The 143,293-nt window shown below is 44.5% G+C and overlaps 6 protein-coding genes across 10 annotated transcripts in view; 2 read left to right on the forward strand and 4 right to left on the reverse strand.

Annotated features, from left to right (window-relative positions):
• The first annotated feature begins 280 nt into the window (after positions 1-280).
• On the forward strand, positions 281-60,957 carry rev3l (REV3 like, DNA directed polymerase zeta catalytic subunit). 3 transcript variants are annotated; one of them, XM_034528418.1, is made up of 32 exons: positions 281-893; positions 27,645-27,834; positions 28,021-28,095; positions 29,389-29,549; positions 31,087-31,228; positions 32,151-32,245; positions 33,604-33,708; positions 34,595-34,679; positions 39,118-39,260; positions 39,875-40,003; positions 40,432-40,669; positions 41,350-41,492; positions 42,715-46,522; positions 47,262-48,163; positions 48,268-48,353; positions 48,514-48,639; positions 49,312-49,495; positions 49,618-49,732; positions 49,873-49,988; positions 50,409-50,527; positions 51,305-51,423; positions 51,519-51,660; positions 53,626-53,870; positions 54,923-55,031; positions 55,753-55,959; positions 56,076-56,185; positions 57,446-57,560; positions 57,735-57,872; positions 58,115-58,305; positions 58,655-58,901; positions 59,406-59,621; positions 59,776-60,957. In XM_034528418.1, exons 1-32 carry the CDS (start codon positions 755-757, stop codon positions 59,914-59,916), a joined length of 9,081 nt encoding a protein of 3,026 aa, XP_034384309.1. In that variant the 5' UTR covers positions 281-754; the 3' UTR covers positions 59,917-60,957. The 3 variants fall into 3 exon arrangements, with proteins under 3 accessions (XP_034384309.1, XP_034384310.1, XP_034384311.1); XM_034528419.1 differs by having other exon boundaries at positions 49,621-49,732; XM_034528420.1 differs by lacking the exons at positions 281-893; positions 27,645-27,834; positions 28,021-28,095; ... (2 more) ...; positions 32,151-32,245; positions 33,604-33,708 and adding an exon at positions 33,918-34,319.
• Positions 60,958-61,066: 109 nt separating this feature from the next.
• mfsd4b (major facilitator superfamily domain containing 4B) lies at positions 61,067-66,737 on the reverse strand. Its single transcript, XM_034528421.1, has 4 exons — positions 65,667-66,737; positions 64,570-64,738; positions 63,743-63,859; positions 61,067-62,922 (listed from the first exon to the last, which is right to left on the reverse strand). The coding sequence occupies exons 1-4, from the start codon at positions 65,928-65,930 to the stop codon at positions 61,595-61,597; spliced, it is 1,878 nt and encodes a 625-aa protein (XP_034384312.1). The 5' UTR covers positions 65,931-66,737; the 3' UTR covers positions 61,067-61,594.
• Positions 66,738-75,548: 8,811 nt separating this feature from the next.
• On the reverse strand, positions 75,549-105,923 carry slc16a10 (solute carrier family 16 member 10). The gene is made up of 6 exons (XM_034527068.1): positions 105,367-105,923; positions 86,814-86,958; positions 85,248-85,677; positions 78,579-78,722; positions 78,055-78,283; positions 75,549-77,400 (listed from the first exon to the last, which is right to left on the reverse strand). Exons 1-6 carry the CDS (start codon positions 105,668-105,670, stop codon positions 77,171-77,173), a joined length of 1,482 nt encoding a protein of 493 aa, XP_034382959.1. The 5' UTR covers positions 105,671-105,923; the 3' UTR covers positions 75,549-77,170.
• Positions 105,924-107,291: 1,368 nt separating this feature from the next.
• rpf2 (ribosome production factor 2 homolog) lies at positions 107,292-114,790 on the reverse strand. Its single transcript, XM_034528024.1, has 10 exons — positions 114,626-114,790; positions 113,395-113,527; positions 112,297-112,334; positions 111,735-111,774; positions 111,553-111,634; positions 111,354-111,430; positions 110,653-110,752; positions 110,448-110,550; positions 110,200-110,344; positions 107,292-107,846 (listed from the first exon to the last, which is right to left on the reverse strand). The coding sequence occupies exons 1-10, from the start codon at positions 114,646-114,648 to the stop codon at positions 107,646-107,648; spliced, it is 942 nt and encodes a 313-aa protein (XP_034383915.1). The 5' UTR covers positions 114,649-114,790; the 3' UTR covers positions 107,292-107,645.
• A 4,758-nt stretch (positions 114,791-119,548) lies between these two features.
• On the reverse strand, positions 119,549-128,545 carry amd1 (adenosylmethionine decarboxylase 1). 2 transcript variants are annotated; one of them, XM_034527340.1, is made up of 10 exons: positions 128,220-128,545; positions 123,688-123,774; positions 122,974-123,100; positions 122,685-122,787; positions 122,482-122,523; positions 121,695-121,737; positions 120,747-120,891; positions 120,570-120,662; positions 120,318-120,473; positions 119,549-120,226 (listed from the first exon to the last, which is right to left on the reverse strand). In XM_034527340.1, the coding sequence occupies exons 1-10, from the start codon at positions 128,330-128,332 to the stop codon at positions 120,083-120,085; spliced, it is 1,053 nt and encodes a 350-aa protein (XP_034383231.1). In that variant the 5' UTR covers positions 128,333-128,545; the 3' UTR covers positions 119,549-120,082. The 2 variants fall into 2 exon arrangements, with proteins under 2 accessions (XP_034383231.1, XP_034383232.1); XM_034527341.1 differs by lacking the exon at positions 122,482-122,523.
• An 875-nt stretch (positions 128,546-129,420) lies between these two features.
• Positions 129,421-143,293, forward strand: part of cdk19 (cyclin-dependent kinase 19) — a 47,678-nt gene continuing 33,805 nt past the window's right edge. For both annotated transcript variants that reach the window (XM_034527138.1, XM_034527139.1), the window contains exons 1-2: positions 129,421-129,690; positions 134,284-134,359. In XM_034527138.1, the coding sequence (XP_034383029.1) occupies positions 129,563-129,690; positions 134,284-134,359 (204 nt within the window). In that variant the 5' untranslated portion in view covers positions 129,421-129,562. The remainder of the gene's footprint in view (positions 129,691-134,283; positions 134,360-143,293) is intronic.

Genomic DNA, 143,293 nt, shown 5'->3' on the forward strand with positions numbered 1-143,293 from the left:
CTACGGTTTAGCAAGGTCGAAGGAAGACGTGCCAGACGAATATAAATGGCCTCCCTTGCTGGTGAAACAAATGTCAGTGCACTGAAGTCAGGCTAAGGTAGTCGATCAAATCCCAGTCTATAACTGCTGGCAATAAACATCGTGCCAGACGCAAGTCTTTCCAAAATAAAACCGTCGTTTTCTTTACCCTGTGTGCCTTTTGTATGTCGCTTTTATTCTGAAGGACCGCGGTCGGAAGTGCTATCCTTGTGCTTTCCAGCCAGCTTACCTCCCCTCATTTGTCGGCTAACATGGGCTAGCCTGTTATGGAAGCAGAGGGAGCACATCTGAGGGGTTGTCTGATACAGCGGGACTAGCTGGGACTAGTTCTGAGGCGTGATTTGGACAGATAACGCCACATACCGGAAGCCCGGGGAACGTCTTCCTGGCTGATAAACAAAAACACCAGAGAGAGAGAGAGCTAAAAGCACGGGACGGCTACAATTACAAGTACAACATGGACCTGACAACTGCGGAGCGTCCAGTAATTCCTCGCAGTGGCTGAACCCTCAGACGGCGGCACCTCGGGGCGCGGGGAATCTTTGTTCACGTCTTTTTTTCATGGGACACAACCGGGCTTCCCCTCCGCTGTTTGTCCTCGTCCCTATCGCCGTGACAGCGCTCACATCGGCTGGCTTCGCCTGGCCGCAGAGGCGCCCGCGTCGCATGGACTCCTAACGGTAGTTGTTGGGCTCTTCTGGCGGACGCGGCAGTCATGTTCGCCGTGCGTATCGTCACCGCGGACTTTTATCTGGCGACTCCCATTAAGGACCTGGACGTCTGCTATTCTGAATTCAGGGAGAGCGGCGTGAAGAAAGTGCCGGTTGTCCGGATATTTGGAGCAACACCTGCAGGTGAGCCGCCTTTCGTGTGTGTTTTTTACTTAAGCTAATGGGGGCTCTGCCTCTTGCAGCACGCGGCATGTTAAACGTGCTGCTCTTTGGACGCACGCGCGCACACATACGTATTGTTTATAGAGGAAACCTAACGGGTCTCGTATGCAAAATATCAGCAGCAAGATGATATAGGGTGTTGACACATTGTTCTAACGCGGTTTGCACCGCTGTTGCTTTGCATACGGGTCTGCCCGCAGCGGTGGGAATCCTTCTTCTGCTGCTCCCTCCTCCTCCTCCTTCTTCCTCCTTCCTCCTCCTCCTCCTCTTCTTCTTCTTCCTCCTCTTCCTCCTCCTCACACGACTCTGCTTTGTTTTCGCTCCATCGTGGTGGAGGCGGGAGGACACAGCTCTGGTCTGCGAGGGCTCGACTTGTGTCCCTACCTGCCACATGTGGCGTTCAGGGACAGTTCGTGCATACCTCCCTTTTAATGCTGGTTCTATTGTGTTTACAGCAACATGTGGAGTGCGGACAGTCTAGACTGCATCGTGCTGCCTCCTCTCCGAGCTTTATTTTGATTCGGGTTTTTTTCTTTCTCCAGTGGAACCCAAGTAAAAAGGACCACGATGGCGAAACTTTGCCGTGTGCTCGCGGGGTTTTTACTAGAGGTACTGCAGCACGATTCGCAAGCTGAATAAATTGCGTGATATATGCTGGTGGCAGAGACTAAGATGCACATTGGGGGCGGGGGGGGGGGAAGTCGGCGGGTTCTATAACAGCAGACCCGGCGGCGTCAGTTGTGTGCTACGGAAAACGGTACAGGATGAAAGGGCATCATGACGGCCCATTAATATGCAGTATGTAAGAAGGAGGTACAGAATCCTTCACTGTGTGACAATGAATGTGTAGTGCATATTGACAGTACAATACCTCATATGGAGAGATTTCTGGTATGTATGTGTGTGTGTATATATATATATATATATATATATATATATATATATATATATATATATATATATATATAATGTATGTGTGTGTGTGTGTTTTTCTTTGAGCTCTGGCACATGCCCAGCCCTCTAATAAACCCATTACAGCCGAGCACTCTGGGTACCTTAATCCCTACAGCGCTAAACAATAGAATAATTTCCTGCACAATGGCAGGGCATTAAAACCCAGCCAAATCCCCCTGCGACTGCCGTGCCCTCTCCTCAACCCTCTTTATAAGGGGAAATCACCATTGCAGTACAGTGACCGTGTGTATTTGAGAAATGTTTTTACATTTTTGACCAGTCCCCCGGTGGTGGTGAGGGGACGGGAGTCAAACTCGTCCCCCTTCCAGGGCTGTGAAGGTGCTCCTCCTCGGGGCAACCCGGAGCAGCATCCAACAGGGTGTAGCTCAGTGAGGATTAAAGGATTTGGAGCAGAGAAATGAAGGGGACTGTGGGTTAGGGTGTCAGGTCTAATTTGGGTCTGTCATAAACCTGCACGTTCGCATGCGGTTGTGCGGATATGAGGTGGCTACACACATACACATACACATACACATTGCAGCAGAGGCAGCTGGGGTATCGTGTCAGTAAATAGATGTTCAGTAGCAGTTCAGCAACGCTGTGATTCAAGCACAATAAAGCCAGTGAACACGGCGTTGCCTTCAAGGTTCCAGAGTGTAGAGGTCCGGTGTACCTGTACTGATTACCATAAGTCTATTTGGTCAGTCGGTCACTTCATAATCGTGAGTCATCTTCAAGCAAATGGCAAACTTTCAGTTTTTTGCCATCTGAAAGGTGGGGATTTTATTTTGTGTGATAACTGAAGAACTTGAAAATTTTTGAAAATGTCGCTTTGGGAATTACAGTATTGCAATTTACAAAAATATAAAGGACATTACATGACTATTGTGATTACCTGTCTGCCTATCAAATAGTTGATTTAATATCATTAAAAGAAGATGCGTCTCATAATTGTACTTGTTCTGACTTCTGGTCCTGGTGACTTTGCATTTAGGGATGCTGGTTGCCCTTTGTTAGTTCCAATAGTTTATCCAATAACCATCTCCAACATCTGACATCAACAGTTTCCCCACCCAAAAATGTCACTTCATCGATAATGTATTTATTTGATTTTGGCAACCCTGGCCCAGCTTTGTCGTCCTCATTAAATCTGCCATTTTCCTTGCTTCCTGCCCAAAGTTGGATACTCAGAAACAGCCCGATCACAGCAAAATGGGAAACTATGGTCAGAGGGCAGGGCCTCTACAGATATTGACACTGCCGCACAAGTCTTGTGTGTGTGTGTGTGTGTGTGTGTGTGTGTGTGTGTGTGTGTGTGTGTGTGTGTGTGTGTGTGTGTGTTGTGTGTGTGTGTGTGTGTGTGTGTGTGTGTGTGTGTGTGTGTGTGTGTGTGTGTGTGTGTGTGTGTGTGTGTGTGTGTGTGTGTGTGTGTGTGTGTGTGTGTGTGTGTGTGTGTGTGTGTGTGTGTGTGTGTGTGTGTGTGTGTGTGTGTGTGTGTGTGTGTGTGTGTGTGTGTTCCTCGCAGGTCTGTGCAGTTTTGACTCTGCTCTTGCTCAGCTCACGTATCACTCGGGGCGAGCCGGAGTCCCGAGTTAGCTCTGCGTTTCCAGAAATAAAATTACATCACCATCTGGAACACATTGAGGCATACTATGTTTTTTCTCTCTCTCTCTCTTTGGAGCTTAGGAACAGACCACGCCCACTCAAAAGGAGCTACTTTGCAATGTTTCCCGTTTTGTCCTCCGCAGTGATTTCCATTGTCTGCCCAGAGGGTTGGAACTCTCGAGCAGCTCTGCTTGATGTGCGTCTGCTCTTATCTCGTCACTGCGTTCACCCGGTCAGCGCCATGTGGCTCTGGCTGCAACCCCAGGCCTTCTCGTGCCTGTCCTTCCCTGACCCAAGCCATGCACACTCCCACCAATCAGCCCTGTGTAATTCAATGCCATGCTTCCTGCCTCTCCCCCTCTCCTCTCTTTGTTAGCATTCAGTGGCTGACCTTGCATGTGCTGCACACATACTGTACATGCATCCATCTCTGCAATAAGGGGGATCCCTTTGTTGTGAAAATCACCCTTGTGATCGGCATCTAATAACTGACTGTATTTGTGGTGAGGAGAAATCTCAGAGGGAGGTCAACTTTGAGCCTTTTTTTCTTCGCACCGCTAAGAGTTGCGCTCGAGGCGGCTGCAACCATTTTTGAGGTTTTGACACCATTGATCTCCGCCCGCTGATCCCGACAAGCTTGGCCCCCGGGTACGCTGACAGTTTCCCTGTGGGACCCCGCGGCAGCAGGAGCCACACACATTTTGGTTCCATCGCTCAGACATGTGCACTCAAGTGTTTATTGAGGGAGAGAGGGAGGAAGTGCATGACCAATTGACCTGAATGAGAGGGGGCCGGGCATGAAGCGTATGGAGGAGTTAAACCCGAGGGGCCTCTCTCTCTCGCCCCTAGGCCCCAGGTTGAGCTCTCTCCAGGGGAGCCCTTAATGCCATCTAAAGGAATTCCTCCCGGATCCATTAATAGGATAATAGACGGATTCAAAAGGACTCTGTGGCTCATTAGACAGAAGGTCATTGTCCCCTTAACTGTTTACTCTCCTCTCTCTCCCAGCTACTCCGGCTACTTCCAATCACACTGGGATCGAGTGAGAAGCCGATTTGTTGATATGGTGGCTCTGGATTTGCATTTTGTTTATGACCTTAAAAAAAAGTAATATTATAGTTCAGTTCCAGGGAGTGTTTTTGGCAACATGCGGGTTTACCAGACTGAGGTGGTAGCTGCTCCACGCTAATCCTCATCCTGTGGTGGTTTTGCCCACAGATAGAAGCTTGGCTTCTTATCAGGGCTTTTTTAGAAGTGAAATCAGAGGAAGGGATGTGTGACAGGATTTTGGCATTGGTGGCTCTGAGGCTTCTGTTATCGCAAGATGTTGGCGAGGGACATGAAGGGATGTGTGACAGGATTTTGGCATTGGTGGCTCTGAGGCTTCTGTTATCGCAAGATGTTGGCGAGGGACATGAAGGCAGGGACACAGGAAGAGGTGGTTTCACTGCTGTAGGCACAGGTATGCTGACAGCTCCGTTTTACCTGGAGGTTCGGACTGAAAATGGGATAAAAGAATACAACATTTTATAACGGGATGGTTCCATTATTTGAATTTCACACATAAGATTTAAATTTTCAATTTCAAGATGCGTCTTATCTGACAATCAAGCTTCATATATTGTCGTCACGCACTCAGTTTCTTACATTATTAGCTTGAGTGAATCCTGGAATTAGTCTCCGCTGCGAGTTTGTCAGTTGAGTCCAGTGGTGTCCCAGTCCGTAGACAGCCAGCACATGGCGCGGGGCAGCAGGCACCTCGCACCTCTCAGGTGCCCACTGGCAACATTACTGTTTCCGTCACGTCTGGTTTCAGAGGGGCCTGTACAGAGACAGTCAGGGCAGCCACAGTGAAGAGCTTTAATAACCCCCCGCCCCTCCCCCTTTTCACGCAAACCTGTGTGAACTGTAAGTGGCAGGAGGCTTTGTCTCTCTCTGAATACCTTGATGCCACAGGTGCATTACAGTCACAGAGTAAAATGCAGCCTAATGCTGTATCCACACCAAAAGGGTATAAGCATGGATTTCTGTCAATGCACAGATGCGAATAAAGCTAATTTCCGCCGAGCAAACGAATGGCGCGGCGCAAATGGTGCAAAGTCATCCAGACGTAGTCGGTGAAATTCACTGAGTTGTGTGTGCCTACGGATGATGCTATGAACACCAGGGCGTTTGATGTTCTGACGTTTGAGGGATTTTGACAACAAGTAAAAAGCAGAAATAGTGGTTATATCTTCCATGGTAAATGGCGGAAATGATAACTGTTTCCACAGAGATAAGCCACGCCCCTCTCCGCGCGAATAAACCACAAATAGTCCGGCGAGGAAACTCACGCGAGTCAAGCGTTTGGTGAGAACGCAGCATAAGAGTTGTATTCGTCCCCACTGCTGATTTATCTGACATCTACACTATCAGGAGTCCACCAGGTATTCGCAAAGTTGTCGAACTGTCATTGATTCAACGCTGCAAGCAATCGCCAGCATGCTAATTACTACTCAAAGCCTTATGGAGGTGATTGTGAGGCTGCAGATATCTGCGACTTTTCATCCAACACCATCATTTTGGCAATTTTATCTTTTTTACATTCCTTTAGGATTTAAAATGGATCCACTTGGGGGACACAGTGTTTTTTTCTTGTGATCATGAAGGTATCCTAAAGGCGTTCACACCAAACGCGGTGTGAAGCATGTAAAGTCAACACACAGACGCGTTTCGCTCGTTGCGAAATTTCGCCAGAGTTCAACTATTTCAACTTCCAGCCAATCAGCGTTGAGATGCTCCGCCCGTTGGGCTGCTGCTGCTCTGGTAGCGCTGGAAGCGGAAGTTATCGAGACGAGTCGAAATTCCCCGAGCTGTGTGAGCCTACGGGTGATGTTATGAACCCAAACACGATGGCGTTAGATGTTCCGACGTTTATGGGATGTCTACAACAAGTATAAAGCAGAACTAGTGGTTATTTCGACCGTGGTGGATGGTGGAATTTATAACTGTTTTTACCGAGACAAGCCACAGAGATAAGCCACGCCCCCTTTTCGCAACTGGTTGCGAAAGACACAAATGAACACAACTTGACTGGCGAATAAACTGACGTGAGTAAAGCGCAAATTTTTTGCGCGAGTAGATCCCATGCAAAGTCAATGCACAGACGCGAATTTCGCGAATGGCACGTTGCGAATTTTTCGCCAGAGTTGAAATATTTCAAGGGCCTTTGGTTGTGTGCCTTACCCCGCTCTTATCTCCCTTCGTTTCCTCTCATCCTCAGCATTTGAATGCAGTCGGAACTTTCCACAGCCCCTATCGCCCTTTTAGGCAAGGCTTCCATTCGGATCAGTAAACATTCACCTTCAATTGAGACGCTATGCCATTTTAATTTCAAACTCGGCAAGTGGATCGTCGACGGCCCTCGTCCTGGTTGCTTCGTGCCATTACTAACCTCTTCTGTTCCTTGGAGTTTACTAGAGCAGACCAGGACATTGCAGCCGCTACCTGGTGGATGGCGAGATTTCCTTTTGTCTTGAAGGAGCTGTGAGTTCACAGCGGCTGCCTCGGTGTCCTTGCTGCTGCAGTCGGTATGATTGATGGCTATAATGGCTCCCTCAGGCTCCTCTGTGGGTATCCAAAGGCGTGACTGGCTCGGCACTGCAGCAGTCCTCGCCCCCCCACCAATGCATTTCCTGTCGCTGTCAGGTGTGACGGGCGACCCTCACCGTAACTATTTGGTTAGTCTTTTCCCACTATTGACAGCTCGTTCATTATCGTGTTCACTTTTTTTCTGCAATGCTGCATTGACTGTCCTCTGAACCGCCGCATCCTTTCAGCTGCCGAGGTGCAGGGACTTGACTCTGTTCACCGGGCTGACCAGGCTTTTGAGGGTGCTAACCGCTCACACGGCCCACTGTTTTATTTTAAGATAAGCAGCATTCTTGGCTTTGCTAAAGAGCGGGACTTGGTGTGGAGAAATATTGGCTGTACCCTGGGTGTCAGATTCATTACCGTCACCAGACTATGGCATTGTTATCGAGTTATAAGTAGGTGTACACACACACACACACACACACACACACACACACACACACACACACACACACACACACACACACACAGGACCAGAGATTGGTTGTTCGTTTTCTTGTGAGTAATAAATAAATAAATAAGGGGGGTTGGGGTAGTTGGTTGCGGGTTGACATGGTTTTAAGTTATGGCGGGATATGCAGGAAGATAAAAAAAAAGATCAAATATAACTTTTTTTTAGAGATTCCTAGATCATGTCTCGATACCTATTGCAGATAATAGATGAGCCATATCAGTCGATGCCGATCATTAGTAATTTTTATCCGTTTTCTTAATTGGGTGATATAACATTTGTGTCAAATATAATTACAATTGCCTTTTTGTCATGTGCCATCAAGGAACAAAGACACATATTAATTATTGTTTTTTTTTAATAAAGAATTGGGCTGGACACAAGAAATATGCACGCACAAATCGGGAGCGAAACAATAAAAACTGGACAGCAACGACGGCACATAGTGGTGAGCGTGTTGGGCAAAACAATAATGTTGTTCCTATACTCCAAAGCAAAACAATAATGACGAACACAAACAAGGAAAAGAGTCGATCCAAACAATCTGACCCGTGTGGATCAACTCCGGCCCGTAAAACCGCTGCAGTAACAGAACAGCGTCTGCACTCTGGTGAGGCGATATTGTTGTCCTGCCATTTCATTCTATAAGTTGCATACAAAGGACTAAAGAGCCACATATTTAAAAGGCAGTGCCTGCCCTGTGTTTCATAATCCCTTTAGGACATTCGGGTCATGACTGAGTGAGATCTTTGGAGCCTTGGAGTTGCTGTATCTAGTAGCTGTATGCCAGGTGGCGTTGCCGATGAGGTGATATGATTTAGTTCATTGCCATGGTGAGATAGAGGGAGGCGGGATGACAGGAAGTATTTATCTTTTGATGCAGATGTATAAAAAAGCCTGTGTTTGATGTGAAGTGCCCACGAGAGATTTGCCCTCTATTCTGGCAGCACCTCCTCACCCCCCGCCCCACCCCCCACCATGAATCAGGCTCCTGCAATGTGGTTATGTGTGGTCTGAAGAGGGAGGGGCCTGCGTTGGCACGTGGTGCTGGGTCATTTCAGGTCCCTTCCCCGCTCTGTGTCGGGGCTCCTCCCCTTTCCTCCTGCGCCATTGTCGAGGAGGAGGAGGAGGAGGAGGAGGAGGAGGAGGAGGAGGAGGAGGAGGAGGAGGAGGAGGCCCCCACTTTGTCCACCGAGCTGGCGAGGGAGGGAGACTTCCCACTCTGCGTTCCCCCCAGGGCCACCAGCAGTGCTGCAGGAGAACTCTGCAGTGTTTCAAAGCAGATTAAGACCTTGTTTAAAAAGAATGAAAGGATTTGGCAGGCCGAGGAAAGCTTGAATCACTGCTGAAGGGAGAGAACGCTTTGAACCTGCCATGCTGTGCCATTCAGCATGGATGTTAATGAGACCCGTGTGTGCGTGTGTGTGCGCGCATGTTGGGTGTACACGCGTGCTTGCGTGCACACAAAGACAAACAAAGTGATTTAAGTTTTCATCTGTGGCATTGGGTATATCTCCAAATTAGGGTGCAGTAGATCTGCTTCCTGTTGTTATTATAGGAATGCACTAATGCTCCAGCACACAAGCTTTGTGATTAATGCATTGTTGCGTAATAATTGGAGTCGTAGGATTCTTGCCTCTGCGTGTAAAGTCTTGCCATTTTGCTTTTGACATGAAACCCGGGCTTCCGAGTCTTTGCTTGACCTTTTTGTAAAGCCAGAGATCAGACCTGATCTTGTTGGAGAACTTTGCATACTTTTGTCCCCATTCAGGGGCTGCAGCCTCCAAAGGCTGCATTGGGACACGGCCGAAAGCCCGTGGGACCGCTCTTCGGCGGAGGAGAGCTATCAACATCCGCCGTTAGCAGCCGATGGGCAGCGCGGCCCTGCCTGGCTCAATGTTGGAGCTGATGGCTAACGGCAACGGACTCTGTGTTGAGTTACTTTGCGATGCGTCCAAGGTTATGTTCAGTAAAAGTGAGTGTTCGGCGAAGAAAATTGTAACGTTATCGTGATCTTGTAATCTTGTAAAATACTTTTTTCTTTTTTATAGCTGCACATTTTCACATTTTTCATATGCGGCAACAAACAATATGCATGAACGTGCAAAATAAATGTGATGTACTGGTGTTCAATCCACTCAACTACAGATGTTTGCTATAGCTAGCTACATTTTCAGTTTGAACGTCTTCCCCCTTTTAGTTTGTGTTGCCCAGAGTGAATTGACACTTTTCCCCACTGGTCAACCCCAACCTTGTATCGCATCCTTGTGTCTTCCTTTGTGACCACTGGCACTCTAAAGACAGCTGATGGAAACATCCACCATGTCTAATAATGACCAAGGCCTCTGGGACACAGTTCAGCTGTTTAGAAGGGCGACGGCAGCGCTGCGAGCCTCTCACAGCGAGGGAGCAACTGGACTTGTTTCCAAAAACATGTCCGGGGCATGTTCTGGTATGCACCGGGCGGGCTCATTGTCCAGTTAAAGGTGCATTTCCTGACTGTTGTTTCACCCAGTTGTGCATCAAGTAAGTCCCCCTACCAGCGGCTACTCCGTCAAGCTGTCGGAGATACTACCGTGGAGCCCACACTGTCACTAACTGCACTCCCTAAATGAAAATGGGTTCTGCGTCTTTAAGGTCTCTGGTGACTCCTCGTTTGAGGCCCTTTTGGTTGTCTTGTTTTTAATGTTTTGGTCCAGGGTCTCTCATTTATGACCGGGATTGTTAATCACATAAAACTTGGGTCTCTTTATGAGCTCCGGGTTTCACAAGAGCTTTCTTCACGCTTTCAGCCGCACAGCGTATTTGCTTAGTCAGATGCTTCACTTGGGCAAAGTCTACTTTTTTAAAAAGCTGCAGACCCTTCATTCTTTCTATATTCCTTTGAATCTGAGTGGGAACTGCAGTGGGAACCAACGGGCCTTTTTTTCCTCCTTTCTTTTTATCAATATTTAATTCGGTAGCAGCCCACAGTCAGTTGTGAGGGCAGGCTTATTAAAAAGGGGAGAGTAGAGGGGGAGGGTGGGATATTCTGGAAGCCCAGCTCTAAAAATAGCACCAGCTTGTGTGTGTACGTACATGTGTGCGCTCGTGCGTGCGGTGGCTGGTCGTGTTGTTGTTGCCACTAGTTAACAGACTTCTTGAGAACGGTCTGATTAGCGTCTCCAGTCGTCTTTATTTTAATTTAATTGTAATTTGTGGGAGACGATTACCACCTCTGACGTCAGAAAAAAAACCCAAAAACATTCTGTCTAGACATGCTCGGTTCTTTTCGCGTCTGTCTCTCTCTCTCCTCTCTTTTTCTCGTTCTCCCTCTTTATCTCTCTCTCTCTCTCTATCTCTCTGCAATCTGCTCCAGTCACAGCAATATCTCAGCTGCGTTTACAGACGTCCCTGTGTCGGATAGCCGAGCCACCGTCCCCCGCTCCTTGTGATGTGCCGTGAATATCAAATTGTGTCGGAGAGCTCAGAAAAGGAGAGCAGGCAGAGCTCGGAGAGCTCTCCTTCACCCCCCTCACCCTCATTATGAAATCTGTCACGTCATGTTTCTTTATTATGGGCATTTACATTTTATTTACAATCCCATTCCTCTTAAACAAACATTTGTCTTTGTGCCATTGTATCCTCATATTCTTTGTTTCTTATTGACTCCTCTTCCCCATCGTCCTCGCTCCTTTCTCCCCCTCGCCATCTGAATATGCCCCATATTAGATGTGCGTGTGCGTGTGCGTGTGTGGAGCTGCAGGCTCTCTGAGGTTTTCCCCTCCGCTGGTCCCAGTCTATGGCTCTGTCTCTTGCTATGCTGTTCTGGGCCTCCTCCTCCTGTCTTCTACATTCCTTTGTTTTCCTCAACATGCCGTTCCAGTTTCAAGGGTTTTCACTTTTCTCTTCCCTGAATCAAATCGGTGTTTCCTTTCATCTCACCACGCCGTCAAGACCCACACACTCACATGCCTGAACTTTAACATGGCAGCCGTCATTAGTGGGGGCAAATAGAGAGGGGGTGCACGTAGAGTGGACAGGTCCTTTTGTGGGGCTAGGGAAGTCCAGGGTTAATTGTTTTGTCTGCTGACCGCTGTGATAAGGAATGTGTTATTCAAGTTGTAGATTTGCTTTTTTGTTTGCCTTGGTTAGAAGTTGGAGACGTGGAGATCGATACAGGAAACAAGGGGGTAGGTGTGACGAGCAGAAAATGCAACAAGCGCCTCTGTGGCACCAAAAGGCCGTGATGCATTTCTTCGTAAAAACATACAAATGTATTTTTGAAAAAAACATTTCTGAACAAAGCGACTCGTCGGGGGGGGGGGGGTAAATAAAACCATCTTCCTCTATAGAAGTTCACTAGGGGTCATTCGACGCAATTGACCCTTTGCTAAGTCATGCCCCTCACCGCCCAATCACAGCGTAGCAACAGCGGACAACTAACCGGCTCCACTCCACACAGATCAAATCAAGTAATCGAAACAGGCTAGTCTGTCGGTTTTTATATATGCAGCAAACCTAACTCTTAATTTTCACTGCATCTGTACTACATCTGTCCCTCCTCCTCGTGCTTTGCTGCAGGACTGATGTGCGTTACCACCCCACCCCCCCTCTCCTTGTCTGACTCGAGTTCAGCCCAGGTTATGTGGGAATAATGCATCCTAGTTTGCAGGGTTCTTCCTGCTAATTACACTCTCACTGGATGGACTGCTCCTTTCAGCGTCCCTCTCCCTCTCTCCTCCTTCTCTCCGCTCGGCTCCTCCCTCTCTGTTCCCAGTTTTGTCTGTTTTCCGTAAGCATCGTGACGAAAGCCGATCATCTGTCTTTCCTCCCCAAACCAATTGATTCCCGTCTCTTTGCTCTCCACCGGCTGTTTCCACCCAAACATTGCTCAAAACAAAATGCAGGACATGACAGAATCACAGTTGCCAGCAACTTTGTACCGTAACTGTATATAGAGAGAAGTGTTTCCGTTGCGTAGACCGTCCTCATTGAAATACACGGGGCCGACGAAATAATGGAAACACCTGCCGGTATAGTGCATGCAATTCAACATGCAACTTGAAACACTCCTGAGTGAGTTTCAAAACAGTAACTGCCTTCATGCTGTTTCTTGTTACGCCGTAGATGGACCAACCTTTCAACCCATTATATTAAGCGTGAAAACATCTGCAATGTTTAATCCTTTTAAAAAGAAATGTTTTGCACCTCCATGAGATTTCCTTGTAAATATTTAATATGCATTGAAAGGGTGATGGAATGCCCCCCCCCCCTGTGCACACGTCTCGTGATGGTGTCCGGTTGCACGCTGGTCGGAGAATACAGACACAGGTTTGAAGAGAGCCCTGAGTCACCATGGAAACAGTCTGTGTTTGTCTCGCCACCTCCTGCTCACCCCTCTGCATCGACTATGAGAGATTCATATCTCGCCTGCCCTTCCTCTGACTCTGCCGCTCTGGTGACTGGGGGCTTTGGATCTCTTCGGTGGGATCAGATGGGTTTTTTTTTTCTAGCCTTTTCTTCTTCACTCGCTGGATAATATGACTGAGCGTGAGTACGAACCGGCCAGCTCCGCTTCAGGGCACGTCGGCAGTCGTTGAGCGGTGGAAGGGCATTCGTCAGCAGGTTGATGTGAAATAGAAGAAAGCAAAACTCCTACTTGTGTCCCTCGAATAGAAAACGATCTGCTCGTGTCGTCTTCGAGAGACTTGGCCACTCAAACTGTGATGCGTGAAGGATCATTCTGGTTTTACCAGTAAACCAACTCAACAAGCGCTGTGTGCCTCTTCTCCTTCCCGCCTCTACTGAAACTCAATCTTTTTCCTGTTGCAGGCCATGGCCCAGCAGTAAAGGCTCACAGCCTTTCAAACACCAGTGGTTCCGTTTCGCTGTTTGCAAGCAAACATAATGTTATGTTTATCAAGTTATCATACTTCTTTTTACTGACTCAATAGAGTGCTGTAAGGATAACTAATGTTTGAAGGCCAACCTGGAAGTGAGCATCGTACTGGTTCCATTGGCTTTTGGATTAATGCAGAAAATAAGCTCTCTGGCAAGCAAACGTTTATTTTCATGTTTTGTTCAGCGAGACAAATCTTCACTTTTATAATATAAACGTTAATGCAGAAGTAAAAGGCTAACGTTACATGGCTTCACATCTCCACCTCTAGGCTACAGGCGGACCAGTTGGCGTGATGGCGTTCCACATTTAGCCACTTGTCAGCAACCGCCTTTTTTGAGACGCTTAAAGTCTTGAACGTTCATGAGTGAGACGTCAACAGGCTTATTTTTTTTAATCGTAGAACAAAACATTAAAATGCCACCTTTCGTGTGAGCCACGAAGCCAGAAGTGCTCAGATTTCCCTCCGATGCAGTTTTGTGCATGATGGAGACAGGGTTTTTTCTCACTCTGTGGGAGATCGTTGACAGCCTCTCGGATTTCCATTTGTCTTTCAGACGTCTTGAGCCTCCCTCCAGCTAGCTGACTTCACTGAGGTGGAGAACGTCTCACACACACACACACAGGATGAATAGTGGCCCCGGTAACAGTAGAACTGGATTGGACCAGCTCAGGTTGTGTGTTTCCATCTTGATTTGGATTCATCCCTGACCCAGTCTAGACCCATCTGTCTGGAGTCCGCGCTCCATCCTCAAATCTTACCCACGAAGTAACAGGAAGACTGCCACGCACAATCGAGGACGTCAGGCCGGCCACCGCCAACCTCAATTTCGGCGTTTAGAGTTCATGAAGATTGATGCATTGGTACTTTGTCTGCTTCACCAAGAAGGTTCTGGCACGGACCGCCTTCCATCTGGTCCGCCTCGTCCTGTCTGACTCAGATGACTGGCTCCGCTGTGCCGTCTGTCTCCTCGGCCATGGAGACGTCGGGGTTGGGGGGGTGGATAGCTGGCACTGTGGCACAGCCATGCCTTTCCACCAGCAGGCTCAGCTTGAGCGACAGGGACATGCTGGCTACAAAGCGGTCATTAAGAAAAAATGTGTGAGCTGATATCGTTCCACGTCATGAAACCGAGGCAGGCAGACGTTCACCTGCCTGCGGCCATCACAGCTATCATGTTGGACACAGGTGACTGGATTCGGATGAAACTCCAAATGACTCTGAGTTGACTTGAGGCTGGTTGGGCTCTTGCAGGTCAAACCGAAGGGGCTGGGCCTCCATGTGGGCCTGATCACTACTGTTGCCTTGTTGAAGTCAAGACTGGGAAGAAAGCAAGCCGTGAAGCCTAGTGCGTCTTTAGCTTCTATTCTGTGATGAGATGAGGGGGGGGGGTCGTGTCGCTGGTTGATTGTTTGAGTTCTGATCGAATGAACAAATGTCATGTCGAATTCCTATTCAATGGAAGCTGGTGACGTAAAGCTAACATACTAGCGCTAATCAAGGCAGCGCACCTTTTTTTTTTTTTCAACGATTCCATGACGCGTTGAAGAGTCGGCCGAGCCAATGTTATAGTTTTGGCCCGTAACGTTGCATTGTTTTCGGGAAATTGGCAGAGGATCCCCAAAACTTGTTGCATCATTCCCAAGAAGACTCATGGCTGTACTAGCTCAAAAGGGTGCTTCTACTCAATACTGAGCAAAGGGTCTGAATACTTATGACCATGTGATATTTCAGTTTTTCTTTTTTAATAAATCTGCAAACATTTCTACATTTCTGTTTTTTTCTGTCAAGATGGGGTGCTGAGAAATAAAATGAACTTTTTGGATTATAGCAAATGGCTGCAATGAAAGAGTGAACAATTTAAAGGGGTCTGAATACTTTCCGTACCCACTGTATATTTGGCATATAACAAGCAATACATGAACACTTAAGACACAGACCTCCAGCTTGTTTAGGAATAACAGCTGGGACGTCATCTCTCCTCAGCCCATGGCTTCTTCCCTCAGGCCCCCGGCCACGACATGCTTGGCTGTGCAGGAGGGGGGAGGGGGGGGATTGTATTCCAAGAAGTAGGATTCAGAGCACAGTTTGCTTTGCATCGCCAATTGAATAATTAAAACCGAGTCCGATTGTTGGGAGTCATTTTTGCATTCATGCACTTCCCTAAATATCGCACCTGCCATGTCGTATTGCAAGCGGTCATGACTGTGATGTGTTGGGTGTTTGCCCAGACTGCACTAAACACTTTTTGGATTGGATCTCTTCTTCTATGCGGTTCACTCTGGCTGCTGCTTATTTTACCTTGCCTCCCTTTAAAAAAGAAATATATTTACTTTTTGCGAAAACTCCTCCTGCTCAGCTGCAGAACAAACCAAATTAACCAAATAGGTTGACCTTGAAGCGCGATTGTTTTGCCGTCTCAGAGTTTAAGAAATTAACCCGAACCTCACCTGTTTTAAGAACGAGAAGTCCTTTTTGAAGTGCTCTGAAAAATGGTAAACAAGACCTGAGCAAAGTCTATCTGCTGTTTGACGTGGCCAAAAGCTCCAGAACACCGTCACAATGGACCGTGAGGTGGTTGTTGGTGGCTAGCTGAGTCGTCCATAGGGCTTGTTTAGAAGCCTCAGCACTGTTTATAGATTAGTGCAACAGATGAGGAACTGCTGTTTAGAGCGTGTGTGTGTGTGTGTGTGTGTGTGTGTGTGTGTGTGTGTGTGTGTGTGTGTGTGTGTGTGTGTGTGTGTGTGTGTGTGTGTGTGTGTGTGTGTGTGTGTGTGTGTGTGTGTGTGTGTGTGTGTGTGTGTGTGTGTGTGTGTGTGTGTGTGTGTGTGTGTGTGTGTGTGTGTGTTCATTCATAAGGAAATGGACCTTCAGCAAGGTCGTAGAGGGGTGTAAGAAAGTATCGATACACTTGAGTATCATGAAATTATGTTTTGATTTTCAGAAACACTGAATCGATTGTTGATTTAATAGTTTACATGCAAAGATTCGGAGCAGACGGTGGGCTCAGATTGCACAAAAAGTATGATGAGAATGCTATGATGTTGGATGTTACGGGACAGTTTTTCTTTACTAAAATGTTATGCATATGGTGGTTTGTTCTTTCTATTTCAATTCAGTTTATTTTATAAAGCCCAATATCCCAAATGTGCCTTACAATTTGGCTTTACAATCTTTACACAATACAACATCAGATCAGCAGGGCCAACGTAGGAGGCCGGCTCACCAGGCATCAGACACGACCAGGTCCAATGGACCCTATGAGACGTGAAGTCACAAAGACTCTGGGGAGGAAGCAGAGTTAGTAAGGTGCAATGGAGAGATGTAAATTCATCCATAAGCAGAGAGAGAAGAGGAGATAGGTGCTCAGTGTCTATAGCAGCATATCTAGGGTCTGGACCAGGGCAAACCTGATTCAGCCCTAACTATAAGCACTATTAAAGAGGAAAGTCTTAAGTCTACTCTTAAATGAGGTGATTGTGTCTGCCTCCCGGACTGAAAGTGGAAGCTGGTTCCATAAAAGAGGAGCTTGATAACTGAAGGCTCTTGCTCCCATCCTAATTTTGAAGACTCTAGGAACCACGAGTAGCTCAGCATTGAGCGCAGCTCTCTAGTGGGGCAGTATGGTACTACAAGCTCCTTAAGATATGATGGTGCATCACCAATCGAGGCTTTGTAGGTGAGGAGAAGAATTTTAAATATGATTCTTGATTTTACAGGGAGCCAGTGCAGAGCAGCTAATACAGGAGTAATGTGATCTCTTTTCTTAGTTTTTGTTAGTACACGAGCTGCAGCATTCTGGATCAACTGGAGGGACTTAATAGACTTATTAGAGCAGCCTGATAATAAGGAGTTGCAGTAATCTAGTCTAGAAGTAACAAACGTGCGAACCAGCTTTTTTGCATCTTTTTGAGACAAGATGTGCCTGATTATTTTAAATGTTACGTAGATGAAAAAATGCAGTCCTTGAGATTTGCTTAACGTGGTAGTTAAAGGACAAGTCTCGGTCAAAGATAACGCAGAGATTCTTTACAGTGGTGTTGGATGCCAGGGCAATGCCATCTACAGAAACCACATCACCAGATAATTGATCTCTGAGGTGTTTAGGTCCCAGTAAAATAACTGTAGTTTAACATCAGAAAGTTGCAGGTCATCCATGTTTTTATGTCTTTAAGACATGCTTGAATTTTAGCGAGCTGGTTGGTCTCCTCTGGTTTGATCGATGGATATAATTGAGTATCATCGGCATAACAATGAAAGTTTATGGAGTGTTTCCTGATAATGTTGCCCAAAGGAAGCATATATAAGGTAAATAAAATTGGTCCAAGCACAGAACCTTGTAGAACTCAGTGATTAACATTGGTGGTCATCGAGGCTTCATCGTTTACAAATACAAATTGAGATCGATCTGATAAATAGGATTTAAACCAACTTAGTGCGGTACCTGAAATGCCAATCGACTGATCCAGTCTCTGTAATAGGATGTCATGATCAATGGTGTCGAACGCAGCACTAAGGTCTAATAATACCAGTACGGAAATGAGTCCTTTATCTGATGCAATTAGGAGGTCATTTGTAATTTTCACCAGTGCTGTCTCTGTGCTGTGGTGTTTTCTGAATCCTGACTAAAACTCCTCAAATAAACTATTATGATGTAGAACGTCACAACTGATTTGCGACTACTTTCTCAAGGATCTTAGAGAGGAAGGGAAGGTTAGAGATCGGTCTGTAGTTAGCCAACACCTCTGGATTAAGAGTGGGCTTCTTCAATAGAGGTTAAATTACAGCTACTTTGAAGGAATGTGGAACATGGCCTGTTAGCAAAGACACATTAACAATATCCAACAGAGAGGTGCCAATTAAAGGCAACAAGTCTTTAAGCAGCCTTGTTGGGATGGGGTCCAAGAGACAGGTAGAAGTTTTACAAGTAGAAACCGTTGAAGACAATTGGTCAAGGTTAATGGGAGAAAAGCCATCCAAATATACACCAGGGCATACAGCCGTTTCTAATGCAACTCCACTTGAGGACAGATCGGCACTGGTTGAGGGCAAGAGATCATCAATCTTGCCTCTAATAGTTCAAATCTTTTCATTGAAGAAGTTCATGAAGTCATTACTACTGAGGTCTATAGGAATACACGGCTCCACAGAGCTGTGACTCTGTCAGCCTGGCTACAGTGCTAAAGAGAAACCTGAGGTTGTTCTTATTTTTCTCTATTACTGATGAGTATTAGGCTGCCCTGGCATTGCGGAGGGCCTTTTTATATGTTTTAAGACTATCTCTCCAAACTAAGCGTGATTCTTCCAGATTGGTGGAACGCCATATACTTTCAAGCTTTCGTGAAGTTTGCTTTAGGTCGCGGGTCTGAGGGGTATACCAGGGAGCAAACATCATTTGCCTCACTGTCTTCTTCTTCAGAGGGGCTATCAAGTCTAGTGTCATTCTCAGTGAGCCTGTAGCACAATCGACAAGATGATCAATCTGGGACGGACTAAAGTCAGCACAGGAGTCCTCCGTCACATTGAGACGTGGTATTAAATCAAATGCAGAAGGAATCGCTTCTTTAAATTTAGCTACAGGACTGTCAGTTAGACTTCTGGTGTAGAAACTTTTGACTAAAGGTGTACACTCTGGGAGTATAAACTCAAAAGTTATGAGGTAATGGTCTGATAGAAGAGGGTTCTGTGGGAAGACCTCCAAATGCTCAATGCCATATGCAAGAACAAGGTCGAGGGTGTGGCCAAAGTAGTGAGTGGGTTTCTGTACTCTCTGACAGAAGCCAATCGAGTCCAATAATGAGATAAATGCAGCACTAAGGCAATCATTATCAACATCTATATGAATATTAAAATCTCCTACAATAATAACCTTATTAGTTTTAAGGTCTAAACTTGATAGAAATTCAGAATATGGACCTGGTGGCCGGTACACTATAACAAATAGAATTGGCAGTAATGTTTTCCAGGTTGGATGTGAAAGACTAAGAACAAGGCTTTAAAATGAGTTGTAGTTTAATTTAGGTTTAGGATACATTAAGAGACTTGAGTCAAAGATGGCTGCTACTCCACCTCCTCGACCGGTGCCTTGAGGAATGTGAGTATTAATATGACTTGGAGGAGTTGATTAATTTAGGCTGACATATTCTTCATGGCTCAGCCAGGTTTCAGTAAGACACAATAAATCAATTTGATTGTCTGATATTAAATCATTTACTAATACAGCTTTAGATGACAGAGCTAATATTTAGGAGTCCACATTTAATTATCCTGTTTTCTACAATGACAATTTTGAAAAAACAAAAAATTAAACTATGGCAATGTATTCAATCTCTACTTCTTTCTCGTCTATAAATAAAGGCAAAAATATCTCCTGTCCACTAAGGTTTAATTTGTAGTATTACATGGCTGACGGTGCGCACATGATCAGCCATAAAAGGTTCAATGGCACAACTGTCATTTCCACCTCAGCAAAGTGGTTTTCTGACCACTTGAATACAGTACTCAAATTTCTAGACACTGGGCATCTGGATTTTGTTGTTGTGTTTTTCTTTAGAGAGGCATTCTCATAACGTATTAGTCCAAGGGTTGATCCCCACAACGGGCACTTTGTAGCCAGGTTTTCATCATTGGCACTCTCTTTATTTGCCGTCCGTTGAATCTGTAGTGAGCCGTAGACAATCAATTACTGATGAAGTTTAGACCGCAGATAGACTTTTCCCAAATTATCGTGCACCCCCAGTACCTCACCCAAACGTCCCTTTTAATGAAACACTTGATTCAGAACTTTTTCCAATGTGTTCCCGAAAACGTGTTCCCCGCTCTCCTCGCCAGCAGTTAATTTAAGAAGAAGACGATGATGAGAGTGAATCTATTAGAAAGAGTGATTTAGAGGGTTGTCACCCTCCTCTGCTCCCTTCCTCCACAGTGTGTGTGTGTGTGTGTGTGTGTGTGTGTGTGTGTGTGTGTGTGTGTGTGTGTGTGTGTGTGTGTGTGTGTGTGTGTGTGTGTGTGTGTGTGTGTGTGTGTGTGTGTGTGTGTGTGTGTGTGTGTGTGTGTGTGTGTGTGTGTGTGTGTGTGTGTGTGTGTGTGTGTGTGTGTGTGTGTGCCTTACGTTTGGCTGTTCCTCAGCGACTCTAGGAAGCATCTTAATGCAGTAGCTGTACAACGCTAGCATTTTCCGGAGCCCATTGGAATGACCCCGGCGTGACGGAGGGACATTAGCGCACGCACGGCCAGAGAATCATTAGGCCAGTGGCAGCGAACACGGCGAATGGTGCCAGCGCTGCTACCCTCCTAGCTGAGGCGGTATCGATTGGCTCGTCTCATCACGCCCATTACTTATTTCTGTGTGGAATTGACTGTATTCATACATTTGCTGGGTAAAACACACAAGCGCTTCCAATTTCATAGCGAAGTTCCTCTTCTCTCTCTTTCTCTTCTCTCTATTGCACCTCATAACCGTCTCACTCTCTCCCATCATATTGGCTTTATAATCATGTGGGCTCAAATCTGGCACGGGACCTTCTCTTAAAGAATATTGAGAACTGGCATGAATGGTCTGCACGTCCATATATTTTGGAAAAGAAGCTCATATCATGTCCTTTTTACCTATTCTAATACCCAAACTTGCTTACCGATCCAATACCAGTGCATTAAATAATAATTATACAAGATTACTTTTCACTGAATGAAGCTTGAACGTAACTCGATGCCACCTCCGTTAAAGTTAGCCATTGTCACAGTCACATGACCAGGGGGGCTGTGCTGCCCACCGGCTGCTAACGTTAACTAGCTCCCCTGCTGCCTATTTCAACCCTAATGAGTGATTGACATTGTATCATTATCAGGGAATGAATATTGTGCACGGCGTTGTTCAACCACAGGTGTGTTGTACTACCAGTTTGCAAATGCACAGTACGGATCGGGTAGCGCGTGACATGTGTTGGTTTGAGGCACATTTAAGCTTGCCGTTTAAAAGGTGTTGATGCACCAGTCTCCTCAAGACGCAGATGTAATCTTTGTGTGCGATTACATCAGCGAGCGAACAACCCCCCCCCCCCCCCCCCCCCCCCGAGATTAGAGGTAGCTAAAGTGACACTGAAATCGACCATCTGTCTCAGAGAGAGAGAGAGAGAGAGAGAGAACTTTAACACAATATACTGCTGTAGTGCTTAACTGATCCCTGATCAGTGCAACCATTTAAGGATTTCTCTTGGGCATGAGTGCAGACAAGCAAAACGTTTGTCACATGTTTGTTGGTTGCTTAAAAACCTAAACGCATAATCTTAATATGGAAGTGTATTGTTGACCGATTTGTCAAGCAATCGACGTGATACTTTTTAAAAATAATCCCGGGATCCTTTTATAAAGTCTGGAAGTACAGTATTTTACCAGCAATAATGGATGAGATTAATTGATTTGAAAAAATCAGGGCAGCCCGAACATATTGTTGTTCCTCAATAAAAATATATCGCAACAAATCTCTATGAAATCTCTTCCTCTCTTAAATGTTCCTTCCTGAAACATGGAGATACTTTGTACCACAAAGTTGCTTTGCCATGCCTGTCAGCATCCCTCTGCCTCCTCCTCCTCCTCCTCCTCCTCCAGACCCCTCACTCTGTCTCATGGCGCTCTGCCAGACTGCTCAGTGAGATACATACTGAATCTTCCAGTGTGTGTGTGCTCTCTGTGTGCACGTCAGATTGCTGGATCTCAATGCTATCACCTCTACGGTTTACGTTTGCTCGCCCGTGTGCCCTCATCCCGTAGATCTGACGTCACCTTCTCCTGACTGGCCCACTTGTTTGTGAATGTTTTTCTTTGACACAAACGTAATGTTTTCAGGCAATATAACGGTGTCAATTTGTGTCCTTGAACAAATAAATTATTTGTTGATTTAATGCATTCAACTAATCATTTTGCTGATTTCATTGCCAGAATCACCACTTTAAATCTTATGTTTACCAAAGATGTGTTCATACATTTTCTTGGAAATAAGTCATTCTAGCTGCAAAAAGCAAAGAAATATGACGATTCAACAAATCTTAATGGATTTGGACCGAAACTAGGGATACCCCCCTTTTTCAGACCAAATACTTACTTCAATTTGAGTACTTGCCGATACCAAATACCAATATGAGTACTTAATAATAATTACAGTTCTAAGATTGACATTAAAATCGTCCCGTGTTGTTGCTAACTTCAGGGCCAACCCCCTTCCACTTCAATCAGCAGGTATTTGGTGAGCAAGACTTGGGTGTCGAGGAGTTGTAGCATTTATTTACGGGCAAATACACTTTCCACGGATTTCGTGCGTTGGTAGAACATATTCCTGACTTTCCCTCTCCAGCCGATGGGAGTGCTCACTCCTAGATTTCACGCAGCTCTCTCTGGGCCTTTTTCTTAATTAATACCAACACTGTTTTTTATCCTCATCCACTCTTCCCCGTGGCAGCTGTCTATCTGATTACAGAGGGAGTCTGACTGCTCCCCGAACCACTGAGAGAAAAGGAGGGAGAAGAGAAAGAAATGAACTTGATGCACTCGACTCAAATGTACAGTAAAGCACACACTGAGTAATGTATTTTGCTCATTTCGCTACAGTTCAAGACAGTGTGAGGATAATTGGTGTCCCCAAATGCAACAGCTTATAGTCGTCAGTTAAGACTTTTTTCTTTTTTTTCTTCTGGCAACTTCCTGGTGTGTGTGTGTGTGTGTGTGTGTGTGTGTGTGTGTGTGTGTGTGTGTGTGTGTGTGTGTGTGTGTGTGTGTGTGTGTGTGTGTGTGTGTGTGTGTGTGTGTGTGTGTGTGTGTGTGTGTGTGTGTGTGTGTGTGTGTGTGTGTGTGTGTGTGTGTGTGTGTGTGTGTGTGTGTGTGTGTGTGTGTGTGTGTGTGTGTGTGTGTGTGTGTGTGTGTGTGTGTGTGTGTGTGTGTGTGTGTGTGTGTGAGAGAGTGTGAGGTGAGTTTTTTACGGAAAAGAGCATTTGTACTCTGCAAACCTGACTTGGACCAATAAAGGTTGTGCCTCAGTTTTCCAGTGGTCAGTCATGTACGTTGAGCTCAGAGAAGTACAGCTGGTATCAGGAATGAGGATTTACTGCTTCAACAACTCATTTGTATATTTCTTTCCCCAGCTCCTTCGCAGGAAGCCACCTCCGACGGATTTGTTTTACATTTGCCAGGAAATGTCAATTCCCCTCCCTTCCATAGCAAGTAGGGCTCCCAAACTGTGTTGACGATTTTAAACCCTGGCTGGTTACCAGGCAGAGCGGCTGACAGAGTAAACCGACTCGACTGCCAAGGAAAAAGCTACCAGCATGGCCGACGACCGATTAGCCGCCGCAGACTCTCTGGTCCTCACCCCGAGGGAACCCTGCTTCTTCAGATTAGTGTGTTGTGTGTTTTTTTTTTTTTTTTTAAGGGCCCTGCAAACCCACGTGGGTCACTAAATCCGTCCGATTAGACCTCTGCTCAAGTTGAAGGTAAAGTGGAGCAATGGCGGCGATCACGTAAAGTCACTGAACTCCACGTCCTAATACGGATAATAAAGCTGTAATTTTCAGTCCTGAGATGAGGGCTAATCAGCCGAGATAATTAGCTAATGAGTAAATCACCAGTGTGGGTGTGTCCGTGGCCGTGGAAATATGGCCACCAACACGGAGGCAAGTGCGCCCACAAGGCGTACATTTGTTGACTCAGATCTTCGTTCAGCTGCCATTTGTTCTCCGAACCAGCGGCGATGTCGGCGACACTGACTGGTGTGTTTGCGGTCTCGTCCCCCCCTCACGGCCAGGAAACCCCGAGTCGGCTGACTCATCAGCTCTAATTTAGCCCACCCCACTAGCAACGGCAGCAACAGGAGGTTAGCCGATTTGGCAGGGGGTCAAACCCCTGGTGCTGAGCTTCGTGCTTGCTGGCTGATTTCGAGCCAACAACTGGGAGGATAAACGAAATGCGGGGTCGTCCTCTCGTTTCTGCCCCTAATAAATCTAATTAACAAACATATAGAAACATACACGCAGCATGGATGTATTATCGACGAGCTCTTTCTTAGTTCCGTCATGGCTAACAACAGGTTAACGGCGTTGTGGCTGACATTCTGCCCGACAGACCGACACACACTGGCTGGTTTTCTGAATAAGCTGCCAGCGTTCACGGCCTTACTGACCCAGTAGTGTTGTGGGGCCGCTGCCGAGTCATGGAGCTGTCCCACAGATGACAATGGGGGAGAGGAGGAGGGGGGGAGGGGAGAGATCCTCATTCACAAATCCTCCAGTAGTGAGCTAGACAGGAAACTGCACATGTGGCAGGGGAATATTGAGGAAAGCAATCAGGGCGTGTAGGAGCCCAAAACACACTTCCATCTTCTCACATGTGACGATTTGCTCTTACAACTAAACAATTGATGAATCACCATAAAATAACATTATTTTCTTTATGAAAATAATATTGTAATTTAAGCCTTGTAAGACTTTTTGGGATTCTTCAGAGTGAGATTTTCTTTCAATTTTCTTTTGGGATAGTAGTCTTCCAAAATTAAAATTCTGTTTTGGCTTGAACGGGGATAAAACAATTCAATAATCAGACTTAATTGATCCCATTCTTATGGGAAAACTTGTACTTTTACCACAACATTACACCCAAATATCGTAGAATTAAATGTCCCCCACCACACACCCTGTTCTCTTTTTCATTGAGACACACACACTCGCACTTTCTCTCTCTCTCTCTCTCTCTCTTGTTACAATTCTTCTCTTTTTTTGACTTTCTCTCTGTTGCATGACCGGCTGGGTGGAAAGAATCACTTGTTTATCTCCCCCCGCTATCCATCAGGGGGCTTTTGCTTTGCCGTTGCTTAGCAACTGCAGCCGAAGTGTGTGCTTGTGTGCTTGTGTGCTTGTGTGTGTGTGTGTGTGTGTGTGTGCCAGAGAGACTCCATGTTGACATGGCAGACTGAGGACAGACAGACTCGTGCCCATCCTCGACGCTCCCCGCCGCCGCCGTGGCTGCCAGCCTTTTATGAGGCCGGCACTACACACACCGCGGCATTGTTCATGTTGAGAGAGAGAGACACACACAAACACTCCAGACTTGACAGAGACCCACTGATCCCACCGCTCCGCTGCGTGTCACTGGCTGCAATACCATAATCCGGTGTTTTTTTTCTCCTTTTTTCAACTCACTGTGTAGTTATGAAGGCTTTCTGAACAACCAAGACTGTTTGAATTAAGAATTATGTTACGTGAATGGTTGCATTTATAATTTCAGATGAATTACAGGTATTTAAAATGGAGGTGCACCTTCATAATTCTAATTTCTGAATGCTCATTACTAGAAGCGTAACGTCACGTCAATCTGGATTGATATATGGACTCGGTGATCCACGATCCAATATCTTTAATGCAAAGTGAGCACATCGATACATATCATCGTCTTTAAGATATGCCTTCATTTTGACATTCCCGTGGCATATCTGTGTCACCATTTCTGTCCTCACAAACCTCCGTCTGACAGAGCCTGGTGATAAAATAGGTGAATTCAAATTTTTATCACGACAGACTTTGTAATATCAGCCCATATAACATTTTTGTCCAAATAATCCATACAGTGTATATACATTACACATATTCATTAAATAAACATCAACATATATAAAGTCAAACAACCTTGACTGTCAAACCTTCCTTGCTTCAGGCTTCCTGGGATGAAGAAAACACCTGGTGTGAAGTTAAAAAAACAAAACGAAGCATGATGGCTCATTTTGCTCTTAAAGACCAGACTAGGGTAAAAATATCATCATATCAGAACATGTGTGCTCGATTGTTCACAGTGCGGCCTTAGTCTTTCATTTCACGCTTTATCTCAAAATGATTGTCATAATCTGTTCGTCGTTGTCTCAGCATCACGTTCTCCTCTCTCTCATCGCCCTCACATTCAGTCTGAAGGGTCAGACGAACGTGTCGACGTGCTGAGGGAATACCGGGGAATTGTTTGCCACTTTAGGTCAAGCAATCTCGACAATCGTTCCATGGGGACTGCAGCATCGTCCGTCATGCCATAACATGGAGTTGTGTGTGTTTTGGAGGAACAGTGCCAAAGCACTATCTCTCTCTCTTACCCTGAAGCCCTGCTACCGGTGATGAGGGGTTGGACAGGCGGGCATGTCTCCGGGGCAGACGTGTCTGGGGCAAGAGTCGATCCTCCAGCTCGACACTGCCTCCTCCTGTCCAGCACTCAGGAGTCAGGAGCTCAGCAAGCCTCAGCCCTTTTTATTGTCTTCATTTTTACACCCCCGTTATTATCCCTTATGTAACCCGATTAAACCGCCTCCTCCTCCTCTCCCCCCTCCTCCTCCGCCGGCCTGGGCCGATAATGAATGAGAGCGCGCCGCCTGCAGAGCTGCCTCACCTCATATGACACTCAGCAGTGTGCGTGCCGTGGGGAGTGATGACGTCACGCCACCCCCTGTTGTAAATATTGCATCTCTCTCGCTCTTCCTCAGCGCCGACTGACCTCACTTCACACCGCTCAAGACCTAAATCGGCTCCATCCCCCCACGATCCCCCAGCGCCGCTCTCCTTCTCGCCGTTTCTATGTAGTTATTTAGCTAATGGGCAGCTTTATGGCGTTACAGGCTTGTCGTCGCTCTCATCCATCTCTGTTGCTGGTGCCTTGCAGCGATTGGTCAGAAAGTGTACAGGAGCAGAGGGAAGGGGGAGGGGGATGAGAGAAAATGGTTTACTGAACCCTCTGCACACTTCATCCATCTCACTTTCACCCTGTCAGTAGATGTGCTAGTTTCTGTTCAAGTCCTATTTGTGTGTGTGTGTGTGTGTGTGTGTGTGTGTGTGTGTGTGTGTGTGTGTGAGTGTGAGCATGCTGGGAATAAGAGTACAGTGAGTTGATTAATTTTGCCCTTTAACACTGTGAATAGGGCCTTGATCGGTACTTGATTCCTTTTTAAGGTATCCACCGAGATAACCCAATGCCAGTATAGAATACAATCCATCCCTTTTTGTTCCCAAAAAATTTTTTTTTTGGGCCCCGTGAAGTCACACCAGGTTGGCTACCGGGTGCCCAAAAAAACTTGATGGAGACGGAAAGGCCGCCTTATTGTAGCGTGGCACCATTGTAAGGTGGGGGACTCTGTGGAGGCACTGATGTTAATGGATTGTTGTTGTGTTGCAGGACAGAAAACGTGTCTCCACCTCCACGGCGTGTTCCCCTACATCTACGTACCGTACGATGGCCACGGCCAACAGCCGGAGCACTACCTGCGGCAGGTGGCCTTCAGCATCGACAGGGCCCTCAACGTTGCCATGGGAAACCCCGCCTCCAGCACCCAGCACGTGTTCAAGGTGGTGCTGGTCTCTGGCATGTAAGTTACTCTGGATTTTCTTGTCTTACCAACACGACCGAGCGGATGGAAACAAGAGCAGTGTGAGAAGGGACTGCAGAACGCTTTTTATTCAAATTCATAAAATAACAAAAGGGGGACATCCTTCCTTATAACAATGAATTATCCAGGTTTCCATGTTAATGTGGGCCCTCTCTTGTCTTTCAGGCCTTTCTATGGCTACCACGCGAAGGAGAAGCTCTTTATGAAGATCTATCTGTACAATCCTCAGATGGTCAAAAGGTAAGGTTATGCCAGATCGATGCGCTCAAACGTGAGTGGAGATCACCCTGAGCTTGTTCGATGTCGCCTGAACGCCACATGTGGCGTGTGCCCACGTCTCCGCCACTTTACTAAACGGAAATCAATTGCCGTGTGTGTGTGTGTGTGTGTGTGTGTGTGTGTGTGTGTGTGTGTGTGTGTGTGTGTGTGTGTGTGTGTGTGTGTGTGTGTGTGTGTGTGTGTGTGTGTGTGTGTGTGTGTGTGTGTGTGTGTGTGTGTGTGTGTGTGTGTGTGTGTGTGTGTGTGTGTGTGTGTGTGTGTGTGTGTGTGTGTGTGTGTGTGTGTGTGTGTGTGCGCGCGCTCTCTAAATGTGCATGGAAGCACACAGGGACGCCGGTGAACTATTTGCCAGAATGATCGATGTTAGTGGCGACAAAGTGAGTGGAGTTGTACAGCTGAATGGGTTGCCTGGCAGAGAGCCGAGTGACACATAGGGAGGGACTGACAGTGAAAGAAAGAGAGGCTTGAGGAGAGGACGATGTATACCACAATGAGATTGGAGAAAGGGAAGAGGAAGACTGGGATAGAGAAAGAACAAGGGACCAAGGTAATGAGGGATTTAGGGAGGCGAGAAGGAAGCAGAGGGGGTTGAAAAGAGAGACTTGGAATGGCAGGTCTGGCGTCCCCGCGTCTCCTCCTCAGCCTCTCGTCTCTGATCAGCCAGTCTGACCTTTTTAAAGGGGGCCATGACTCCAGGAGACGGAGCTTAAACAGCCACACAGCAAGCTGCTCTCCGTCTATCAAACTACCACTGTAACTGCACACGGTTCTGTGGTTGAGGAGGGTTCTTTTTTTTCTGTGTGGAGGTTCAACATGAATTTTAATGAAAGGCCTACCTTTTTATATATTTAGAAGCGCTCTGCGGATTCTAAATGTCAAAGACAATTAGATGACGTCCGAGCCCGTAAAGGCAGTTGTATAATGTCTGAAGGCTCTCAGATTCTAAAGGGCCTCTTTACAAACTACGGATACTAAAATATAAACCGCTCAAAAATGCCAAAAGAAAAAAATGGCCAATGCAGCGTCTTGCCAGATGACAACGCATTCCCGTTAGAGTCCTGGTAGTGTCACATCGCAGAAACGCGGGGAAAGCCGCTGACCACAACGTTCGAATCTAGAATGATTAACTGTCTCCAAGTTGTTGTTGTACCGGCCGCAGAAAAATGACCACTTGATTTGTGTAATTGTCTTTAATGAGTAAGCATGTGCGAGGTGACGGATGTGTTTCATGATGGAATATCTTGTGTGCTGCAGGGTGTGTGAGCTGTTACAGAGCGGAGCAGTGATGAACAAGACCTACCAGCCTCACGAAGGCCACATCCCCTACCTGCTGCAGCTCTTCATAGACTACAACCTGTACGGCATGAACCTGCTTAACTTGGGGGCTGTCAAGTTCCGCAGGGGCCGGAGCAAAGGTAAGGGACAAAAGGCGCAAACACACTAGCAACAAAACAAAATAAGTATATATCACACACTGCCACAGAAGAAGGAAATATTATATTTTCATATTCCGGTCGATATTCATGTACTTTAACGATAGCTCACACCTTTCCATTCATGGCCAGAGTTGCTGCTGTTCAGCAAAAGTTCTCATTTCAAGAAACATCGACGGTGCAAAGCAGCGGCACCGGGGAGCCGTGACGGTGCATCCGTGATCCCGTCGCATTCCCTGTCCGTCATTTAGCTCGTCCTAGACCCAGCAAAAAATGTTTTGCTCCAAGCATGTCCTGCCTCTTTGAAAGTGAGGACACAGGGTGTCTGCTCTCCGGCCAGTAAAGCCAACAGTCACCGGGCCTCTCACAGTGGGAGTTTCTGGCTTGGGGGGGGGGGTTTCCACCTCAGATCTCGGATGAACCCGACTCTCACAGGCCGTCTTCACTTCTTCCTCATGGAGACTAAACCCCCTGACTCTGTTTGATCACAGCTTAGTCCTGAACTCAGAACAGTAACCCCCCCCCGGTCATGTGTGATGGCATTAATGATTCAGGGGACGAAATTCCACACTTGACTTTAATAAAGTTCTGTTTTCATTCTTTTTAAAAATCCTCATGCTTGACTCCCCTCCGACTAAAGCCAAGTTCCCATGTTTGATCCACCTCTACGCTGATGCAATCAATGGAATCAATGCAACAAAGAAACTAAAACACCCCAATAATAGGTACACCTGTTTACATTTTGCCCTCCCCCCGAGCTCAGACTTGAAAGCAAGTTAATCTGGGATAAAGTGGAAGAATGATAAAAGGGTCTGGACTGGTAAAAAAGTGCTGAATAGAGATGAACAGAGGCCTTTAGTGTGTTTTGAAGTCCCTTGCACAGCTTGAACACTCTGCTTCAAAACTAAAAGTAGAATGCATTCTTGTAATGACCCACGGGACAAAACGATGGTATCAAGGGCTTCTCGTTGTACCAACCTATACTCTAGCAAATTGTGGTGTCATTGATAATAAGTCCAAAACCCCAGGTTAGCCCAAAAAATATTCAACTATTATTATAAACACAAATTGTTAGCCAGGCTGTCCTTTGTAAACTCTAATCACACGTTAAAATCCAATTCCCTGGTTCAACTTTGACCTCCTTTACTTGCTGTCGGGTTGGGCACACAGTCAACGAGGGGCATTTTTTTACTCTGACTTGCAGATTGTTGCATTTATTTATTATTAAATTTTTTTAACGAATGTTCCAGACTAACTTATTTCCAAAATATGAAAGTGAAAGTATTTCTGTTGCCTCTACGGCTCTCAACATGGCGACCACTTTTTTTCTCCCCCACATAAACATTACACTTAATAAACATTTGCTACATAGATTGCTATATCATTGTTTGATAGCTCCCCATGTGAAAACCAAGCACGGATTGAGTTATTTTTGCTTCCCACCTGCCGCCTTGCCACACGGACAGGACATCTTTTGGAGCTCACTCTACCCGTGCCCTTTACCGTGTGTGTTTTCCAGACGACGCAGCGGCGGTCCCAGACAGGTCAACTCCCAGCAGTCGTCCCAGCATCAGCCCCTATAAGAGCTCCTGCTCCTCCAAGCTCAGCAACAGCACTCTGGGTGGCACATTCGTCCGCTGGGAGGAGAACGCCATACCCTGGTGAGTCCCGCCTGCACAGGCCCCTCTGCTGCATTAGCTCTTACTGCCAGTGAATTTCCTGAATAGCCCTCGTTCCACAATTCTCTCCTCATAGGTTGCCCCGTCTGTCTTTGTCAAACGGATGAGGTCTTACTGAAAGAGCATGTGTTTGACCATGTCTGTCTGTCTGTCGTCTGTTTGTCTCCGGCTTATCTTGGATGCTACTGAACTGATCAGCATTATTGACTGTTTTCATACCTTCATCGAATGCCGACTCCTCACTCGTATGAACCAGCCGCTTGGGGCCACAAGTGATCAACAACGGCTTCAGTAGCAGGAGGCATTTCAGGCAATCGGCTAAAAACAAGCCCTACCTACTGTAGTCTCAACAGTGGTCAAATTCTGGCCTTTGTCCTGGTTTAAAAACTGTCATGCTCCAATACATAATATTGGAGCATCTGAAGATTAATTTCATACCTGATATGTTATGATCTGCTAAAGTCAGGCACAATTTGAGATTAATAAGTACCAGCTTTCATTAACTTTGCTTCATTCTTGACTGCAAACGGAATGCAAGGGTCTGCTAGAGTCCACAGGACGTTAATGTGAATGCACAGATCCGTCCGTACCGCCACTGCAATACAAGTGGTAGCATAGCGATCTGTTGCGCATGCTTGGGACTCCAGGATGTGTCTCATTGCGGAGATCTGTGTGTTATTAATGTTCGTTTTTCCCCCCCTGTTCCCGCCAATCTTCCTGTCTCGTTAGGTTAATTATACAAATTAATAACAATAACTGCACTTTAATTCCGCCCTCAAAAAAAAAAGCCACAAAAGTCTAACTTTCTTTATTCTTTACATTCATTCTTAACCAGCAGTACAGCGTGATTTCCTGCAGCACCTCTTGAAGTATTTTAACAGCACTGGTTTCCGTCTTCTCACAGCTCCCTCGTCCTTGATGAGGTGGCGAGGCAGAGCACCTGTGAGCTGGAGGTCGATGCTGTGGCTGTAGACGTCCTCAACCGCCTGGAAATTGAAAGTAAGACCCCTCAGGGCAACGTCCCCACCCGCTGCACCCCCTCCAACAGCCTTGGCCACAGTATCCTCTAGGCCAGTGGTTCTCAACCTTTTTTTCAGCGATGTACCCCCTAAGCAGTGCGCAGCCTCTGTGGTTAAAACAAATATGTAATACACAGCGCTGTGCCATCAGTGTCTGATTTAATATAGAATATATAAAATTCACTTTATTATCTTACACTTCTTATTTTTATTTATGAAATAACAATTTTCAAAGGATTTTTGAATTGATGCTAATTTTAAATATATTTGTTTAAAATCCCACGTACCCCCTGGAGAGCCTAACGTACCCCCATTTGAGAACCACTGCTCTAGGCCGCTCTGACAGTCAGAGGAATGAGACTGGATGGGGGGGGGCATGAAGGTGGAAGGTCGTCTGCTGAATCATCAGTGCCTAAGCACCTCTGACAATCTCTGCACATCAAATCCATTAGCAGCCCTAAGCATCAACACCGTGGAGCCGACCTAACGCCTTCCGTCTGCTCCCCGTCACAGTGGAGCAGAGAGGGGATCCAGGATGGACTGATATTTCCCGGAAACTGAACAAAACCCAGAAAGCAGGCTGGCGTTAGCTGACAAAGCAACGCATACCCAAAACACATGCAACTATTGCACGTTTGGTTATGCAACTTTCTGCAGAATGTGCCTAAATCTCAGGATTTAGGGACTTTGTCTTTGTGCTCTTTGTTGGTTTAGATTTTTATTTTTGCCTTTTTACATTTTTTTTCTATCCCCTCAGTTGAAGCCAACCACAGCTGCGAGTCTGCAGTTTACTGCTGACACATAGTTTGTTGGTATTAAAGTCAAACATTTCTCCAGCGGGTACATTGGAAGCCATATGTGTGCAGAGTTTGTTGGTGCAGCTTCTTAAAGAACAGTAAACGTGTCCTTGTCAGTGTGAGGCCCTCCGGTTCGGCTGAGGGTTTCTTTTTGTTTCCCTACTTTAGCTTGCATGGAGGCTGTAAGTACGCAGTTAGTCCTTGTGATTTAAATCAGGCCGGTCTCCGAATCGTAAACCACAACAAGCATCTGTCTGAGTGGAGAAAGGAAAGGAGAGGCCTCTCCGGGGCGGGCAGTGCTTGTGTTCTGACTCATACTTTTCCATCTGCTCTATAGCTGTGAACTAAACCCAGCACTGTTGAAAATGTACCTACAGTATGAATGGGTTGAATTTTGCAGTACGGTCTGGCGGCACTTTGATTCATCAGGCCCGCTGGACATTAAAATAAACATTTGTCTTTGTTGTCGGTTCAAAAACTCCTTGGAGCCTAACGGTATTGTTAGTTGACCCACTGTGCTCTGACTCTCCTCTGATTCCAGATCAGATCGGCAGGAACCCGGGCCTGCAGGCCATCTGGGAGGACGAGAAGCAGAGAAGGAGAGAGAAGAACCAGGTCTCCCAGATAGAAACCCCCGAGTCACAAGGTGAGCAGACCCACAGTGGGAACTCTTCTAAACACAGGAACAGGAAACTCTTTTACTTTGCTTCTTTCTTCTCAGTGCTATTGTAACTCCAAATGATCGCCCAAAAACTATGAAAACAACACTTACAAAGTTTTAAGAAATTGTAATTACCTTAAGGCTTAGAGTGGAGGTTTTGAAACATGTAGGTATAAAAAAGAAAATGGTAGGAAAAAGCCCTTTTTAAATATTAAATATTCAAAGCGCAGTAAGCTGGGTTTCCTTTCTATGTCTCATTCGAACCACTTCTCCCTGACCTCAGTGGAGAACGTCATGATGTCGAGGAAAGATGCGAGATATTAGGGAGTGCCAGGAGAATCCGACGACTGAACTGTGGGACGGCACTATCTCCTTTCCTTTCCTAAAGGGTGGTCCAGTGTATCCTCTGCTAAAGGCGATAAGAAAGGAGGCATTGAAGCACAGTTTCTCAGCATTTAGAGAATTTGACCAGCTCTCATCCTGGCTGCCACCTAAATACTTGCAGGTCATTTCACTCTGTTAGGAACCTTCCAAGCAACTTTATCCTCTAACCACAAACAAGAGCATCTGCTGCTGACGCTTTCACCTAGATCCAGGTAAACCGGGGTCGGAGAGAGGCTATGTTAATGTCCAGGGCTCACAAAGAATACATTTTTTACAGAAAACATGTGAAATGAAATGCATAACACATTTAGTTGTACAGTCATGGAATGTAGGCCCAGTTTTATTGTTGTGTTTAAGTGATTATAACTCCACTGAAAGAGACCACTACCAGCATGCTTAAGAGCAAAAACCCTGGGAATCTCACAACTCACAGTTTTACAGGAACAAGGAAGCGCACTGTTGAATCAGTTTGTCTGATGTTTTCCAGATCGCGGGTTCGTCACGTCGACGGAGAGCGAGAAGATCTTCATGAAGAGATTCAAGGAGATCCTGAAAGAGAACGAGTTTGACGTGTGAGTTCCTCGCCCTTTCTTCCGCTCTGTTGTCACCGGCGACACGTTGGGGGTGGGACCGATGGGCTCGCCTGAATGTTTTGGAACAACTTCAAATTATTTTCAAGTGTCTGTTGGACGGTTGTCACTTTTCACTGAAGAAAGCCAGAGTCGCTGGCAAGGAGCTGGAACTTATGAAACCATGTATTTATAAATAAGCACAAGATGCTCCCAGTCACATCAGCGGCCCACAGTCTCCGACCGCATTCATCACGAGTCTCTCTCGTCTTTGATTCTGTGTCGAAATGAAGCGTCCTCGGTTTTCCCCCGTGCCCCCCCGACTTTGCGTCTTTGTCCTCCAAGGCAGGGAGGAAAAGGAGCAAGTGAAGTCAGAGCAGATGTAGCGAAGGGGGCGGAGACAGAATGGGCATAGCGCGGAAGAGAGGGGGAAAAGGGGGTTGGGGGGGAGAGAGTGAAACGATGTCGGCGGAGGTTTAGGCGGCCCTCCCCGCGATGTACAGGCATGGAAGTATTTCCTGTTATAAAGAAAAGTACAGTCGGCCCCAGCAGCCGTGTCGTTCCTCAGCATCGGATCCAGATGGCTTCTATTCACGAACCTCTGATATCAGACAGGAACGGAGGGGAGGGGGGGAGCAATGTGGTGTGGGCTTTCGGTGTGGAGTGACGGAACACACACACAGCTCGCTGGCGGCTCTCATCTCTCCCACTGCCTGACTGTCTCCGTCCCTCACTCTGTTATTACTCACACACAGCCTCCCTCTCGGCTGGCTTCCCCTTGCTTTATTATGCATCGCTATTGTTGCTGCTGTATTCTCTCTTTCTCTCTATCTCTCTCTCTCTCTCTCTCTCTCTCTATATATATATATATATATATATATATATATATATATATATATATATATATATATATATATATATAAATAATTATTTTTTTTGGTGTCTTTTTATTTTTTACTCCGCATGTCGTTCCAACATTTTTTTCTTCACAATTTCTTCTCACTTTTTATTCTCTTAACCCTTTACTGCACGGATATGTGTGTTTTTTTGAGAGGGGAAATATTTTTGGCCTATTTAAAGTTTATTGATAATTTATCAGTCAGATATTTTGGAGCACCAGTGTTAACCTGACCCACCAGATGGTTTGCCCCACAGAACCATCTAAGCAGCGGTGATTGGAAACTGTTTGGAAAAGGGGTACTGGTGATTGGATAAACCATCTGTCACTCATACAGGAGAAGAGAGATAAAGATATTTTCCACTGAGAGGAGCCGTCAGTGTCGTCCTTCACTCTTCTTTCAGTACTCTCCTCTTCCGATGGAACTGATGCTGTTCAGCGTCTACGCTAGCCTTTGTCAGGAGCCGCCGTTGTTGTTGTTTAGAACAAACAGTGTCCTCACACAACTAAACAGCCACTTGTGGTTTGGACACAAAACTTGAAGCCTGGCGAGATTCTCTCGTGACATCACGAGGATGCAGCCGCCGTGCAAAGGAAATAATATGGATATAAATTCACTAGGAAAAATGATGAAGTGAAAACAAGCAACATGCAAGTATTGTATTCATACATTTCTTACTTCTACCCTTCACAAAATGCTGTTGAAAATATGGATCATTCTCATTTGTAAAAAAATCATTCTGCAAAGGCCAAGACTGCGTGGTTTCTTTTGATCCTCGATAAGTGCAGAACCGCCTCTCAATCCTGATTGGTGGATCTAGTCTCCCTCCACGTCAATGCTGTTGAGCTCACTGTCCTGTCTCTGAGGGTTGAGACCCAAACTGTTACGAGGTATTGTGTTTTTGGGGTCTCTCCGGTTCTTGTGAACGGGATCTCTCAGAAAGTTTGGCAGGAATTTATTCAAATTTGGCACAAACGTCCACCTGGACTGATCCAAATTTGGTGGTCAAAGGTCACCGTGACCTCACGAAACACAATGAAATTGGCCATAACTCAAGAATTGATGATGACAATTTTACACAAACCTTGTAAGTCAGAGTAAGATAAAAATGATGACAATGAAGTGATGACATTTTCTGACACGGGCGTGACCTGCTACTTGACTTGGTGGAGGCATGCGACCTCAAGGTCATTTTACCTGCTTGGTGGGGGTCTTGGTCACAATCTTTCAAATAACAAATCCATTGAATGTTTATCAGGATTGTTTGTGCTGAACAAACATCTATATCACATTTCTTAAACCTCCACATATCGATATATATCAGCATTGGCATCAAGAATCCACTATCGCTAGGGCTATACTGGTGACCCCTTAAACAAAGCAATGTTGCTTCCTTGCATTTTCGCCTTCCTTTTTTAGGGCCGTTGTTAAAACGTGTCAATTCAAAGCAGAGCCAGTACAGGCAGCGAATGGGGGGGCGTGGTTAGTTGGCGAAATGTGTTAATCGCTGCGGTAATCTCCCGACGCCTGCCAGGCCTCGCTCCCTCGTTGCTCGCTAAAGTCGTTAGCTAGCAGACTAATTAAGAGACAGCCAGACAGCGTGCACGCCGGCTCTCTGGAGCCCTTTCCTCACACGGCTCGGCAGAGCAAACTCTCTGAATGACAATGAGACTGCAGTAAAATCTCTCTCGCTGTCGTCCTCGCCTCAGATGCTGGAGTAGCAGCGAGATGCCAGCCGATAAGAAAACCCCCATTTGATTTGTTTTCATCATTCATCACCTCTGTAAAAAAGAAGAAGAAAAAGAATCATCATTTACCAGGTCGGATTTATCGTACTGCGAGATGGCCTTATCTCGTTCTCTCACTGGCTGTGACTTCTCAGTAAACGAGGCTTGCCACTGCCGCGTGTCTATCTGGACGGGTGTTTTCTTTATTCCTGCGTGCTGCTGCTGGGCTCGGACACACTGTTGCACAGCTTCACCTGTCTGACCGCCAACCACCCAGTGTTCGCAGTGTGTTTCTAAAGTCCCTTTCCCACTGGACTAAAAAAAACCAGTAACACCCGCTAACATCTGGCTTTTGTCTTCAGTGAGAAACCTGACACCAGGGTGGACCTCCCACTCCCGCACCAGAGACCACATCACCCCAGTCCTTCAAAAGCTCCACTGGCTCCCCATACAGCAAATAATCCAGTTCAAGATTCTCCTCATCACCTACAAAGCCCTTCACAACCCTGAACCCCTTCATACCTTTCTGACCTCCTGCACCAACACGCTCTTAGATCTGCAGACGCCAACCTCCTCACATGTGTTTTACCTGTAAAACACATTTGACTCAAAATAAAACTCATCAAAACCCTCTTAGTTTGTACTGTTTCAACAATCACCAACTCTGGTTTGAGAGTTTGAACAGATGGAATAAGTACGTCCATGACATTGACACACCAGAAAAAGGCATACTTGTACTTGAATGGCGTACTTGTACTTGAACGGGAAAGGAGTCCACACATACTGTGTGTATATATATATATATATATATATATATATATATATATATATATATATATATCCATCCATTATCACCCGCTTATCCGGGGTCGGGTCGCGGTGGCAGCAGGTTCAGCAGGCCGACCCAGGCCTCCCTCTCACCCGCAGCACTTTCCAGCTCATTCTGGGGGATCCCGAGGCGTTACAAGGCCAGCCGGGAGATATAATCCCTCCAGAAGAAGGGTACAAGCTTAAATTTATCCTCTGAAAATGGGATATGCATGACTACAGCCACTGAGTCTCTGGAGCAACAGGGGGTTGAATTAGTAGGTTGAGGGCATTTCATATTCGGTTTGCACTGCTCATTGTAGGATTTAAACCTGTAACTTCTTGGGCATGAGGCTCCAATCTTAAATCAGATGTGGGAAAAAGCTCTCTTCCACACAAGGTTCTGATTAACCCAGGAGTGACTCCTAAAGTGGAAGTCCTTTTTTCTTTTTCTTTTTGTTTTATGACCGTTCCTGTGAAAATTGTTCCACTTGTGAGAGGCGGCCACCCGCCTGGTCTGCATTTCAATATTTCAGAGTCACTAAGTGGTGAGTTGCTAGGCAATGCAGCAGGGCAGCATGGGTAAAGGAGCATGATAGGCAGCTTGTAGCTGAGAGCGATCTGGAGGGATACAAAGCCCTGAGTTGGCCGCCTGCCCATTTTCCATTCATATTCCCTCTCCTCTCACACACACACACAGAACACTTAGCAGACTAGAGATGCTCTCACTACACATGTGCAGACACACACACACACACACACACACCACCTCCGTGTACACATACACATAGAGTAAACAGAGCACTTCCCCTGATTAAGACTCACAGTAAAGAGATGCTAATAAAACATGACTGCATGGGGGCCAGATACCAGAAGGTCCTCTGCTCTGGGATTCAGGTAGTGGCCAAGCTGACAGACCTGCCGAGACTCATGTGTTGCAATGAATAGAAGAGAAGAATTATCATCGTGCAGGAGTGGTCTACAATTTTTCTTTCCCCCTCTGCTCAGGACACAAGGCTCGCCCGTTAGCGACGGGGAGGACCAGGAGGATCTTCTCGGTGAAATGACCCTCCATTCCGTCCCGCTGACCCCCGAGGGACTGCCGTGTATCCTCGCTAACGCTGTGGAGGTGCACAGGCAATCACAGCTAGGTGAGGAAAACCAACCCCTTCTACGTTTGGGATGCATGGAAGTAGAATCTCAAGTATCTGTGATGGAGAGTTTCCAAAGTCAGTCGTTTTCCTGAGCACACTCCCAAAGAGTGATTTTATATATATTTTTATGCCAAGTATCTTTGAACCTCCACCTTCAGTCTGCCCTGGAGCTTCTGATTGTATCGGTTGGTCATAAATAGACCTTTTGTTTTGTTAATAAACTAAAGATGGAGTAACTAAAGATATAAGTAATTTAGTTTACAGCCTTTTTGGGGGGTGGGGGTTACTGAACTTGTAGGAGGAAAACACCAGCAGCCCAAGCAGACTAATCACAGCTCTTGCAGCGAGCGTCTTCATATCATCTCCATAGCTGCGATAGCCCACTTTGAGATTTGCATTAGCCTAATCGGCCGGCACTCTTCACTGCCAAGGCTCCTGCAGGTGCCCAGAAACTCATTGACCTCATGCTGAACCATAGTGGCCCTGCTGCATGAGTGTGAGTGTTGATGGACCTCCTTTTCTTTTAGATGAGCTGAATCCAGGTCAGCTCAGACGTATAAAATGTGATGCTGACATTACTCTTTTGGTCGTGTGTTGTCTCCCCCTCCAAGACTCTGTGAGGAGCAGTGGTAAAATCCCAGAGGAGGCTGTCGTGGATGAGGAGGCCATCTTGAGTCTCTTGGAGAACAGCCAGACCTTCCTCCCGCTTACCCAAACCGCCAACCACTCGCCCCTGTTAGGTATGTATCCATTTGGATCCACACAACTCTCCAGTCTGCTCACTTTCTTCTCCTTCATTTTGTTTAAATAACTATTTAAAACGTATATTAATGTGAAGCCTCCGTGTCTGTATCATGAATAGACTTATTTTTGCAAAACTCTAATGCACACAGATGGTTTATATATCTTTGGAACACTGACTAGCTCTATTTATTCACATGCAGGTATTTGCGAGGTGTTAAACAATTGTGGATAAATATATTCATAGTTGACAAATTGATAGACTTTCTAACTCATCTTATCCCAGAAAAATAAATATATGGCAATGTTGACTAATACCGAAAGCCCGTAAATAGATAAAAGTCTAGGGTTCAGAGTGTTAACACCATTCATAGCTTTAATTTGAGTGGTTTGTCTTTTAAATGTTTTGTTTTTGTTGTCTGTGTAGACAGCAGCCAGGACCAAGCCATCATCGATTTGCTGGCAGGGCTGGAGAACGATGGTTTCTGCGGAAACCCCGTTCGGCAGAATTCCCAGTCCCAGTCACTTCCTGGAGACAGGAGCTATCACTGCAACAGTGACGAGGAGGAGGAAGGTCCGGAGCTGGACAAGGTAGAGGCCGAGCTCAGCATGGTAATGTCCCAGGCGTGGGACAACGAGCCTCCTGAGAACTCACCGTCACAAAGGCAAGTTGGTCTCTGTCGTATCCGAGTGAGAAATTAGCAGAAATATATAGTTTTATGAAACCATCAGTTAGTTAGTTCCAATACATTTTCATCCATTTGTTCTGCCCTTGAAACGGCTCAGGGTCGTAACAAATGTTGAAAGAATATAAACATTACAAGTATAACACAAATGAGTGTATACAGTGGTAATAATGTGCAGATGAGACTGGAGATGGATATTTGCTCTTCCAACTGAAATGTGATTGTAAATTATCAAGACTGAGAGTTGGCCCGACAGTGATCAGATTTGCAGTCTTGTTTACTTATTCTATGATAGTAAGATTTTCATATGAATAAACGTTTCTATTACTTTAGTTTGTTGGCTTGTGCTTACACTTAATGTATATTTCTTTAACAACAACTTAACTCAAAGCAAGATGAAAAATCTGGACCTGAATGTCAAACAGCAGCTGATCTAGCAGAAATCTGGCTTGATTCTTGTAATAAAAAGGCCGGTGAGATTTGGATGAGTCTGTACGGTCTCTGCCCGTCTTATGAAATAGTAATGTAAGTAAATACAGCTTTAAGGTAAATTAGAAACAATAGTCCCTACTTTGTGTGTTCTCCTGCTTGAGTGCGAGTGGGAGCCAGCAGACACCAAGCAGCCTGCACTTTGTTCAACAATTGCTCCTCTCATTCAGGCCTGGGGTGAAGGAGCCAGACGACTGCTTTAGCGACGAGCAGCAGGAGTCCTCTGACGAAGACATGGAGTGGAGTGGGAATAACTCTCTGTTCGCCAACCTGTCCATCCCCCAGCTCGACGGGGCCGCAGACGAGAGCAGTGGTGAGTCACCTCATGCTGTGGCGTGCTGAGACGCCACTTGGATATCGGTCGGCTTTGATGCTTATCTTACATTCCCCCGTTGATGTTCCAACAAGGATATCAGAATACCGATCTGACTGCGGCGGCACAATAACAATCTCGGTTGACACGAGGTTCTGGCTGTACGATGTAATTTTGGCGTGAGGGAGCTGTGATTTAATACGGTGCAAGACTGCATTTTAAGACAGGATTGTAATTGATTCCCTGGAGTTATTGTCAATTAACTCTTGTCATCATGAGTGCACCTGTGTATGTATGTGTGTGTGCGCCATTTGCTCTAGGTATTTATTATGGCATCAGGCTTTTGTTTTAATAAGAACTTATATAATACCTACCACTTAAGATGAGAGAGATGCGGGACATAAAGTGTTTGTGTTCTGATTAAAACAGATTGTTTGGCGCTGTATTCACAAAGAATGGTATCGTACCGCTACTAGTTCTCCTAAAAAGGGGGGGGGGGGGGTCATCCATTGCTATGGATGACCTCATGAACTACTACTGTATGTCTACAGGGTGTTTGACAAGTGATCAGTATAAATATTTAAAATATATTCATTAGTAAACAGGCGCTTGAGGAGCAAATTATTAATACATGGATAAGATAGATTTAATATAAACTGTCTTACAGATTTTATACATGAAAGAAAAATATTGACTTGTCAAGTATTGTACTTGTGTGTCATACTTTGAGAGTTGGCAATTCAACATATCACATACAGTATATATACTATATACTCCCTTGATTCATGTGATAATTGCAGTTGGATATTATTTAATATGCACCTAATGAACTGTCAAACAACTGTCCAGTGTCCAAGTAGCATAGAATTGTGCCAACCAACATCTTCAGTGTTTATGGATTGGTTTGATTTGTTAGTGAGCAGATTGAGTTCTTATTTAATGAGCGCTAGTTTTAAAATGAATTCACAGAAGCGTTGAGATGGATTACCTGCAGCACATTACAGACTGAGTAGAACCTCTACATTCTCTCATACTTAGGATCTACTTTTTGCCACTTTTTGCAAAAAATCTTACTCTTTAAACAATAACTACGCAGCCTTAAAGTTAGAACCGACACACCTTATTTTTCTCTTAACTTAGCCAGGATGTTTTCCTGAAAATCTAAATAAATGTTTTGCTACTGGTAACCCTTATTCAGGAGCCTCTTTTGTTCCATCCACAGATTCATCCTTAACGGACAGTGGCTCCAGGACCCAGTCTTCTGTGATAGTCTCAGAGAAGATGCTCGGAAAAAGGAATCCCTTTTCCGGGGAGACGGTTCACCTGGAGCCACCTAATTCAGCAAAGATATTTCTTGAGCACAGACCAGTTCATGAGCTGGACACGGAGCAATCACTTGACAAGCACTTTCAATCAAAAAGCAGCCAGGACAGCAGTAGTGAATGTTCAACAGGGTTCAAGTTTAATAAAGAGATCCCTTACATCCCGCCAGTCAAACACCCCATCCCTTGCAAGTTATCCAGTCACCCAGAGGTGTCTCCCATCTGCGTAGACAAACAGAACATACGGCCCCTGTACACATATGACAAGAAAACCTCCATAGCTTTGGACAAGACAGACCTAGAAAGTTTCCCATTTGGTAACGGAATGGTCACCAAAAACGGGAAGAAGTACGGCAGCATAAAGAATGTAGAAACAAACTGTCTGTCCATTCTCCAGAACCATAGGACCTTCTCTCTCTGTTACTCAGAGCTGAGAAACTGCTCAGCTAAAACAGAACTGGACCTGAGCCAGAAGGACAGTAAAAGCCCCATCCTGAGGAACATCTCCTCAGCCCCTTTACCCATGGTGGATGATCAGGAGGAAGAAATGGGCCAAGACAGTGAGGAGGGAGATGTCGGTGAACTCAAAATCAGGTACGAAGACTATCAGGAAAACAAGACTGAGAGGACTATTGTGGCCCAGCAGGAAGCACATTACAAGTTCTTCCCAAGTGTCATCCTCTCTAACTGCCTCAGTAGGAAGAAAGCTGGGAGCAAAAAGCCGGCAGATCCCTGCAGCAAGCTTGAACAGGCTCAGCCTCGCAGGTCTAGGCTAAAAGTGTATAAAAAAGGGTTGGGAATAGCTGGACAGAGGAATAAAATAAGCATATTTGAAAGCTCTACTTCTGACAGCCAGGATAGCACGTGCCTCACCTCAACCATGCCTGCTTGTCCAGTGACTGTCGACACAGAGATGCGAGTTTTGGAGAATAAGTCAATAATAGAGGCAGAGCCAATTGAAGATGTGCCAATCAAGGAGGAGGAGCCAATCACAAAGGAGGACCCACAAAGTGGGGATAGGTCTGTAAGTGATCAGATGGAAGAAACAGAACCACTTTTAGAGCCCCCCATCACCATATTTTCCAGTTTTTCCTCAGAAGTTAAAGACTCAGCAGAGGATAGGTTAAGCCCATTTCATGATTTATCAGCTAAGGTCACCTGTACTAAACCTTCTGCGCTGCCTGGTAGTAAATACACCCTGAGAGCCAAACGGAAGATGATCTATGATGGCGAGGATGGAGACTACTCAGGTGCCACTCGTTCTAAAAATCCAGCCTCTGTCAAAGAACGGTTTAAGGACACCGATGTCCCCAGTGGGCAGGAAGTTAAACACCAGAAACGGTGCAGGAAGGAACCCCCTATCATTATCAAGTACATTATCATCAACAGGTTCAAAGGACAGAAAAACATGCTAGTGAAGATGTCCAAAGTGAATGCGGAAGAGCAGTTGGTGATGCTGACGTCAGACAAGCTAGATCAGTACAATAAACTAGCGCCTCTTAAGAATTTCTGGCCCAAGGTGCCAGAATCCGCTGCCGTCAAATTTCCGATTACTGAGCCAAAGGCAAAAAAACTACCCAAAAAAAAGGCAAAGATCAACTCCACAAATAAGAAAACAGTCTGCAACTCCTCCAAACCTCAAGTCAGACAGGGTGAAAGGGTCAAAAGGACTAAAGGCTGTCAGAGAGGTCCAATTATACCCTCTCTACAGACCCCTAGGCCATGCTACTGTGAGCGTGCGGACGACCATGACCTTGAGTATTCTGATGTCATGGTAGAGCTGGGCTACCTTTCTGATAGATCCCCAAGTCCTACAAACTCAACACCTCCTCGTTGTTGGTCCCCAAGTGACCCTCTCATGGACACCAAGACTTCAGAACAGCTGATAAACCCACTCAGTGACCCATGTCTTAGTTCTGCTTTTCACAAGACAAGTTCAACCAAAGGAGCACAAAAAAAGTGTCAAACTGCCAAACCTAAGAGATCCACAGACACTAAAAGGAAAGTAAGCAAGTCTGTTACTAAGCCGGAAGAGGAACCCAAAAAAGAGAAATCAAGACCAAGGAGTGGTGCTGCTCCAAAGCAGAGGAAGAAAGCTAAAGATAAAACAGAACGTATCTTCAACAGTTCTACAACCCCCACAAGACCGAGAAAGTCCCGCAAAAAGAAAACTGAGGAACTCAAAAGCCATGACTCAAGTGAAGACACCTCCCAGCTTCTTTTCCTGGAGGATGAGCTACCTCTGTCCGTGAGTTCCTCTCAAGACGTCCCTCCATTTCAGCAGCCAATGAGCACAGATTGCAACAGCCAGGGTAGTTCCCAGCCAGCATCTAATTCAGAATCTAACTTAGTAGCCCAGTCTATAGAACCAAAGGTTGAGGACTGTGAGACTTCCATCATGGAGGTCAACCAAAGCTCTTCAGTACCAGCTCAGCTGAAGCAGCAAGGTTGCCAGACCACTGTGGTAAAGTTAGAGGCTTCACAAGAGAAGTGCACGGCTCCTACATCTCCTCTTGCTGTTAGACCCCTACTGGAAGACGGTAAAGACTCCAAAGCTTCCCCACACTCAGGCCCTAAGAATGGGCAGATCCCCACTCTCTCTGAGACCCCATCTGGCTTGGCTGTCCTCAAGCAGCTTCTCCAGAAGAGGCAGCAGGGACAAGCTCTTCCTCTACAAGTGGTTGGTACAGACAGCCACTCAACGGCCATAGCTCAGGCCACAGCACTACTAGATCCAACATCCAAACCAGTCAAATCCAGAAGAGCCCCCTCCACCATTCCACGGAAACCCAGGGCCCCAAAATCTACCACCCCCAAGGATAAAAAGCCCAGAATCAGGAAAGGCAAAGCAAGCAGCACTCAGCCAAATCTATCGGTAAAGCAAGAGGGCAACATGTCCGATGACTGCCCAATCTTCCTGTCAGACCCAGGCCTGGACAGCTGCAACTACATAGAGGACAGCTTGTCACCTGAGCTCCCACACAACTATGCCTTTGATATAAATGCCATTGATCAGACAGAGTTTTCCAGCCCATACAGCGGCAGTCAGTTTGTCCTGACTGACAAGAATTTACCAGTTAAGTTCTTGAGTGACGTCAACCAGGAAGCTGTATCTGCCCAGACACTGGGCTTTGAGAAGAAACTTGATCGGCTATTTGATTCTGGGGAGGAGCTTCAAAGGGGCTCTGACTGGCACAAAGCAAGGCCCGTCAGCCCAGACCTCTTTGATAGACCCGAGAACGGGGAGTCTGTATCAAATCACCTCACATTCCTTGACTCAGAGAAAACCAAGAGCAGAGAGTGGGACTTCTCTTTAGGTAAAGCCCACACCCTCAGCCCCTTTCAAGACTTCCACTGTGAGAGAAAAGAGCTGCTCTTTTCCGTCTTCGACTCTGTCCTACCGTTGCCTTTAAGCTCTGCATCATTCGTCGACCACGAGGGCTCCCCAACAGGGGATCTTCTGGAGGGCATTGATGGACTTACTTCAACGACACCCAGTAGCTCTCCACGCTCCATCAGCTCACTATCCCAGGTGAGGGCAAGCCAGCTTCTGCGGGGAGCAGGAGGTGGAGCCCATGTCCTCAAGCCCCTCATGTCCCCTCCAAGTCGGGAGGAGATCCTCGGCACTCTGCTGGACCTGGAGATGTCGGAGGCCACATTCCAGGAGCCCTTCTGCAGCAACCCCTCTGATGCGCCAGGGAAACCAATGTAAGGCTGTATGCACCATCAGCACAAAGTCATTACTTTTAAGGCATATTGCATGCATGTGTGGACTAAATGTACAATGGGACCTGACTCACTGATTATCGCACACTTTTAGTCACACAGATAAGTTGTATCATATATTTCCGCATATAGGTAAGTTGTTGCTTAAAAGTACTCTGTAGAGTTTCTGTGTTGTAAGGACAATGTCATTCTTCCATATAGTTGACGAGGAAACACACAATACACTGAATGTAAATATAACTTTTAGAAATGGCAGTATGGGAATGCTAAAGATGTGTTATAGAAGCAGTGTTGTCAAAGGTTATTTTTGGGGAGTTTTTCCTGATTCGATGTGAGGTCCTGGGACAGGGATGTCGTATGTGTACAGATTGTAAAGCCCTCTGAGGCAAATTTGTAATTTGTGATATTGGGCTATACAAAATAAACTGAATTGAATTGAATTGTTGCTTTTCCATAGTTTGTCCACTAACCAGTAATGGTAAACTGTACGGCTCAGTACTTCCGGTCACATATTCTTCAATAACCTAATTTAGGGAAATACATTAGAATGTCAAAATGGATACCGATACATTTGGCAGATTTATTCTCACACTCAAATATACAGACATAACACATTCCAGTATTAGTCATTTAATAAATTACCAGATTTTTGCTAAGTTCTCCACTTCTGAAGTTGTAAAGCTGCAGTGATTAATGAAAGACTCCTCTGTGTTCTATCCAGGGAAGTTGGCGGCCGTAAGCTAACAGTGCATACCAGGCTGACTAAGGAGCTAGCAGAGTTCAGTGGAGACCTGTGTTTGGAGGGCCTCCATTTCTGGAAGACAGCCTTCTCAGCCATGACGAACCCTGCCATCACGATAACCTCATCTCCCCAAGCATGGGGAGCTCGGGCCTCAGAGGAAAGTAAAGACCACACCGAGCTCAACTTAACCTCAGCCAGTGACAAAAAAGTAATCCTTCTTCCCTGCAAAAACCCACCAAGCAGAGAGCGTGTGCAGCTGTGGCTGGAAGCCAGGAAACAGTACGAGAGTTTACAAAAAGGGCTGCTGAAGAAGGGGAGGGTTGGGCTGCACGTGGAGGGGAACCCAGAAAGAATGGAGCAGCCAGCTGCTCCCAGCTGTCCAGCCGTGAAGGTGGAGCTGTGCGAGAGATTTTCCAGTATCAGGACGCAAAGGAGAAAGAAGTGCAACCTGTCCTTAATCATAACTCCCACGAAGAACACAGGCTCTCATTGTAAATCCACAGCGGTGAGTCCAGTGTCAGATGAAGGCGGTGTGGATATTGAGCAGCAGGGCAAAGAGAACGACGATCATGACGATAAAACCCTCTCTCCAGAGTCCCCAGAGCTGCCTCCCTGGCAGCAGTCCTGTCAGACCAGTCCCTTAGGGCCGGCTCGGCTCGGCGAGAGCCGGCAAAGGGAAAACTCTCCAGAACTGCTGTCACCTGGGCTCTCTAACTCCCTGGAGAGAGTCAGGGAGAATCCCAGTCCTTCGCTCCTCCATTTCAGTCACAGTGAGGAGGGGAGGACAAGTCCCCATCTCCTTCACAGCACCCCCTTTTTGAGGAGGAGGCGGAGAAGCAAGGAAGATCTGGAGCCAGTGTGCAGCACGCCCATATCTGAGGGTAGGAAAAGGTTCTGCCTGTAATCTGTGTGTCAGGAATTTATCCTGGCTCATTTATTCGATTGTTTCTGAATGTTGTCTTCCCGTTTCTTATTCCTGCTGCAGAGGATTCTATTTCTCAGAGACTCCAGCAAAGGAGGAGAAGCCAAGCGGACCCACTGAGACGAGTGTTGCTGACCACACAGATGAAGGTCAGACCACAAGTGTCGCTTCTTTTTTATTTTTTAGACCTCTCGTCAAATAGAGAACTTAAGGATACCTGAGCTGAGCATACAAAATCATATGTACCGGATGTTATGCTTGTTGAATTTAGCCATAATGTTTTTTTTTTGTACTCTTTGTCTTCAACAGAACCAGTTTGCTGCTTTGAATGTGCCAAAGAATGATAACTCTGAGATTGAAGGGCCCAGCATAGCCAACTCATACGGTTTCAAAATCAGCATGCAAAACCTGCAGGATGCCAAAGCTCTGCATGAGGTGAGCCACCCAGGCCTTTCCCCAGACTCCATCTATTCTTGCACATGACATTTACATTTAGAAATATCAATATCAAAATTACATATCAGGATTTATTAAAAAATATTTTATGTGCAGTTGTGCCTCAGCTGATACCATGACGGCTCACCATTGCTGGTTGTCATAGTAACCCCTTTGTGGCTTCTGAATGTTCCATGTGCGCAGCAGTCAAACAGTAATCATCAGAACAAGCGCTCTAAAGATTTCTTTGTACATCGAGCTAAAAGAAATGCTGGCACATCTGGGACCTCACAGTCTAATGTCATGTCTAATGCTCACACCAAACGCAAAGCGCAGGCTTGCCTGCCGGATCGTTTGTGTTAATTCACGTGGCCCGAGGCTCTTCTGAAGATGACCAAAGATTATTTTTCCACGTCTGCAGTTGTTGCAGCACCCATTTCCTTTGAGTTGTCGGACAATGTTGTCAACATCCAAACTGAAGCATTTAGGAGGAGTTATGCTGTTATGCTTTTGTCATTTTGTTCCCTTTCCTGTGTGAACACACAGTGGACTCAAAAGCCGGCTTGTAAATAGTTTAAATTGGTGTTTGCTGAAGATCGACAAATCCAGTGGCTTCAGATTGATTTCCCCTGTTGGAAACCAACATTGCCTTTTTGTCTTTTCCCGCCTCAGGTCCAGCACCTAACACTGATAGGCATGGAACTCCATGCAAGAACCCGACGTGACCTCGAGGCTGACCCCGAGTTCGATCCCATATGTGCCTTATTCTACTGCCTCAGTTCTGATGCTCCCCTGCCAGATGTCGACAGCACCCAGCTGACAGGCGCCATCGTGGTGGACAAAGACCATCAAAGCGGTAATAAGTAACAATATTTTAGTTTTTTTATGTATATCTTCCTAAAATGAGATTTAACCATATATATTGTATGGCATATTTTACAAAGCCCTACTGACAAATCTGTTACCAAACAACCTCAGCAGGTCACAGAGGAACAGCGCCCCTGCTGGTCAGGTCGGGCGTCTCTGGCCTGCAGGTGACATATGCCACAGATGAGAAGGTGCTCTTTCAGGAGCTGATCACCGTCATGAGGAGGTGTGTATGTGTGGCCCGAGCATGTGGTTTCCGCATTTTCTTCGCATACTGCTCAAAAGCATTATTTTGGGTCATGAAATAATCACCCGAGCTGCACATCTTCGCCAGTTGTAAAAATAAGCGTGGCTGTGTTCTGTCAGGTTCGACCCAGACATCCTGGTGGGCTACGAGATGCAGATGCGCTCCTGGGGCTACCTCTTCCAGCGGGCTGCAGCGCTCGGCGTGGACCTGTGTCAGCAGCTGTCACGAGTGCCAGGTAGGGCCCCCTGTCACCACAGCTGCTCCTCTGAAAGTTAACAGGAAGCAAAGGCGATCTTTCATACGGCCAAGTATTAATTCATAGAACATTTACAGGATTTTGAAGACATAATGATCGATGTGATTAGTTTGATTGTATGCTGCTGAATGTCAATATGCCCCATCAGACTGATAGACTGATGCCCTTTTGTTTTCTTCTCCAGTCAGCGATCGTTTTTGAGCAATCCCTTATTCATCATTAAATCCAGGTTGAGTGTGTGTGTGTGTGTGTGTGTGTGTGTGTGTGAGAGTGAGTGTGTGTGTGTGTGTGTGTGTGTGTGTGTGAGAGAGAGAGAGTGTGAGACTAGCTGAATAGAGAGCCTCTGGCAGCTCCCCTCCTCCTCTGTAATTGTCTGTCTGGCTCTGTGCTTGTCCTCAGGTGACTCCAAAGAGAACCGCTTCGCCGCAGACAGAGACGAGTACGGAGCCGACACCATGTCTGAGATCAACATTATCGGGCGTGTCACCCTCAACCTGTGGAGGACGATGAAAACCGAGGCAGGTGTCCCAGCATGACCTCCACCCAACTCCCACACACGCACATCGGCCATCAGCGCTAAAAGTTTTAGCTTGTGACCTACTTTCTCTCATTCCTCTGGGCAGGATTCTCACTACTGTTGTTCTAGTTCCACTTGATTTAATTTTTTTATATATATTGGGTGCTATTTAATCCTTTTATTAACAGCTGAACAAAAATATGGTGTGGGGAAATGCAACAGTTGGCAAAAGGGTTTGAAAGATTTGGGGGAATTTCTACCCAATTTCAGAGACATTCCCAGGGGCATTTTCTCAAATTAAATTAATTAAACTGTGTTTATGGCCACTCAAAGAGCCAATTAAAATAAAAGGATATCCTACATATTATTGATTTTTTAATCTTGGGGAAATACTGGATACCTTGACCTTCCCGGGTGTCTAAAAATCCTTGGGCTGAATGTCTCCACAAAGGCCATAACTTGTGAGTAGTGGTCACAAGTAGACAAACGTAGGAACCACTGTCATAAAAAAGATTCTGCATGCCGCTTCAGACAAGGAAAGTCTGGGCGTGTTAAAAGTTGTACACTTTGTCGGTATTAACTGAAAATCTTCCGCCTGCTTTCACCCGTTATTGTATGAAATGGTGTTTGAGTGTGTTCACCCAGACAGAAATGTTTAATTCGAAACACACCATCAACAAGTGAGTCGAGGTCTGAGTGGCATGATGAGCAGTCGTGGAGGAGCTACTTTGAAGAAATTGTCTAAGAATTATAATTTATTTTCATTTCCCCCCCCCAGGTGACGTTGAACAACTACTCTTTTGAGAATGTGGCGTTCCATGTACTTCACCAGCGCTTCCCCCTCTACAGCCCCCGCACATTGTCCGACTGGTTTGACCACAACACCGACCTCTACAGGTGTGTGTGTGCCCATACCAAAAACACTTGTCACAAATTATGCAATGATAATCAATACATTCAGCAGTTGAAATTCAAACTTGTACTTGTGTTAGGTGGAAGATGGTGGACCACTACGTGAGCCGCGTGCGCGGTACCATGCAGCTTCTTCAGCAACGCGACATCATCGGCAGAACCAGCGAGCTGGCCAGATTGTTTGGGATTCAGTTCCTTCACGTTCTGACACGAGGATCACAGGTACATGGCACATTTTGGGACGCTGCGGTTGGTCCACAGCTGCCCGCTCTGTAGCCGCAAGACCCCGACACGCTATTTGGAGTGATCAGAGCGTTTTTATGAATGGGACCTCGGTACATGTGCTGGCTATATGATTGCTTTGGTTCCCACGAGCAAACGTCTAGCTACGCTGCATTCTTATATTAAAGCTGCTTAAAACTGTATCGGTCAAGAAACATCTCGGTAATTAATTGATTGACAGGCAATTTGGTTTAAAAACCCACGATCCCCAGGAGACGAATGAATAGTTACTGACAGGTGATTGCCTGAATTTTCATCGAGCTCCAACATCGGTTCGTCTGTCTGGTTAAATTCTCTGCAAGCCAGAAGAAGCTGTCACACCCCTGATCCATATGAAAGGTTCTGACTGGGATAGGGACCACGGAAAAAAACGTGATAAAGACACCGTGACTGACTTGTCACCGTATTTTCCGCACTATAGGGCACACCGGATTATAAGTCGCACTGTCAATGAATGGTCTATTTTCGATCTTTTTTCATATTTAAATTAAGCGAAACAAAACAGTCAGTCAAACTTTATTAAACGTGTTCACAATAACTCTCAACATTGTTCAAACGTTAATGAGCATATTCACAATAACTCCCAACCTTGTTCAGTTGTAACACGTAAAAAAAACAGTCTGATACCGCTAAATCAAATGTTAGCGTAACTCTGTGTGGTCTTCTTTACTTGGCGCAGGTTGATTCATTAATGTTGAATTCTCTCGCAGCGGCTCTATTCCCATGTTCTACTGCGTGACTGAAGCCTTGAGTTTGAAGTCCGCGTCGTAAGCGTGTCTCTTGACAGGTGCCATTTTGGGGTCCTTATACACACACTGTAATATTATGGCAAAGCACAGTATGTATTACTCCGCGACGCTCCTGACTACGGTAGCCGTGAAGGGGCGTTCACACCAAACGCGTTGCGAATCTTTCGCGCGTCTGGATCCCATGTAAAGTCAATCGCCGGACGTTGCGATAGACGCGTTTCGCGCGTTGCGAAATTTCGCCATAGTTGAAATATTTCAACTTCCAACGCGAGTTGCAAAAGTTTCGCAACTCGCCAGCCAATCAGCGTTGAGATGCTCCGCCCGTTGGGCTGCTGCTGCTCTGGTAACAGCCAATCAGCGTTGAGATGCTCCGCCCGTTGGGCTACTGCTGCTCTGGTAGCGCTGGAAGCGGAAGTTATCGAGGCGGAGTCGGTGAAATTCCCCGAGCTGTGTGAGCCTACGGGTGATGTTATAAACCCAGACACGAGGGCGTTAGATGCTGACAACTTGACTGGCGAATAAACTGACGCGAGTTATAAAGCCGTTTGGTGTGAACGCACCATAATGCTGCAAGCGGTGCGGCTTTGTAGTTTACCAAAGTCGACTAAAACATTTTGACAGAGCGCCGTGTACCACACAAAATCGCTTTGAGGTCAGTAAGCACAACCAGAATTAATTCATATATAAAGCGCTCCGGATTATAAGGCGCACTGTCGTTTTTTGAGAAAATTAAAGGCTTTTAAGTGCGCCTTATAGTGCGGAAAATACGGTACTTTAAAGATTGACAGTCGCGCTCGCATTGATGAACTCTCGCAAACTTATCACCAGCTCCGCAGAGCTTTTTAGCCTCCTTTACGCCATTGTTTTGGTGTTACGGCTTTGAACTTTACTGTTTTGGTTCTCTCACATAAAGAGCAAAAAAATGATTTGTTAAAATTAGTTGGTACTAGTTTATGTAAACACGGGTCATATTTTGTTTTACAGGAAGAAACAAAATGATTACATTTTCATCTAACGATACTTAAAAAAAGATTTATTTTGCATACATTGTTGAATATGTGCACAATGTGACCTGGGATGTTAAAACGTATTTTTCTTTAATCTTTCCTCTTAAGTTTCTAATTTATTCAATGTTCTTCCTGTCTTGTCCCTCCAGTACCGCGTTGAGTCCATGATGCTTCGCTTGGCCAAGCCGCTGAACTACATCGCTGTGACGCCCGCCGTCCAGCAGCGAGCCCAGCAGAGGGCGCCGCAGTGCATTCCTCTAGTGATGGAGCCCGAGTCACGCTTCTACAGCAACTCTGTGATTGTGTTGGACTTCCAGTCACTCTATCCCTCCATCGTCATCGCGTACAACTACTGCTACTCCACCTGCCTGGGCCATGTGGACAGCCTGGGAACGTAAGCATGCAGCGGGGCCCCGGCACGCATCCAACTCGCTTAGCTTGCACGTCTGCCAGGAAAGGCTCCTTCCGGCGCCGCCTTCCCCTCCCCTCGTTATTTTTAATGGAACCGACACGCTGAGAGCTCTGCATGGTGTTCGCAGCTAAGAGCAGAGAGCGCTGAAAGTTGGGATATATTTCAGGCTTACTGTAGTTGCATAGCAACAGCAGGAGCCATGAGCACTTTATTATTTTTTTCCCAGCACGCATATGTCTGCCACTCCGAGGTGGCTGTTCATGCTCTTCAGTTCCCAGCAGAGTAGAAAGCGACAAATTAGCTCCAGGAAATCAAACTGCAATGCTGAATTTATTTTTGTATTTGTTTTTAACCATTTTAAACAATACAGTTCGGTATTTTACATTGAATAATTCAACCTGTCATTAGCTTATTGCTATAACAGCCTTACAGGTTTTGTAAGAAGTGACTGACACTAGATATTTGAGTTTGTACTGCGTTTATTTAAAACTCAACCTGCGTTTGTAGAAGCATGCTCGTCACTTGTTTTTATATTTTAAGACATTGTTGAATAGCTGAACCAAAGCAGCTTCGGGACTTTAAGTAGGAAGTCAACCCTTCAGTCCTTCAGTTTGTCATTCCTCGGTTTAATTGCTTATACAAGCGATCAGCAATTCCTCGACGACACTTTTAATATTTCATGTTTTTATCGTCAGTCAAACAAGGCAATATGAGATTGTGTTGCTCGTCCCCCCACAAAACATAAAGCAGGGGCCACTCTTCTAAACGTGTGACTTTATTTTATAAATAGTAACAGAAACAAACTAGAAAACAAAACACAAGTAATAATAACAAGAACACGGGCATAATTTAATTACATATGAAGCAGTTGTTCTTTCAAAATATTATTTTATATATATTAATCTTTCCTCCACTGCGAGGCTGCCACGCTCAGATGCTGCCATGCTGCCAGCAGCGCTTTGTGACAACGGAGTACGGATAAGGGATGAGACTTGCCTCTCATTGACATTCACACGCCCGTGTCTCTGTTTCAGGCCCGATGAGTTTAAGTTTGGCTGTACCTCCCTTCGGGTTCCTCCCGAGCTCCTCTACCAGCTCCGCAACGACATCACCGTGTCACCCAACGGCATCGCCTTCGTCAAGGTAAGGCACCCTCTGCCCTTCACTCTGAAGGAGTTGTTACCTCTGCGTTGTCTTTGGAAGAAATCCCACTTGGGCCCCCCCAGTATGAATCACTTGTCTGAGTCCTCCATCAGTGCAGCTGTATTAAGGTTCATTAGCTGCTGCATGTCCTCCCATTCATTCTTTTCACTCATTCAGTCATTGCTCTACACTCCGTGTCCCCGGCCCCAGTCTCATTACGTAACACACACACACACACACACACATCACAGTGAACACCGGTCATGTGTAATGAGGTTACTAAACACAGAAGGAAGTCAAATAGGGATCGGATTTTATATCTTTTATTGATGGATTAGTTTTTTTGCTGAAGCTGAACTTTTGTAGTTTAATTTCTGGACCACTCTGTTGATGTGCCCTTCATCTAAACTATTTATCATATATTTATCTTTATAGTACACTAACTTCAGAGTGCCGCTGCCGAACTTTACAAAGATTATTTTTCCACGTCTGCAGTTGTTGCAGCACCCATTTCCTTTGCGTTGTCGGACTATGTTGTCAACATCCAAACTGAAGCATTTAGGAGGAGTTATGCTGTTATGCTTTTGTCATTTTGTTCCCTTTCCTGTGTGAACACACATTGGACTCAAAAGCCGGCTTGTAAATAGTTCAAATTGGTGTTTGCTGAAGATCGACAAATTAATATAAGTTTGTTCACCCCTCTGTTGTTGTTTGTACCCAGCCATCAGTGCGTAAAGGGGTCCTGCCCAGCATGCTGGAGGAAATCCTGAACACCAGGATCATGGTGAAGCAGTCGATGAAGGCTTACAAGCAGGACAAGACCCTGATGAAGCTGCTGGACGCGCGTCAGCTTGGACTCAAACTCATCGCCAACGTCACCTTCGGCTACACCGCCGCCAACTACTCTGGACGCATGCCAAGCGTGGATGTAAGCTGGAGGAGGGGGAGGAGGAGGAGGCTTTGTTTTCTAATGTCGCCTGACATGATGAGCGAGAAAAAGAAACCATTGTGTCTCGTTATTTTTTTACTCCCGTCCTCCTCCAGGTTGGAGACAGCATCGTCCACAAAGCCAGAGAGACGCTGGAGAGAGCCATCAAGATGGTGAACGACACCAAGAAATGGGGAGCGCGCGTTGTGTACGGAGACACCGACAGGTGAGCGAGTGCCTTTCTCTCCACGTCCCACCTGTTGGAGTCCCTGTTCCATCCTCGAAGCAGCAGCTCATAACGACTCACGTGTGCCTAAAGCCACGACTGGCACACTTTAGTAATCCCTCTCACCCCGCGTTAACGCCGATCTATGCGTCACTATTTTCTGCCGACAATTTCTCAACAATCACATTACGTGGCAACTAGCTCAAAGTCACTAATTAGTTGTCTCTATCTAAACCGCTGTTTTTTCCGGGCAATGATTTAGAGACTTTTTGTTCCGGTGATGTTTTAAACGTTTGTCTCTTCTTTACTTTGTTGAACTGAATTACTAAAGGAGAGAAACCAACAACAAGAGCTGTGCCTTTAAGTATTGATCTGTACAACATAACCCAATGAGCTGTATGTTTGGTCAGAATTCCAGTCTTCCCTCTGCATCCAGTGACAGTGTGTGAGATGGATGAGTGAAAAACACCAAAGAGAGTAAATTAAGTAAGATTAAAATAATTTCATCAGTTTGGTGCTCGAACACAGTGAAAGTTGATGGATTATGTTTGCTCACGGCTCTGGGAGATTAGGGTGGACTGGTAATGATGATAACTCATAACATTGTGTAAATAATCCAACGCCTCTCATGTTGCCATGTCTTATGTACCGTTATGGTAACAGACTCTGCCCTTTGAGTGTAATTCATTAACAATATCTCAACAACTATCAGACAGGATCCGTTGAAACAACTTCTCCTCTAGCGCCATCGTCAGGTCAACATTTTGTTGTGGCCAAATACTCACAGGACGAATGTCGGCCTGAAATTAATTAAGCCCCTCATTGATCGTCATCATGTGGTTGCATACGCAACTTTTACATATGCAAAAATACAGCAGCTATTTAGGAATGTCAGCATCATATCTATGCACATATATCCTTGTTATTTGTTTATACTCGTACAGTGAAGCCCACACTGCTCTGATGTCCGCGGGTTTAGTTGAACCCCATCGTGCAATTCCCAAAGAAAAGAGGATTCTTAGACGCTGGATGAGTACAGACCCCGAACAAGAGGTTGGCTGACTTCCCTTATTGGACAGACACAAACAGAGAGATGATAGTAAATGAGGAGGCCGAGGTTCATGGTCAGCACTCACCTCCGAGGCTGTCTGAGGTTTTCTAAAGACAGTGACAGGGGAGCGAATGAAGTGATGGCGGCCGCACAGCGTAGGTGGACCGCGGCATTAAGAACCCGTCTTGTGTCTCCTTTGTGTCTGGCAGCATGTTTGTTTTGCTGAAGGGAGCCACCAAAGAGCAGGCCTTCAGGATCGGCAACGAGATCGCAGAGGCCGTGACCGCCACCAACCCCAAACCGGTCAAGCTCAAGTTTGAGAAGGTAGGACTTCTCCCAACACACACACACACACACACACACACACACACACACACTGCTATTTCAAACTGTCAGTCTGTGCCAATTTTCCCTCTCAATCAGCACAGGCAGACACATTTTAGATTGTGTATTGATCTCTCTGTCTGTCTGTCTGTATGTGTGTGTGTGTGTGTGCAGGTGTACCTGCCCTGTGTGCTGCAGACAAAGAAGCGCTATGTGGGCTACATGTACGAGAGCCTTGACCAAAAGGAGCCTGTGTTCGATGCCAAAGGGATCGAGACGGTGCGCCGCGACGGCTGCCCCGCTGTTTCCAAGGTAACAGGCAAACGATCCTCTCCTCCCTCCTCCGCTTCACTGCTCTCCCGCACCAATCACAGCCGTGCCGGTTTTTCCATTCCCGCGCTCGTTTCCTGGATGAATGTCATAGGCTCAAAACAGCAAATCACTGTTATATTCCACAGAAATTCAGCTTCATACAACCGTTTTTGTAACCTTTTGTTTATTCTCGCATGTTTCCGCTCATCTCACCGACCATGTCATTCATGTGTATCCTCCAGATCCTGGAGCGTTCCATCAAGCTGCTGTTTGAGACCCGGGACATCAGCCAGGTGAAGCAGTTCGTGCAGCATCAGTGCATGAAGGTCCTGGACGGCCGGGCCAGCATGCAGGACCTGACCTTCGCCAAGGAGTACCGGGGCAGCAGCTCGTACAGGCCTGGAGCCTGCGTGCCTGCCCTGGAGCTCACCAGGTGTGTTGCAGACATCAGAAAAATCTCGCTGTCATATACAGTTACAGTAGTCCGTGTGTGAATCCAATTACTGCTTCCCCACAGTGCTCATTGTCTGGCTGCACTAGCCTGCATGTACAGTACCTGAGTCTGTTGCTAGGCAACACATCTCTTAATGGGTGAAAAAAATAAATCTGATTTCAGAGGCATGGATATGAGGGAAATGTTGAGCAGCAGCATAGTTTATCTTGTGTATTTATCTGAGGGTTGATTCCCGATGTTGCTGAATTCACCATGAATAGATGACATGAGATCATCAACACACAGGTGTGATGCGGTTTGTCAAGTTTTGTTACGTTTTCTGTCGCAGGCGTACGATGGCGTACGACCGTCGCCTAGAGCCCCGCGTGGGCGAGCGGGTGCCCTACGTGATCGTGTACGGGATGCCCGGTGTGCCCCTCATCCAGCTGGTGCGTCGGCCCATGGAGGTCCTGCAGGACCCCGGCCTCCGCCTCAACGCCACGTACTACATCAGCAAGCAGATCCTGCCGCCGCTGGCCCGCATGTTCCAGCTGATCGGGGTGGACGTGTTCGGCTGGTACCAGGAGCTCCCCAGGGTGAGACGGAGTTAGGATTTTAGGTTGTTCGGAGGCGATGATGATTACCTTGTGAAAATATATAGTGTCAAAGAAGAAAGCGATAATAAAAACACAGAAAAAACAAGATTGGTGAGTTTGGGAAATGTAAATTATGTTTGAATGATTATCGTATAAATCTGTTTCTTCCCCTCGCCGTCAAAATAAAAGCCGACTCTCAGAGGGTCTTTTCATTTAGTCTATTTGGTGGCGAGAGTGAGAACAAAGGATGAGGAGAAAATCTGATTCGTGCTTCCTGCTGAGGCTCGAGTGAGACTCATCAAACCTACCTCGGTCTTTGTGTCAATGCTGAAGTCAGGCTCCACTCTGACGGAGCACACATGCCATCTACTGGCGGAGCCGAGAGCAGAGCCAATCCAAACAATGGCAGAGCTCACCGTGGGACCATTGGTTCCATACAATGGACAGACAACAAAATGCACTCGGACACCGTGTTAAGACCCCCCACCCCGTCTCTGCACACAGATCCATAAGGCGTCCTGCTCCTCGGCCGCGGGTGGAGAGGAAGTCGGGAGGAAGGGAACCATCTCCCAGTACTTCACCACGCTCCACTGCCCCGTGTGTGACGAGCTGACCCAGCTGGGCGTATGCTCGCGGTGCCGCGCCGAGCCCCAGCGAGTCGCGCTGATGCTCCACCGGGACATGAGACTGTGGGAGAGTCAACAAGACCAGCTGCTGAAGGTGAGTGGGGCTTTGGGGGGAGGGGGACTCTGAAGAATACGCGGCAACACTCGAAGCATAGATGAAGCACCGTCACTGATCAGCTGAGCTCAGCTGAGCTCACCCATATCTCGTGTGTGTGTGTGTGTGTGTGTGTGTGTCCGTGTCCGTCCAGATCTGCAGGAACTGTAGCGGCTGTGCAGAGCGGCAGGTGCCCTGTGTGTCTCTGGACTGTCCCGTCCTCTACAAGCTGTCCCGGGTCAACAGACAGCTCTCCAAGGCCCCCTACCTCCGACAGCTGCTTGAGCAGTTCTGATTGGCTCCTGAACCCCCGGAGCTCCCCACTGATATGGTGCTAAAGATCTGTCTGTCCCTCCCGCCCTCTGTGTTTGATTGTCCACTCAGTTGTAATAGTTTATATGGTGCTTCGATTAAACCCGTCGGGGTTTTCATTGTCTTGTAACTGTTATCCGAGTATTTGTCTGCGTGTGCAGACTGTCTGGTTTGAGCCCCTCCCCCTCCCAGGTTTTGTGTGTGTCTTCATGCTTGTTTGCTGCCATCTCCATTAGCTGCTACGAGCTGAGCGAAGTCTTTGGTGACTCAGCGACCGACTGCCTGTCGTGGAAGTGCGAGCGGTCCACTGGAGGTTGTGGTTGTTGTTGTCTTGCTGTAGCAGTTTGAACTCATTGGCTTTTTTTTTTTAAAGGAGCTCCTTACAAGTCGAAAGACAAACTACATTCAAACCACTAATTGACTTTTCTTCATTTTTTCTATCGACTGCAGTCTTTTTTGTAAATAGTTCCTGTATAGCTCCATCTTTATTCTCACTGTGCATTAGCATTAACAAAAAAGAAACTACAACTAAAGCTCCGGCTATGAATGCAATCAAAACTGTTTTTATGCATTCTGCTTCAGGATGCCATTTTTCATGTTTCTTTTAACCTTGATTGTATTGATATCCATTTTTGGCAGATTTGACACTTCGTACTCTCCCGTCTGAGTGTGGGAACTGGAAACTATTTCAGTTTTTCTAAAAAAAAAAAAAAAAATTCTGGGACTGTTGCAATACTGTGTTTTGATAATTTATGTCATGAAGAGTCTATCGTTTCCCTGTGCATATATATGGTTTTGTGTACATTTACAATTTTCTGAGCAAAAAAAAGAAGAAAGAAATCTGTCATCAAACCATTTCAAGATCCAATCCTCAATTCTCCATATGCCATACACAGAATCTGTGTATTTGTATAAATGTAAAAAAATAATAATAATGAAGGAGGTGTTTTTTTGTTTGTTTTTAATGGACATTGCTGTGGGTGGAGGTTTGAGATTGATATAATAAAAAGTCAATGTATTAAAATGCATTCTTTCAATGATTCAGTTAAAAAAAAAAAAAAGATATTGAATCAGAGTGACAACACGATCGAGCCACAATTACAGAAAAAAATGACGAAAACAAAACTCTGCTCTAAAGTAAGAAAAAACATTTAATTTAAATCTTACAACAAGCATCACATGTCCTGCTGTTTGACGCAAAATGGGAGCAGGATTGGCCCAATGATGAAGAAGAGTGCGACTGTCTCATCCACTCTGCTCATGTGCCCTCCAGCAAGGCACTCAATTCGACCTGTTTTCTAGCCCAATGTGACCTTTGACTTCACTGTGGAGGGCCAACACAGAAGCATTGAGGGGAATCAATGATTTTATCAATGACGTATGATGTCATTTCAAGCAAACCGTCGCATAGTACAGCTCCGAATCGGATCCTCTTCACCCAGGACCGATTGAAAAGGCGCTGATGACCCAAACTTCAGTCGACACAATGGTATGGATGGTTTATGAGCTGCACAGGTTTCGGTCGGTGTTTCAGTCAGTACACAGTAAATCATCTGTTCATGAATGTTGGAATTTTCAGGTTTTGGACAACAAAATCGACAAAAGCTCTTGTAGTTTTTAGTGAAGAGATAAACGCTACCCGGGAGCCACAGGAGGAGGTTTCAGTCCCGCTTCTCTCGGTCCAGAAAGAGCAGTAGTTTGCGTCTCGGGGAGTCTCCCACCAGGCTGGTGTCTGAGAAAGAGGCTCCACCCACGGGCTCCGTCGTCCGGGTGTTGGAGGCACCAGAGCTCCCTGTTGGACCGGTGCGGTCAGGGGGGGCGGAAGCCTTGCTGGGGGAATGGATGAGACTTGCCGTGTCATCCATCTCGATGACCTCAAAGTCTGCGTCGTTCCACTGATCGGCCTCGTTGTTGTCGTCTTGCTCCTCCTCCTCCTCCTCCTCCACGTCCTCGTCGTCGTCATTGACTCCCGAGTCCAGCAGCGCCTGCCGATATTCGCTGTCGTCCGCGTCGTGCCGACCCCTGGTGCGGGGCTTCCTGCTCTGGCCGCCGGGGGCCAAGGCAAGCTTGCACATGACCGGGAAGAGGATGGAGGTGAAGGTGGCGGTGATGAGCGACAGGTACATGAGCAGGGGCTGGCCCGGGAACTTCCCCAGCAGGAAGCCCACAAGAACGGGAAGCACCATCTCGCCCAATGCTGCGCCCACCACGAAGCCAGCCGCCGTCCGGCCGGTCACAGTGGTGTACTGCTCCACCCAGGAGATGCCACTGGGGAAGATGGTGGCCATGGAGGCACCGTACAGACCGGTGCAAACCCACAGGGCCACCGTCTCCTTGCTGAAGAGGCAGAGAAGCAGAGAGGACAGGGTGGAGCCCACCAGGCTGAGCAGGATCATGGTGCCCGGGTACATGCAGGACGCAAAGAAGATGGCCAACCCCCTGCAGGCGGCGAACGTCGCCCAGAACAAGGAGTTTAGCCCGGCGGCCTGGGACTGAGGCATGTTGGCGTAGTCCTTGGCATAGGTGAAGATGAAAGAGCCGTACGCCACCTCGGCACCTACGTAGGCGAAGAAGAAGCAGCAGAGCAGGGCAATAAGGGCTGTGTGGTGTTTGGCCACCGGGGGCTTCCCCGAGGACACCCTGGCTCTGTCGCGTGACGCACCGCTTCGACAGTACAGGATGAAGAAGAGGAAGGCGACGAGAAAGATGTAGGAGCCGATTACAACGTAGGCCCACATGGATTTGAGGGCACCGCTCCTGCTGTGGACGTAGCGGATGATCGCGTTAGCGTTGGGGATTTTCTCCGTGGTGACGGGAGGCGTCGAGTTGGTTGCGACGACGATTCCCGCGCTGCCGTTGCCGTCGGGCCCAAACAGCAGCTTTGCTATGATCGGAGACACGAAGGCCCCGGCTGCGAAGCTGAAGTGCAGCGCCTGCATGTGAGGGCCCGCCTGCTCGCCCCACGTGTTCAGTATGAGGACGTTCCCACCTTACGGACAGAGGGGAAAAACAACGACAATTTAATAAACCAGCACTCAAGTGACATGACGTTTCATAATCCTGTCATATTTGCCTTCTCTTTGAAAGTTTTACTTTTCGTGGACGCACGCTGTGCAAAAACACGGATGTTTCTACTGAAGTATGAAAATTCAGAGCTCAGCAGGTATCAGAGATTAGGTTTTCAAATAATGTGTGCACATAAATAAATAATGGGTGCCCTCAAGGTAATATTATATGGATACAACTCCTGTTTTTAAGGAGCAGCAAAGATAACTGATACAAAAACACAAGTTAAAGCCATATAGCTGTCACAATCTAGTACTTTGTTACAAGAAAGCTTGCATCAATAACGGCTACATTAAAGTTCAGCAGCAAAAGCGATATCATTCTCAGGAGTCGGAGACCAAAAACCGAGCTCAAAGTAAAGCATGTTGGACCAACAGTCGTCAGGTGGGAACGAACACAACTCCAAATGAATGTTGCTGTCCGTCGGCCAGATGCGTAAACACGTTCACCTTATCGACTTCACAAGGTTTGTGAAGCCTTGTGTCTGCAGTTTATTGTACCAAAAGGAATCAAGTCATTCAGGTTTGACAATCTAGAGGTAGTCATCTTCATAGTTCAACAGAAAATAAAGAAGGCCTGAACAAGTTCAAATGACACGGCCACAACGTGTGGGTGTACCGTGTGTGATAGACCTTAGGCTCCAGATATAATTATTCACTACATGTTCTAACACTGAATACGAGCTAAAAGGTTTCAAAGCTTGACTCGTACTTCTTGCTCGTGTATTCAAGTGTTTTTCCTACCTGTGTCCAGAATACCCATCGACATCCCAATGCTGGACATGAGCCCAGTGAGGACCAGCGCTTGCTTACAGAAGGGGATCGCAAACATTCCCACTGATGTGACCAGCATAGAAAAACCTGCAAGGCAAGATAATGAGAGGAAAGACCCTTGTTCATTTGAGCAGAATGTGACATAAGACCCGTTGCATATATCTGAAGATGTCATAGCTGAGTGCAACATAGGCCATTAAAATGTCATAAAAAGTGTGATACAGATGTATGCCGCAGATTATGTCATTGTTAGTCCATATTAAGTGACTAAATTGGCATGAATAGTCATGAGAAAGTCACTATATAGTTATCAAGTCTTAATGCAGTCACACAATACAAAATAGTTTAAATATAATACAATTGTCATAGTATAGTTTGTCATTGAAATCATAAAAAAGTCATACAGTATTCCATCAAAAGTCAAAATCTAGGAAGTCATTTAAAGCATGTCATAAAAGTAATATAGTATATCATAAAAGAGACAGCATAGGATATAAAACAAGTAATTGAAGAGTATGTCATTAAAATTTAAAAAAAGTAGTAATAGTGTATGACATAACATGTATGTCATGAGATGTAACAAAAAGTCATAGTTGAGTATTTGTTTTTCAAGGCAGTGAAAAAGTTACCATAGTGTGATGGAAAAAAACCTGAAAGTATACTGAATTACAGCCACGAGGAGGCCGGTTTGGGACAGGGACTGGGACAGACTCCCCGTGGACATTACACCAGCACCCCCATATGCAGCAGCTCCAGTGCAACATCTGCAACAGCTGCATGCAGAGGAAGGGCTTTACCTAGCAGGAGGTGGGGGTTCATGCAGTCAAAGAGAATTCCTCCGAAGAGGGAACCGCCGATGTAGCCCGCGGACCGGCCCACGAAGATGTAAGAAATATTGCTGATGTTCTTCTTCACGTTCACGGCCAGGTCCTCGATTGTGGGGCCAAGAACGGAAATGCTCATTCCCTAAAAAGAAGAGGAGAAAAATATATACAAATATTGCAAGCGGCAGGGAGAGACTACATTTACTGAATTCTAAATTAATATATACCCCCTCCCTGGAAATTGGAACCGATGCTATGATCAGCCAAGTGTCAGAACGTTTGCAAATGGCTCATATTTACACCCAACAGTGCTGTGTGCACCCGCCCCACGTGCACACATCAGGATTATTTTTGAATTATTATAAACTGAATAGAAATTAACACAGGTTGTTGCTGAAATAACAATAAAAAGCCTCCGGATCATTTTGTACTTTCCACTGTGCAAATAGAGGACGTAAGCAGACACCTTTGTGTGTGCAGATAATGTGGTTGAAGAGCATGTTTTGCAACTATGTCAATCCTGTCCGATCGGGATCCCGCAGCACTCATTCGAGCCCACTTCAGGTAATCCACATGCGGGCAAGAGGGAGAAATCACGTGAAGCTGCGGGGTTGTGCAGACACTGGCTAAAGAGTGGAACTCCTCCGTCACAAGTGTCATAACGTCATTTCCTTTAAACAGGTGTGTGTGATGCCACCTGATTCCACGAGAATGAGAGAACTAGACGACCTAAGCTCTCAACGGAATATAGAGAAGGCCCGAATAAGTTCAACCAAACGACATAACCACAACGTGTGTGATAGATCTTAGGCTCCAGATATAATTATTCACTACATGTTCTAACACTGAATACGAGCTAAAAGGTTGCAACGCTTGACTCGTACTACTTGCGCGTGTATTCGAGTGTTTTTCCTAAAAGAACTAAGCCACAGCACATTGTGATTGGCATGATATTAATACCCAAACACGATAGGAGGCCCGAGGAAAGTCACAATACATACACATTTATATAGATAAAAATATATATGTATAACAAGCTAACAGTTCATAGCATTCACTGCCAGATGTACCAAGCCCAGGAAAGATGCACAGAGCGCGAGCGTGACCATCCAGCGCCCGCACGCTCCTCCGCCCACCACCTCCGTCCGGTCGTCGCATCCCGGCTTCGCGCTCCTCTTGGCCGCCTTCAGCGCGCTCTTCAGTCCCCTCCCGGCGTCCTTCCTCTTGTCAAACAGGGTGTCCTCCTCCTGGTCCTCGTCGTCTTCGTCCTCCATGCTGGCGAAACGAACGTGCTTCTTTTTGACAACAGTGTCTCGTGCGGCGGACGAAGACATATCTGTCAGTTTCTTACTACGTTGTGCTGTCAGAGCGCCGTTCAACGGGCGTGTAAACGGCGATAACCGCCCGATAGCGGTGCGTCGGCTTCGGGTCGTTCTTCCGCGGGCGCCCCTTGTGGGTCCCTCGGGTTCCGAGTGGTTCAAACGCGGTCAGTCTTATTTGAACCCGCTGGACGGCTCGGAGGATGACAGCGGGCCGGGGACCAGCGGACGGGATCCCTCCATATGGCAACAGCAATCGTATAGCTCCTGGAAGCTTGCAAAGATCGTCTAATGACACGGAGTCTCACTTGGTGCACGCAGGAGTGGATTTAGACACAGTGTTTACATTGTCTGTCTCATTTGCATTCGTGAACTCACTCCCAACTTAGTTCATTCTAGCTCAGTATATGTCAGTATTTCCAAGTGGAGGGTAGTTTGGACTAATTCGAATGAATTTGTCATTTTTTCACCGACGAATATTCATACCACACTGTCAGCAAATTCAGATTGTCGTTGACGTTCTTTGTAGTCCGAACTCAAGGCGGAGTGAGACCTCCTACGTGTGTTTTTCCTCTGACTCAGCTGACGCTCCAGGAAGTAGTCCCCACCACGTTCGCAGCGAGAGGACATGGCGGCCTCTAGTGTTACGGAACGACAGCGCGCAGAGTGGCATGAAGCTCGAGGTGAGGAGGGGCTGAAGCAGTGGCATTTAAACTTTAAAATTAAGGATATCTGTGTGTCTGATCACAAAGTAATTTTACTCAGTGTGGTTTTATCCCAACTTCCCACAAATCACAACATTACATTACATTACATGTCATTTAGCTGACGCTTTTATCTAAAGCGACTTACAATAAGTGCATTAAACCATGAGTCCAAACTCAGAACAACAAGAATCAAGCGAGTACAATTTCTTCAATAAAGTTAAACTACAAAGTGCTATCAGTAAGAGGCATTTAAGTGCTACTAAAGTGTTAAACTACAAAGTGCTATCAGTAAGAGACATTTAAGTGCTACTAAAGTGCTACTACGGCGCTACCTTCCCTATTCAAGGTATAGTCGAAGAAGATGTGTTTTTAGTTTGCGACGGAAGGTGTAGAGACTTTCTGCTGTCCTGATGTCAATGGGGAGCTTGTTCCACCAATGAGGAGCCAGGACAGCAAACAGTCGTGATTTTGTAGAGTGTTTAGCTCGAAGTGAAGGAGCTACGAGCCGATTGGCAGAAGCCGAGCGAAGTGAACGAGGTGGGGTGTACGGTTTGACCATGTCCTGGATGTAGACCGGACCCGATCTGTTCACAGCACGGTACGCAAGTACCAATGTTTTGAAGCGGATGTAACCAGTGAAGGTCGCGGAGGAGCGGAGTAGTCCTCCGCGACCAATACACCTGCCCGTTGCCGGGTTTTTAACTCCTTGTCTGCTAGCAAATTTTCAGTGTTTTACTGCTGCTTCTTTAACTGCTTTTAATCCACATTCTGATACTGAGGAGCTGGTCTCTCTTTTTAATCACACCTGTCAGACTGTCCTGGACTCTGTTGCCCCCTACAAGGTCAACAAGTTAAACAGAACACCACAGCCCTGGCTAAATTAATCCACCAAAGAACTTAAGAGAGACTGTAGGAGAAAGGAAAGAAAATTGAAAAAAACTGCCCTCCACATATTTTATAATATTTGGAAAGAGGCAATGAATAACTATCAAAAGGCAGTTAAAGAATCAAGAACGTCCTTCATCTCCAATTTAATTCTAGACAATTATTCAAACCCCAGAGTATTATTCAAGGTAATAGACAAGGTCATAAATCCCTACCCCTGTCATTTTATTGATGCCTCAAAAGAGATGTGTGAGAAGTTTTTTAATTATTTTAATAATAAGGTAAATGAAATAAGACAACAAACTCCTGCGACACAAGATATTTTTTCATTGCTATGCAGACGACACACAGATATACCTTCCGCTGAGACCTGGTGACCCAGAGAGCCTGGCAGACACCAAAATATTGTGCCATCCAGCAGTTAACATCAGAGACAGAAGTCTCTGATGTTAACTGCTGGATGGCACAATATTTTCTTCAGCTCAATAACTCCAAATCAGAAGTCATATTATTCAGTTCCCCAAACAATAACACCAGTCTCATGAAGAGTCAACTTGGTCCCCTGGCTGCTTATTTAAAACCTGTTGCCAGACATTTGGGTGTAATGTTTGACTCTCAATTAAATTTTGAATCACAGATAAAAAAGACATGTCCAGTCCTGCTTCTTTCAATTAAGAATAATCTAAAAAACCAAACCCATACTGTCACGCTCAGACCTGGAAAAAGTCATTCATGCACTCATTTTCTCCCGACTCGACTACTGCAACTCCCTCCTTTCCGGCATAAATCAAAAATCCATCTCCCGCCTCCAACTAGTCCATAATGCAGCAGCTAGGCTTCTGACTGGTTCTAACAGACGGCATCACATTACTCCAGTCCTGGCCTCTCTCCACTGGCTCCCTGTTCATTTTAGAATTGATTTTAAGATTTTGCTGATCACTTTTAAAGCACGCCATGAGTCTGGCCCCAAGCTACATCGTTGATAGCCCCATATGAGCCAGCTCGCAGCCTTAGATCCTCCGGTGGGGCCCTTCTGGCCGTTCCAAAGACAAAGGCTTCAATTATGTCTTTTTGTTCTTTGGTTCCCCTATTTTAGTTTGTCTGTTCTGCTTTATTTTGTATTTTCAATTCAGTTTATTTTGTATAGCCCAATATCACAAATTACAAATTTGCCTCAGAGGGCTTTACAATCTGTACACATACGACATCCCTGTCCCAGGACCTCACATCGGATCAGGAAAAACTCCCCAAAAATAACCTTTGACAGGGAAAAAAGGGAAGAAACCTTCAGGAGAGCAACAGAGGAGGATCCCTCTCCCCGGATGGACAGAAGCAATATATGTCATGTGTACAGAATGAACAGCATTTACAAAGTTACATAAACACATTACATGAATATGACAATGTATGAATGGAACTCTAATCCATGAAACAGAAGGAGGTAGAGAGGAGGCGCATCAGCAGGGCCAACGCGGGAGGCCGGCACACCAGGTATCAGACACCTCCAGGTCCAATGGACCCTATAAGATGTGAAGTCACAAAGACTCCGGGGAGGAAGCAGAGTTAATAAGGTGCAATGGAGAGATGTAAATTCATCTATAAGGAGAGAGGGAAGATGAGATAGGTGATCAGTGTATCCTAAAACATCCCCCAGCAGCCTATAAGCCTATAGCAGCATATCAAGGGGCTCGACCAGGGCAAACCTGATTCAGCCCTAACCATAAGCACTATCAAACAGGAAAGTCTTAAGTCTATTCTTGAATGAGGTGACTGTGTCTGCCTCCCGGACTGAAAGTGGAAGCTGGTTCCATAAAAGAGGAGCTTGATAACTGAAGGCTCTGCTCCCATCCTACTTTTTAGGACTCTAGGAACCACAAGTAGCCCCGCATTTAGTGAGCGCAGCTCTCTAGTGGGGCAATATGGTCCTGCAAGCTCCTTATGATATGATGGTGCATCACCAATTAAGGCTTTGTAGGTGAGGAGAAGAATTTTAAATGTGATTCTTGATTTTACAGGGAGCCAGTGCAGAGCAGCTAATACAGGAGTAATGTGATCTCTTTTCTTAGTTTTTGTGAGTACACGAGCTGCAGCATTCTGGATCAACTGGAGGGATTCAAGAGACTTATTAGAGCAGCCTGATAATAAGGAGTTGCAGTAATCTAGTCTGGAAGTAACAAACGCGTGAACCAGCTTTTCTGCATCTTTTTGAGACAAGATGTGCCAGATTTTTGAAATGTTACGTAGATGAAAAAATGCAATCCTTGAGATTTGCTTCATGTGGGAGTTAAAGGACAAGTCTCGGTCAAAGATAACGCCTAGATTCTTTACAGTGGTGTTGGATGCCAGGGAAATGCCATCTACAAAAACCACATCACCAGATAATTGATCTCTGAGGTGTTTAGGGCCCAGTAAAATAACTTCAGTTTTGTCTGAGTTTAACATCAGGAAGTTGCAGGTCATCCATGTTTTTATGTCTTTAAGACATTCTTGAATTTTAGCGAGCTGGTTGGTCTCCTCTGGTTTGATCGATAGATATAATTGAGTATCGTCTGCATAGCAATGAAAGTTTATGCAGTGTTTCCTGATAATATTGCCCAAAGGAAGCATATATAAGGTAAATAAAATTGGTCCTAGCACAGAACCTTGTGGAACTCCGTGATTAACGTTGGTGGTCATTGAGGCTTCATCGTTTACAAATACAAATTGAGATCGATCTGATAAATAGGATTTAAACCAACTTAGTGCGGTACCTGAAATGCCAATCGACTGATCCAGTCTCTGTAATAGGATGTCATGATCAATGGTGTCGAACGCAGCACTAAGGTCTAATAATACCAGTACGGAGATGAGCCCTTTATCTGATGCAATTAGGAGGTCATTTGTAATTTTCACCAGTGCTGTCTCTGTGCTGTGGTGTTTTCTAAATCCTGACTGAAACTCCTCAAATAAACTATTCCGATGTAGGAAGTCGCACAACTGATTTGCGACTACTTTCTCAAGGATCTTAGAGAGGAAGGGAAGGTTAGAGATTGGTCTGTAGTTAGCCAACACCTCTGGATTAAGAGTGGGCTTCTTCAGGAGAGGTTTAATTACAGCTACTTTGAAGGAATGTGGTACATGCCCTGTTAGCAAAGACACATTAACAATATCCAGCAGAGAGGTGCCAATTAAAGGCAACACGTCTTTAAGCAGCCTCGTTGGGATGGGGTCTAAGAGACAGGTAGACGGTTTAGAAGTAGAAACCGTTGAAGACAATTGGTCAAGGTTAATGGGAGAAAAGCTATCCAAGTATACACCAGGGCATACAGCCGTTTCTAAGGCCACTCCTCTTGATGACAGATCGGCAGTAGTTGAGGGCAAGAGATCATCAATCTTGCCTCTAATAGTTCAAATATTTTCATTGAAGAAGTTCATGAAGTCATTACTACTGAGGTCTATAGGAATACACGGCTCCACAGAGCTGTGACTCTCTGTCAGCCTGGCTACAGTGCTAAAGAGAACCCTGGGGTTGTTCTTATTTTTCTCTATTACTGATGAGTAATAGGCTGCTCTGGCATTACGGAGAGCCTTTTTATATGTTTTAAGACTATCTCGCCAAACTAAGCGTGATTCTTCCAGATTGGTGGAACGCCATATACTTTCGAGCTTTCGTGAAGTTTGCTTTAGGTCGCGGGTCTGAGGGGTATACCAGGGAGCAAACCTCCTTTGCCTCACTGTCTTTTTATTCAGTGGGGCTATCAAGTCTAGTGTCATTCTCAGTGAGCCTGTAGCACTATCAACAATACTGTATGATCAATCTGGGACGGACTAAAGTTAGCACAGGAGTCCTCCGTCACATTGAGACGTGGTATTGAATCAAATGCAGAAGGAATCACTTCTTTAAATTTAGCTACAGCACTGTCAGTTAGACATCTGGTGTAGAAACTTTTGACTAACGGTGTATACTTCGGGAGTATAAACTCAAAAGTTATGAGGTAATGGTCTGACAGAAGAGGGTTCTGTGGGAAGACCTCCAAATGCTCAATGTCAATGCCATATGCAAGAACAAGGTCGAGGGTGTGGCCAAAGCAGTGAGTGGGTTTCTGTACTCTCTGACAGAAGCCAATCGAGTCCAACAATGAGATAAATGCAGTACTAAGGCAATCAGTCAATATCCACATGAATATTAAAATCTCCTACAATAATAACCTTATCAGTTTTAAGGACTAAACTTGATAAACATTCTGAAAATTCAGATATAAATTCTGAATATGGACCTGGTGGCCGGTACAGTATAACAAATAGAATTGGCTGTAATGTTTTCCAGGTTGGATGTGAAAGACTAAGAACAAGGCTTTCAAATGAGTTGTAGTTTAGTTTAGGTTTAGGATTCATTAATAGGCTTGAGTCAAAGATGGCTGCTACTCCACCTCCTCGGCCGGTGCCTCGAGGAATGTGAGTATTAATATGACTTGGAGGAGTTGATTCATTTAGGCGGACATATTCTTCATGGCTTAGCCAGGTTTCAGTAAGACACAATACATCAATGTGATTGTCTGATATTAAATCATTTACTAATACAGCTTTAGATGACAGAGATCTAATATTTAGGAGTCCACATTTAATTCTCTTGTTTTGTTGCACTTTTGAAATAGTGATGTTAACCTGTATGAGGTTATTTTGTATGACTCCTCTTCTGGTTACTTTTGATTTAATTAATTTAAGTGGCCGTGGGACAGACACAGTCTCTATAGAATTAAGGTTAAGGGTGGGTAACTGCTCGAATGGAAGTGCAGAGAAGGGTGGAAGACTACAACTCTGCTTCTGCTTCCTGATCTGAACTCTGGGTCATGGATTAAGTCCGCTAATCAACTTTGCCATGTTTGCAGAAATGAGACGCGCTCCATCCCAAGTGGGATGAATGCCGTCTTGACTCATCAGATCAGGCTTTCCCCAGAAAGTCTGCCAGTTATCTATGTAGCCCACATTGTTTGCTGGGCACCACCTGGACAACAAGTGGTTGAATGACGACATGCGGCTATACATGTCATCATTGATCAGATTGGGGAGAGGGCCAGAGAAAACTACGGTGTCCGACATTGTCTTGGCATAAGTACACACCGATTCCACATTAATTTTAGTGACCTCCGACCGCCGCAGTCGGGAGTCATTACCGCCGGCGTGTATTATAATCTTACTGTAACTACACTCATCTTTAGCCAGCAGTTTTAAACAAGATTCAATGTCGCCCGCTCTGGCCCCCGGGATGCACATGACTTTGGTCCCTGGCTTCCCTATCTTCACGTTTCTGACTATGGAGCTACCTATAACCAGAGTGGGTTTCTCAGCGGGTGTGTCGCTGAGTGGGGAAAACTGGTTTGAAACGTGAAGAGGTTGGCGGTGCTCAGTGGGCTTCTGTTTAGACTTAAAACCCCTTCGAACAGTCACCCAGCCATCCGGCTGCTCGGGGGCTGCCGGGGGACAGCTAACAGAGGCTAATGCTAAAGGCTCCGAGCCGGCTATGGGGGGAGGCGGGCTAACTAGCGTAACTGTCTGAGCTTCGATGGAGCGGAGCCGTGCATCTAACCCACTTAGAACTGCCTCCAACCTAGCAAATAAACTACACTTGTTGCATGTACCGTTATCATTAAGGGAGGCAGAGGAATAGCTATACATGAGACACTCTGAGCAAGAGGGAGCGGGAGGGGTAGAAGAAAACAAGTGTATTTTTATATTCCATTATTGTGTTTATTGCCTATATGGCATGGTCTCCTTTGCCTCCTGTATTTTCTGAAATGTTTACTTGTATTGACGTTATGTTTTGCTGTTACCATGTAGAGCACTTTGTAAACCCTGTTTTTAAAGGTGCTATATAAATAAAGTTGTTATTATTATTATTATACCAGTTATAAAACATCTGGGATCTCCAGGCTCTTTTTACATAGACACGTAACATTAGAGGTTTTCTTTTTTTGGGGAGGCCAAACAAAACAAAAAGTACTCTTGATATTTTAGTACATTTCAATATGAAGCAGGCATACTTATTAGCCAAGGTGGGCAAGTAGATGCTTGCAAATGATAATAAAATAAATAATGCATCCATTATACATTAGACAAGTACTACTATGATTGGTCCAAAAATAATCTGGGTGTTATTTGTATTTAATTCGCAATGAAAGATTGGCCCTTTTGTGCCCCGGCAGTTTGGATTCATGCTGTTAAGAGCAGTGGATGGAATGTCAATACAAACCGCTCCGTCCTGTCTCCGTGAATGTTTGTGCTTACTCATGCTCACATAGTAATGCAATGTATCCTGTCAAAATAATGAGCAAATAAATCAAACCCATTGTGTTGGTGGCATCTCTTTAGCCTTCAATGACCCTCAAATATCCACATGTCGGGCATTCATTACCTCCTGAGCAGCAACATACATTAAGAATATGTGTTCAAGTTAAAGTGGCACTTACTTATAGGATTTTGTAGTTTGGCTTTCTTGAAGAAATTGTACTCTCTTGATTCTCGTTGTTCTGAGTTTGTAATGCACTTATGTAAGTCACTTTGGATAAAAGCGTCAGCTAAATGATATGATATGTAATGTTTTACTGTTTGTCTGTTTATAGTACATTGGTAGTGTACTTAAAGTGGCTCTGCAGTGCGACACTGAAGTGGTGAGACAAATTAAGGGCAAATGTAAAGATCTTTTCTTTTTCTTTTTTACTGCCTTGAAAATGCTGATTGCGTTTACATAATATTACATTGCATATGCACATCATGCAGCTGATAGGAAATATAGAATAGTCATATTTTAGTAGAAAACATTTAGGGTATAACTCATGAGAGATAAGCATAAAAAAACAGAAATTAGGACAAAATTATGCTAAAATGGAATGAGAGGAGCAAATATGCACTTCTTGCAGCAAAGCGTTAAAGAAGTAAAAACAAAATGCACAAAGCCAGTAGCTTGAATAAGATGAGGCAAAATTATAAACAGCAAATTCACAATAAAATGCTGAGGCGGACAAGTCTAAAAATATGCATGTCATACTTTTTAAATACGTTTGAATCATAAGGCAACAGATGTGATTTAATCATAATATATAAAATATATATACTTTTCGGGGAGAATAGTTATAAAAGCTTATTATATAAAAAAAAAAGGCATTTCTGGTTCCGTGCAGCAAGCGCTTCATTTAAAGAGCAACGTTTTTGGAAAGCTAGAGATACTTCTTTTGGGAGTTTATTTCCACGAGTCACGTTCATTAAAAGGTGAACGCTGCTCTGGTGGACAAGGACGGGCAGCAGAGCTCCACACGTGCACATCAGAGGTAGAGAGTGTCTCAGGCCTGAGGAGGAGGAGGAGGAGGAGGAGGATCAGGCACGAATGTCGGCAGGACACTTCCTGTCCACCGGTTGGTTCAACACGACCTGCTGGCTTGAGGGAGGCACACGCAAAGCAAGCAAACAGGATTAACACACTTTCAGCCATTTTTGGTCTTCGGGTAAATCGAGGCTTCAGAAAAATGCTCGTCAATTGCAGCCCGACATTCTCCACACACACAAAATAAATACAATATGAAAACATGAAACAAGCAGCTTTCTGTCGAAGGCTGATGACCCGGGCACAGAGTGAATGATTAACTGGACTTTACGGACTAGTGAGCACGTAGTCAAAAGATAAAGATGTTTTATAAAGAGGGGGGAGTACATATGCCCCAGTATATATATATATATATATATATATATATATATATATATATATATACCTGATGGCCTTTTAAGAGGCCACCATGTGATCTGTCGTTCACATGCAATGGTTGTTTTATGACCTGGACCGCGTCAGCTACCGGACTAACGTCCATTTTCCCACACACACACACACACACACACAGACTTTAACCAGAGGCTAAATTCATGTCACACAATGAGAGTGTATGCTGGAAATATTGGACCAACTTACAGAGAGAGAAAAACAAGAACAACTTTAAAAACAAGTGTCACCGCTGGTTTAAAAAGAAATACTGCTTCAGTCAGTTCATGGACATAAACACAAAGGCAATGTCTGTATGTTCCTCGTGTTTCAGTATTACAGTTCCTCACTGAACGCTCGTCCTACTTTAAAGAGTTTTTATGTTACAGGGACAATTTTACATTTTGGGAAATTCATTCACATCCCACTGATCCGTATTTGTGCCCATCCTGTACCCATATACTAAAATAGTTATATTGTACATTTCCAGTACTTTTTCATGTTTTTCTGCTCTTGACTTTTGCAGTACTTTGCCTGTATTCTGTATTTCCTACGTTTGCTGAACACGGATACAAATTTCTGATGGAAAAACGATACAACTTATTGTTTTTAAATTATTTTTCTTTTGTACAGATGATACGAATGAGATCAAGCATATAATGGGCGAGCTCTAGAGGGGCTGGAAGTTGAAATGATGTCACCTTTGGGACAGAGCCCGTCCATCTGTTTACAGTCTTGGTGGCAAGAAGGCGAATACGTTTCCCAAAAATGAAGATGTTACGGTGAAACACTGACCAGGTTTCAGACACACGGTTCGATTACAAGCAGCCACTTTGCGGGAATCAATCACAGTACAATCAGGGCCCGATTAACCCTCTATGGGGCCCCGGGGCCCCTCCTGTGTATTGTGTTTGTATTAGCTAATAATAATAATTAGATGTGGGCTACAACTTTATGTAGGAATATACAACTTGGAAGCTTAATATTAAGTGAATTAATTAAGGCCTTGAATGTAGATTTGAGTCCCGCACACATGGGGACCTCAATGTGACGTAATAATTGCAGGTGTCTCCTCAAGGTCAGTTTATGTGCTTAAGTGGCGCACACAGAGCTACAGAACTAACGTGCTGTCGATTGCCTCGAGCATCCCACTGTAGAATGAGGAGAGACTGCCTGAATCCAGAAGGTGGACAAGATCTCCTCTTGAGGTGATGCGTAAACTCATGAAGCGGCTTCCCTTGAAGAGCCCGAGCAGTGCTCGGGCTCTTCAAGGCTCAGACGATCCCAGAGCTCTCTGGATGTCCCTTTCCTTTTTCTCTTTTTTAAATAGTTTATTATTTAAAATACTATGAACAGATTACCCCCCCCCCCCCAGATGGTATTAACATATTTGGCTTTATGCGAAAATAAAGATTGCGGGTTGAAGGAGAAATCTTTAGCAGACCAGTTTGATTTGCACCGACAAGTTGGGTTCCTGGCTTGAATGATCCAATATGTGTTCTTTGTTATGCCACATTTCTACATCTAAAAACAACGGGTGGTGTTAAAACCGACTGTAAAGAATCCATTCCCTTAAGAAACGCCATCCACAAGTGTTTCACACAGACACTGGCTAAAAGATCTGCATCAGTAGCTTTCTACACTACATTTATAGTCAGCACAGCGTGTCTTCTTTCCCTTGTGATGAAAAAAAAACCTAAACAGCAATCAAATTCCATTTAAAACCTCAAGTTTGACTGTTGTAAGATTAGTACAGTCAAACAATATAATGCATAGTTCTTCCGGGTCACATTCACGTTAAGCTGGACTTCAACTCTCTGATATGTTTCATCACTTTGGCACGCTCTCCTCCCGAAGGCAGTATTTACAATCTTCCTCATACTGTATCTCGGTCCTCAGCAGTCTCAGTCTGACAGTCTCTCTCTCTCCCTCTCAGCTTAGAAGATAGACTCTCCGGTTTTGCTCTGAGCGGCTTCCTGAGCCTTCTCGTGCTCGATCATCTTCTCTGTGACATCCTGCTCCCTGTTCAGGGCCTCCTCTTTCTCCCTCCTCTTGCGCCGGGCCTCCACCCAGGGTATCAGGCACAGCACGGCTCCTCCAAAGATCGGGGGGATGCCCGCCAGGTAGAAGGCCTCGTTGTAGCTACCCAGTCGGTCTCTGAGGAAACCTGTGAGGAGATGGATGGATGAATAGAGAGATATATATATATATTTTGATGGATAGATTACTAATTCTCTCTCTTTTCTCTTTTTATTTCACTTACTGAAATTCATTTTGTTATTTAATTTACAACCTAGCAGTGCCAAAACTGTAGGGTGTCAAATTAAACACTAGGTGGTGCCAACGCCTAGTGTTTAATTTGGTGGCAGATGGAAGATGAGCCTGAGATTCCTTTAGCTCAGGACCAGCTGTTGACTGGATTGGCCACTATGGTTATTTTAAAATGACATGTTTAGTATAATAGTACAACTTGATTTTTCCTTTTTGTGAGACCTTCTGAAAGAAATAGGGGTATATATTGGAAGGTCTACAAAGACATATACACAATGTAGTCATTAAAAGAGGGACACAATGTAGAATGTGTTCATTTGACTAAAGGAAATGACGACTGTTTACTTCCCTCTTTCAGTTGAGTGATTTAGTACTAATGAGTACAATGGAGTTTCTTTTTTATCTCTGCTTTGCCTCCACACAGAGGTCAGAGGTCAGGGCCGCTCAAAAGCTCATGAAAAGTCTCCAGATGCACTGAGCTGCTATCCTATCTTCCAGTTAAACATACTGCGAGTGACGGGAGCCTAAACATGGACTGATCCGGTGTTACCTGCAATGGGAGGTCCCACGGTCATGGGCACGGACATCAGGCCCAGCAGGAAGCCGATGGCCTGGGAAACGTCGTCGGGCCCGACCAGCTCGAAGGCGATGGGGGCCATGATGCAGATGAAGCAGCCGTCGAACAGCCCCATCAGCAGGCACACAGCGATCAGCCCGCCGAAGACGTGGCACAGAGGGATCATCATGGACATGACGCCGATAACGAAGAAGGAGGTCACCTAAGGGGGCAGCAGAGAGGGGTCGTGTTCACATCCTTCATTGTGAGCTTTCTTTATGTCATCTATGGCTGTTTGAGAGGAATCAAGTTTCACTGAAATCACATTTAGTCATCTCTTTTTGCAGGGTGAAAATTAAATTAAATTTCAGTTGCACGTTACATATATATTTTTAATATTAGCATGAATTGTTGACTAAAAGCAGCTACGGTCTTGCCATACCTCACTGCAGTGAGGTATGCAAATAAAGATGCCACCAAATGTCTGCTCCCTTAAAACCTGGAGGCCCGGCACTGACCTGCAGGTAGACTTTGTTGACTCCATTAATGTAGTCCGCCGCCCTGCCGAAGATGAGGCGGCCCACGCCAGACGTGATGCCGATGCACATGAGCAGGACTTCTTTGCTGGCCTCCGGTCCGAAGCGCTCCTCCACGTGCTTCATCTGGGGACAGTTGAGAGGAAACAGATGAACACGGCTGTCTTGTAACCCCGGAGACAGGGGGGAGGAACGTTAAAACAATGCAGAAGAGGAAACAGCAAAACCAACTGCAGTGGTGGAGATAACTTTCCCCTTCATATATTCAAGTGGTCTCATAGAAGTTTACATTTCTATGTAACACACGGTGATGAGTGTGACAGCTGTGACAAGACAACACAGCTGTCACACTCATCACTGTGTGTAGACAAGACAACACAATCTTGGATTAAGTGTTTTGAAAAGAGAAGCAAGCTGTTTAGTTTTTTTGGTCCAACCATGTTTTGTGGTTTTAGTGTCTTTTGTGTGACTATCTGCTATCTAACCAACGTCCTCTGTATTAATAATGCTGTTCTGGACTGATGAGACTTGTGTTGAGCTTTAAATCACTAAAAGTCCCGTCAATTTGATCTATATAGCCCAACATCACAAATCACAGGGGCTCAATAGGAATACTCCACCCATGAAATGTCAATTTGTGTATTACCTTTCATTTTTGGGTTTTTTTTCTCGCATGCCTCCGTACCAAACGAAGAATTAAAAAGTGGAGTAAAGTCTCGGGAAGCAGTGAGCTGGCCCTACAACTTGGTAACTCACGTCAATTCATCGAAACTTTTGTCCGTTTCTTTAGATTTTTTATGTTTTCTTCAAGAGTTCACGGTAACATGAGGTCAGTAACTGATGTACAATAATATCATTTCGGGGTGAAGTTTTCCTTAAGCGCAGGTCTGTAACCTGCAGAAGGTTTGACGTAGAGTTGTCCCACAGGGTGTTTTTGTCAGCATGAAACTGGACACGTCACCCGGCCACCTGATTTGACTGACTTGAACCAACTGTATGCAGAATCATCAAAACCAATGAAAAGCCACTCATTTACCTCCATGTGGATTACAGAGAGATTTACAAGGAGTTTAGAAGGACATCCACAATGGCAGTTGATTAGCAGGAAATCATTTCCCTTCAGTGGCACATAGCTGTGAGGGAACCAGTGTTTCTTGTATTTTAAACAACCATTTTTCCTTCCAATGTTTTCTTAGGGTGTGACCCTTCACTTAGATGGGTAGCAGTGTTTTGCATTCTTTTGGCAGAAAACAAGTTGTATATGCATGCAGAGTTCGGAGTGCTTGGCAGTGTCGAGGCCAGCTTCAGCGATTCTGCTCCGTACTGTATCAGCCGGAGTTTGTTGATGCCGCCATGTCTTATCCAACGTGTCCATATTTCAACATACCTCGTTTTAATCTTCCGTTTTTGTTGCCAGTGTATGTTAGATTCCTCTGCAGCCTGTTAGAAAAGCAGCCCATGTGTTCTTTTTCCAGATTACTTGCTGTACTTGTCCCTCTTCCGACCCCCAAAGCGCCAATCTGTGAGGCCCAGAGTTTGAGTGCCAGTGAGAAAAGAAGGGCCCCCCGTGTAGAGCCCTGCCAGCTACTTCTACCTCCAGACAGGCAGCAGCAGTCCTGCTCAAAGGGCCTGTCTGTCTGCTGCTTCTATAACCCGCCCACCCCCCGGCAGGTCACACATCCATACGCAGAGATTTCTGGATGACCTATTGTCTTTGTCAATACGCCACGACAGAATTCTCTGTGTTCAGGAGCTAGAAGGGATTCCAGCATCCAAAAAGCGTTGCTGCAGGCTAATCAACTGGTGGCTCAGTATATGTGTGTGTGTGTGTGTGTGTGTGTGTGTGTGTGTGTGTGTGTGTGTGTGTGTGTGTGATTCACAGATGACAGACAGTCAAAGCTCAACCCCGGGGGGTGACCTTTAAGAGACATGCCTGATGTGACTGGCATTCTCCCAGCTGCAGATGTTGTCATGTTCTCCAGACACCTCCCTCTTAGCTTATCGTTACCATGCAGCCACCCAGCACTGAGCGGTGTCCAGACATCTCCTCGGTCACCGGAGAAAGTGAACAAATAAAGAATGTGGTTTCTCGATTGGTTCTCACACATGAATTTGAGGCTCTTGATCTTCTGCTTTGTGCAGATGTGAAACGTATCGCTTCGGGTTATGTTCACTAACGACTGATCCATTAGTGAATTCAAAATCCAGAACATGTCTATGATTGAGAGATTGCACTACGTGGCTCAAACACTGTTTGTGCTGAGCAGTTAAAAGCACAAACAGTGCAAGCTCTGATAACAGTACACATGCTGCTCAGATAGCCATTTCTCCACTCTTTACATTGCAAATAGTTGTTTGCTGCTACATGAATGCCTTGCATTTTAAAATATCACACCTTTACAGTCATTATTTAATGCAAAAATGTTTTTTCAGCCTCTCAAATCTGGAGATTTCTTGCTGTTTTATATCACGTTGAAGTGGATATCTTTGGGTCTTTTGACTGGCAAAACAAGATATCTACCGACATTGGGCTAGACACTTTCCACTATTTTCTGAAATTGTATAAACCAAGCGATTAATCGACTAATCTAGGAGATAATCGACAAATGAATCGAATAGGAAAATAACTGTTAATTGCAGCCCTAACGTTTATTATTCTCTGGAGAAGGAGAACGCTGGTTTGTGGTTCGATAGTTAGTCAGTCAGCCCCAGTTGGCCCCACACTGACCCCTTCATGAGAATCATCTGGTCAGTCATATCTCAGAGGCCGGCAGTTCCTCTGCTGACTGTTTGAAAACGCGAGGAGAGACATCCATAATACGCCATCCCTCTGTCATTTCTGTGAAAGCGCCGCTGGGTGTTTCCGGCGCTTCCTGAAAAGATATTCCCTATTGAACTCTGACTCATTCACACTCTGCATCAATAATGTCTGTTATGTATTCGAGGCTTCCTGCGAGGTTGCAGGATGGTGCCGTTTCATGCGTTTACCGATTAGATGCTCCTATAGATTCTGCCCCGTACTACCTGTGTCAACCTGTATCAGGCTCCAGTTTCCGGGGCTTTGGCATTTAGACACAAGCGGATCACTCCTTGGAAACAAATCAGTCTGACACCAGGCTCCAGAAACTGCAGTCAGGAATTACAGTCGTAATAATAATAATAATAAATGTCTATGAACTGGCTTTCCGTGAGCATCAAAGGGCCTACTCCAACTCCCTTAAAGATGCTCGCTCACAGTTCTATTCCAGCTTAATCAATAAAAACCCTGGCAACTCTAAACTCTTTTAAAGTCTTTTTTCCACCATAAGCCATCTCCTGAAGCCACAACCATCCTCTTCAACTGGGGCTACAGAGGAGCAATGCAACAGCTTCATTGACTTTTCCAGATCCACGGTCAACAACATTCGCTCTCTGATGTCCAGCTCTTATCTCAGTTTCTCTCTGACCCCAACACCTTATCTGCGAGTGTGCTGTCTACTCTATATCTTGCTGAGGTTCAAGAGAGCCATGTTGAGGAATACCTAAGAAATTAAATCCAGTACCTGTTCCCACTGCTCTGCTAAAGTCACATATTCCCACTCTCAGTCCTCTCATCACCAAAGTTGTTAACCTTTCCCTTCAGTCTGGCTGTGTCCCACCTGCTAGCCAATTACAGGCCTATCTCCAACCTTGCCTTCCTGTACAAGGTGTTAGAGAAGGTAGTTGCTTCTCAACTTCAGGACCACCTCAAACACAACAACTTTGTACAATGTCAGTCAGGATTTCGTTCAGCCCACAGCACTGAAACAGCGTTACTCAGGGTGACGAAAGACCTGCTGATGACAGCCGATGCAGGATCACTCTCACTCCTCATCTTCCTGGACCTCACTGCTGCATTTGACACAGTGGATCACACTCTCCCCCTTGAGCGCCTCCACACCACCATTGGACTGTCAGACTGCACTCAAGTGGTTTCAAGGTCGGTCCTCTGCCCCATCCTCTTCATTATTTACATACTCCCCCTCGGTCGTGTCATCAGCAAACATCGGATGTCCTTCCACTGTTATGCTGACGACACTCAGCTTTACATCTAAACTGCCCCAAGCCCCACTTCAGCCATGTCATGTCTCACCGCCTGTCTTGGGGAGATGAAGGTGTGTATGAGCAACAACTTTCTCCAGTTAAACAGGAGCAAAACCAAAGCCCTCCTTGTTGGCACTCCACACCAGGTTCAGTCATCCTCCATAACTCATCTCACCGTTGACCGTCAGGTCATACCCTTCTCCTCCACAGTCACTAATCTGGGAATTAGGTTTGACCCTCACCTGACCTTTAATGACCATATCAAATACCTGTGCAAAACCTCCTTTTATCATCTCAAAAACATATCCAAACTCCACCCCATTTTAACCCTGTCAGATGCAGAGAAGCTCGTCCACGCATTCAACTCCTCTAGACTGGACTACTGTAATTCCTTCTTCACTGGGATCACTGGCAAGAACATCCAGAAACTGCAATACATTCAAAACAGCGCTGCCAGGATCCTGAATGTCCGGAAATATGAGCACATAACACCCATTCTCCACTCACTCCACTGGCTCCCTGTCTCACTCCGGATTGACTACAAAGTCCTACTACTCACCCATAAATGCATAAATGGACTTGCACCTCCGTACCTACCTGAACTCATTACTCCCCAAACCTCCACCCGCATCCTCAGATCCACAAACAGCTCACTCCTCCGGGTCCCCAACACCAAGCTCCGCCACATGGGCGACCGGCCTTTTGCTTATGGAACAGTCTCTCTGACCTCGTGAGGGCAACACAGACACTGGACTCTTTAAGACCGGCCTAAAAACCATTTTATGCAAGAATGTTTATGACTGTGTTAAATCACTGCCAGCTATTTTCTTTTTTATTATAGTTTGTTTTAACTATGTACTGGCTCTGTGGCACTCTGAGATTCTTTTGAATGAAAAATGCGTTACAAATAAAATGCATTATTACTATTATCATCAATGGTCATTAAACATACAGCCCCCTTACAACACAGAAAGACAGACACACACACACACACACACACAATATGCTCTTTTTGCAAAGCAGGCAGAGCAAGATGTGACCACGCCTTTCAATCAGCCCACGCATAGAGCAAACATAACCGTATACCTGGAGGACAACGTCTTATCTCCAATCAGCAATACTTGGAAAGGTGTGTGTGTGTACTTTACACTTTCTCATTCTTCCCATATGTAAAGCCTAATTTGGAGAAGAAGAAGAAAAAAAACACACGGAACTGTGGCAGTGTGGGTCTGAAAGGCACAGAGTTGCTGACGCACGCGGACACACCGGGGAAAGAAAAAGAGTGGAGAGGTTCTGAGGGCCTGATGAAAAGCTAAACAATATGCTGCTTTGGGTTTTTTTCTCTCTCCCCTCCTTCCTCTTCCCACGCAGTTTCCTGAAGAGCGGGCATGGGGAGGCTCTGTGTCTAGGGTAGGACGGGTGCTGGGGCCATAAGGGCAGTGGTGGCGCTGGGGCTGCAGCCCCCCCCTCCACCCTCCCTGCGGTGTCCCAGTCTGAGTAGCAGACATGGGAGAAGTGTTGGGAAAACACATACCTGGGACAAGGCTGATCGCCCTCCAATAACAGAACCATCGTGTCCAAATAAACAGTGGCTCCCCCTCAGCCAAAATAAAGGGGGATTCTGGGAAGGGGGAGGGGACACACACCTATTTACAAAACTGCAGATTGAGCCTTTTCTGTAATATTTAGGTACTGTCATCGGGACCACAGCTGTGAATTATCTTATGTGGACACGTGCTGCGGAGGGGGAATCAGGAGGCTGCCGTGACGTGCAGTCACACTGGTGGTGTTTTGATGTCTACAGACCACGAGGCTATCAAGGCAACGTCTTCAAAATGAACATGTTTAAAGCGTTGGGTCAGCACAAGCAACAAAAATTATTTGCCCCGTGTGGGGAGTTGTACTTTATTTGTCCAGATCTTGAGTTATTCTGCTAAACGACGGCATAATTGTCTAAATCAAAGATCAGATGAATAATATTTGTGATATGTTGTTTAGGTCAAAATAGGATGTCAAATGAAAGGTCCACCCTACCATCTGCAGGGCGGGGTATCACTTACATTTGTCCTGTGGGTGACACAGTTTCAATTAATGAAAAAAAAAGTCTATTAGGGCTTAATTAGCATTTTTTATTTTTCACTCTCTTACTCAATAGATGTTATTTTGATTCGCCAATATCGGTGTGAACGGACTGCCAACTAAAGACGGGAAATCCTCAGTCTGACCTCTGCCAAGGACTCTGTTCACAGAGAAGTGACGTTTAAATTCTCTATTTACCGAAACATTAGAGCAGTATGCAGTCCTGAATGGCAGGAAATATGAAATTAACTTTAACTGCTTTTGACGCTATTATGCAACATTCTGATTGGTGGAAAACGCACGCAGGAAGAGACATTGGATGTCCAACATACTGCCCTCTGTAACATAAAAAATAAAGAGATTACAAAGAGATTGGGACAACTAAGCCTTGGTATCACATAATAATAAAACACATACTCAGTGCATGAATGGAAATGCAACTACATTGAAACTTTTCAACACTGTTTTTGAAAGAAAACTAATGAAAAAGTATGGAGAACACAAACTCACCAGGTGAACATAAGGCACAAAGTAGCCATAGAGGGCTGCAGGGATGCCGAAGGCCCAAATGCGATATCCCATGGACTTCCAGATATTGAGGTTGAAGATCTGGCTCAAAGGTGGGCACCGGCGGCCTGTGCGGGTCTGGTTGGACTTGGCCGGCAGCAGGGGCTTGTAGGTGAGGCCTGCCAGCATCAGCACGAACATGAGGATGCAGAGGATGCGCATGGTGTTCTGGAGGCCCACTTTTTCCAGCAGGTGCGACAGTGCGAAGGGCAAGGTGATGGTGAAGGCACTGCTGCCGGCTGTCACAATGCCGTTCACCAGACCCAGGCGCTTCTTGAAGTAGTGGCCCAGGATGACCAAGCTGGGCTGGTAGGCGAAAGAGCAGCCGCAGGCGAACACAATGCCGTAGGTGAAGTACATGGGGCCCAGGGACCTGAGAGGGGAGAAAGCTCAAAGTTACATCACCGGACAGCCTCTTGACTCACTGCTGACCTCATGTCTTTCCAGGAACTTGCACATTCCGAGGCTGTTTACATAGTAATCCAGAAAACGGTTGACTATGCTGCCCATTGAAACTGTTCAGTTGCCAGCAGCAGAGGATCATGGTTGTTTTTTTGGTGAGTGTGTAACCATAGTGTCGATCATAACATTTTGTTAAATACACTGCTTTTGTAATGAAGTTTAAATCATATCTTTCCGGAGTCTGGAGTTCAATTCCCAAGGTGGTTGATAAAGGTGTTCCCCAATAATCAATATTGCTCTATACATAAATAAATTGTATTTTTTAACTCAATTTTATCCTGACGACACCATATCTTATGTCATCGGCTTGGCCTCAGACCTTCTCTTGGTTAGTCTGCTTTTGATACTAACATTTATGCTTTTATCAAATTAATACAGAACAGCATTATAAGCACTGGGAATTTGGTGAGTGAGCACACTGTCCTACAAGACTCATGTTGAACACCTTACACAGATTCCACCTATATTTTTATTTTATTCAGTGATTTTGTGAATTGTTTTGTTTAAATATCAGGTTTCATTTATTTATATGTATTTATTAATATGGTCAACACTTATTTCTTTATTCGACCAACACACACATTGAAGTAGTTCTGGGCGGGTGGGTTAATGTGTTGCAACCCAATAACAAAAAAAAAGCAGAATACAATATGGACTTTGCGTTGGTCCAATGATGATTTCCAAATTTCATCTTCAAGTGTAAAGCGGCATTATTTCATTAGTACAGTAGCATATTAGAAAATAAATGAATAAATAACATGCAAATAGCAAACTACCTTTGAATACATAAATTATTAAGCAGTAGCTGGCTACTTGCGATAGCCAACGCAGTAGTTAGCTTGGTGTAGCAGCCCTTTAAGCTAAAAAAACAAACGTGCATATACACGCTAATTTGGGTGGGAAAAGGGTATAACTAATATTCTTAACTGAAGACTGAAGGCGCTACTACCCCGATAACTATGTAGGAGAAGGTGTTATATATACTCCATATGAGCGATGACGTGATGTCATTTTGAATTGAACAGCCCCTCCCCGCCCCGTCCTTACGTGACAAAGGAGCTGGCCAGCAGGCCGACCATGCCGACAGCAGCGCCGCCCACCGCCGTAACTCTACAGCCGAAGATGTCGGTAAAGACGCTGACGATGGGGGAGCAGAAGAAGATCATCCCCATGGAGAGGGAGCCCACCCATGCTGCAAGAGAAGAAAGAACGTGTAAAGGGAAATCTCCCACAACAAGCTGGAAGTCAGAGTGATTATCGTTTCACATGCAAAACGGAAAGCTGTCTCCGGCGTCGTTCAACATTAATGCTACAGATGCTGACAACGAAACAAAGCCCAGTGATGCAATAACAACACACACACAAACACACACACACAAACACACACACACACACACACACACACACACCTTACAGGTCATGAGTTTCCTTCTTTTTTTAATCTTGTTCATTAATCATATTATACATTGTTTGTGTTTGTATCTCATTTTTCTTCACAACCTTGAAGAGAGCGGGTTCGGTAAAAGCCACCAACCTCTCCGAGCAATAAGAGACGGGCAACAGCAGGAACACACATTGACAGGACACAGGAGTGACAGAGTGGACAGGAAGGAGTGATCAGGAAAACACTTGGGCACGGCCCCAACACTGAGTACACAAGTCCACAGACACCATGGGGATGTCATCTCCCTCCTGGGTCGGACAGACGGTAACATCTCTCTTCACTTCCTCAGTAGACTCACAAATGACTCAAAATTATCTGGGCAACAAACTTAACGCTAATAATGTTGCTAAAAAATAAAACATCACGCCACGTCATCAGATTAAATTCACTATTACCGTGGAGCGGTCCAGCTTTTTGGTGAAATACAACTAGAAATAATGAGTATAATCTCTACTGCCTGAACAAGCTCTGTTAGCTCATGGTTAAAGAGGAACTCCGACAATTATATACATGTCAGTTTCCTGGTCGACCTATGAAAACAGTTGTGAAAGTTTCTGTGGCTCTGGAAAGGATTTGAAAAAATAACCCTGATGATGTCATCAGGGTTATAAACTGGGGTGTAGAGTTTAAACAACTTGGTCTATTGGTTGCATTTTGAGAAACGTGGGATCCAGTGTTTTTAGAACTTCACCATCATTTTTTCTTGGAAGTTCCCCCTCGCTATGAATGCTAAATCACTGGGGTGGCCCTAAAGTAGTGTCATATTGCCAAACCCTAGGTTTGGATTAGCATAAACTCTCTCGCTACTGCTTTACCTGCACTCACTTACCAAACTCTGTGAGACTGGCTTGTGTTTTCTCAGGCAGAAGAAACAGCGGTGGGCTATTTCAGGCCAACCATAGTTTCTTTATTTATTTTTTTCATTGCAAGTCAGATCTGCCTCTAAAAAATGCCAGCGGAGCTAAAACTCTGACGATCGGGGCGACCAAAGGAAACACCCTCAGTGTTTGCTTAATGCTTGGTCAGCAGTCTTCTGTGAGTGTACGGTTGAATGCCACTGTCACATGCTGCAGCAGACCTCTGATTCATTTATGTTAAGATGCGCAGGACACATTTACAGCAATGCAGACAGGCAATTATTGGATAATGACAGCATTGGAGGGCTTGATATCTTTGAGGGATTCATCAAAGAAAATAAGAGCAAAGGCAGAGTCAGAGAGCTTATATCTCTAAGGTCTTATCACAAGTTGTTTCCATTTATTTAGGACAAATGGGCGGGCATGTACGTGCAGCTGAGATATACTGGGAACATCCGTCTGCTCTTGAACTACTTAAGCTTTGAACTAAATATCAAGCTTTGAGATACATTTTTCCAGCTTTTATTCTTATCAAGAAAAAGAGGCAAACACGGAGATGGGGTTTGGAAAAAACAAGCAAGGACCGTGGCAAAACAACACAAGCACACGACTGGCTCAAGCCGTGCCCTTTGACCAGAAAGAGGATGGGGAAGCCGGGAGTAAGCAACGTGTTTTGGTCCAACGAAATCTCGCATCCAGACACCGTCACAGCATACGTGTGACGCAAAAGCTGTTTTTCTCAACTCAGAGGGAAACATGTGGGGGAGGGGGGGGGGGGGGAGGGACAGAGCAGCTGGAGTGTTTTTGTTACCTGTTTTTCTTTTTTGCGGGAGTAACGGGAGACCCCTGTGTCAAGTTTCAGGGTAATTCCTGTTTTCACTGCTGTGTCTTTATTCTCCCTGAATCCTCATCTCATCAATACTCTCAGGTTGCCCCACAAGATATGAGGTTTTGGGGTAGCACAGGAACACAGAACAAAACACCTGCTACCATTACAGGATTAACCACAACTGCAAAGTTTGACTGGAGAGAACACCATTGTTTTAATGCACTACAGTCAGGCCAGCCATTCTGCTAGGCTGTGATGATATTTGTTAAGAAAATCAAACTTGAACATGAATAAAAGCTTGCTTGTTTGTTTGTCCGTGTTCAACGTCTCAGTTTAACGTGTCATCATACCATTGCTAACTTTAGCGAACACGCAAATAAGTGCAGCTGAGGCTGATGGGAATTAGTCTTGCTCACGAACAAAAGTTTGACCCGATGATGGCAACAAATTTCAATTTAATTCAATTCAGTTTATTTTGTATAGCGCAATATCACAAATTACAAATTTGCCTCAGAGGGCTTTACAATCTGTACACATACGACATCCCTGTCCCAGGACCTCACATCGGATCAGGAAAAACTCCCCAAAAATAACCTTTCACAGGGAAAAAAGGGAAGAAACCTTCAGTAGAGCAACAGAGGAGGATCTCTCTCCCCGGATGGACAAGAGCAGCAATCTGTACATATGGATGTTCCCGCGGAGAAAAATACTGACGCGTTACCTATATTTAGTTACCGTTTTTTTCACTCGGTACATGCTCTGGTTTCACAGCCAAAGCTTCTCAGGACCTATTCCAGACACTGTCAGCAAAAATGCCCCAATTTCAATGGGGTCCTCTCGGCCAGGTCTCATATTTGTGGGGATATCAGCCCGCTTTAAGCAACATAATGTAATAAATGGCAGTGAAACGAAGAAAAGGCACAGAATCCCTCAAGGACAACAGGAAATTGCTGTTGTGGTTTCATCTGCTGGCCCCCCTCGATTTAAAAGCATTTACGCTTCAGACAAAGAGGAATTCTAGATTTAATAAATGCAATATCAGGATTCCCTCCGTCCCGGTGACATCCACAATCTGCTGCGGGCCCCTGCTTGGACACCGACAGACGAGGCCGAGTTGCCTTAAGTCGTCTGTCTGCCTCGTTAAAGACTCCTCGCTGGAAGCCCCTCTGCTCTGAACCCAGTCACCCCACAACTACTGGATCTACAGCCATGAAAACGGCATGAAACTCTCTGAATTCTTGAACTGCAGACTCTAAACTCTGAGATCCCAAACTGCTTTTGTCTGACTTCCAAATATAACATCCAAATATATACATAGATACATCCAAGTATCTATTACTTTTAGCTACATACAATGGAAACCGCTCATAGTGATCACAGTTAGTGATCAACCGCCGGATCAAAAAGCTTGGGACATAATCATGTTTCACCAAAATCAAGCAAATCTGGTTATTTAAAGCCCTGTGCTGTGTTATAGAGTATCTGAAATATACACAGTACAGTAAGTACATTTGTACACTACTGTAATTTGAGAAGTGTTTGAAACGGTTGTGCTGTATGACATAAAACAGTCAGTGAAATTATTTAAATAGCAAGCGGTCATCACTTTGTAATTATTTGTTGAATATACAAATGCCAGTTACATGGTAATTTGCATGCTAAATTAAAAATGGGAAAAAGAAATGGGTTATAATAATCATCTGCCTAATGCAGATGGTACCAAATTCAGTACTTTCCACTGTTCAACTGTTTCTTTTTTCTTGCCATTACTACAGTTTATTGATTACTTTAAGATAACTATTTAAAATGTGTAAGTATTACCTTTTGCTAATTATTTAAAATGTTTATTCATTATTTTAAGATAACTATTTAAAATGTGTATGTTTGACCTTTTGCTAACTATTTTAACAGTTTATTTATTACTTTTATGAAACTATTTCAACTATTTAATCACTACTTTAAGCTGACTATGGTTGGAAACCACTGTCCGAGAACATCAAATAAGACCAAGTGTGTGGAGCACTGAGAGGCCTTGTGAATCCCCGATGACTCCTCCTGCATTAAAGCAGCTGGTTGGTGAGTTATCTATTAACCAAAGTAAATGGAACAGCTAATGGACAGGCATACTTGGCTGATACTGCAGTAGTGTGACAGACCATTTTCCTGGCTTGGTCCAATAAACAACATGTCCCTGTGGCACATTCTAGGAATCTGTTGAATCTGTTCCGCTCAGGCGGAAATCTCGTCCCACATCAGATAACCACTTAAAACTCTGGCATGTCGCAGGCTGTTGCACTAGAATATAAACACAAACTGAGGAGGAAGAGGTGTTAATAAATCAACTGCCAACAAACCAGAAACATGACCAGATGTCCCTCTGTGTCGCCACCACATTCACATGGAACAGTACGGGGATCATCGTTTCACTCTGGCTATTTTGCCATGATGTGCCGTTATATTAACCAAACTGTCTTTTTCCAAATGTTGTCTTTGTAATTGCTGGTAAAAGATGTGAGATAAATAAATATGGTGCTTTATGATTCGGACACAGTATATGGAGTTCATTTATGGATTAGGATTTTATGAACAAAGCACACAATGAATATATAAAATAAGATGCTGTAAACTCAACTATTCAACGGTATATTAAGGTAATACACCAGCTGTAATAATAAAATGCTGCTTATCAAAAGAAGTCCAATAATATGTAGGCTATACAATAATATTACTCTATGAACCATTCTGCCCTACTAACGTAAAACCTGAATGCAGGGTTTTACTTGAGTACTTCTTCCACTACTGTATACAACACATCACTTTTTGCATTTGACAGGACCATTTCTCTATGTGTCCAGATTAACTTCCCAAGTAGCCTCAGCAGCAATCCATGTTACAACATAATAAATCCCTGAAATGAACAGTCAAAACTGTTCCCTAACCCTAACCTTAACCCTAGCCCGGGATCTAAGCTCGCTGGACGAGCCGAGGCGATGCCCACTGGGCTGGACTGCTGCTCGAAGGACCAGCCAGCTCACATTACAATTACACATTACAAAGTTTTAGACCCACTGACCCGGGGTCAGGAAGTTGACTGTGCTGTACTAATCCTACGGCTGGCTCGCACAAGGCAGAGCATATTTCTCTTTGGTGAAGTGGGCAAGAGCCGAGGGAGGAAAGCTAAGAAAGGGGCAAGTAAAGGTGTAGAATTGTCCTTGCTTTTCCCAGCAGGCCTTGGATTACGTCCTGAAGCCGTGGTCTGTGTTAAGCTGAACACGCTTGGCACATAGCTAAAACTCGTTACTAATATCCCCCCTAAGGGCTGCTGGAGTAACAGCCACAAGAGCAGGAACGAAACATGTATTCCTTGTTTATTATTGAAATGGGCTGGATAGAGGAGGAATCTTTTTAAAAGTCCCCTGAATTAATCATATTAATTAATTAAACCCTATTCGGACAGGATTAGCCCAACGGGAGGAGGCACACTTGCAACAACAACAAAATAAAAAGCCACTTGCATTTAGTTCATTCAGATTAGAGTCTTCAAATTTGATTGAATTTAAAAGACATAAGAGACAAACCCAACGAGCCACAGAAAACCAAATACAACAATATCCACTGGCTGCGCAGCACTCTTCTTGACTATTAAGCTCTAGCTCATGCTCATGTATAAAATTGGTGGCGTTCCCCTTTAAGACTGATTCCAGTTTAAACTCACATTGTTTTACAGGGAAGGTTAATATAATCATTATGGGCAGATATCCAGGCTTTTGGTCACATTCAAGTATGTCAATTCTGATACATGTAGGCCTCCTAACGCCTGCAATAAATAAGAAAACCAGTCGGAGCATGAGTGGATGTAACAAAACAAAAAGGTTCCTGCAGGTGAAATCAGACTTTTCTCTCGACATGGAGACACCTGAGATTCTTGACTCTTAACTTGCACCCCTTTCGACAAACTGTAGACTTTCTGTGGCCTTACAGCACAACAGCCAGTCCTGTTAAAGTATGGCTCTACAGCTGTTGCTCTTCAATCACAAAGACCTCAGTCACAAACCCCTAATCAGGGCCTCACGGTGCTGCAGATACACATCTGGACATGAGTGGGCCGTATAGAACTGCAACCATAACTCCATCTCCTGCTTCCAGCAGCTGGAAGCCATTCAAACTGGGCTGCTCCATTAGAGGCTCTTAGAGGGGGGGAGAAGCAGTGAGAAATGCCAACTTTTTTCTTTTATTTTGGCATCCTCAGGTTTTTCGGGCCTCACGGCACAGGAAGTGAAACCTATTGCCCAATGACATGGCGAGAAAGTTGGGGAGCGGCCACGGAGTGATTTATGGATGTGCAAGCAGAGAGGAAACATATGCATGTTTTTGGAATGGCAGTGGATGCAACCGATCCATAGTAAAAATGTGAAATGTGAGTTGCAGTCCGTGTCATGGGAACGGGGAATGGGGTGGTGTGTCATGGTGCTGGTTGGTGATTGGGGGAGCCTTTCATCCGCCCACTTTCTTTTGATTGCAAGAGTGTGGCTCCAGGCCACGGTTTGGATGCGCCTCTCATAAGGTCTTCACTCAATATCTCCAGAATTGTCCGTCTGACTGGCATCTGCTTTAAGTCTGAGAATGCAGCCACATCAAAGCGTTACACTAGTTTAGTGAACTGCTTGCAAAAGTATACAAATAAGAAAACCATTAAAAGAAATATTTTCACTTCACTCATCCCAAATCTGTATTTAATGTTGAGCTGTCCGGGACCAAAGAAATTCTTCTTGCATAAGTTTTTTGTTGACTAAGCACCACTTTAAATATGGTGGTTTATCATGTGTTCATACGTGTCTGGGAAGTGAGTCATTCAGCATGAAGAAAAAAAGCATAACAAACGACTAAAGAAATCTTCGTTGACTCAGATCCAAGTGACCAATAAGTCAACTAATCGACTGAGAGGAGGCAGCCCTTATCTCTTCTTGCTGAAAGAAGATGCTTTCAAAACACTTAATTCAGTATGCTAAACCAAAACAATGAACAAACACACTCTCAAACGCTCCATGGCTTACATTAATAGCTTAATTCATTAATTAATCATACAGTCATTTGATTCTTTGTTACTATAAAAATAAATATTGATTACAGCCACGTTAGCTCTTCAGAGTTCTCAAAGTGTTAAAGCATTAAACTCTTTAAAGTTACTATGAGGAACATTTTATTTTGTGTTGATTCTGGCGGTCCCTATGGACAAAAGTGGTAGTATTTCCAAGCACCAGACTCCCTTTAGGAAAGCCTCTAATTTTACTGCAGCAGTGTCTGACAGTCTGGCCTGTGCAGTCCTTGTTCTGGTTCTCCCGTGCCCCCCTTCCCCCTACCATGCCCAACAATACGGCCTGGGCCCCATATGCAGTGCAGTGTCGGTGTTGGCTCCCAGCTAGGGGCCGGTGGAGGGAGGAAGGTCTGCTCGTGAACGGAGGTGTGTATGTATGTATGTATATGTATTAAAAAAAGCATATAACCAGGTAAACCAAGTAATAGTTCAGGCCCCTCAGGAACTGACGAGGATGCATGCCATGTGCAGGAGGCCAAACAATTGGCCCTCGTGCCGCCATTGAAGTGCTGCTCTGCCTCGGACGTGTTTACCCTCTCGGCTTTATCTCTTGACAACCTTCAACTAAACTCGGGGGCCCAAGCATAGACACACACGCCCGAGATCAAACGGCCTGTCAAACATTAACCGGCGTATGCTTAAAACCTGCCACCGTTCATCGGGATCCATTCGATCCATGTTTTGTTTTTGTTTTTTAAACTTGAGTTGCTGTTACAGCTCCTGACTCCACTCCTTCAAAAGTCTTGGGGAGATACAGAAACAGGCATATTACAGTGTAATCCGATGACCACTTACTTAATTTAATAAGACTGTTTAAAAACAGGGAGGGATGACTCCTGGGTTGGATACTGCTGGGAAAGGGATGCTACTTTCAGATCTCCTTGAGAGCCAACCTTGAAAGATTAAAGCAAGACTGTCACTTTTGAATAAAACAAATAACACATTCGTCCTACTCCTCTCTTCAATGACTTTGTTATTGTGCTATTGTTACACTGTATGTTAGCATCAACCATCATTCTGTAGTTGCCACTTTTGCCTCAGTGGCATACAAATCATATTCTAGACTTCAAATAAAAAATTAAAAAACGTTCTTTTGAGAAAAAGAAGATATATTTTTAAAATTAGAATAATGATGCAAAAATGATCATTCCCTCCGATATCGTGAATCACATCACAATTGCAACATCAATCAAAAATCATTATAACTAGATGGGTTTTTATTCCCAAATTGTTCCACGCTTTCTAACTCTCCACGAGGAAGCCTAAAAGCTTATTTTCATTGTGTGGAATTTCTTGATTAATCCTTGGCTTTTGGCAGAGAACATTCACATGTCATTTGACCTGGTCTCCCTTATAATCTCAAGGTGATCCCTGAACCCATGAGTGGAAACTGATTATTTGGAAAAGGTTTCACAAAGATTGCCGCATGACAATTACCGTCGCAAAAGGTCTCAGGGAGATGTCTGAATTTTGATTAGCTAAAGCAACGATGACACGTTGCAGTGAGCTGGACAAGGCAGCGGAAATTAGAAGGGAGAAAAACTGGTCATCAAAAAAAAGATAGAGGAGGCCTTGCAATGAAATGCTTTCCTTCTTGTTAATATGTAGAAGAGTTAACATCCAGTCTGAGTTGCACAAACCCACATGGGTCAGGGTCCTATTTCTTGTCGGTGGATTTACAGCTCCCATCACTCAAACTACGTTTCATCTGATGTTGACAGGGGCAGGTCAAATTCCAGCCAATCACTGGCAAGTCAGCCGCCTCGCTGCAGCGAGGTCTGTTCCTGTGTGTGTGTGTGTGTGTGTGTGTGCGTGTGTGAGAGAGTGTGAGTGTGATTGATCGCAAAAAAACAAACATATCCTGGCTACCTCACGCTCAGCGTGACGGGCCGAGTGATACTATAGGACAATATTGTTCACCTTAGCCATACAGTCAGTGTGTCTATTTCACATCCAGGGACAAAACATTGGCTCTGTGTGTCGTCCTCCCCTCCTTTCACACCGAGTGAAAATAATATTCAGCCAAAATATGGTCAGGGGACTTCTTGTTGTTGATATGAACGTCGGTCAACTGTGTGAGTTCAGGGTTACTACTTTACCTCACCTCCCGGGTCTGAGCCTAAGTCCACACACTGCGTCATTTTGAGAAAAAGTGGGCAAGGGGCTGCGAGATTGAACCACGCCAACCTCCACGTGACGAATGCCTTGGCGCATTGTCAACAAACAGGACAGATACAGTAGCAATGTGGAATGGGCATTGAATATGATGGATTTACCATTTATGGGGCCACCAATGAGACTACACCGCCCCTCTGCCGGGAGCAGACCGGGGACCTCACTGTGCCGTCATATCAGTTAGTTTATAGCTTAAAAACATGCTGAGGTGTAGATTTAATCTTTAAGATTCATCTAAACAGCACAATTAAAGGACTCTCGACCTCCTGTTTGGTCCAAAGGTCTTTAGCTGCTCTAAAACCAGATGACGGGTGAGTGGCTTTCCTGGCACCGGGCCCAGAAATAACCCCATCTGGCATTGCCACAGTGAGGGAACCAGAGCCTGGAACACAGATGTGAAGGCCACTGACCTGACGGTTCAGGCCATTCTATGGGCTGAACCTCCCCGCCCCAGCATTGCGCACTGTGATTGGTTGATTGTGATTTAAAATTTCAATTTTTTTTCAATTCAATTCAGTTTATTTTGTATAGCCCAATATCACAAATTACACATTTGCCTCAGAGGGCTTTACAATCTGTACACATACGACATCCCTGTCCCAGGACCTCACATCGAATCAGGATTTCCCAGTTGTGTGCGCCGTGAGAAGACAACAGCTGCCCCGTGAGAGCTATGAACTACAAGGCATCAAACTGCCCGTGCAGGGCTGTTCGGATCATGTGATCACACGGCTTCCCTAAAGAGATATCGAGGGTCTTATTCAAATTAATCCCCCCCCCCCAAACCCAGACTCACAGTGACCAAAAGGGGGTGACATGAACACATTTTATTTTTGTTATTTTTGTCATAAAAGTAGATTTTTGGAATTGAAATGTCGGACATGGAATACGCACCTTTAAAAGTAAGATTCTGTAACTTTCATACAACTCTTTGAGAAGCTGTTAATCGATCCTTTAGACTTCCTGAAACTGACAGCTGCTCACACATCTTTTAAACTTAACATAAAAAGCCCTAAAAAAAGGAATCTACAAGTTGGTCTGACAAAGGTAAAGTAGGTCAAATGGACTCCCCAAACCCAGACTATACGTTAGATATTGAAATAATGTTTGTTGGTTTAAAGAAAAATGCAGGTGGAGGTAGTTTTGAGAGCATATGCATCAGCATGCAAGTTTGAATATGAGGAGAAGAAGCGTGTTGCAACATGTCCTCCGTCGGGTCTCACAACACAGTGAGATCAGATGGGTTGTTAAATGTGTAACTGCCAGTATTCCAATTCAAGAGACAGGTTTCTAACAGGACCATACAGTCATGTGAAATTGTAAAATTACACTCGGGACGAATAGAGTCAAATTAAACCAGATAGCATTGTCCCCCAAAACAAAGTCACATTACAGGCATACGAACATCACAGGCCCCTTTGGCTTTTTGATGTCACCAAGTGTCAGACCAAAGTAGTGTCATATCTTCAGCGCAGACAGGGCTGGTCTCTTGCATGGCTGAGATAAAGTCACACTTGTGCTAAGCCTTCTGGTAAAACCTCTGGGGTAAAAGCTACACCCACTAATCTTCTTGAACGACAGTGCCTTCTATGTTTCCCCTCTAGAGTGGGGGCAGCAGAAAGTAGAGAGACGGGTGTGGCCGAGGGCTGCAGTGCGAGAGAGGATGGAAGGGAAAGTGTTGTCTTAAGATAAGTGGGGTCCTGTCCTAAGCCGGGGTATTTAGCTCAGACTCCAATGGGGACTCCTGTAGCGACAAGCTCACGGCAGACAGACCACAGACTGTACATAAGAAGTGGACAAAGCCATTGTGACGTCACCCATTGGTTTGTGGACCGCCATTTTGAAGCCCCTCGAGGTTGGCAATTTCGCCATTGCTATCCTTTTTTTTTGTGCAACCAATGAACAGATGTTACCATATTTTGAATGGAGAGGAGTGATGTAGAGACGAATGCGGCTCTGGTAGCAACTGGTCAATAACAGTAAGTCCGACCTAAAGCATAGGCCGTATAGCTGGGCATGCCATGGAGGACCCAGAACCAGAACTGATCAAAGCAGACTGTCTGAAAAGGAAATCTGGTGCTTGGAAACACTTCCACTTTACAAAATGAAAGTTACTTGTGGTAACTTTAAAGTTGTTAGGGCTGCAGCTGCAATACTTTCATTGTTGACAAACTTAATTTTTTCGGCGAGTGGAACCTACAAACACAAAGATGGCTAACATAAACTATAGGCCGATGCCACACATGAATATTATTACACAGCAGTGTTATTTTGACCGTTTCACTTTTGCATATTATCGCCCTGCTGCTATTGAGTAGTTGGCTATTTATTTTTATTTCTAGAACAGATTCATGTAAGTTTGGATTGTATGTACCCTATATTTCTTTCAAATGATTTTCTATTGCAGTAGCTCATAATAAGTCCATCTCAATCATTGGAACATGGTACTGAGAGAAAACACTGATCTAATGTGTCCAGCTGTAACTTATCCCTAAGAGATCTCACCAAGAGAAGTCGTCTTTACAGTGCCATCAAATATTTTGATCGCACTGGGGCAAAAACCCCAATGTAACAATACGGAGGAAAGTGATCCCACTTGAATGATTCATGATGTTTATCATGTCTCCCTGGCCTCTCATCCTGCCTGCAAGGGCGTCTCAGGTCCCCTCCTACCGCCACTTCCTCTGTGCCGGCGTCCAACTTCGACAACACTTGACAAGCTGATTAATCTGCGTCACCTCCCCCTCTCACGACAGGAAGACCTACTGCAGAGCTCGGTGGTCTCGGCCCGAAGCTGCACTTCACTGTGGGAGCACACAAACCTGGGGAAACACATGGACGAGTGTGCGCTCACGTCAAGAGGTGGACCAGCGAACAAGGCGTAGCAGGAAATGCGCTGTTATTGTCATCCGAGGAGTGAGACGGCAGGACGCGGGCTAAATTTAAACCATGCACCTTTAAATCTAAAAAGTCTTCCGCGTCATGCGTCTCCATCTGAAACGTGGCTATCGTTACAATTAGAAAAGCTTGGTGTCCCAACAGTTGCCAACATTTCTACCACAGGGGTGTTATTTTACGGGAGAAAAAGCTTTTATTTATCTTCTGCTGGCATGTCAGAGGAAGTGCAACAAAACAGGATCATTAAATGTGGACTCCTAAATATTAGATATCTGTCATCTAAAGCTGTATTAGTAAATTATTTAATATCAGACAATCACATTGATTTATTGTGTCTTACTGAAACATGGCTGAGCAATGAAGAATATGTCAGCCTAAATGAATCAACTCCTCCAAGTCATATTAATACTCACATTCCTCGAGGCACCGGCCGAGGAGGTGGAGTAGCAGCCATCTTTGACTCAAGCCTATTAATGAATCCTAAACCTAAATTAAACTACAACTCATTTGAAAGCCTTGTTCTTAGTCTTTCACATCCAACCTGGAAAACATTACAGCCAATTCTATTTGTTATACTGTACCAGCCACCAGGTCCATATTCAGAATTTATATCTGAATTTTCAGAATGTTTATCAAGTTTAGTCCTTAAAACTGATAAGGTTATTATTGTAGGAGATTTTAATATTCATGTGGATATTGACTGATTGCCTTAGTACTGCATTTATCTCATTGTTGGACTCGATTGGCTTCTGTCAGAGAGTACAGAAACCCACTCACTGCTTTGGCCACACCCTCGACCTTGTTCTTGCATATGGCATTGACATTGAGCATTTAGAGGTCTACCCACAGAACCCTCTTCTGTCAGACCATTACCTCATAACTTTTGAGTTTATACTCCCGGAGTATACACCGTTAGTCAAAAGTTTATACGCCAGATGTCTAACTGACAGTGCTGTAGCTAAATTTAAAGAAGCCATTCCTTCTGCATTTGATTCAATACCACGTCTCAATGTGACGGAGGACTCCTGTGCTAACTTTAGTCCATCCCAGATTGATCATATTGTCGATAGTGCTACAGGCTCACTGAGAATGACACTAGACTTGATAGCCCCACTGAAGAAAAAGACAGTGAGGCAAAGGAGGTTTGCTATAACCCTCAGACCCGCGACCTAAAGCAAACTTCACGAAAGCTCGAAAGCATATGGCGTTCCACCAATCTGGAAGAATCATGCTTAGTTTGGAGAGATAGTCTTAAAACATATAAAAAGGCTCTCCGTAATGCCAGAGCAGCCTATTACTCATCTGTAATAGAGAAAAATAAGAACAACCCCAGGGTTCTCTTTAGCACTGTAGCCAGGCTGACAGAGTCACAGCTCTGTGGAGCCGTGTATTCCTATAGACCTCAGTAGTAATGACTTCATGAACTTCTTCAATGAAAAGATTTTAATTATTAGAGGCAAGATTGATGATCTCTTGCGCTCAACTACTGCCGATCTGTCATCAAGAGGAGTGGCCTTGGAAACGCCTGTATGCCCCGGTGTATATTTGGATAGCTTTTCTCCCATTAACCTAGACCAATTGTCCTCAACGGTTTCTACTTCTAAACCGTCTACCTGTCTCTTAGACCCCATCCCAACGAGGCTGCTTAAAGAAGTGTTGCCTTTAATTGGCACCTCTCTGTTGGATATTGTTAATGTGTCTTTGCTAACAGGGCATGTTCCACATTCCTTCAAAGTAGCTGTAATTAAACCTCTCCTGAAAAAGCCCACTCTTAATCCAGAGGTGTTGGCTAACTACAGACCGATCTCTAACCTCCCCTTCCTCTCTAAGATCCTTGAGAAAGTAGTCGCAAATCAGTTGTGCGACTTTCTACATCAGTTTATTTGAGGAGTTTCAGTCAGGATTTAGAAAACACCACAGCACAGAGACAGCACTGGTGAAAATTACAAATGACCTCCTAATTGCATCAGATAAAGGACTCATCTCCGTACTGGTATTATTAGACCTTAGTGCTGCGTTCGACACCATTGATCATGACATCCTATTACAGAGACTGGATCAGTCGATTGGCATTTCAGGTAACGCACTAAGTTGGTTTAAATCCTATTTATCAGATCGATCTCAATTTGTATTTGTAAACGATGAAGCCTCAATGACCACCAACGTTAATCACGGAGTTCCACAAGGTTCTGTGCTTGGACCAATTTTATTTACCTTATATATGCTTCCTTTGGGCAATATTATCAGGAAACACTGCATAAACTTTCATTGCTATGCAGACGATACTCAATTATATCTATCGATCAAACCAGAGGAGACCAACCAGCTCGCTAAAATTCAAGAATGTCTTAAAGACATAAAAACATGGATGACCTGCAACTTCCTGATGTTAAACTCAGACAAAACTGAAGTTATTTTACTGGGCCCTGAACACCTCAGAGATCAATTATCTGGTGAAGTGGTTTCTGTAGATGGCATTGCCCTCGCATCCAACACCACTGTAAAGAATCTTGGCGTTATCTTTGACCAGGGCTTGTCCTTTAACTCCCACGTTAAGCAAACCTCCTTCTGTTTCATGGATTGGAGTTCCATTCATACATTGTCATATTCATGTAATGTGTTTATGTAACTTTGTAAATGCTGTTCATTCTGTACACATGACATTATTACATTACATTACATGTCATTTAGCTGACGCTTTCATCCAAAGCGACTATCATGTTACATTAACACACTGTAGACACAGCTACAGGGAACAATTCAGGGTTAAGTGTCTTGCTCAAGGACACATCGACTAGGGCAGGGATTGAACCACCAACCCCCTGATTGAAAGACGGCCCTACTAACCACTGACCCAGTCAATAGATGTCGACCCACAGTCGACATCTATTGCATCTGTCCATCCGGGGAGAGGGATCCTCCTCTGTTGCTCTCCTGAAGGTTTCTTCCCTTTTTTCCCTGTCAAAGGTTATTTTTGGGGAGTTTTTCCTGATCCGATGTGAGGTCAAAGGTCAGGGATGTCGTATGTGTACAGATTGTAAAGCCCTCTGAGGCAAATTTGTAATTTGTTATATTGGGCTATACAAAATAAACTGAATTGAATTGAATTGAATGAATGACAGTTGTGACCCGCGGTACGGTATTCCTCCTTCGCACAAATATAACGAGTTGGCGTGAGTGGTGAGAAACCGTGTTGCCACGCTGTGGCGGGACACGTGTTGAAGTGATCTAAATAGGTGTGAAAAGAGAGAATGCAGAAAGATGGAAAAGTAGGGCAGTGCAAAAATATCGACATAGCTTACTATCGCTATATCTTTTTAAGAGATGGTGTATCGATATGTTCGTGACTACGATCGTTACATTTTTATTATTTAAAATGTCCTTCAAGTTGCCTCGAATCTCGGTGTGGGTCAAACACCCTCCTCCCCACGCTCCTGGAACACTAGATGACGGTGCCTATTGCTTTCTAAGCTACGGCCAGTGACCTCCCGGCCTGTCACATGATCCGGACAAAATCACAACATAGCGTCTCACGAGCGAACGACCGTATACTGTAGAGCGGCGCTATGTGATCCCGACTCATTCCCGCCTACATGGATGTAGCAGTGCAGTGCCATAGGAAGAGGTGTCAAAACATCGGTCCTCCCTGTGTATTTTAGTAAAAAGAGTGTTCCGTGACAATAAGAATACAATATGCACTTTCAGTTCAGCGTGTTCTCTGCTGAGTGACTATGTTTAATGCAAATACCTTTTGTAGTTTTGATGCAATTTATCTGCCGAGTTGTCAATATGTTAATATGTCAATATGATGCATGTATTAGATTATCCAGGTGTACTTTCAGCTTTATTTTCACATAAAAAAATAAAAATAGAGTATTGCAATATGTATTGTATCGTATCACAATATATCTTATCATGACCCAAGAGTTGCTTGCCAATACACAGCCCTAGAAGAAAAAATTAGAATGGCCGCACTACTTGGGTTAACCAGTTACTTTTGATTAAAAGTCCAGCACTTCAACTTTCCTTCATTCACTTTTCTTGCTTGAAGATGCTCGGTGGAGTTTTCTTGCAAACAAACAATATAATTGTTAATTTCAGCGTTACTCGTTACAGATGACCTTCAAACTAATTTGATTCCAGCGTCATCTGCACAAGCCTTCTTGTAGTCATCTTCTCTGCCTCTGTTGCAGTGCGTTTCATTGGCATTGGTTCTGTTAACAACCAGAAAAAGCAAGCAGGTTAAGAAACAGTGATGCATTCTGTCGGTCTGTCCATCACCCTCCTCCACTCCGTTTCAGTACTATGGACAGCACCGCAACTACACATGCTAAATTGACCCTGTCATAGGCCCCGCCCCCCGCTGCTACTCCATCACACTCTGAGATCTACCACTGTCACTAACTGGACTAAACTATTTGTGGAAAGAAATGTTAACATAAAATGTTGTTAAAATGTCAGATCAAGATGTAAAATCTAACCACTACATCAACGTGGCGATCGAAACAGAAGACAATGAAATTAAAGTTCAACAGCGGGTAGATCTTTCTTCACTGTGACAATCATTAAAAAGCTAAATCTGCATGTGTAGACATTCAGTATAGCGTAGCATAGAAGTGCTAACACCAGTTAATGATGTGCGAACAAACTCTGCTAGTGTTGACTTCACAGGTTGTTTTTTTTACATGGAAACGTATTGTTTTAAAAACGTACACCTCATTTGAACCTCTTCGGGTAGCGAGTATCACTGCGACGCAACCTTTTACCCTGACGGGCTCTGAATTCACAAAACCAGCCTGAACATGAGGAAAATCTGAAACCATTGCGTGAGAGTCTATGGAGTGGAGCCAGATAGTCGTCTGTCTCTTGTTTCTGAAGACCTCACAGAGATTATATATATTTTAAACAGAACCAGAAGCATAACAACCACAATGAGACAGCGAAGTGACCAGTAAGATATAGGAAATTCTGGTTGCCATACCTGTGGGTTTTTTCTATTTTTTTTAACCAACCTGTTCTGGGCTCATACCTGACTGGGCCTAATCTTTAGCACATTGGTTCTGGCAAATTCCAACAAACAAAAAAATTCAAAACAGAGCTGCAGTCAAGTCCAGCTTTTTCGCCATTGAATCAATTCCAAAATGAGTCATGGTCAAAGGTTTGGAAAGGTCGAAATTATTACGAAACAAGCTGAATTTGAACCAAGGCAGGGGGGGGGAATGAACTCTGGGCATTAATTAATGGGTGGTGTGTGTACATTAGGTTGGAGTGCAGACTATATGTATATCCGTGCCAGATGAAGCGATGACAGTAGCAATAATACAAAATAGTTTCATTTATTTAAAGATAAATGAATGGATTTTTATTAAAGTGGATATGTGTAGATCTTTTGCTAGATTGTCATTGTGAACAAAGTCCAGCATCAAAAAGCAAGCAATTAGTTTAAAAGCAAGTGGCAATGAGTTACTGTTCCAAGTATCCATAAAGTATTAAGTATAGTGTGTGTTGTGTGTGCGTGCGTGCGTGCGTGCGTGTCTGATCGCAACATTTGTTGCTCTCAAAACAGGTCACAGGAAATGACTTAAAGACATTATTGCTGTAGTTACTTTGTATCAGCATGAGTGTCCGCTGCTGATTATAGCTGAAAAGCAAAAATACTTTTTAACCCTTCTAGCAACTATAAGAAAAAAGTTTTTTAAAAGAAGGGATTCTGTTCCGAAACCATCACATTGAATTATTGTTAAATATCACGCGCGCACACTATAATCTTGTGACTTTGAACCCCCCCCCCCGTGCGGTCAACACAGCCTAATTAATGTCTGTTAAATGATTTAACGCAACAATTACTTCTTCTTTTTCTTCAACTTTTAACCCCCCAGCCGTGCCGTTTAACCACAGGCATGTTGCTTTAGGCGCCTCCTCTCTCTCTCTCTCTTACAAGGAAAGGAATACATTACTTGCTAGCTGACATTAGCTTACATGAGGCGCATGCTTCAACTTAATGTGCTCACGAGCGCAACGTTTACTACGACTTTAATTCACCGAGTCACGCCGAAGAAGCCCTTCCGAGGAGCCCGTTCGGACCTTTCTTAAACATATACATAGATATATCTATCTAGTAATATATATAACAGTTAAATATTTACATATATATACATATAACTGAAGTTCAAATAATTCCGTTACATGCTGACTTTTACGTAAATGGGACCTTTAGACGAAGCGTACACACTCTACAGTCCCGAGCGACCCGAAGTTGCCGGTTGCCTCCCTCCCCTCTAACCCAACCGCCGCTCGCTCACCTGTCTTGAAGCGGAGGTCGTCGTCCTCCTCGGAGCCGAACTCCCGGAGGAGGGAGATGAAGAGAATACCGAAGGCGTTCTGGATCCCGAACACCGAGCCGTTACACCACATGGCGGCTAGCATGACTATCCAGCCCCAGCCGCCCTCGGGGTGCACAAACTCGACCTGCTCCGTCCCGGGAGCCGTGGCTTGCTCCGGCACGGCCACTCTGCTGTCCCCGTTCTCCTTCTTCTCCTCCGCGGGCACCTCATCCTTACCCGTTGTATCACCTTCTTCTGGCACGTGATTCCCGCCTTCTGTCATTGTTTATTATTATTATTATTATTATTATTGTCAGGTTTATATCGATGAGCAGAGGAGAAACTGCAGTGCGCGCTGTCCTTAATGTCTGGAGCTATGTCACTGTTCGCCTACAGTGACAGGTAAGAATGATGAAAAAGTTAAATTTTTATATTATCTCTGAACACTGTCGCGTTTACGGTGAAGCCGCATCAATTGAGGTGAAGCCGCGGTAGGAGAGTGGCGCTGGTTCCTACAGTAGCTGTCAAAAAACTGCTGTTGCAATATTATAAATAGACAGCGCCGAGGGGGCGGGGCTCCGGGGAACCCTGCTGCTGATTGGACGCCCGTCGTTCAACCGTGACGAAGTCGCAAAACGAGTTGAATGCAGACGCACTACTTGGTTTAGCTCGTTTTGCACGACTGGCGATTTAAACAAAAAAGAGAAGCTAAACCTGAGACACAGCATCATGTTTTTCCTCCATTCGGCTCGCTTGCTGTGGTTATGAAAGGTCTCACATCCCTCTTTTTTTTCCAGCTGCTAAAAATAGACAAACCGCAAAGCAAGCAGATGGACAGAGATGCAGGAGGATGTGTGCAGAGAGCAGAACGTGACAGGGAAAAGTAGGTGATTGTGGTTGGAGATCATAAGACAAAGAAGCCAGAAAAAGCTAATATGATCCCCTTGGAATTATAGTTACTAAATAGATTGACACTAGTTGGTATAGGAGAATTAATGTTGTCAAATAGTGTTAGTAATTTGACTGGAAACTAGTAGCTAATTGTGACCAAGTGATAGTGAAGTGGTACAGGAAGCCATACACCCCCCTGTGGAGGCAGCCTCTTGTGATGTTCAAGGTTTTATGAATGACAGTGATTTATTTCCTCATAAACATTGTAAAGAGTTTAGAAAGAAAGCCATTTACACTTTTATCCTTAGTTATTATGGAGCAGTGGGCTACACCTGGGGAGCTTTTGCAATACACTTTAAATGAACCATCATGCTGTATTGAAAAAGACTTCAAACTAGAGATTGAGACCATAAACAGGGTCGGTTGTAGCTCATGGGGAGAGTGGTCATCCCGTAACCACAAGGTACCCGGTTCGATCGTGTCCTTGAGCAAAATCGCCCCAGGTGTAGCCCACTGCTCCATAATAACTAAGGATAAAAGTGTAAATGTCTTTCTTTCTAAACTCTTTACAATTTTTATGAGGAAATAAATCAATTGAGAAGTAGTGTCATTTTCTCAGACTTCTATACAATAGTACTTAACTTTAAAACCAGTCACCCCCTGCTGGCCAATAGAAAGAATGCAAGTTTAAGGCACTTCCACATTGGCAGAAGTGAGTAGGAATTTTCCTGTTTTCCATGAGCAATCACAGTCATGATGTTAACTAAATCAGGCAATCTAGTAATATCCCCGCAGTTGCGGTCTTAATAAAAATAAATTAGTCTTTGTCCGAGACCAGAGTAAAAATGAGGGCAATCTCGAGACCTTTAAAAAGTTGCCATGAGACCAGGACTGACCTCACTTACAACTGCTGGAATGAGGGACAATGAAGTCTAACTTTAAGCAAAAATAAGCAAAATAAGAAATCATGAGAGTGAACAAAGGAACATTATTTGTAAAAAGGAAAGCTCGGACGTAATTAAGACTGCTTTATTTCTTGTTGAGTGCAGTTGGTGAAATTAAACTTTTGCACACTCCAACTTACAAAACGAAAATTCTGCTAATTTCAGGCAGACAACATCTGTTAGACTTTTTTTCTTTTGTTATTGTGGTTTTCCCAGGGAGCCGAGCCATCACACTCATGATATTCAAGACAAATAAGTATCTGAAAGTCACAAGGAGAACAAAAAAGAGAGCACAGGGACGGGACACAATAGGGGGAAGGAATAATAGATCTGTGTGCCGCTCCTGACCAGCACAAGCTGGCAATGCTAAGCACATGGTCAGTCTGTTAAACAAGGTGACTTGTCCAGGACGTAGAAGACACCTCAGCTCTCCACTTTGGCCACCTTGGGCGCCTGGGCGTCCTGCTCTGCGGTGTCCTGCTCTGCGGCGACGGGCGCTCCCCTCCTCTTCCTCAGGCCCTTCATCTTGCGTGTTTGCAGCTTGGACAGATCCTGCTTCTGCATGTGCACCCGGCCAAACTTGGTGCCGAAGGCGTCGCGGGAAATGTTCTTTTTCTTCCTGATCTGTGACGACGACGGAGAGAAGCATTAACGACATATTGGGTTGAGAATTTTGCTTGCACACTTTCAGAGAACGTTCCGTCGTACTTTGGTAATGATGTACTCGACAATACACCAACAGAAATACTGACAAAGAAACAGTCAATTTGTACCACCAATACACCAAATGTACCACATCTCCCTACGCAATTGCAATTTTAAGTAAGTAAGTGTGTGTGTGTATGTATATACAGTCTGTACGGAAAGTATTCAGACCCCTTTAAATTTGTCTCTTTGTTTCATTGTAGCCATTTGCTAAAAACAAAAAAGTTCATTTTTATTTCTCATTAATGTACACTCAGCACACCATCTTGACAAATTTATTAAAAAAGTATTCAGACCCTTTGCTCAGTATTGAGTAGAAGCACCCCTTTGAGCTAGTACAGCCATGAGACTTCTTGGGAATGATGCAACAAGTTTTTCACACCTGGATTTGGGAATCCTCTGCCATTCTTCCTTGCAGATCCTCTCCAGTTCCATCAGGTTGGATGGTGAACGTTGGTGGACAGCCATTTTCAGGTCTCTCCAGAGATGCTCAATTGGGTTTAGGTCAGGGCTCTGGCTGGGCTAGTCAAGAATGGTCACAGAGTTGTTCCGAAGCCACTCATTTGTTACTTTAGCTGTGTGCTTAGGGTCATTGTCTTGTTGCAAGGAGAACCTTCGGCCCAGTCTGAGGCCCAGCGCACTCTGGAAGAGGTTTTCTTCCAGGATATCTCTGTACTTGGCCGCATTCATCTTTGCTTCAATTGCAACCAATCGTCCTGTCCCTGCAGCTGAAAAACACCCCCATAGCATGATGCTGCCACCACCATGTTTCACTGTTGGGATTGTATTGGGCAGGTGATGAGCAGTGCCTGGTTTTCTCCACACATACCGCTTAGAATTAACGCCAAAAAGTTCAATCTTGGTCTCAGACCAGAGAATCTTATTTCTCATAGTCAAACTCTATGCAGGCTTTCATATGTCTTGCACTGAGGAGAGGCTCCCGTCGGGCCACTCTGCCATAAAGCTCTGACTGGTGGAGGGCTGCAGTGATAGATGACTTTGTGGAACTTTCTCCCATCTCCCTACTGCATCTCTGGAGCTCAGCCACAGTGATCTTTGGGTTCTTCTTTACCTCTCTCACCAAGGCTCTTCTCCCACGATTACGCAGTTTTGCTGGACGGCCAGGTCTAGGAAGAGTTCTGGTCGTCCCAAACTTCTTCCATTTAAGGATTATGGAGGCCACTGTGCTCTTAGGAACCTTGAGTGCTTTTGTAACCTTGGCCAGATCTGTGCCGTGCCACAATTCTGTCTCGGAGCTCCTTGGGCAGTTGCTTCGACCTCATGATTAGCTCTGACATGCATTGTGAGCTGTAAGGTCTTATATAGACAGGTGTGTGCCTTTCCTAATCAAGTCCAGTTTAATTAAACACAGCTGGACTCCAATGAAGGAGTAGAAGAAATGGACAGCATGCAAGTTAAATATGAGTGTCACAGCAAAGGGTCTGAATACTTATGACCATGTGATATTTCAGTTTCTTCTATATGTGTGTATATATATGTATACATATATGTGTGTATATATATGTGTGTATATTTGTGTGTATATATATATGTATACATATATATATATATATACACATATATATGTATACATATATATACACACATATATGTATACATATATATACACACATATATGTATACATATATACACACACATATATATATACACACAAATATACACACATATATATACACACATTCTAGATTACTTGCGCTTTTTTAAAAGTTCATATTTCTACATATATGACATTTGTAAACCTCAAGATATCTTCTAGAAGCAAAATTAAAACATCCGTGGGTTTGGAGCTGGTTGGGCTGCACAGCATGTGTAGAGTGGATTTGCCCCATGGAGGGTGGGTGGGGCGTTTAATGCTAATGTAACCTTGGAGCACAGCTAAGTAGAGCCCAGCCTGGTTTTAAAGTTCGTCCAAGCTTAAGAGCAAGACGTTCTAAAATGGTCACCGTGTAGAATCTGCACATGCAACAGGCAACAATGTGGTCTCTCCTCTGGCGCCACCATCAGGACAAACTTTGCTGTTTTTTTTTTTTTACAGTGGCCAGGATCTTGGCGTTTAAAGAGCAGAACAGCTTTATGTGGTCGGTAGTAATGTGGTCATATGAATAAATGACTGAATGTAGTGGAGCGAAAACCCCGTTATGTCATCCAACAATTACGCACGAAAATGGTACGCACACCTCTCACTTTAATATCATTCTGTACCATCAAAAGGACAGCGGAGAGAGAGAGGCAGGGAAAGTAGATGTTTACCTTCAGGCCTTTGGGCCGTCTGTGAGACAACTTGTACAAGTCATCTGAAGCCAGATGTGTTCTCCTTAGGACCAAGTCGAACGATGGCCCGATCTCCTCGAGCTCTATCCGCGGTGTGCGGCACCCGGACTTCTTCAACAGACACCTGCAACGACACAGGACATCAATACCTTTGTTGTGGGGGACACAAGCTTTATTCGGACCCAAACAAGTTCTTAATATCATTTGTTAACCAAATGCCAATTGACCTGTAGCTGCGCATGTAGATTTTCCCCTCCACGGCTGTGAAGTGCAAAACGTGTTCTAAACCTGCTAGACGCACTGCGGACACGGTGGGACCTCGGAAGAAGTCTGACAGGCGGGACGGAGGAAATGAACAAGGACTGGTGTTAGTGGTGGGACAAAAATGAGGAAACGGTAGAGATGCAGTCGCAGAGCAAAATTGATGCTTACCTATGAGCAGACTCTTCAGACGCCTGTGTTCGTTGTCTAAATCGAAAGCCTCCCCTGCAAACACCAGCATCGGCTTGGTGCCCTCGGGACATTTGCTGTTCTGCGACAACAAAAGAGACAACATAAAAACTAGATCTTTGTAGATTGTGATTTGATTTTACTAGGTCTCTTGTGTGCACTTTGCTACTGTAATCTGGTAGATTTCCCCACTGCGGGACTAATAAAGGATCATCTTCATCACATGAGAAACCATAAAAAGAAAAAGAAAAGACTATACATTTTTTTGACTGACATTTTCCATTTTCTTTGGTCAAGGGAATTTTTTTGACTGAGGTCGCTATTGACCTCAGTCAATTCTCATTGAAAACATGGCTTTGGTGAACAGATTCAAATATGTGATAATTAGTGAGCATTAGAGGCATTTGTATAAATATTTTTAAATCTTTGGAAGGAGCCACACTAGCCAATTCCCCCCCCTGCTTCTATTCCTTATGCTAAGCCAACATGTCTGCTCCAAGACTGCATGGGAAGTTTCCTATTGGCTGGTAGGCGGTCTTCTAAAGCCTGGGACACCCCAAACAACTGCTTAACCACCACTTTAGTTTGTGCTCAGGGTATAGCAAACTGCAAGAGTAACCATAGCAACGAGACAGAAGCTTTTGGCCGTTTGAGCTTACAAAAAAACATGGCAGTCATATTACCTTGAGTTCACTCAGAGAGACGTACTTCTCAATCCCAAGCTCAACCATATCCAGCACGTGAAAGTCAAACAGACGACCTGCAGACAGACCAAAGTAACAATGACGCACATTATTATTATTATAATAATATTGTTTTCATCCAACTGGTCTTTTGATGTACATTTGAAACTATAAGCTATTGAGCAAAAAGAGAACTTACCAAACACGAGGTTGTGGGGACGTTTCTTATTGTGGGAACCGAATAGAAACAGAGAGCAGTCGGACTTCTTGGAGAAAAATTCCTGATTGAGAGAGCAATGATTAGAAAGAAAGAAAAGACAGGATAACGTGCCGACAGATTAAAATGTAATAAAGTGGTTGGGGTGCTTCTTGTAAACTTACCAGGGATGTGGAGTCCTCAAACGGACGCGTTATGTTCTTCCTGGAAAGCAAATACGCAGCCGTCAGCTCAACGTGTTTCCTGACACTCAAAGACAGTTACCGGTTTTCATTGAACACGAGAGACGGCGTTGTTTTTTCAAATCCAACTTGCTCCGACAAAGTTAGGAACATTTGCTCGATTATGTAGGGGGCCTTGTTTTGGGTCAGTTATTAATTTAAAATGACTTTTCATAAGATTTTCCAATTGGTTTACATCTTAAAAAGGGACCTAAGAAAACACCAATAATCAGAAAGGATAGTGAGTTAAGGAAATTGTCAGTTGCTCAAATAAAAACGTTTTTTTTTTTATTTCATCAAGCAGTCTAATCATTTCCTTCTCAGCAGAAACGGGACAAGAAATATTGGGCGTGAGCCGCCGAAATTAAATTGTATTTGCATTGAAGATTGGGATATGAATTGTGGAGTATAGATGTCTTGCAAGAGGAAAAAAAGGGATGTCAAGTCTAATGGATAACGCTCATTTCATTCAGACTTAATGTATCTTCTTCGTAAATTCACTTACTTCTTGTACAGCACAGCATTGGGCTTCTTCAGGGAATACTGCAGGGAAAAATAAGAGTTCAGGTTCAAGTCATAACTATATTAGTGAATCAGCAGTTTCAAGGACACCGTCCTGTCTCGCTGTAGGCCGACTAGGGTTGCACGGTGTACCGATACTAAAAAGGTACCCCGGTACCCGTACGTTCAAAATGATACGGTTTTGCATATTCTTTGTACCGATACTTTATTAAAATAGCGCGCGATCAGAGCGCACGCACTGCTCCCCGTCATGCTGCCCAGCGCTTTTCAAAGAGTTCAAAGGACGATAGGTAAGCAAATGTGATTATAAACATGATGCACACCCCAAGCTCAAATTTTTTTCTTCAACCTGAACAATATATTAACTGTTTAAAAGTATACTATAAATATAAATACGTGGCTTCAAACTACAGCTTCAAACTTTTTAACTTTGAACAATAACAACAGTTTACAGTATACTTAAATACATATAAAGAAATACAAAACACACTGTATACAGCTTTTCAGCAATTATTTTGCAGAAATATGATTGTTTCGTAAGTATCGGGTATCGGCATATTTATGGCAGGTATCGAAGTTATAATTTTGATATTGTGACAACCCTAAGGCCGACTTCACTGTTATGCACAGTAGGCAACCTGGGCCCCCAACTTAAAGAGCTAAAAACAGCAACAAATTAATTTAAAAAGATCTATGATATTTCAATTAAAAAGGGTCAGTTAACCCAGTACACTGTGCTGATAACACCTAAAAAGGTGAGACACTACCCTGTTACATGGATGAACAATCTTTAACTCAATTAATCTCAGAGGTCCAAGAGTTTCTGAGACTTCCCGATCCATTTTTTCTTCCTGTATGTCACGATGTTTTGCACAAGTTGAAGTCTGTATGCAAAGTAGCTGAACTATAAGATTGAGACAAAATTCTACTCGACTAAAAAGTCGCTTAAAGAACTGAAAAAAGAACAGTGTCACGTTGTCATGTCCACAATCACAAAAACACCTGGACTATTACACCTCCATAACAGCCCGTCCATCTGTGTGAAACAAGTCATGCCATAGGGCACTGTCAGGTTACTTACTATGTCCTTGAGGGCCTGGGTGACGGTCAGACTGGAGTTCCCCCCTTTCATAATCATGGCGGTCTTCACATCCTCAATCAGCTTGGGCGCTCTGCCCTCCAAGAAGCGCTTGGCGCGCTTTGTCTTGGGTTTTCTGAAGATGGACACACAAACATACGCAGGGGGAAGATGACAGTCTGCACGGTGCAACACAAAATTAAATAATAAAAAAAGGTGGCGGTCAGAGTCACAACACGTGTCACGTGTTTTTATTATTATAAATGAGCGTTTGTGTTTATTCTATAGTATAGGTCTTTGCCAAGTTAAACTAAATATACATTAATTATTAAAACGTTTTTAAAAGTTGATCATGCTCGAGAGAAAGTGCAATGCCATCGAAAGGACCCGCGGACATATTGATTCACAACTGTGGAAAATGTGTCCAAATTTGGATCATTATTGGTCTTTTTAGAATAAATATTATAACTCCAAACAAAACAATTCTGAATTTTCCTTTACTTTTCATAATACCCGTGTTAGTTAGGCTAAATGTTATATACACAAAACATTAAATAAATATAACCCATACTGACATTACGAGATTTAGTAATATCTAAAAAAGACATTTCATACCCATCTAACGTGAACATGACGAAAGGAAACCATATTCCCATGACGCTCCCTCTCACCTAACATAACTGATGCGATCTATCTGTTGTTGGCAGATAAAACAGGGACTACTGATTATATGGCACCATAACACAGCAGGCCAGCTCATTCCTCACCATGAACATGTGGTTATTTACTCTTTCTAGAGCACTATAGTTTATTTACCGAAAATACAGTTGTATGTACTTCATTCAATCCTTTCAGAAACACACAACAGTAGACCAGAACGATTATCTGGCATTATGATACAGTACGCATGCAAATCCAATGAGTACCCATCCAGTAGGACTACTAATAATTGATGAATTCGATGCGCCTGAGCAAACCCATGTAACGTATTGACGCTAGCTAAACACGAGCTTGACTTTATGCGGTTTGCACTGAATGTAGAAACACGGGCCACGATTACTTCCACCTTTACGTTGGAGGAAAGTGGCGTACTTCTGTCTTTACGTTGAGCTAATGTTAGCTGACAAAAAGCCACGCTCGGCTACCTAGTTCCACACACTGAACGAAGAAGAAACACACGCGCGAGCTTTGAACGCAGTAAAGTTAAAGAAAAGGGCAACAATGTCAAACTTACACTATATCGTCCGACTGCGTCATTTTCTGTGTCTTTATTCGTCTTTATCTTCCCGGTTGCACGAAATGCACGCGCTGCGGTTTCCTCCACGTGGCGGAAGACAACAGCGGTGATGTTCTTCTTCTTTGGTGGAGACGGTGGTCGATTTCCGGCCTCGAGTGAATTAACGCTACCAAGTGCCAAAGCTCCACTGCACGTCGCAAAACCGCCCATTAGGGGAGCTACCGAGCGCGACCGGCTGAAATAACCACAAGAGGAAGCGACCACGGTCTGCTCGTGTCCAGGGTCCAGTATGTAAAGTATATTTGAATGCACGTCATGCTTATCTGACCCCCAGTACGTTGTATAGACTTGATCTTTAAGAGTCTGTGGCCTGCTGGGAAGGGTAGCATTAGATGTCACAGGCAGTGCAGACTGAGATATTTTTTCCATCTCAAGACACTTGTAGTCAGGCGTAGCAACAATGGTCGGATAGCATTAGTATAGTAATCTAATATATCAGATTACTAACAAAATAATGAACTGTACTTAGAACAGATTACATTAAAAACAAATTAAAAAGTGCAATCAGATTATTTTTTATTATTAGACTTTATTTAACCAGGTCGGTCCCGTTGAGATACAATTACCTATTTTTCAAGGGAAGCCTGGCCAAGACAGCAGCATAGAAAAATTGCAAGTCACAAGACACAACAGAAATCACATAACACAGATAAAATACATTAAAAAAAAGACTAACGCTCCGGATTCACACCAAAAATAATAATAGTTAATGAAAGTGTCTTATCCCATCATGTTTTTAAACAGGTTATTTGATTCGACCAATTTTGAGTGCCGGACATGTTCAACCGTTACTCCTTTCAGGCTCCCAGTCTTGTTACTGGTGACGTTACTCATATTTGTTTGTGTTCAATGCTGTTTTGTGGAGTTTTTAATTCTTTTTTATTAACAGTGAAAAAGGAAAAAGGAACATTTTGATCAAGCGCTCGTCTTGCGCCAGAAGAGCAAAGTCCTAATGTGGAGAAAAGCAGCACAGAACACACAGTGCACTTGCTTGTGCCAGTACTGCGTGCATACGGGTCAATAGTAATCCAGAAGTATTCAGATTCGATTACCTATGTGTTTTTTTTTTTAGTTATTGATTCCAAAAATGGTCATGCAGTTTGTCAGTAACTGACTCCATTTCAGAGTGAACCGAACCCAAACCAGTGTATACAACAGCAGGTCCTTCAGAGTGTTAAAGGCAAAATAACTTCACATTCCATGTGGGATTTATTATTTTTCTTTTTAAATGAGCCTCTGACTCTGACGTGCCAATTTCATTGCAAGCATCTAGTGGCTCTGCAGGTCTGAGTAAACTCTCCGTCCACCAGGTGGAAGCATGTCCAAACACATGGAGGTGCAATGTCAGGATTCTCTCCACAGGGCTGCAGCTGTGGAGGAAACTTAGTGAGACATAAATAATTTAACCTTAAAAAAACACCCGTCGGGTGTTTTTTGAGGGACCCCAGTAGTCAGAGGACAAGGCTCAGACACAGATCCTCTCCAGGTTACCCGGTAAGTTACCAGAGAGGAGGGTGAGAGGGTGCGGATGTTGCGACGGACAGGTGCAGAGTCCGTTGTGGGAGGGTTGTCAGTTCCAAAGAGTGGGAGAGAGTAAGAGATGAAGAAGTGGTCAGAGACATGAAGTGGAGTTACAGTGGGGGATGTTTTAGGATACACTGAGCACCTATCTCATCTTCTCTCTCTCCTTATGGATGAATTTACATCTCTCCATTGCACCTTATTAACTCTGCTTCCTCCCCAGAGTCGTTGTGACTTCACGTCTCATAGGGTCCATTGGACCTGGAGGTGTCTGATGCCTGGTGAACTGGCCTCCCGCGTTGGCCCTGCTGATGCGCCTCCTCTCTACCTCCTTGTGTTTCATGGATTGGAGTTCCATTCATACATTGTCATATTCATGTAATGTGTTTATGTAACTTTGTAAATGCTGTTCATTCTGTACACATGACATCTATTGCTTCTGTCCATCCGGGGAGAGGGATCCTCCTCTGTTGCTCTCCTGAAGGTTTCTTCCCTTTTTTCCCTGTCAAAGGTTATTTTTGGGGAGTTTTTCCTGATTCGATGTGAGGTCCTGGGACAGGGATGTCGTATGTGTACAGATTGTAAAGCCCTCTGAGGCAAATTTGTGATTTGTGATATTGGGCTATACAAAATAAACTGAATTGAATAGATGTAGAGCAGTTTCTGGTGAAAATATAGTCAAGGTGGTTGCCAGCTTTGTGAGTAGGAGGGGAAGGACTGAGCGAGAGCAAAGGAAGACAGTAAGAGTAGCAGGTCTGTTGACTTCTCTGTCTGGATGTTAAAGTCACCCAGAAGGATGAGTGGGGGGCCATTTTCGAGGAAGTTTGATAGGACGTCTAGTTCTTCCAAGAAGTCTCCCAAGGAGCCAGGTGGACAGTAGAGAACAACAATGGTTAATTGAACCGGATGAGTAACCGTCACTGCATGAAATTCAAAGGACGCTTCCATGGTGAATAATGGAAGCGGGTAGAGAGAAAAACTCCATTTGGGGGAGATGAGTAGACCTGTGCCACCACCCCGACCAGTGGGTCTGGGTGTGTGGCTGAAGGAGAAGGCAGAGGAGAGAGCAGCAGGGGTTGATGTGTTGTCTGGTGTGATCCAAGTCTCAGTGAGAGCCAGGAAGTCCAGCGATTGCTTGACAGCGAAGCCAGAGATGAAGTCTGACTTGCGGTTGGCTGACTGGCAGTTCCAGAGGCCCCCTGTAACGAGGTGCTGGGTCTGTGTGGAGCGGGTGGGATAAATAAGAGTGGGGATTTTGATGCATATGTGAACGACACTTCTCAGGTCTCCCCCTAAGAGGCAATAAATTGGCATGTCATTTATACTACTTTATTTTTCAATATGCATGCAGACTTTGTATCAACTCACCCCCTCAAAGGATGATCTTTGCGTTTCAATAAAGAACACGCAAAGTTACACAGATAAGCATCTTTTTTTTTATTGAAGCATCAAACTCGTAGCACAGATATATTTAGCACATCTTGACCATCCAAAGAACGGCAAAAGAAAGAATTAGAACAGCAAAGTTTCTCCTTCAGTACATCCTGCAAATGCACCCCCTTCTGTGACCCAGGAGGGTGGGGGGAGGCTTTTACTCTCCCTTCCTCTGGAGAGAAGATTGGCAGAGGAAGGGAGAGAAAATGAACACAAAAGAAAGAAAAAACTAACAGGAACATGAAGGATTCAGCTTTGAAAAAGGTAATCCCGTGACTTCAGAACAAACTGGTTTCACGACTAAACAAACATTTGGACAAAAAAAAAAAGGGGGAGAAGAAAAGATTGGTCCGCAGCAAAAAATACAAAATATATATTTTTTGTATAAAATTCTATTACCATTCAACTGCAAAAAAATGCATTTTGAGTTCACTGTATAAAAAAATAAAACATAATGATCCACACCAACAAGGCTAAAATGTACTTCATCCAATAACAGCTTTAAACCGCTTTGCGTAATTTTGAGCAGTTTTAACAATGTGTAACAAAAAAAACTGATAAGTCATGGCGGATAACCTCAAGTCATTTGAGAGCAGCTCATGTAAGAATGAAGACTGGCTGCCAGGAGCAAGAACGAAGACTATTCCGACTTCACCAGCTGGTCCAACTGACTCTGGAGCTGATACAAGCGTACACACACACGCGCCTTAAAAAAAAAGAACGGTCACTGAGCGCAGGTTAAAGGCCCCGCGTCGTCCGGCTCAAGGTTCAAAAGCACATTCTCTGGCAGGAGAAGTGTTGTGAAAGCCGCGAGAGCCGGACGCCAGGCGGGTTGAGCCAACTGGAGCGCAAAAAAGATACCGAATGAGAACCTAGACCTTCCCTCAGCAACGTGAAGTACGATTAACAAGTTAGTTATGGGGACGCACAAACACACACACACACACACACACACACACAGAATGATCCCTGGCATGCTCAGACCGGCGGGCGGCTATTGTGCGAGTAGTTTTCTGTATAGAGGGGGTGAGGAAAGAGACAGAGAGGCTGGATATTATATGTGAAACGCTTTGCTGGGCTTACCAAGCAAAATACAATTTTTTTTTCCACCCCCATTCAGAGCGGCTGCGGTCTCGTCACAGTTCTCATGGAAGGGGGGGGGGGGGGGGGGGGGGGGGGGGGGGGGGGGGGGGGGGGGGAGTTGGTGGTGGAAGAGACCTGCTGCGAGTTGCACAAAAAGTTAGTCGACAGAGGGCATTATGCACGCTGTGTGAGGGAGGTGGAGGAAGGGGGGGGTGCTCTACTGGAGTGGTACATTCAGCGCAAACCCAGTCCAGACTTTTCTCTAGAAATGTGTACATTCGAAAGATGGGGTTGGGGGGTTGCTACATTCAGTTTTAACTTTTTAACCACTTCATGCGAATGTGGAAACGATAGTGCTGAATATGACTTGAGGTAAAGGGGGTGGGGTGGGGGGCTAAGACCCAGAGGCTTCCTATAGATACAGGGTGGAACAAAGTGCACATGTCTTCAATGATTCATACACATACATTTTCCAGGCATTTAAAGCCTGTCTATTGGGGGGGTTTGATTGTCTGTTTCTAAGTAGAGCACAAATGAGTGAATGCTGGTGGGAGTTGTCATTAAACTAAAGCCCAGTAGAACGTCTTTATATTTATTTTGTTTCCCCATTAGTGCACTTGACATTCGACCAATGGGCCGAGAACCTTTTATCCAACGTGTGCAACATTAAACAGCAAGTATGGCAATCGGAGAAAGGAACTCAAGTGTGTACCAACAAAGCGACGACGATTAGAACGGCCAAAAGCTTACCACGACTTATACATTCATTTAGACAGCAAGAAATAAAATAGGTCGGCCTTCTTTGTCTTTTTTCGTACCGTGAGCAAACAGGTATGTTAAAGTGCACTAAAAGAAACTGGTTTGTGGTTCATAAATAAATACATGAGCGAATCAGGTATATTTGGGCGAATTTTGACACCTTTTTGGCGGGGACGGGACACACAATGGATTAGCTGAGTGGACCGATCTGAGCATGTCAGGGGCCCTGGCCTAGTGTGGGCGGAAGCCTTGTCTGTGGAGGATGAGGGGGGACACCTGCAGGAAGGGGCGGCCGCGCTGGAAGCGGGCGGGCGGCCGCAAACGGAGCGTATTCAATTCCTCTACATGCACCTCAAGGTCACGGCAAAGGTGAGCTAGAATATCGAAACAGGGAGAAGAGCTTTCATGCAAGAGGTCTAAGTCACAGGTACAACAATGCAAACAATTCAAACGCAAGGCGAAGCCGGGGCGGAAGAAGAGGGAGGAGGAGGAAGAGGAGGACGACAAGCTCTCTACTGGGGGGAGAAGCCGGCCACAGGGGGGGAGCGGCCCAGAGCTTCCGCCTTTCTTTTTACGCCTCTTCTTCATCCTTGACCCTCAGCTCTGCTGGTTCTGTTGGCGGCTCTTTGTGTAGCTTGTGAAGACAAAATTGTACTCATTAAATTGAGCCAGCTGGCGGTCGAGGCGCTTGTAGCCCTCCACCTTCTGGGCGGGAGAAAAGACGCTGCGACATTTGGAGCTCTGCGGGGGCAAAAGAAAACAACTTTAATTTCAAATCCATCAATGGAAGCAACGGTGTACTTAAAATTGTTTTTTTTTTTAAAACACATACCTGATTGACAAAAAGCGTAGTCACGAACTTTCCTGGCTTGAACACATCCACCACCTTGCTGACCAGGTCATCGTACGACGTCTGGGAGAGGTTGGTTTCGAAGCTAACGTAGGAGAACTCCGGCTCCGGGGTGATGTGGATGGTCCAGTAAGTTCCCTGTAGGGGACGACACAAGCAGAGAGCTAGTTACAGAGACGCTCGCGGCAGTTTGGCGCGACAAAAAGGTGCCAAGGGAACAAAGAGGCAACTCACGTCAGTCTTCATTCCATTCATTGAGTATCCACAAGGATTGAACATTGTGGCATCAATCACAGAACCTGGTATCAGGTCACGAATTCCACTCATCTGCAACAAGAGAAGTAAGTTTAAAAACCAGGATGCCGCCACAACTCCAGGCGGGCTTGTTTGCGACAGCAAGAATATACTTACACGAGTGACATCACTTGCAGAAACACCATCTTTCATATAGAACTGGTCCATAATGGCTGGATCGAGGTCGCTCATCAGAACTTCCAGCGTCTGATCCGCATGCTTGTTCTCCCAGTACTCTGGTAAGTCCAGGGTAAACAGGTACCTGCGGGTGGCAGACAGCGAAAAGGTTATTCAATTAAAAAGAACAGGCTTTTATAGTCACCCAGCGGTGTTCCTTGTATGTTATAATTAAAAACATTCAAATATCGGTTCAAGTGCGTAATGCCATTTGTCAATAGTTTTCGCATGTGACCCGACGTGGGTTCCAACATGATGACGTTCTACATGTATCCTTATCCGTAGTCAGTGTGAATCACCTGGAATAACATGGCAGTCGAGACAAGTGTGTGGCGGAGGCAGCTGTTTAATTTCACTCTTGTCACAGCATCAACATTTTCTTTTCAAAACACAAGGGCCAACTTTGTTCGCCTCATTTTCTGTAACGGGTGTAAAAGCACGGTGGAATTAGCCGTGTCTCCTGTGTTCTTTTCCCCCAATGGAGTCTCTGAAGACAGCCATTTAACTTATACGTAAACGGATATCGTTTTTCAAAAGGACTCCATTGACAAAAATAATGATATTACCTCGAGAACATGGGAGTGCGTGTGTGTATACATGCATGTATATAGACCATACAGACTAGACCCTTTTTATAGCATGATTGTACCGTCATCACCATGTAGCAACATCCTGCAGTGGCTGAATGTATCGCAAGTCAGAAGACTCTGCAATCAGCTGCAAACTTTGGCTGCATTTCCCTTTTCTAGTACTATTATTTGTTTTACTCAGAAACGAGAAAATTCCTTTTGACAATTTATTTCTGCTTCCAAAACATCCACTAATGTTAGCAACAGTGTGGACAATAAATGAAGTTTCAAATAGTACGGGAAATTGTGTGGCGCTTACCAGCAGTCAGAGTTCAAACGTCCCATACAGTAGGCTGCACCATCTGGAGGAAGCGAAAACAAAAGGTTTGATTTACAGCAGCTGGCCTCATGGTGGCCGTACACCACTCAAATACTTATGCATGCAGCTTCTATTGGATTTCTGTGGAACAGGGCATCTTCTTCAGCCATCTCAGTTTACAACACAACAGATATGCAGGGGCTCGGGTCGGGGATTGCGAACCAATGCCAAAGCAACGGTCAGAATAGTTTTTAGATTGTTCTTATGGGTTCCTAAACTAGCGCGCGAGTGTGGGCACGGCCGTACAATATGGATTGATTTCACCACAGGAGTAATATGCAGTTAAGATAATCAAATGCCTCACTGACTGTACCAATCGTCTAACATTAGTGAAAGGGATACAGTATATGAAAAAGAGAACAAACAGATTTAATAATTGATAACGGCAAACAAAATAGCCTGTATCAAACTTATTTATAGGTTCCATAAACTGTATAAAAAGGAAATTGAGTAGCCTAAATGCCTGGTCCCGCCCTACTTTGCTGCAATTGGCTAGTACTACTGCGCTGTGATTGGCAGATTATCTGTCGGTAGCAATTTGATTTCATACGCTGTGACATGAGCATGTGGATGAAGCATTAGGTTGTTCAATTTGACACTTTCGCAGCTGGCTAGTTAGCTTGCTAGTTCCACCATACTGTGATGCTGCAGCGGTTACATAAAAACGGAGTTGCCGCTCATTTGGCGGTAGCAATGCTGTAACCAGAGTGTGTGGATGAACACATACCTAACCAATCACAGCACGGAAGGACGGGATTGGTGGAACATTCTTCGGGGGGTGGGGAGAAAGAGAGAGAAAGAAAAATGCAACCGGGCTAGAAGCGCTGTACCATTTTGGTCTCTTTCAAATGCATTTTCAAAGCATTTTTCAGGAGGGGAAAATGGGGCAGACTTAAGAGGGTGGTGCTCAAGTTCTATAATGTTGCGTACTTGGGAAAATCTGGCTGAGAAAGTCCACTTCCTCCTGGAAGTTTCGATGAGGGAACTCCTGATGGGTTGGCTTCATAAAGTTCTTGCGGGAGTAGAAGAAATTCTGCAAAAAAGGAGAGAACAGCTGCAGACAACAGGTAATAATACAATGTAATATTACAGTTGATTCAACTACAGTTGAATTTGCCTCAGTGCAGACATTTCAAAACACAGTAAGTAAATAAGAAGACCGGTATTTCAGGCTCTGAATGAAGTGCGGTTTTCACAGTTACTCAAACGGGGCGTGTACCTCGATGGCATCGAAACCGCAGTACTCCCTGGCGAGTTCCAGCAGAGGCACCAGTGCTTGCAGTAAGAGGGTGGTTCCGCATGTCTTCAAAATGAAACGTCTCTTGGAGACAAACATGCTACTCTCACTGTGGAAGCAAAAGAAGCGCAACAGAGGTGTGAAACATCTGTACTCATTGTGTAATGTACAAAGATTATTCCACTCATTTGCTGCTGCCTTTTATTTTTCGTCCTTCCTTTTAGGTCCTGTAAAGATAGATGTCAGCGGGACCAAATATTTGTTTAGGGCAGGTGTACTTCGACAGCGCTGTTGTACAACATGTTGATTTAAAGAAATACAAATAAAAGTACTTGGGAATACTGCTTCACCTGTACTATACCGCTTGCGTGTAGTGTTTGACTTTACTTGCAAGCGCAGTCATTTTGATTGCGATAAGAAAAACGCATTTGAATGGTTGATAATTCTTTAATTATTCTTCTCAATATGAAAAACAAAACAAAACATTAAATTGTACAATTGGTACATCCACCATGGATACAATTCATACAATGAAGGCTGTGTGAATTGCAGCATGTTGTGTGCGTGCCTGTGACCGCCTCATCACCTGAGACAGTGCTGTCGAAAGAAAGCGGCTTACAAGTGACCGCTGTCTAATCCCACCTGCTTTGTAAACACAGGAGACGTACTGCATGTAAAAAAAGACCCGGCACTCACCTGAGTATATAAGCTTCCTGTTTGTCAGACTTTGTCACACTTATGATCAAACAATGCACATTTTCCAAAAGTTTGTCCCACTCAAACCTAGAGAGAGAGAGAGACAGACAGACATTAAATGTTAGCACTTTGACATTAATTTATTGGATTTTGCCTGGCATATACGTAAAAGTAAATCCCACTACAACTTGAGGGTTGTAGTGTGATCCACACACTGGACAGAAAGAGTTGTCGCTCTGACCCAGGTGGCAACCTCCAGGTTCTAAAAAGTGACACCAATGCAGAAAACCTGCATTAACGACCATCAGTGAGGGGCGACTCCTCTGGTGGAAAAGAGAAGTCTGACTGTATGGCCATCTGAGAAAATGACTGCTTCCCACTTGATACCTCAGTAAACATGAGTTTAGCTACATCCATGAAAACGACAAATTATAATAAAGCAAAATGAACTCTGCAATTGATGTGTCAACCACTCGTTGAAAAAAATAGATACATTCTCAGATACATTCTTATGGATTGACCGTATATTTTCACAAGGAAAGCACACCAACGTAAATCACAACAGTGATATCTCAAATGGATATGGAATGGATGACTCTTTGGACTGTTTAGATATCGGCCCCACTTCATCGTTCCCAGGCAAACTGGGGGAAAAAAATATCAGACTCGGGCAGACAACAGTCTGCACTCTCCTTGACAACGACAGCAGGGCTGCCCCCCCTCTCCAACCAACCACCAATCAAAAGACAGCTGCAGTGCAAATGTAGCTGCGTCACGTTCTCGTTACAATCTCAGGAAGGGCAGCCTGAGCCCATTCACAGCACAGTAGGAAGCACAGCTGCGTAGAGCCGGTCGAGACGACAAAGCTCAATGGAGAATTCACCAGCAGCCAGCGTTGCCTAGTTCACCCTATAAAAGATTGGACAAAAGTCAACAGCCCTTTTCTGGGAAACACAAAATAGACAAGTCACATTTCTCGACCGCAGCACTCAGAAAGCAGGAGTGAGCAATCAGTCACGTACTCACCAACTCGACTGACTTTGCCAAAATTCCGGAATAAAAAAGGGAAGGAGATAGGTACAACCAAATAAGACAATTGTTGGCGACCAAAATGTTACGATTGCCTTCCACGAGCTGAAAGCACATTGTGAAAGGGCGTTTTCTCGAAATGAGACCATAGTTTACGAAATGATCATACTGTATTCAAGAGGACTTGAAGCTAGCGACTTATTAACCAACAGCTCCCCACAGACTGGCTTGGGACACTTGATACATGCCCACATTACCTGCACTGGTCTCTATACATTAGCATAAAACCACTGAATGTGGTGGGCAGCCAGATCTAATTTGCACCCCCCCTCCCCAGTAATCAAGTCATACAGCTGGTTAAAAGCAAACAAGCTAGCTTTATAGTCCTACACCATCTTATTATGGTCCGTGGCCTCCATCGAGACATTAGTAATAAGTGATTTGTATTTTACAGGGCTCAACACAATCGTTTTTATAAGGACATCAGCTTTTGTATGCCAGAACAGAAAGTACGGTTGCCATTTTTTTTGTGGCTTGCAGGATCATTTTTCACACTCCGCTTCCCCATTTCCTTTTCACCTGGTTCTTTGAATCAATTTGCTCATTTGTTCCTGATTCAGGACTTAGTCAAATAACTTAACTTGCTTCCTTGTCTCTAAAACATGAACGTCTGCGTAGGATGCAAACTGCACTTGGCAGCGTCGCCTGGTTCCAACTGTTAACGGCGAGATTTAAATATCACCATTTCAACGAATAAACAAATATTACATTCTATTTTGTCGGTTCACGGTTTGCCGAAAGCTGTCCCTTCTGATGTTAAAAAAGTGTCTCCTGCTACCGATTGCAACAAACGGCCAAGTACAAGTCGCCAATGGCCACCCTGGATCAAACAATACTGCACCAGACTGATCGGCCTTATAGACACCTCAAGCATTTAACCCTCTCTGGTCACAATGTGGTTAAGCCAGTAGAAGAAAGTAGCGCTTAAACCCAAAGCTCAATGGCTTTGTAAATTACCCGTTTTCTAGCCCTTAGTGCATTCATGAAATGAGTTAACAGGCTTTCTACGAACGAGGATGAACCCCTCCCACAGGTACGACATGTCCTGTTGGAACCAAATTGTTTTACTCCTTGATGACATCAGAGCTGTTGCAACGAGCCGGATCATAGCAGAGGGCCGACATTACCGGAGACCGAGGTCAGATCCCGTTTCAGTGTGAAATGCACACCACAGGCTATTTCTAGTCGCTCTGAAGGATCAGATTCTCCTCTGAGAAAAAGAGCACCGGAGAGTTTTCATCCATGTTCCAGACACATGGAGCAACAAGATGACGGATTCGTGGAAGAGAAAGGACTAGTGGCACAACTCCAAGTCACTTTAGATAAACATGTAAGATGTCATGACTTAACATTTAGCTGCAGAGCCAAGGGGGACCAGAGACACCGTGTTCTGAAGTGCGTAGACCCAACATGAACTAGCCTTCAGGGGGTGGTTAGACTGCGGCAGCCCCAGCCCCCCCCCCCCCCCCCCCCCCCCCAGGGCAGGATGGTAGAGGTAATGTGAGCAAGTTCCACATTTGTGAATTGGGTGCCCTTGTGGACTTATTTGGACATTGGCCGACATCCAGAGAGCCTGATCCACCAGACAGTGTCCCTCTTGAGCTGTTAATCTGCCCTCTGGCTGTAAATTAATGCCGGGCCTCTTTCACCCGAACGGCCACACACACTTCACTAAAACCCCTGACCTCTAGGGATCTGGCTAATGGCCACAAAAGTCACCCGTTTCAGGCTTGACCCTTGCTAGAGGCCATTTCGCTTAATAATACAGCAGAATTTTTTTAAACTTGGCTGATTTTTTAAGCCAGTCAACCGCAACAGCTAACCAGACAGTCCCAGTAACACCTCCAGTTGCTCTACTCACACTGAATGATCCACAACTACCCTCAGTGGGAACATGCCCACCTCAGTGATAGCAAGCCATCTGACTGTGGTCTTACTTTGTTCGTGTCAACAGCCTTTTCAAATAAACAGTCATTACTCCGAATGTCCCATCGCCCAGGCCAGACTTGAACGCAGCCAAGTGCCTCTGAGCAAATCACAGTAAGGGAGACCCCTCTAACCAATCACAGGGACTGGGAGGAGAGCGCCTACATGGCTGGGAACGTGACCAGAACTAAGGGGGGGGGTGTTCCTTCTTGCGATAGCGGCCGAACTCTAAAACAGCAGGTCTTGTGGCCGCCATGCCAGTGGAGTTTTTTTTATTTATTTTTTTAAAGATAATTATAAAAGCAGAGCCATGTGATCTCAGCCTCCCAAAAAAAAAAAAACATGCCCACTCTCGGCGTTCATAGCGATCGTGTACATTCATTCGCAATCTTTAGATGAAACACATGTGCCATCTTGTTGAGCAAAAGACGATTTTGTTCGCGATCTGTGACTTGTGAGTGACCCGTCGGTGTGGCTCGTGTCGCCGCACGCCGAAGCAACACGCGGTGACGACTAGCGACCACATGCTTGACATCTTAAGCGAGGGCCGCCCCCCCCCCGTCGTTAAATGACGCAGACAAATATAACCTCCCCATTTATTTAGAAGGGGAAAAGTTTTAAAAAACACCACAACACAATCTTATCGAAGACACATTGGGCGACGTAAATAAAGTAGCGTCGTATAGATGTGTTGCACTTTAATGTAACGTTGTCGTAAGGTTATTCAAACGGTGTCCCAACACCAATGCGGGGGCAATTAAACGCGTGCGCACCGATAGGGGAGAATAAAAGATGGACTTTTTAAATTTTGATTAAAGGATCCAGCCCGTCAAACGTTTGCTCAAACGTGGAGTTGACAAATAAGGCTAATGACTTGAGGCGAGTTCAAGTTATACAGTCGTGCGAATGAGAAGCCAGCAGTCGACGGCTGGACGTGTGTACGTTTTCTCCCTGGAAGTAGCCAGCAGTTAACGCTAGCTAGCTAGTGTGATAGCTAGCTAGCTAGCGTTAACCGTGAGCTATAAACGGGGTGCCAACTTTGGGTTAAGGGGGGTATTAAACGGTTTGCCGTTGCACTGTCGCTCACCATAAACAGCGAGAAAGCGTGCCAGACGTTTATAACTGCCACATAACATTGTTTCATTAGCTGGAGAATGAATGACTCAGCTTGGTAAAGGGGGAGGTGGCCATTTTCGAGTGCCTGTGTTAGCTAGCTCCCAGGTAGCAGGCGCTGATGTCAAAAATGTGGCTTGCTAGCTAGGAATGGACTGCAGCTAACTTAACTAGCTGGCTGGATAGCTAAAATAGTATGAGCTCATGACTACATAGAATACATTATTTCCGGATGTAAAAAAACAAAACCATGTTGTCGCGTTAAACTGGTTCCATGTCACGAATGAATTGCGGGAATAAAGCCAAGCATGTGGCCGGCGTTTCAGCCATCCATATGCTACTTATGCTGCTGCTGCTGCTGAGGACTGACGCGACACTTTGAGAGACGATCAAAGAACACGAACCTCGGGATGGTACGGAGGTCCCCGGTACCTTTGGTCTCATCCTGCCGAGAGAACCACACCTCCAACAGCTTCTCGGTCCCCTCGAAGAAATGTGCACCATTATCTTCCATCATGAGACAACAGACACCCAACAAAAATGATTAAACTTCGGTTGTAATGTTTACAACTTGATTAATCCTTCTTCGATCCGTTATAATTTATTGAGGTACAGTCCTTTAAGCAATCCAGGTGTTGATTTTCTTGTGTTACCGTCTTCCCTTTTGCAGAGAATACCGTTAGCGAGTGCTAGCTAATATCGCCGGCCATACTGTGTAGAGCACTGAATGGAGATGGCGCGGTGAATTTATATGGTAGTCGCCCTTACGTCAGTCCCGGTTGTCTCTCGTTAGGCCAACCAGGTCGTCGGGCTCTGGTTTGTGATATGCAATTGGTTTTGGGCCCCGTCACTCATTGTAGAAACGGGTTTCCTCACGTGACGTTCTATTTATTTTCTTCACAGCCTGCACTGAGTGTGCAATGATTTTGTGCACACATATACAGTATACCAAATTACATTTAAGAAGAATATTCTATTCACATAACAGTAAGCAATGTTCATTTAAGACCCTATTTAAAAAGTGGGACTATTTCACCTATTTATCGGATGAATACAGTACTATAATTTAGAGCTCCAATATGCTTGGGCACATTTTTATGTAAACATGTACTTCTCAGACGTGTAAGTTTCTTGTGTACATATAAATGACATGTCTGAGTATTCTATTACTGCTATGTAGCGTCGCACGATAATATAATATATACCACTCAGAACAGATTTAACGGTTATAAAATGAGCCTATTGCAATTTGGATAGTGTGTATTGTAACAGTATTATATAGTCCATTATAAATGCACACGTCCACAGGTATGATGAAAAAATACGTACACAATTATTACATTAAGTAAATGGTATATCTATATAATAATACGTAACAAAAAAATATATATAAAGAGTATTAGGTATATATTTTGAACTAACAGTCCTGTTTGTACACAATTAATTCTAAAACACTGTTCATGAGCGTTCGTGAGTATGCAAACCGCAACGAGAAACGCGGGCTGTAGTTTCCGCTTCTCGGCTCAACGAGCCGGCGAACCGCGACGTCTGCTCAAAAGAACTATATTTCCCGGCGAGCCCCGCGCGCCAATTAGAGACGTCAACGAGCCAGTGAACATTAAGAGGAGCAGACCAAAATCCCAAACAAGGAAATGGTGGGGGAATAAAACGACCAGATTATTTAATTAATGCATGTAATAATTAATATTTTATTTTATTGTAAATTAAGACGTATTTATTGGCTGAAATGGACTACGACTTCAAAACAAAGCTGGCGGCCGAGAGAGAGAAGGTGGAAGATCTGTTCGAATATGAAGGTTGCAAAGTGGGTCGAGGCACCTACGGGCACGTTTATAAAGCTAAGCGCAAAGACGGGTAAGATAACCGTGAACGTCGTTGTTTGTACGGACAGGAAACTGACCGCACGGTGCCTTTTCTCCGGACACCGCGGCGGTGTGTTGACCGGGGCGTTAGGTGTGGACCTCCCCGAAGCGATAACCCGTGTGTCTCTTATGTTTTTGTTTTCATGTTACACACTCACTCACTCCCCAACGTTCTCCCCTTCCTCCCTCCTCCTTTTCCTCCTCCTTCTCTCCCTTCACCCTCTCCCCCTCAAAACAACACAGTAAAGCAGCGGAGCTAACGTTACTTTATTTTTATTTGCAATGTATTTAAACGCACTGGTATCGTCGTTCGACCCGAAAGAGACATTTCAGCGTCTTTTCGCGGGCCGAGCTGCCCCCCTCCTTCGCCATTTGTAACACTGTGCGCTGAGAAACTTTTTTCTTCGAGACTCCTAGTTTAATGTAATATATTCGCTATTCTATTTTTTTCTATGTGTTTACACTAACACCGTCAAGCACGTGATGTGAATACAACGTAAATACCAGCGTCAGGCAGAGTGACACCGCTATTCTGTGTTAGTAGTACAATTGGAAGAATACCAGTTCATAATAAACCGTTTTACTTTATTGTGAAATGGCTTTCATACTGAAATTTGCCAAAGTAGTGCATGCATTGCTCATATTTTTCTTCTTCTCCTTTTTAAAGATATATCTTACTTTGTCTGGGCTGCTGGTCAAACAAAGAAAGAAACAGGGTGATAGTCTGAAATTGTGATGCACTGATCCCACACCCTAGATTGGTTTTGGTGCCTTTCATGACCACATCCACATCACTGTTGTTATAAAATTGCAATTTGGTCATAAAGTTGTAATAATGCAATTTTATAAACCTGGGTTAGAGTTAGGGGGTTAGGGTTAACAATGTTATTAATAAGCATGCACCAGGTGTGACTGACAATGTTATGTGTTATTTGCTGCCTCATCTTACCTAACACACAGAATACTGCAGGCGGGGTCTTATTGTGTTCGCTGCTACAACGTTGGATAATAGAGACATGACGTGAGGTCAAAAGGTGAACCTAGGCAGTCGTCTCCGTCTTAATACCGAGAGCTTTGTTTAATGCTGTGAGGTAATCACATCCTCAAGGGTATTATGGATTTAGTGCCGGGGATACGGTGTAATTAGCGCATCCGAGGGCTTCTTTAAAAGACGCTGGGCAGATTAAAGAGGAAATACAGTGAGACGGCTGATATATTGCAGCACATTCTCATTTCAACATGTCACATACTGACTTTTTGTCAGGCCCTTTTGATAGCACTTCTGAGACACTAGCTCAGCGCACGGTCGAAGTAAAACACGTGGTCAACGTTGTGAATGCTGGCTCAGGCTTTGGCGGCAAAATCTTTTAGGCCGGTTTTGGGGAAAAAAAGAAAAAAAAACAACAAAACAACTATGTGGTTAAACCACATAGTTAGGTTTAGGAAAACATCATGATTGGGCTTAAAATAAGTACCTAAACTAGGGTTGAGGCAACAAAACAAGTTAGGTTGAGGAAAACATCATTGTTGGGCTTTTAAAAAAATGTACCTAAACTTGGGTTTAGGCAACAAAACCACATAGTTAGCTTTAGTTAAGATAAGTTCACTTTTACTGTAAGATATGCTAATTTTTTTCTTTTTAGTGTGGAGCAGTTAGTCCCAGCTGGCAGTAAAAAAGAGAAGTGTGCCTGAAACAAGATGTGAAGATGTGTTGTCAGTGTTTTAAAGAAGTAGGTGGAGGTGTTTCCATACAATCCTCGTGCCTTTGTAGGAGCCATTAGGATAAACAAAAGCAGCAGTGTGGGTGCATCTCTCTGCTGCCCACGTGACCTGTGCGCTATCGTTTTGGCACTGTTATCAGGAGACTTGTTGTCATCTGAAAAATAAAACACTGTGACGCATAAAGATCCTATTTTTTCTGTTCTCAAATGTTGAAAATACAGCAAATATGGTCACAAGCAGCCTCTCAGTTAATACATCAAATCAGTACTAATGTTTGGACCGAGCAAGGCTGTGAGTTGGCAAGAATGTGGTGATCCGATTTGTATCACGATACAGTGGCCACGATTCAGTACATTGCGTCAAGCTAATGATAAAGCTGACGTTAGTGGTGCGCTCGTGTGCTACTTCCTGTTTCTGTTTACATTGTTACGTCGGAGTCAATCTGGGAACCCATTGGCTATCGGTGGAACGGCGGATAAGCCTCTGGGAGGCAAGGGGCTCTACATTACATTACATTACATGTCATTTAGCTGACGCTTTTATCCAAAGCGACTTACAATAAGTGCATTAAACCATGAGTCCAAACTCAGAACAACAAGAATCAAGCAAGTACAATTTCTTCAATAACGTTAAACTACAGAATACTATCTGTAAGTGCCATTTAAGTGCTACTAAAGTGCTAAACAACAAAGTGCTATTGGTAAGGGACATTTAAGTGCTACTACGGCTCTACCCTCCCTATTCAAGGTATAGTCGAAAGAGGTGTGTTTTTAATTTGCGACGGAAGATGTAGAGACTTTCTGCTGTCCTGATGTCAATGGGGAGCTCGTTCCACCAACGTTCCAGACTTCGATGTGCCTACGGTGTGTGAATGTTGTATGAATTTTTAGAAGATGTAACTGTAACATGCCTACTACTCTCATTATATTAATCATTTCTGTCATATGAATTGAATGTGTCGTAACTCTGTTATGTTGTTCATTCTGTACACATGACATCTATTGTAATTCTGTCCATCCTGATAGAGATTGGCGTCTGTTGCTCTGCTGAAGGTTTCAAATTGAATTGAATTGAAGCGCAGGTGGCACTTTGCATAGTAGCTCCTGTCATCAGGATGTGAATGAGCTCATGTAGTGTGGTCAGAAGACTAGAAAAGTGCTATACAAGTACAATCCATTTACCATTTACATCCCAGGACAGACTTCCTCTCCCGCGCGCTGCTTATTGTCTACAGTCCGATTACCAAGTTGAGACGCGAGACCCGAGTTGAGAGAAGACAACTACAACCGGTTTGCTTCCCAAGTACCCAGTTTTCAAGCAAATTTTAAAACAACGAAAAGCTAAATCATCGTCGGACGACGATCACATTTGGGGTTATTGTGTTCCTCCTCTTTCACTCTGTTTCCCTGCATTCAGCCAAGACCTGCTCAAACGTGATCGGTCAATACTACAGTACTCGGACTACAAACAGACCCCAAAACATTGGGTTGTTTTTAAAATCAAGTGACTCGTATTTAAGAATAATTGTTTTGATAACCATGAGATATGAATGATTAACTGTCCTGAGTGGCAAAACATAACTTTATTTCATTATATCTTCAAGTTTAGTCACATTCTATTCAGTTCTTTAAATTGGAAGCCTGTCCGTGTGTCACGTCAGGTCAACTACGGGTGCACGATCATAACACACAAAGCGTTGCGTCCAAAGCAAACTTGGTTCAGACAGTTGCAGTGCTGCTTGCCTCTGGTGGTTGTCTTATGCATAGGTTCATGGTGCCAGTCACCAGCGCATCTGCAGACCAGAGCATTACAAATCTTTTGAGGGAGACATGATGTGACTGCGCGCAAACCGCAGTGACGTAATTTCAGAGGCCTTTTGCTGCTCGCACGCACAAAGCCAGCAAAAACCAGCACGCTGCGGGGTGGCCGACCACACCGACAGTTACCTGGAGGGTGTTGATCGGCTGACCTTTGGCTGTGGATCTTGCTCCAGCGTCCTTCACTGTTTGATCTCTGAGCAGCTGTTACAGCGTGTTGAATCGGCATCAGAGGGTGTCAGTGAGAAGGAGTTCTCTGATTGGTTGTTCTGCCACCGTGGTCATTTTCTACCCGTTAAGCAAGGCGACTGGCTGCAAAACATGTACGACGCCACATAACATTATTCTGAGAGATTAATGATTAATTCGCACACATTTGGATAAACAATGAACTTTTTGAGATATTTGTCAAACAAATCTGCCGTTAATTCTCTAGCTGCAGCCTCTCAAATGAAAATAACAATACACTTTATTTATATAGCACTTTAAAACTGATGAGCCGAGAAATTAATTGGCTGATTAATTCCGATTACAAAATGTAACATGTGAGATGACCCAGCTGTCAGACTATTTTGAATTTGGCTTCATCAGGCCATTTTCAAAATTCATACATTTCTCTGGTCAAAGAACTATAAGTAAACATAGATAACTCTCTCCCAAAAGCCACAACTAGAGAGCTGAAAATCAAATGTGCTCAATGTTCACAGATATTAATTTAATGTTTCCACACCATTGATATATTGTCAGTCTTCATTTAGACGGTGTTCCCTGTTAAAATAGCTGCAGGAGTTCATTTTTGTCACTTGTTCCCTCTGATTTTGCACAGCGAAGTTCCAATGTCATTATTTGAATTTGACTACATTTATAAGAGGATATTTTATTTACTGACCGTGTTACAAGCTCTTCTGAGCAAGGGCCCCGAAAATGCTGGAAAGTGAAAGTAGTGGCTGAAATGCTGGGGGGGGGGTACACATTCTCGTGTAGGGAGGAAATCTGCGCGACCTCTAGTAATGTTGCTCCCCAATTATCTTTTTTCATCCCGACAGGAAAGATGAGAAGGACTACGCACTGAAACAAATAGAAGGCACTGGAATATCGATGTCTGCCTGTCGGGAAATCGCTGTAAGTTACAACCCTTTTAAACATTTTAATTCTAGTTTTTGTTTGTTAGATCACTGCCTCAAAATTCACCAGTGAGATATTTATTGATGTATTTTTTGTTATGTAAGACATTAAAGTCTCTTCAGCTCCTGTTAACCACCGACCTTATTTTAAGGCATCCAACCAAAAACACATAAACAAAAATCTAGGGTTCAATCCTGCAGCACTATTTATTTAATCCATTCTAATCCATACACCGGCAGAACTGTAAAAAGTGTTGTTGTTTTTGCTATTGTTTGTTTATGTTTATGTTAATGTTAGACAAACACCACAAATAGGACCCATTTACAGTTGTTTGTACAAGTTCACACATTTACACTTCATGATCCTCTAAATGCACCACTCTCAAGGTCTCATTTCAAACCGTTGTTGTTGGTGAGCAGGTCAAATCAGCAGGCGCAATGATAACTGACTTACCACCACGGCCATTAATTAAGGCCAAAGTGGTGAAATACGTTTTGCAAGAGACCGTCTTTGCGGTGCGATCACACGAGCCCCAACGGGAGGGGGGAGGGGGACGGCAATGGCCCCTCCCCCACTTCCTATCTCATACTTCAGACAAACAGATAGAAATAGAAACAGCCGGCAAAGGACTCCAAGCCTCTCTTGTGGTATAGTTCCCGGCACGGCAGGTGTCTCCGGGACAACATCCAGAGCTTCACCTGGATCCAGAATATGGGCCATATGGTGCAAACAATGTCAGTGACACCATGCAAATACACTCAGTGGCACTGAGCAAACCTCGCTGCAGTTTACCTTTGGGGTATTTGCCGTGACCTCAAGCTGCACGGGAACATTTCTCAGTTCTACATTCAACAAGCTGACAAGATGTTGCATTTTTGCAGCTCGTCTTTCTTTGCCAGCAGTTTTCTTTTAACTCTTAAAGTCACCTTAAGTCACCTTTCAACCTTAGTGTGTTTGGGTTCAACGGGGTCTTTTAAAAACAAATGGACAAGGAGCGACCTGGGTATCTTTGCACGTTCAGCCTGCAGCCTGATTTACTCCAGAGTAAACCAGCGTCCGTCTGCAGAAAACATTTCAGAATTCCCTCCAAAACACAATGGTATGCTTTGGAAAGTGATCGTCAGTGAGTTAAAGTATACTTGCAGCGCGTGGGCTAAGGTATGCAAAAACACATTCCTGAATTTCCAGCATTGCAGCCAACCGGCAGAAAAGGGGACAAAGGTCAGAGGCACAGCGTCGCTGGTCACACATGACGAGACATTGTAGCGAGGGCAGATGTCGCCTCTGCAGGTTTGAAAGTATTTAGTTAAGAGAACCAGCGACATTTCTCAAGGTACAGTAGCAAAACAGACAAAGTATTATGTAGATCTGTTATGAAACATGTCCCACAAGTTTTTTTTCTGATTCGACAAATCCCCCAAAAAATCAAAATGGCGTACAATCAAACCTCTCTGAGGAAAAATCATGTCAGCACAAAACCATGAGGGTTTTTAGTCCCTTCTGGGCTTGAGCAACCTCACAAAGCAGAGGTACTGTCACACGATCCCAGACTCTGAGTAATGTAAAGCGGACTAATGTAAGTCTTTTTGTGTCTGAGCTGAGTTAGAAAATAGTAAGTAATAAACGATAACATCATAAACACCGTTGACTCGCATCTCTATTTCGAGAATGCTTTTGCTGGTGTGGTTTAAAGTTAACTCACCATTACCTGCTTCACACTGAAAACCCCAATCAACATGAGAATAGACCTTTACAGACATACCGACTTGTCATAGTAGCGCCGCAATTCTTTCTTGAAAGATTATGACTCGATTCAGAAAACGTGCGTCTTGTTCACTTTTTAAACTAAATACTAGCAACATATATATATATATACAATATCCCATCACTTTCCGATCAGGGTCTCTTATCATTGGATAGGAGCTGTGACGTTAACCAACCAATCCCACAGTTCTGAATAAAACCTTCTCACAAACCCGAGGGCTGTTTCTCACAACGTGGAGTCCTCCTGTAAACACACGTCTCCCATGTGTCAACGTCGCTGCTGGCACAGTTTTCGGTAACTTCATTCCGCCCGTTGGTTTGTGTCACCACTGAAGGTGAGGTTTGATATGTGGAAAAGGTGTGTTTGCCTACCTCCAGAACCACTCCATGCCTTGGAGGAACCTGCTGTTGTTCATTTACTCTGAGTATGTGAAACGACTCAGCGGACAGCAACAAAAAAGAAACGCAAAAAGGTTTACTTTTGGTTTTCACGTAGTTCTTTTGTTTTCAAGCTTGTTTTGTCTTTCTTGGACAAAGTTAGCTGTTTTCACTACCACATTATTGGCCTGACAGCAGAATCTGTGATTAGTGTTGCAGAAAAACAATCACGAATGCACCTGGAAAATCAAGGAATTACAATTAAGTATGACGATTGAAGATAACACATGAGGATGACAATTACCTGCCATAAAGGAATCAATAGCCAACTAAGTAAATATTTTGACTGGAAATCAAAAATCTGATATTTGAATACATCTCTCGTCACTTGTATCTTCATGTGTGAAATAGATAGATAGATAGATAGTGTGGCATCACAAGGGGACAGGTAGTGGATGGGCGCTACAGAGTGGCCACCAGTGCAAAAACTACATCTCCCAGCCTGCCTCACCGCTCACCCAGCTGCAGCTGCTTAAGGCACCTGATTGAGGCAGGGCTGGGAGACTTAAGGGAGAGCACCTGGGAAGGAGAAGGGAGAGCGGAAGGTGAACCCACGAGCACCTGGAAGAGGACAACAAGGGAGAGGACCTCGTAGCCTGGATTCACCAGGATTGAGTTTTTGTTTGGTTAATTAACCACTTTCTCCTCCGGGATGTTTTGTGTTATCTAACTGGACCTTTTTTTTGATACTTTGTTGTTTTTGAATGTTACCTTGCTGGTGGGATGGGAAATAAACCTGGACTTTTGTTAAATACCCTCGGACGTGCCTGTGTTCATCTCTCTCTTGGCACCGCCCCAGGCTAGCCTGTCCTAGCGACAGCCCGTGACACTACAATAGATAGATAGATAGGACATATTTCATTTAAGAATTTAAATAATAAAGGAAATGAAAATGAATGAAAGTGTATACAGTGTATCTAAGTGTATATAAAGTATATACAGTCTAATAGCAGTTGGCAGGAATGTTCTCCTGTATCTGTCCTAGTGCAGTAAGTGATGGAGAGAGTGGTCCAGGTTATCCAATATGGAAAATAATTTCCTCCTCACCACCTGTTCCGGATAGTCCTGTTTGCAGCCAATGGTGGAGCCGGCCTTCTTCACCAGTTTAGTGAGTGTCTCCGGCTCCAATGCTGCTCCCCCAGCACACTACGGAGAAGTACAGAGCACTGGTCCAACAGACTGGTTGAACATCTCCAACATCTTGCTGCAAACATCAAAGGATCCAAGTTTCCTCAAGAAAAAGAGTCATTAAGAGAGATGATGACTTAGACTTCTGAGAAATGTCACATCTATTCTTTGTGTACATTGAGTCACTACAGGTGTTGTCGTGGATTCAACAAGGCATTGCTGGCAGCAAAGCAGGGCTCTTGCGTGCTGTCGTGTTACGCGGACAGGCAGAGAAAGAAACCCATGGCCATTCGATTTGGCTTTGAAGCCTCGGAAGAACAATCGTCCCTTTCTCAAGTCTGTGCTCATGGAAAAGTCGACGGCTTTTTGTTATCTGGCTGCTCCACAGGGGAGCTGAAAATAAGACCACATGTGTTTTTGTCGTGTCGTTTGCAGCATTCCTTTCCAGATTAATCAAATCAGACCATGACAGTCTCTCCCAGGGGCCCGAGCAGGCAGAACAGAACAGACCGCAAACAAATATTCCTTATCTACTGATATCCACGAGGCCTACAATTATGTACAGTAGCGGACACAGAAAAAAATTTAAATCTCCCACGTTTCAAGAAGAAAGTGAATTTTCCGGTCTAGGCTTGTGGAACGCCGGCTCGAAAAGGGGAGTTTAGTGTCCTGACAAATGTTTGTGTGTGCTCATCTCTGTGTCGTCCTTGAATTGAGTCAAACACAGACTACAGCCTTTGCATAGGGAAATTGTTTCCACGGTCGCCACTAATCTTTTCTTTGGCCGTTCGGACCAAAAACAGCATTGCAATAAAATAAAAGAAGAAGAAAGAACGCAAAGGCCATGTTTGTTCAGACACTGAAATACAATCTAGGAAGTTCGTTATAGATAGGGACACATGCTTAACAATGCATCTCGTACGCATGTGTTTTAAACTCTAGCTGTTACAAGCTCACTGATAATGAGAATGAGTGCGAAAGCTCGCTCCGAAAAATGTAATGACAGCCGTGTAATGTTTTATTTTTATTTGCATCATAAGGAATGTAAACAGCAGCAACCAAAACAATTCTCTGGGCAGATAACATGGCCGACATCTTCACAGAAAAAAACCCCATTGTCAATCAACTGCACAGAGCATCAATGATGGAAACACAAGAGACAAGAGAGATGAGTATTGAACACAAAACAACAAATAAAGACAAAAATGTATTGTTTTCATACTTATGACGAGAACAAGCATATGGACGCATGAATGAATTACACGACAAAAAAAACTTCCCCCGTGTCAAAACGCTCTGGTTTCGGGCTTCTAGAGTGAGTTACCTCTTGTTCTCAAATATTGTTCGAAATTTCCCAGGCCATGGAAATAACATATTGGAATTCTTTTAATTCTTGCTGGTGTTCCCCTTTATGAGCCTGTTTCAGAATGTAGATGCCGTCATGGTCCTAACAGTAAACCCCTCCAAAACGTGCACCAGACATGCAACGCTAACTGTCACTTTTATGCTGATGACACTGTGATATATTGCTGTGCGTCAACTCTTGTGCAGGCAATTGATCTTTTGCAGTCACTCTTGAAGGAAGTGAAATAGAGGTTGTTGACTCTTATAAATATCTGGGTATTTTGATTGATGACTCCCTCACTTTTAAGGGCAGTACCTGGTGAAGAAGTTGAGGTTAAAACTGGGTTTTTACTTTCAAAATAAGGTGTGCTTTTCAACTAACGTAAAAAAGTGATTAGTTGCTGCTAACTTTTTACCTGTGTTGGACTGGTGATATTCTTTATATGCATGCCTCTGCTAACTGTCTTCGTATGGTTGACACAGATTACCATGCTTCACTGCGGTTCATTACCAACTGTAAAGCTCTGACTCACCACTGTGAGTTATACTCTTGGGTATGATGCCCTGCTTTGGCCACCCATAGGCGCTGTCATTGGTCAATGTTTCTTAAACTAACTTGGTTATGTCACTGACTTTTAACTTTTAGTTTCTTTTAACTTGTCTTGTTCTGAAAATTGGTTTTGCTAAAAAAGAAAAAAAAGAAATTCTTGCCCAGCAGGACAAAGGACTCTTTGTGCCTACCAAACCGCCACCTCGCTTCGTTTAGCAAATTGTGCAGTTCAGCAACTGGCGGGAAGGGTAGAGGGAGGTTGGTTTGGCTGCAATGTGTGTGTGTGTGTGTGTTTTTTTTTTGCAGCATGACATGTCCAGGGTCTTGATTTGTTCCTTCCAAGGTCTGCAGAAATATAATGCACAAGCATTAAAGCAAATCAACGCAGGTCGCCTTTAGAGACAAGGTTTGTCGTTCTGATGCCGTTGGAAAAAAACGTTCATCATTGAGCGACAGCGGCGTCAAATACAATGGAGAAACCAATAAAGCAATGACTTTTGAAATGTTGCAGTGTTGTCTCAGAACATTTTCTATCCAATTTCATTGAATAAAGATCCCAAATTTGGTATATTATATTATATTGTTATATATATATATTGTTTTGTGCCACGCATTCAAATGCCTCTGCTGCCTTTGAGACGAGTGGGCAGTGAAGCCTACCGTCAATTCTATTTTGGGTGTTTCGAGCTCAGATGAGGAATATTCGCAACGCTTTTGGTGTGAACGCAGCATTACTCCAGGTCTCGGATATAAAATTAAAAAGGAACAGGGAGTAAACAAGACAACACTTTGCAACACCTTTTTTGCTCATCGTCGGTCCTTTCCGGCCTTCTCTCTCAGTCAGCTCAACACGGGCAGCAGGTTGAATAACACGGTCCACTTATTGCTTCACTCGCCTTTAAAACCTCTGTGACAGAAGCTCTCTGTGTTTTTAGATAATGCTTGGGCAACTTGGGGTAAATCCTCTGCTGGACGGCCGTCAGAGGTGAGCCAGGCTGTGTATATTCATCAGGGTGGGGCTTATGAATGGAGGTAGGGTGGAAAAGAGGAACTTAAATATTAGCTGTTTTTTAAAATGATAGTTGCCTGAGACAAGACAAAAGCTTTGCAAGGGACAGGGTAGTCTGGATTACGGTTTTGAGTCAGTAGTACTATATTTGTGGAATGTACAAAGAGAGAGACAATGTATGTTAAAGAAATAATGAAAAAAAGCATTTACGCTAGAACTTTCTTCTGAGACCATAGTAATACATAATAAGGATGCATTGACGGTTATAAAGTTCAGAATCAACACCCCTTTGAAACATTGATCCACGAACACAAAAAAAACATTAAAGCCTGCATGAAGGAACGCTGTGGTGGTGAAGACCACAGTAATTTTGGGTCGGTGTGTCTAAAAAAACTGGCATCTACACGTCAGTAATTACATGACATCGACATATTCTCTTCAGCACTGTAGCCAGGCTGACAGAGAGTCACAGCTCTGTGGAGCCGTGTATTCCTATAGACCTCAGTAGTAATGACTTTATGAACTTCTTTAATGAAAATATTCTAACTATTAGAGGTAAGATTGATGATCTCTTGCCCTCAACCAGTGCCGATCTGTCCTCAAGTGGAGTGGCCTTGGAAACGGCTGTATGCCCTGATGTTTATTTGGATGGCTTTTCTCCCATCAACCTTGACCAATTGTCTTCAACGGTTTCTACTTCTAAACCGTCTACCTGTCTCTTGGACCCCATCCCAACAAGGCTGCTTAAAGACTTGTTGCCTTTAATTGGCACCTCTCTGTTGGATATTGTTAATGTGTCTTTGCTAACAGGCCATGTACCACATTCCTTCAAAATTAGCTGTAATTAAACCTCTCCTGAAGAAGCCCACTCTTAATCCAGAGGTGTTGGCTAGCTACAGACTGATCACTAACCTTCCCTTCCTCTCTAAGATCCTTGAGAAAGTAGTCACAAATCAGTTGTGTGACTTTCTACATCATAATAGTTTATTTCAGGAGTTTCAGTCAGGATTTAGAAAACACCACAGCACAGAGACAGCACTGGTGAAAATTACAAATGACCTAATTGCATCAGATAAAGGACTCATCTCTGTACTTGTTTTGTTAGACCTTAGTGCTGCGTTAGACACCATTGATCATGACATCCTATTAGAGAGACTGGATCAGTCGATTGGCATTTTACATACTAAAGTTGGTTTAAATCCTATTTATCAGATCGATCTCAATTTGTATTTGTAAACGATGAAGCCTCGATGACCACCAACGTTAATCACGGAGTTCCACAAGGTTCTGTGCTTGGACCAATTTTATTTACCTTATATATGCTTCCTTTCGGCAACATTATCAGGAAACACTCCATAAACTTTAATTGAATATGCAGATGATACTCAATTATATCTATCGATCAAACATGGATGACCTACAACTTCCTGATGTTAAACTCAGACCAAACTGAAGTTATTTTACTCGGCCCTGAGCACCTCAGAGATCAATTATATGGTGATGTGGTTTCTGTAGATGGCATTGCCCTGGCATCCAACACCACTGTAAAGAATCTCGGCGTTATCTTTGACCAGGGCTTGTCCTTTAACTCCCACGTGAAGCAAATCTCAAGGAATGCATTTTTTCATCTACGTCACATTTAAAAAATCAGGCACATCTTGTCTCAAAAAGATGCACAAAAACTGGTTCACGCACTTGTTACTTCTAGACTAGATTACTGCAACTCCTTATTATCAGGCTGCTCTAATAAGTCTCTTAAGTCCCTCCAGTTAACCCAGAATGCTGCAGCTCGCAAAAACTAAGAAAATAGATCACATTACTCCTGTGTTAGCTGCTCTGCTCTGGCTCCCTGTAAAATCAAGAATCACATTTAAAATTATTCTCCTCACCTACAAAGCCTTGATTGGTGATGCACCATCATATCTTAAGGAGCTTGAAGTACCTTATTGCCCCACTAGAGAGCTGCGCTCACTAAATGCAGGGCTACTTGTGGTTCCTAGAGTCTTAAAACGTAGGATGGGAGTCAGAGCCTTCAGTTATCAAGCTCCTCTTTTATGGAACCAGCTTCCACTTTCAGTCCGGGAGGCAGACACAATCACCACATTTAAGAGTAGACTTAAGACTTTCCTCTTTAATAGTGTTTATAGTTAGGGCTGAATCAGGTTTGCCCTGATCCAGCCCTTAGATATGCTGCTATAGGCTTATAGGCTGCTGGGGGATGTTTTAGGATACACTGAGCACCTATCTCATCTTCTCTCTCTACTTATGGATGGATTTACATCTCTCCATTGCACCTTACTAACTCTGCTTCCTCCCCGGAGTCTTTGTGACTTCACGTCTCATAGGGTCCATTGGACCTGGTTGTGTCTGATGCCTCTTGCCTGGTGAGCCGGCCACCTGCCTTGGCCCTGCTGATGCGCCATGGCCATGGACCCTGCTGATGCGCCCCGCTCCCCCTCCTGTCTACCTCCTTCTGTTTCATGGATTGGAGTTCCATTCATACATTGTCATAGTCACTGAATGTGTTTATGTAACTCTGTAATGCTGTTTGTTCTGTAGACATGACATCTATTGCTTCTGTCCATCCGGGGAGAGGGATCCTCCTCTGTTGCTCTCCTGAAGGTTTCTCCCCTTTTTTCCTTGTGAAAGGTTATTTTTGGGGAGTTTTTCTGATCCGATGTGAGGTCCTGGGACAGGG

The sequence above is a fragment of the Cyclopterus lumpus genome, chromosome 24 (assembly GCF_009769545.1).
Source record: "Cyclopterus lumpus isolate fCycLum1 chromosome 24, fCycLum1.pri, whole genome shotgun sequence".
NCBI classification, from domain to species: Eukaryota; Metazoa; Chordata; class Actinopteri; order Perciformes; family Cyclopteridae; genus Cyclopterus; species Cyclopterus lumpus.

Coding starts and splice junctions, on each gene's coding strand:
- amd1 (XM_034527340.1), bottom strand. CDS start 128,332: ATGATGGAAGATAATGGTGCACATTTCTTCGAGGGGACCGAGAAGCTG. Junction 122,524..122,684: donor TCTCAGCCAGATTTTCCCAA/GTACGCAACATT, acceptor CACCCCCCGAAG/AATGTTCCACCAATCCCGTC. Junction 120,663..120,746: donor CTGCAAGTGATGTCACTCGT/GTAAGTATATTC, acceptor CTCTTGTTGCAG/ATGAGTGGAATTCGTGACCT.
- slc16a10 (XM_034527068.1), bottom strand. CDS start 105,670: ATGACAGAAGGCGGGAATCACGTGCCAGAAGAAGGTGATACAACGGGT. Junction 85,678..86,813: donor CTGGCCAGCTCCTTTGTCAC/GTAAGGACGGGG, acceptor CTCCCCTCTCAG/GTCCCTGGGCCCCATGTACT. Junction 78,723..85,247: donor TTGTGCCTTATGTTCACCTG/GTGAGTTTGTGT, acceptor AACTGTCCCCAG/ATGAAGCACGTGGAGGAGCG.
- rev3l (XM_034528418.1), top strand. CDS start 755: ATGTTCGCCGTGCGTATCGTCACCGCGGACTTTTATCTGGCGACTCCC. Junction 31,229..32,150: donor GAGGAGAACGCCATACCCTG/GTGAGTCCCGCC, acceptor GTCTTCTCACAG/CTCCCTCGTCCTTGATGAGG. Junction 55,032..55,752: donor ACGGCATCGCCTTCGTCAAG/GTAAGGCACCCT, acceptor GTTTGTACCCAG/CCATCAGTGCGTAAAGGGGT.
- rpf2 (XM_034528024.1), bottom strand. CDS start 114,648: ATGACGCAGTCGGACGATATAGT. Junction 111,635..111,734: donor TTGAGGACTCCACATCCCTG/GTAAGTTTACAA, acceptor TCTCTCAATCAG/GAATTTTTCTCCAAGAAGTC. Junction 111,431..111,552: donor TCCCCACAACCTCGTGTTTG/GTAAGTTCTCTT, acceptor GTCTGTCTGCAG/GTCGTCTGTTTGACTTTCAC.
- mfsd4b (XM_034528421.1), bottom strand. CDS start 65,930: ATGTCTTCGTCCGCCGCACGAGACACTGTTGTCAAAAAGAAGCACGTT. Junction 64,739..65,666: donor GTGCATCTTTCCTGGGCTTG/GTACATCTGGCA, acceptor TCTTCTTTTTAG/GGAATGAGCATTTCCGTTCT. Junction 63,860..64,569: donor GAACCCCCACCTCCTGCTAG/GTAAAGCCCTTC, acceptor CTTGCCTTGCAG/GTTTTTCTATGCTGGTCACA.